A 144179-nucleotide genomic window follows, 5' to 3' on the forward strand; every position below is an offset into this window, starting at 1 on the left:
AATTAGTGATTCATATAGCTAAACATGTCAAAATTTTGTAGCATAAATTTTAAATTCTAGGTTTTCTCAGCCTACAATTCATAATTTAAACTCGAATATCTTAAATAATGAGTGATGGTTAAAAAAATTCAAATGCGTAATAGAACTCGTGTGAAATTCAAAAGTAGAGACCTTCCACACAATGAGAAGTACATCGCCCTGACACTTTACATACAATGTACTTTCTGTTGGGGACTATTACAAAAGCCTTGTTTGACCAAATGAGTGTCAGCTTTCTCATACCAAGCATGAGGAGATTGATTTACCCCATACAAAGCCTTCTTACATCTGCACACTTAGTCCTCTTGTCCTTTCTTGAAAAAACCGCGAGGCTGTGTTACATAAACTTCCTCGAATATGTCACCATTCAAGAAAGCAGTAACAATGTCTAATTGATGTACATCCCAACCAAAATGAGTTGCCAATGCACATCAAAAATCCACAATAGTCATACAACAAGTGGGAAGAAAAGTCTCTTCATAATCTATGAACTTTTGATGTGCATAACCATTTGCAACAAATCGAGCCTTATGGCGATTGATCTCACCATCTGGCTTGCGTTTCAACTTGTAAACCCACTTCATACCAATGTCCTTTTTGCCAAGAGGCAAATCACATAAAGTCCATTTGTCATTTTCTATAAGTGCATCATATTTTGATTGCATGGTAGTAGTCCAATTTTCTGAATATTGTGCTTCATCAAAAGAGAGAGGTTCCTCAACATCATGTAAGCTAGACATACCCAGAGCACAACATCTCATGCATAAGATGCATGGTGAGATCCTGAACGAGTACGACTACACAGAGGTGCATCCAATTTACTCTCACCCAATGTATGCACCAGCCATTTTGGCATAGCTCTAGCCTACTCATTTTCAACCCTTTCCTCATCGAGTACATCATGTACATCTGTATCAGTAATAGGCTGAGCTGTAACATATTCGGAAACCCCCATAGGCTGTACATTTGCCTCATTGGATCTTACATTCAAACTTCCACCACTGAAAAGAGGCAGCAAAGTGTCATAAATGTCATGTGAGCTTACATAATTGTCTCTAGTACATGACAGCAAGGGATGGACAGAATCTTCCACAAACACTACATCTCGTGAAACCAAAATACACTTTGTTTGCAAATGATACAACCTGTAACCTTTTGTTTCAGCACTATAACCAATAAAAATAAATTTGATAGCCTTATTATCCAATTTTAAACGCTATGTTTGTGGCACCAAAGCATATGCCAAATAGCCAAAATCACGCATGTGCTCAATAGAAGGCTTTCTATCATGCCATGCTTCATATGAAGTAATAGACTGCAAAGCTTTCGTAGGACACCTATTAAGTACATAAGTGGCACACATGATGGCTTCAAGCAAAAAAGAATGCGGCAAAGCTTGACTTTTGACCATACATTGTGTCATTTTTGTAAGTGACCTATTTTTTGTCTCAATAACACCATTTTTCTGAGGTGTATAAGGCACTGTACATTGGTGCTTTATCTCACGACTAGCCAAAAATGCATTAAATTCATGAGACATATACTCCCCCCCTCGATCGGAACGGAGGGTGCCCACCGTACATTTTGATACATTTTCATCCATAGCATATAAAAACTTCGGACTTCACTTTAAGAGGAAATGCCCATGCATGCCTGGAGTAATCATCAATGAAATTCATGAAGTAAAGTTGATTGCCAAAGGACGGAGTTTGCATGGGCCTACAAACATCACTATGCACAAGCTACAACCTACATGTGGCCCTAACTGAACCATCCTTTGGAAACTTTGAACATTGCATCTTACCCAAAATAAAACCTTCACAAACATGTTTGGCAGGTGCTTCAAGAGGCAGCAAAGTAGCAACCATATGAGATTTCTACAAACTCAGCAAACTGGAAAAATTCAGATGACCAAAACGTGCATGCCAAAGTTTTGCATCTAAAATAGTCCTTGAATTTGCAACTACATTTGCAAAATTTTGATCACACTTGTCATACGAAATGAGTTTATAAAGCCCACTTCACAAAAGGCTAGATGCAACAATTTCATCACCAAAACTAAGATCATGAATTGTACATCTGTCATCCACAAATTTGAATACAAGTCTAAGTCTAGCAAGTGTCGATACAAACAAAAGATTCTTCTTGATCCTAGTTACATAAAGTGCACCAACAAGTGTAAAAGAACTACCATTTGCAGCAGTAAGCACGATCTTTCCAACTCTCTGAACCGGATAAGAGGCATTGTTGACACAAGTGATTGAATTCCCATGAGGGATAGACTTGAGAGAGGTGAACAATTCACGATGTGAGGTAATGTGCTTTGTAGCACCACTGTGAGTCTGCAGCAACTGACATCCATGCATCATGGACAACTGGATTTTAACTCACTCTGCACTAAAATCCCATTCTGCATAAACATCAAGATCACAGTCTCCTTTCACAGAAGACTTAACAATGGATGCATTTGTAGTGGAACCAGCGTTTGCAGTGGAACCACCCTCTTTCTTCTTAGCCTCTTTGGCCTTTAACTTAGGAAACTGCTTGATCAATTGATCATTAGCTTTACAATAACGGCAACCATATTCTTTTTTCCCTTATCACCAAAATTTCCAGAGGAATTGCTGCCAACAGAAGCGTTAGGAAGAGAAGTTTTCCCACTCGCAGCAGAACCATAAGAAGCGTTTTCATTGCTATTACCACCCTTTCTTTGAGAAGCAATAAAATCCAACGTAGTCCTGTTTTTTTGGGAAATTGACTCTTGCAACAGCAATGTGCACAATGCATCAAACTTGACAACTTCAAGATTCCTTGGGTCATAAGTCTCCAAGTATTAGCAAAAATCTGGTAAGAATCTGGTAAGATATCAAAGACAGTCTGCATAAGGGAACTATCTAAAATGACTTCTCCTACAGAAATAAGTTGCTCATTGATATCCTTGACACCAACCAAGGAAAGTGTGCATCTCATCTTCCTCATGCATATTCTTTGATTCCAGCTCGTTACGCATCAAATCAATTTTAGCCTCATTGCGACTTGCATAGAGACCAACAAAAATATCCCAAGCTTGTTTTATAGATTTTGCTGAACAATTATGATGAACAATGGTGCACTTCATAGACAACATAATCAATGCATGAGCATGTATATCCTTTACACCCCAATGAGCTTGTTCTGTTGTAGGCAAAACAACTCTAATAGCAGCAATTCTTGTAGTAGGACCTGCCACATTGTCAACATTGCCTACATCCTGAGAACCAAGATATAGATCAATGACCTGCACAATATTCCAGATGCTATTTGACACAAGAACATGTTGCATCATGTAAGCCCACATAGGGTAATTGTCCCCATCCAATCTATCATCAACAAACATCTTGAACACATTTGTGTTGTTGTCAGCCATGGAAAATGCCTGCACCTGATGTGAAAACTTCTTAAAATGAGGAGAAATTGAGTGATACTAGCATGTGCTATATAGAACAACCCGCAGTAGACTGTATGGGACCTGTTATGCAGTATTTGGCATTGACAAAAATTATGCACAAAATGATGAAATTGCCTCTGCAGACCTGGCTATAGTGGAAACGGAGCACACTCGATTTTTTTGTCGACGTGAAAATGCTTGCCAAAGCTCACTAAAATTGGAGAAAGTGAGTAGGCGTGCTGAAGCTCTTGGTGAATAAGCCCGAGAGGATGCAACCTGCTCTGATACCAATTGTTGGAATTAGGGTTGCAGTTAAACACACATAGCTTGGAGAAGACAAAGGAAGCTCAAGGCACACAATAGAGAGTGTGTTATTTAGTGTGCAATGGAAAGATAGATTGTCCTAGAGTGATGAGTGTATATACAATGCACGGGGGAAAAAACCTCCTAAAGAGGGAAACAATTCCTCGGTGATCCTAGTGTGTTCACACACATCACTAACACATGTATATGGTAACAATTTTTGCTCTCCAAAATCCATCTTTTTAAAGACAGTGGCTTTGAGATTTATGTCCCAAAGCCTATCTACATATTTATGTATAGATTCATAGGGAGAGAGTTGCAAGCTTTGCCACTCAGTGACTACTTTGTCTTTGGCATCAGTAGCCAAAAACTGCTTCATGATGGAAGCTCTTAAATCTTTCCATGTTCATGGGGCTTCACCATTTCCCTAAAGTCTAGACCACTATTGCCTAGTGGAATTTTGAAAATGCATCGCTACATGGCATAGCTTTGAGGACTCCGTGAAGCCTTCATCTCTAGACGCCGCATTGAATTATTGAATGAAGGACAAGACTTTGTCCGTAGCACAAAAGGTTCCATCGTAGGTAAGGAAAGAGACGTTCTTTCCTCCCTCTTTAAACTTCTTGAGCTTGGATGACCTCTTCCACACGTCATACGATTTTCTATCGCCTCTTATTTTTGGTGGTTCAAAATTTGCACCATCACTTTCTTCAGAGTAAGAGGAATTTTAGGAGGATGAAAAAGAGGGTCACCTCTTTCTTCCCTAGGTCCTCCTTGTTTGCACCATCACTTTCTTCATAAGAGGAAGAGGATGAAGAAGATGGATAACAGGGTGACCTCTTTCTCTCCTTTTTCTTCTCTTGTTTTTTGTCATCCCTCTTTGAAGCATGGTATACAGAAGTGTGGGATTCTCCGTTTAGGAGGTGATGGAGAGGGTTTTTCCCATCGTCTTCATGGAGCCATCTCTATCAAGAGGTGGCACGAGACTCACTTCTTTCTCGTTATTTTGGTGGGGGTTCTTGAGTTCTCCTTTGGGAAGAAGATGCATCATCAAGTAGTAAATTTTTTAGCCCTTCGTATGGATCCTCTTCGTCTTCCTGAATTGGAGAGAGGCCTCTTTTGCAAGTCTCGCAAGGAGGCTTTCTAGGTACTCTCTCTTCTTGGTGGGGAGTTTGGAGAATCCCATAAGCACGAAGATACCATTGCACTTCACTTTGGAGGAATGGATTGCCCATGGCTTGTTGAAGCCTAGAAACAAGGTAGTTAACAAGCATAGGGGCATCATTAGTAGCCTACTCATAAGCAACATCAAAGTTGTCAACATTAATTTCATTCTCTTTACTATTGTCAGCCATTCTAGCAACTTTTAGGTGTAATATTTTTAGGTGTACTTTGGCACATCAAGCCCCAGTTGATACTCCTCTTTACCCCTTTAGAAAAACACTGAAGCTCCTATATTCATTGCTCGAATATCATTAATTGCAAGGAATAAAATAGAGGGTCTTTCAACACCAATACAATACTGGCTCCTGCCAAGCTTCTAATAGCTCAATAGTGGATTTAAGTCGTAGGCAAGCCCCGTAGGACTCCACTATTAAGACAATAGCTCTCAACGGTGATGCCTCGTTATCTGCACAAAGCAGGCGCACTACAAGGCTGAAAAATCCCTATTCTACTTACTCAATTGCAATTAATAATACCAACCATTTATAGTTAGCTTCAGGACCTCCCTTCTTGAGCAAGAAAGGAGAACCCTTGTGCTCTGATACCAATGCAACATTTAATGGCCTAGTAACTTGTGTGTAGTAGAAAATGGCATAAACATAGTGATCATTGTATTAGAATAGATTTCTAATGAGCATAGCAAGAGTGCTTGGACGGAGAGAGCAACAAAAAGCATACACCTAGCTAGATAGGCATGAACAATACTTCAAAAGAGAGAGAAATTAAGCTACTAACACTAGTTGAGGACCATATTTACATGGAGCCGGTCTCCCCTCTAAAAGGCTTTGTATTATAGGTTTCCCCCATCAAGGGAGACACTTTACAATAAGATTATTTGTGTTCCTTTAATAGCTAGCTAGTGCAATGAAGATGGAAGCTTCAAGAACTAAGCAAACACTTTAAAACACAAATCAATTCCTCGTTGGTCTCAGACCCAAGACCTCACACACCATCGAAGATGGGGGAGTATAAGAGTAGATCGAGAGGAAGAAGAAGTATTCTTATGAGAAACAAGTATAGCTCCTCACATAATTACTCATTAAATCTTAGTGTATCTTAGTAATTAGCATGGTGGATGTTAGCACCGACGAACTGTTACGGCATTAGCCGCACATGCGGTCTTGCGGTCCTGCGGAGGTCTGAACACTGTGGATCAGGAGTCATGCGGTATGCGGTGGCCGTAGCGGTAGTTCTTCACGGGATATCATGGGAGAGGAGTGGGTGCACCGTTCCCGATCTGCGTTGGAGCAGCGGTTGTATATAGAGCGGCATACCTGTCTTTTGATGTAAATTAACCAATCTCTATGATATTCATGGTTTCTACTCTTGTAACTCTGATTCTGGGATATACATGAATAAAGCAAGAGGTTTTCTGTGCCATGTACTGTGTACTTCCTTCTCGTGTCATTCTATATGTTGATGTTCATATAATGTAGTTGCGGGTAATCATTCCCGTAATGCCTATTGCTCCAGTGCAGGCAATAGTCATTACATCTGGCGACCACGATGCGTGATGGACAGCTTGCGATGAATATGCATGCGCACTAGGTTACAGGGTCCACATGACTCTGTGGTTCCAATTGTAGAAAGACGACGGAGGAGAGGCGGTTCAGATGAATTTGTTTTTTCTTCACCGCAGATTGAGGAATCTGTATCTCCATCACCAATCCCGGTGCGTGGTCGACAGGTGCGGCGAGCGAGACGCACTTCGCGCAGTCAGTCATGTCCTCCTATTGTATGTTCACCCTCACCCTCACAGGTTGCTCCACCACCGTCTCCGGTAAGCAGTCCAGGGGTATCTCCCCCACTGTCTCCATCTCCTAGTGCTCGTCAGCTTTTCCCGGGAGAAGGAGGAACAGTTGGGCAAGGGGTGATGGCTCATCCTCAGATTAAGTATAGTCGGTTTCGAGGTCTTTCGAGTGAAGACCCTGATGCACATTTGCGCCAATTCAATAAAGCTTATGGATTGAATCATCCTGGGGTGGTGATTCCTCTCCATCAACAATCAGTGTTTGAATCTACACTCTCAGAAAAAGCTGCAAAATGGTTGTCCGAATACCCTGATGACCATTTCCAGACGTATGCCGACGGATCCATAGCGTTTCTACGAAGGTTTCGAACGGAAAAGACAGTCCCTCAACATTTGGTGAAGCTTCGAACGCTCTTGCAGAAGTCATTGCCAGTGGAGGATTACGCTGCAAAATTTTGGATGCTTTTGCAGAGGGTACCTCAGGCACAAAGGTCAGCAGCCGAAGTGCTGAATGATTATTTTTTGCGGGGGCTCAACAAGAATCCTAGAACGGCTATGGCAACAGTGGATAAGGTAACTACTCCACTGGATACTGTAATGGCTAGGGCTATAGTAGCACGAGAGGCTTTAGAGGATACGGAATATCCAAAGAAGTCAAAGAAGAAAGACAGGAATAAATGTCATTGAAAGTCACAGGACAGTGGCAGTGATAGTTTGGAGTCGGAATCCGTAGTATCTGATTCCTCGGACTCAGGCAACAGCGATTCGGGGAAAGAATCGGAGGAGACACCGCGGAAAAAATCCCAGTGTCACGGGAAAGGTGTATTATCAGGATCGACGGAATTGGTTGCAGTGGCTAAAATTCTGAAGGAAATATGGTGTACCCAATGTCAGAATCCGAGCCATGCTGCTCAGGAATGTGCAATGAATCAGAAGTGGTGTGCGATTTGCACGACCAATACTCATAATATAGTGGAATGTTATTTCAATGGCCGGGGTCGTCAGAGTCGAGGGGACTCTTCTACCTGGAAACAACCACAGATAGGGCAGGGACAAGAGCCTGCTGTGGCGATGGCTCATGCTCATACATCAGAGACGCCTGTGCAAGGTCAAGCAGGAGGACGGGGTCAAGGTGAAGGACGAGGTCGCGGAAGAGGTGGCGGAGATCCTAATCGCCCTAAGACTTTCCTTTTCTGTTTGGGGGATGGACATTGGCAATCTGAGTGTACTGAAGCTATGGAATACGATCGGAAAAAGCAGGAACGCGCTGCAGGGAAACAGCCTAGTGTGGCTATGGTTCAGATTGAAGGACTGGAGGAGTCTGACCCAGTGGTTTCATTAATCACGCGATCGGGTAAAAGTGTGGTTCCAACTCCCGATGTGAAAATTCCGGATTGGACGGTTCAGAAAGAAGTGCGGAAAAAGACTGTGTCTTGGTTGCCACAATCCGCACCATCAGTGAAGACAGCAGGACCATCGACATCGACAATGCCATCGACTGTGGGTCTGGAAATAAAGGAAGGGAAAGCTGGAAATAAGGATGATATTAAAGAACAGAAAGAGTGGAATTCAGTTTGGAAAGAGGTTCTTATGTCACCAATTCAAGTACCTCTGGGTTCATTGCTGAAATTAGTCCCAAATTTCCATAATGCATTGCTGCGACAATCGGCCACTAAGCTGCGGGAAATCGCCATTGGGAAGGTTGAAAGCGAGGATGATGATTCAGCCCCGTTGCTGGCGAATAGGATCACAGATACCCGAATTTCGGAGCTTTGAGTTCGATACCATGACACATATATTGACAAGGTACTCTTGGATAGAGGAGCGGGGGTAAACATTATCACCCAAGCAGCGTGTGAGAATTTTGCTCTCAGTGATTGGGAGCCTGCACCCTTTGTAGTCCGCATGGCAGATCAAAGAAGAGTGCAACCAGTGGGTTTACTTCGGGGCATTGTTTTGGATGTGGCGGGATTATCCTTTGCTGTTTCCTTAGTAGTCTTGAATATTGAAGATCATAATCAGGATTATCACATTATCTTGGGAAGACCCTGGTTACGACAAGCGAGGGTAAATCATAATTGGGAAGCAAATATGCTTACAGTAAAGAAGGGTAAAAGAAAAGTGCGGGTGATGCTGGGAACATGCCGACAACCAGTTCAGGTAGCATGGCGAGTGATAGCTGAGACAGTTAATATGGTGGAAGGATTAGAAGAGGATGAAGAGGAATAATTTCTCAAAGATAACCCGGATTTGGTTTCTCTATACCTTGCGGATATTTCTCTGATTCCGAAAGGGAATTCAGTGGGGGTTTTGGGAACTCCAAGAGGAATAGGGAAGCAACAACAGGTGCTTCCGAGTCTTGAATCATTGGAGGACGTGATTCAACAAGAACGAGCGTTTGAGGCGCAAATGGGAAAAATTACAAGGGTTAAGGAAGATGAATTAGAGAAGGTTTTTCTTGGGGAGCAAGCGGAGTCGCAGCCCATATACATTAATAAGCGGTTGGAGGAAAGTTTTAGAGATGATTTGATCAAGTTATTGACAGAGTTTAAGGATGTTTTCGCATAGGAATATGCGGATATGCAGGGATTGGATCCTAAGTTTTGTCAACACACGATCAATCTGAAACCAGATGCGGTGCCAGTGAAGCAGCACTCATACAAGATGAATCCGAATGTGGCAAAGCAAGTTAAGATGGAAATTGATCGCCTGTTGGAAGTGGGTTTTATTACCCCTATTGATAATCCAGAGTGGATTTCTCCAATTGTGGTCGTACCAAAGAAAATTAAGCAAATTCGAATTTGTGTGGATTACCGGAAATTGAATGCAGCTACTGTTCCAAATCCTTTTCCTCTTCCGTTTTTGGATTCCATTTTGGATGATGTAGCAGGACATGATATGTATACTTTTTTGGATGGATTTAGTGGATATAATCAAATCCGAATGGCATTGCGGGATCAACCAAAAACAACTTTTATTACCGCATTGGGAGTATTTGCTTGTACAGTAATGTGGTTTGGATTGCGGAATGCACCTTCCACTTTTCAAAGGGATATGTTTCAAATATTTGGGCCTTATTTGACAGATTTTATGAGGATTTTTCTGGATGATCTCAGTGTTTTTGGAGCACAATTGGAGCATTTGAAACAATTACGGTTATGCTTTATGAAATGCAGAGAGGTGAAATTCAGTTTGAATCCTTTAAAGTGTGCATTTGTTGTCCGCAGTGGCAGGTTACTGGGGCATATCACTTCTAAAGATGGTATTTCTGTGGATCCGGATAAAATTGTCGCAATTATGAAAGCGCCTGCACCGCGGAACCAGAAGCAATGTCAGATTTTCCTGGGTCAAGCCCGATGGCATGGGAGGCATTTCGGTTTGTTGCTCATTTGGAAATCCTGATTACTCAGGCAACTCATGCTATAGATTTTGAATGGACACAGGAATGTGATTTGGCTTTTCGGAGATTAGAACTGCAACTATCCAAAGCTTCGATTATGCTGGCACCAAATTGGGGTGAGGATTTTCATGTGTTCGTGGATGCTTCGGAGCAAGCTATTGGCAGTGTGCTGATGCAGGAACAAAGTCAAGGATGGTTCCGACCTGTCTATTATGCCTGTAGACTATTATCATCCGCAGAACAAAATTATTCCGTAACTGAAAGGGAATGTTTAGGGATGATTTATTCAGTGAAGAAATTCCGGCACTATCTGTTGGGCCGACGTTTTTTATTCCATGTGGACCATTCGGCTCTTTTATACCTGGTAAGGCAACAAAATTTGACGGGAAGATTGGCCAGATGGGTGCTTTTGCTGTAGGAATTTGACTTTGAGGTAATACATCGGCCAAGGGCCCAACATGCGGTGGCTGACTACCTATCTAGGTTAGATTCCGGAGAGCCGTCGACGGGTGTAGCTGATGAATTTTTGGATGCGTCTCTGTTTCTAACAGGAGTAGCTGCAGAGGATAGCATAGTCCCGCAAGAGGCGAGGGTTATTCCAAGCATTCCATGGACATGGTATGAGGAGATGTTTCACTTTCTCGACAGCGGTGAAATGCCTTCTTTCTTGTCCAGCCATCCGAGGAAACGTATGGCTATCAGAAGCCAAAATTTTGAGATTATTATAGGGAAGCTCTATTATCGTACAGTGGCAGAAGTTTTACTCCGATGTGTGCTACCATAGGAGCAGGTAGCAGTATTAGAGGAAGTCCATACTGGTATTGCGGGAGGTCACTTTGTAGCATTAATCATAGCTCAAAAGGTACTCCAATCTGGATTATGGTGGCCCACATTGTTTCAAGATGCGAGAAATTATGTGCAACAGTGTGATGTGTGTCAGCGGTTGGGGCAACCTACCGAACGGTCCAAAATGCCTTTTTAGCCAATTCTGCCTTTGGAGCCTTTTCAAAAGTGGGGTTTGGATTTGGTTGGTCCTTTTAAACCAGTGGCAGCTTACACAGAAAATAAGTATATCTTGACAGCCACGGATTACGCTACCAAATGGGAGGAGGCATGGACTTTGAAAGACAACACTGCAGTTTTTGTGGCAGGATGCTTATATAAGGATATCTTTTCTAGATATGGATGCCCTGTTGAGTTGGTTAGTGACAGGGGAAGTCATTTTCTGAATAAGGTGATGGAGAGAGTGCTGCGGTTTTATTTTGTCTTACACGGGAAATCTTCTCCATATTATCCTCAGGCGATTGGGCAAGAAGAATCAACTAATAAGAAATTGATTCGGATTTTAACAAAGTTGGTAATATGCATCGGACGGACTGGGATGTGAAACTTCCTTCCGCCTTATGGGCCTATCGGACAACTTATAAAGTAGCAACAGGATTGACTCCTTTTAAGTTGGCATTTGGCATGGAGGCAATCACTCCGGTGGAGCATGTGATTCCAAGTATGCGGATGTTGATTGTGGATCGGCTTCTTCTAGAGGATTCTGTGATTTATCGATTGGATGTTTTGCAGAAATTGGATGAAGAGCGGCTGAATAGTTTTGCGGTGTTGCACGATCTGCAATCTAGGCGGAAAAAATGGCTGGATCGCCCGAAAGCACGAAAATTTATTCGGGGACAGCTAGTCCTTGTCTTCAATTTCCGTCTCGGGAAGATGCCGGGGAAGCTTAAATTACGGTGGTCAGGATCATTTTGGATTTTTCAAGCGTGCGGACCCATCTCTTTTTATTTGGCGCCATTATGTTTCATTATGTTTCACCTACCACGATTCAGTGCCCCTTTGCTATGGTACAAGAGCCGGAAGCCGCCCTAATCATGATTGGGGATTCTTTTGAATGTAATCTTGGACAGCGGGGAAGGATCTATGATGGTTGTGACAATGTAGATCGCCCTATTTTGGGAACTCATTGTGGAAAGGTCACTACTGCATGCAGACGATTTTTATTGTGGTTCTCTTATTTTGTGTGTCGTGCGCTCTTAGTGCTCTACTCTCTGCTCCTTCATCTCATCGCCACCATGACAGCTTCCCTTCTGCAATGTGTCCCTTTCACTCCCGTGCAGCAGCTCGCGCTTCGACAAGTGGACGCATGGCTGCAAGACTTGCGGCTGCGTGTGTTCGCCAACCTAGATTTTCAAGGGATCCGAGTTCACCCACAAGCAGCAGGTTTGATTGAGCAACTCGCTGCTGGCGATATGGTGGTGCTGAATAATCAGCAGATTCAGTTGACAGCAGAAAGGATGTCAAGGTGTTGTTGTTTGCCCAACGATGGCATGGTGCGCGCCTCGCATGTGATCCCTACGGCAGATGTAGAACAAGAATTTGGTTTGAAGGTCAAAGGGGAGTATAAACTGTCAGGATTGTCAGATGTAGCAACCAGGGATGCATATAGGTGGTTTCTCGAGGCCATTTGGCTACAGGCCAAAACTTATACCATTTCGACCTGAGCAAGAAATGTGTTGCATTTGGCCAACTTTGGGCTAGTAGCTTGGGTAGCGGTGGTCAGAGAACGACTGCTGGCGGAATGCCAACAAGTCATGGCACAGTTGGGGAGGAATACCCCAACCAATACAAAGGTGGGCCAACTGCTCACATTAATTTTTCCGTTGAGAGAAGTTTTTCCTCTCGCCCTGCGTCTTCTCAACCACTTTGAAGATGATCACTTGATGGTCCAAGGCACTACTGCTTCTCTCTCGCAAACACAAAGCTTGGCAGTGCCGGTTGAGAGGGAAACACAGCAGCAGCAGGTGGGCGTTGGGGATTTTCCTGGTCTATCGACAGCAGTGGTATCTTCTGGAGCCCAAGAGATGGCCACTGCAGGTGCAGGATCAGCAAGCCGCAAGGGCGGCAGGGAGGAACACCAATTTTCGACACCACCTCCGACAACTGCATCTCTTGTTTCGGAAGATTCTGCGGTGGCTCGCTGGTGTCGCCAAATGCAAGAGAGAGTGAGCAATGCTACTCCTTTGCGGATGAGCTCTTCTGCGGTTGCGGATGTCTCCGCTCAACCAGAAACTTCGGGCACTACTAATGCGGCTGCCTCGGCGGGAGGTACTCTCCCCGCAGCGCTACCTTGGGAGGCTACGGTAGCAGCGACCCCTACTGACCAATTATAGGCATGCGACACATTTTTGAGCAGACTTGCAGAGTCTATTTGTGCCGCTTGGCCAGCCCCAACCATAGAGGGACGAGTCAATGAGTTGGAAGCGCAGGTAGCGGCTTCGCAGACTCGCATTGCTGAGTTAACCACTCAGAATGAAGAGCTGACTGTCACAACTCGCAAGCAAGGGACAGAAATACAAATTTTAAGAGAGGCTAATGCTGATTTTGTGGCCTCTATCCAACATGAACTTCTTCAGTTGAGAACACAGCATAGCCTAGCCTCTTACTTAACCTCGCACCCTGGCGATGTAATGATCAACATGGCTGATTTGGATGCATTGGCAGTGGAGATGCAAGAAGATCTCCGAATTTTTTTAGATAATCAATTACAAAGCTGGAGCACACGCTTGGCTACTGAGGTGAGAGCGCAGCCACCCACTCAGCAGGTTGTGTTGCACCAACCCGAGTCATCCAACACTGACAGAGGTAAGAGTGTTGTTCCCGAGGGTTTTGATATTGCTGATTGGGCACAAGCTACAGAGAATTGTGTTGAAGCCCAGGCTCATGTATCTCGTTTGCAGAAAATAATTCGTCGATTTCGTAAGGAGAGGCGCAGGGTCTGTTTTTGGGTGGAGACCTTAGCTCATTCTTTTTCTCTCAGTCTACCACCTTGCCCTCCATTTTGGTCTTCTCTTAATAGATACCTTTCTCGCTATTATCTGTTACATACACCTCTTGCTCCTCTGCCACAGCCGCCTCAATCTATCTCTTTGCTAACACAGTTTCTTCCTCGAGCTGCCTGGATGGAACAAAGTGAGATAGATCCACATCTTCTGGATGAGGTCTATTGGGCACATACTGCAGATTTTAGAGGCTTTGGCTATATTGATATTTCCTCTTCACCAAAGCAGGGTGCAGAGAAACCATCGGAACCTTCCAACCGGAGGCGCTGAGTGTGGCTTCGCGCAACCCACCGTGCATGCCAGAGGTTATGGCATTAGCCGCACATGCGGTCCTGCGGAGGTCTGGACAGTGCGGATCAGGAGTCATGCAGTATGCGGTGGCCGTAGCGGCAGTTCTTCACGGGATATCATGGGACAGGAGTGGGTGCACCGTTCCCGATCTGCGCTGGAGAAGCGGTTGTATATGGAGGGGCATACCTGTCTTTTGATGTAACTTAACCAATCTCTATGATATTCATGGTATCTACTGTTGTAACTCTGAGTCTGGGATATACATGAATAAAGAAAGAGGTGTTTTGTACCTGTGTACTGTGTACTTCCTTCTCTTGTCATTCTATATGTTGATGTTCATATAATGTAGTTGCGGGTAATCATTCCCGTAATGCCTATTGCTCCAGTGCGGGCAATAGTCATTACACTAACACAGGCTACACCAAATATGCATTAAGCGAGAGATATGCTATGGTTGTGCATAATATTTCCAGCTCACTTTGTATAAGTCTTGGGCTCATGGGGAGTTCCAAAGTTGTATATGCTAGCTAGAGAGCCCAAACTTAAACCCATAGTAGAAGGGCTTGTGGTGAAAGCCTTTAAAAGGAAGCCTTTATGGAAGCAGGCTTCATTCTTGAGTAGACACTCTTGAGGATCCACTTTTGAGAGCTCTCTCTCTCTTAAGTGTTAACTCTATGGATGGCCTAGCCTTGAGCTTAATGCCCATGCTTAGAAGGCTATTGCTAATTCATTGTAATTAGAGAATATTTGATTAAATTAATCCCTATTTTACTCATTAGTCTTATCTTCTCTACATTTCATTATGTCATGAAGTAGTTTTACACTCTCATTATTCTAGATTTGAGAGAGGTAAGTACTTCTTGCTTTGATCTTTACTCTCTTCTTCCATAAGTATTTCAAATAGTTGATTACTTCTCTAATTCTCTTGATTAGTGTAGCATTTGTGCACTCTTGGTCATGTCATTAGAGTTTGTGCCTAATTGTGTGCTTAAATGTGTGAAGGTTTAAGAGCCTTGAGCTCAATGCCACTTGTGTGTGATGTGATTAGAGTACGCTGGTTGGCATGTGATGATTAGGAAAGCCAACTTCAATGCAATTAGTGTGTACTTTGATCATGGATGCTTGTGTTGACTGTGTTCTTTTGACTCCATAAGAACTGCAAGCCGGACTTTGGTGGACTTGATGTGTGTAGGAGTTGATTGATCAGTGATTAGAGTATGTTTAGAGTTAGTCTTGCCATGGCTAATCTCTACCTGCATTGGTGAGGTATTCTCTTGAATCCTCTATTTCTATTCATCCATTGCTCGTGCTTCCATGGCCTAGCTGGGTGCCGATCCACGGATTTTATAATTTTGTGTGGGTTGCGATTAGGTCTTTGCTACTATCCCCCCCAACATTTGGCACTGTTGTCGGGGATCGATAACCTAAGCTAGTGAGTATAAAATGTTTAGAATAGAGTAATTTCCCTACTAATTTCATTGCTTTTTGAGTGTGTGTAACTCAATTTTGGTTTGATTTGATGATATTTGTGCAAGAAATTGAAGCTAATTGTTGAGTTATGAATAGCCCAAACCCCCAATTTCACTAACTTCTCACTAACGACTGCTAATTTTGCTTCATTTACATGCTAATTGTACTAAGTTCATGCTAATTTCACTAGTTTTTGACTAGCTTTACTAACCTAACCGCTAACATTTGATGTGTAATGAATGATTTATCCCCTTGTAAGAGGTGGAATCATCGCTCTAATCAAGTTAATTGTACTAATTTATGCCTAATTTGATGATTTGAGTGTTTTATTTTGGCCTACGATGGTCAATTTTGGAGCCGATTTGATGGCACACACTTGTGTGTGCAATGATGCGTCTTTAAGTGGAGCAAAGTAATAGCTTGGAGTGTGATTACGATGTAAGTGCACTCATTTTCTCATGTCGATTCGTGATTGATTAATGTGGTTCAATGTTGCTAATTATTTGCTAATATTAGGTGTGTAAATCAATTGACCTACACTTTGCACCTAATTTGATACACTTGGAATGAAATGGATGGTCAAATTTTGATTAATGAACTTTGTGTGTATCAAGATCATTCTTAATTCTCATCAATAATTCATGTGTGTGCATAAAAATCATTGTGTGTGTAATGCACCAAAGAGGGAGAAAAACTGTCAAAGAATTCAAGTGTGTGTGCACCTAATCTTGAGTATATGCATGCATAGAAATTGATAAAATCAATGATACACGAGTATGCAATCGTGTAATTGATGTGTATGCTAGGTTAATTCAATCATTGGATAAGCCTAATTGCCAAAAATTTGGGCAAAAATTGAGTGTGTGTGCCTATCCAAGACCACTTGATTTTCAATGATTGATGGTCAATTGGGGCACCAAAAATCTTTTTGATTGTCAAATGTGCATGAAAAGCCTGTGTAATCATAAGGTGTAAGCCTAAATGCATTGCCAATTGAGACAAATTTGAATTTTTGTGGTTCATTTTTTTGTGTGTGCATTGCTTGATTGAGTCAAAATAGTGTTAATTTTTTAGAAATTCAGCATGCATGCATTCACTTATGCTTGATACAGTGTAAGATTTTGACCATTGCAATGAGGATTTGATAGATTTTTGCATATAAATTCGGGAGTGTGTGTCTACTCAATGGAATTTGATATCCAAGTTAGGGATGAATAATTGGGAGCAATTACCAATTATGATGATTGAAAGGCCAAAAAGATTGGTTTATCTATGATTAAGTGATTTATGATGATTTAATTGATACTCAATTGAAAATGATTGGATAATGACCAATGTCGTGTATGCCAATTTGATGGGAATTGATAAAAATTTCATTGAATTGTGCCTTTGCAAATGCTATAATCAATTATGTGTAGACATACAAACCAAGATGACAAATCCACTTGAGTTTGGATGATTAGGACAGTCTTCAAGTTATGAGCAATTAATTTTGCAATGATTGCTAACTGGGCTCATATTGACCAATGAAGGAAGACATGCATTAAGAGTGTGCCTAAATAACTAGCATATTGCATTGATTTTCACTTGAAACTTGATCTTTTGTGAGTACATGAAATTGATTTAGAAGCATGTGTCCGAGCAAGCAGGTGATTGAAGCAAACCAAATAAGAGCTTAAGTTATCATATGCACGATGTGAAAATTTGGAAAGTTAAAACCAACATAAACACAAAACGCTAATTACACATTTCAGTGGCATTGTATGTTTGTCATCAATGCACAATTTGTGGATGAGGATAATGATGTTTGATCCTTCAAGTTAGATGTCTATGTGCGCTCAACTTGCATTAAAGAAGATGGCGGACCTTGTGGGGAATACACATACAATTTGTGGATGAGGATAATGATGTTTGATCCTTCAAGTTAGATGTTTATGTGCGCTCAACTTGCATTAAAGAAGATGGCGGACCTTGTGGGGAATACACATACAATAGTACTTCTTCTTGTACATAGGCACATATGAACTTCTCTTCAACAAAGATGATCTCGGTCATGGATAAACTGGCCCAAATTTCCTTGCTATTTCTTTCCTTTGCGACAGTAGATGTATACATCCATGTGAACAAGCCTCTTGGGGTTATTTTTTGAAAAAAAAAATCTAAAGCCCACACACACACCCGATTTTGGCTCCCTTGGCATTTTCGCAGCACACACACACACATGCACTTCTCCACACACGCCCCTACGCGCTACCTACTGGTACTGGCCGCCACACACAGACAAACATTGTTTTCAAAAAATGCCAAATCAGGCCCTTGTTCTATCTACACACGCATCGGCTAGTCCTGGCTACAAACCTTGTCACACACACTCATGCGTATTGCCTTGCTTGTTTCCGTCATGTTTGACGGGGTTTGGCAGTTACACTCAACCCAACACACACACGCACATTCACAGTGTCTAGGATCCTCAGCTGAGGCCCGAGCTCCCCGCACCCCTTGGCTGCATTTGGATTTCATTGATAAGAGAAAAATAACAAAAATTCTAAAAACGCTTTGTTTGAAGAATGTTCCCACCCTCAGTTGATACACACTCTTCATCACACCACTCTCGAAACTTTGAGCCAAAGATAATGGGATCTAGCCTCACAATTTAAAAAAATGGATTACAAATGAGAATTTCAAATGTCGACATTACCAAAACAAAAAAAAAAGTTCGTGGATTTTTGTTGTGCATTGTTTTGTGAGCTAATTGAGTGTGCACTTACAATGTACGAAAGTTGAACCGTTTTCATTGTCATCATGGCTAGAGGCAGTTAACATTTTGATTGCTTCTTGGTATATTTGACAAAGGAAGTCTATCACTAGATGATTGACCAATTAATGATCATTTGATGGAGTTTAAATTCAAAATCTCTCTTCCTTCTACCATGCTACTATGACTAAGCAAGCATGTGAGCATCAATTATATGCGCATCCATTAAAAATATCGAGAGTATGATTGACCATGCATTGCCAAATTATTGAAAACTTTGTTTGCAGTAGAAGAACATTAGGCAAAATTGGACTCACAAAGGGGCCTTTTAAGGAGTTTGACTTTTCCTCTCTCCAGAAAAACGGACGCATGGATAAATTTTTGCAAACAAACTCCAAAGTTGGCGGAGGTTTGACAATTAGAATGTTCTATTCAAGCCCTATCTATTGATATATAGCACGCCGTGAGATTCCTCATATTTTAGAAGATTCTTTTTTGTGACAACTCTGTCGGAATCTAAGTGAATCAAAAGAATTTTCTAAGATATGAGGAATCTCATGGCGTTCTATATATCCGAAGATAGAGCTTGAAGAGGACATTATAACTGTCAAACCTCCGTCAACTTTGAAGTTTTTTTGCAAAAATTTATCCATGCGTCCATTTTGGTACAGAGAGGTAAAGTCAAACTCCTTAAAGGGTCCCTTTGTTAGTCCAAATTTTGCCTAATGAGTTTAATTTTTGGCATGCATATGGGTTTCATTTGAGACCTACATTGATGGAGAGGGTGCATTAAAGTTTGGGTTTGACATTGTTGGTACATTTTAGTGCTTGATTTAAATGAAAAATCATGGCAAAGCACTAAAATTGAGCTTGTTTGATGGCCAAGAGAGAGCATTAAACTTTTGGGGTTATGGTTGATCATGCATGTTTTAGTGCTTACTTTAAATGACAAATTCTTTCATGCACTAACAATTGAGCTTCATTTTGAAGGGTTGTGGGCAAGAGAAACTTTCATTGATCCAAGAAGGGGTCATCATGGCAATATATTGCAAAATGTGGCTAGTTAGAGCCGTTCCAATTGTTTGGATCAAAAGTTGTATATATGCTAGCTCATAACTTCGTCAAAAGTTGAATCTTTTCATTTTGAGCTAGTGTTTACCCAACTTTTTTGAGAGCTTTCAAGTATAAAATTTGGCTATTGAGAGCCATTCATTTTCATTTCATCAAGTTGCAGTCGTCTGTAGCTCATAGATTGCTTTAAAATCTTGTAAAATTTCATATGAGCTAGTTGTTAGCCAACTTTTTGGAAGGCTTTAAAAATGTAAAATTTGGCTGTCAAGAGCCACATCACTTCATCAAAGTTGCATTATTTCTAGCTCTTGGCTTGTTTTAAATTCCATATTTCATTTGAGCTGGAAATTAATCCACTTTTGAATCATGCATGAGAGGTAAAAATTGCAAATTTTCTTATGTAGAAGCATTTTATCTCTCTCGTTGTTGTTATGTATGCATAAATTTTCTATAAAGAGCATCATGTGCATAACCAAAGGCACTTTTTTCCCTGGGGTTTTTCCCTTTGGCAAATTCGGTTATGCAAGGCCCTAGCTTTAGGTTTTCATTAATGTTTTTTGTGTGCTTTTGGATTTCAATCAAAGAGGTTTGGAGCTTGTGTTTACACTTAGCTTCGATGAGCTTGGATTGTAATAAAAAGATAAAGATATTTCTCTAGGCAAAGGGGATGCTTGCTCAAGGATGCACAAAGGAGCATGAATGGGTATAATCCTTCCATGAAATTGCTCTCTATGCTTGGCTTAAGTGATTTTTTCTTCTAAGCTATGGTTCTTTCATGTTCAAAAGCTAGGCATACTAAAGTTTTAACACTTTGATTTGTGATATATTAATTCATCAAAAAATTAGGTTTTATGTGTGCTAACATAGGCAATTGGCCTTGACCTTAGGTTAATGTAGGTTCATTTCTCATTAGTCCTAGACTTTTAGTGACAGTCTAAGACCTAGGGCTATTATTAGGCTTTAGTCCTTCAGTCCAATTACCATAAGCATCTCATGTTGGAAGCAATAAATAAGTGCTAAAAATTGAAACAATGAAGCAAAAAAGTGTCCAAAAGAGTAACAAAAATTCTACTAGACACATGAAAAGAAAATTTACATGTTATGTTGTGTCCAAGTGAGGCCTAGCGCCTTATTGGCACTTGGTAGGCGAGAGGAACTACCTTGGCCTGCTTGGTCAAGGCCCTAAGCCGATGCCCTGGGCTGATAGGGGTTAGTTGTCGGGTTGGTGGGCTAGTAGATTCTTGGAACACCTTCTTGAGGGTTCAAGGAGCCAAGAGTTGTAGCTAGAATTTCCTTGGGGTGGTAGCTTGTATTTTAATTTTATTTTTCTATGAATGACAAAAAGAAAACTTCCATGAGCTTCAAAAAGTTGTGATAATGTACTAATAGATTATGAGCTTTTTTCTAGCCCAAAAAAATGATAGGCTTGAATGATTTATTAAGATTGGTCACATAGTTCTTAAGCTAGTAGGTTTATGAACTTACATTAGCATAGGTTCATATGTTTCATGCATGAAACTGAAATTTCAAGTGGTTTAATCTTCACAATATTATATGTATCTTTTTTTCTTTATGTTGTCTAGTTTTTTACTATGATTCACTCATCTTTTAGAAGAAAAAATATCATTTTGCATGATTGTTTGTTGTACTTCATGTTTTTATTCTTCTTGGCCTTTGATGCTCATTACTTGTTCTTATGTTTTGCAGCTCAACATTTCTTCCATGGACTTGCTTTCTACCATGTCACCATGCTTTGCTTCACTGACACACGAGGATGTGTGCCAAATTAGGAAGGGGGCAATGTTATCAGTGTCTAACATAGGCTACATCGAGTATGCATCAAGCGAGACATATGCTATGGTTGTGCATAATATTTCCAACTCACTTTGTATAGATCTTGGTCTCATTGGGAGTTCCAAAGTTGTATATGCTAGCTAGAGGGCCCAAACTTAAACCCATAGTAGAAGGGATTGTCGTGAAAGCCTTTTAGAAGGAATCCATTATGCAAGGAAGCTTCATTCTTGAGTAGCCACTCTTGAGGATCCACTTTTGAGAGATCTCTATCTCTTAAGTGTTAACTCTATGGATGGCCTAGCCTTGAGCTTAATGCCCATGATTAAGATCCTAGTGCTAATCCATTGTAATTAGAGAAGCTTTGATAAATCTAATCCCTATTTTACTCACTAGTCTTATATTTTCTACATTTCATTATGTCATGAAGTAGTTTTACACTCTCATTATTCTAGATTTGAGAGAGGTATGTACTTCTTGCTTTGATCTTAACTATCTTCTTCCATAAGTATTTGAACTAGTTGATTACTTCTCTAATTCTCTTGATTAGTGTAGTGTGTGTGCACTCTTGGTCATGTCATTAGAGTTTGTGCCTAATTGTGTGCTTAAGTGTGTGAAGGGTTTAAGAGCCTTGAGCTCAATGCCACTTGTATGTGATGTGATTAGAGTACCTTGGTTGGCATGTGATGATTGGGAAAGCCAACTTCAATGAAATTAGTGTGTGATTTGATCATGGATGCTTGTATTGACTGTGTTCTTGTGACTCCATAAGATTGGCGAGTCGGACTTTGGTGGACTTGATGTGTGTAGGAGTTGATTGATCAGTGATTAGAGTATGTTTAGAGCTAGTCTTGCCATGGCTAATCTCTACTTGCATTGGTGAGGTATTCTCTTGAATCCTCTATTTCTATTCATCCGATGCTCGTGATTCCATGCCCTAGCCGGGTTACCGATCCACAAATTTAATATTTTTTTGTGGGTTGCGATTAGGTCGTTGCTACAACTTCCCTTAACAGTAGAGGAGATGAGCATGCATTGAAGCTTGGCTCTTCGTTGGATTTTCATGACAAAGACAAGAGTTGTTGGTGTAGGCCTCCCTTCTCACAAGCTTGGAGTAGATGATGAGCTTTCCATATAAGTTTGAGAAGGAGAGCGAGTCTTCTTTGCTATACACATGAGCTAGTGTGAGTGTGTGTAGAATAATTCCTTCACAAATCAGCCCCCTCTCTCATTTGGTTGACCCCCCTTGCTAATTCCTCTTGCTGGATTCCCATTCGAACTTTCTAAGATTAGCCAATAGGAATTAAGTGGTCAAATGAAGAGCCTTCTGAAAAATGCTCCTCTTTCCCCTTTATAGGGAGATTAGATAAATAACTTAATTCATTTAAATCCCCATTTGACCTTTTCCCCTTATGGCCAATAGGAATTAAGCAAACCATTGGGCTGCTTAATTCCTATTGGACCCCTTGGTAGGTTGTCCAATAATCATCCAAGAGACTTAATTTCCATTGGTTCTTTTTATAATGTGTTTTTAAATTATTTAGACTAAATTTACTCTAGCCTAATTCTTATTGGTCGATCTCTATGGTCATCCAATTAATAGGATTTGAACTCGGGGGGTTCACTATGTGTAAAACTACCATATCACGTGCGTTCAAGACATGGTTGTAAAACCCCTTAATTGTGAATTTTGTTAGGAATATAATGTACCCTTTTCTTTTAAAATCTATAAGTTTTTTTCAAATAATTTCCTTCTGTATATATATTTCTATAAGTTTCAAGAACTTTAAATACCCTTCTGTTGAACTCACGTGATAGGTTACATTTTTCTTAAGTGACCTCCCCGGGGATTTGAATACACTTTGGGGGAAACTGAGCTAAGAACATGACATGTATCCACTATGCTCTTTGTGTAAACGGGAGACTTTGAGTGTGTGTGTATTATCTCACCTCTTTCTCTCTCTTCCCCTACCTTTAGGGCACACCCCCTCCCATGTAGGGATCTAGGAAGACTTTGTGTACAATTACAAAGCATCCAGTTTCCTTAAGCTTATTGACCATTTGGACTTACCCTTTAAAATTTGGAACCTTAGCATTTTGGAAGTCTTAATGGGTTGAACCTTAGGTCTTTGAATCCCATTGCTTGCACATTTCTCTTCTGCAAATGGTCCCCCTTTGGATCCTTATTTTTCCTCCTTTGGATCCCTACTGTGACCAATCTGCTAGCCTTACCAATAATCTAGTTTTTTCTCCCCTAGCACTTTCCCATATTAAATGATCAGTTTAACATGAGAAATCATTTAGGAGAATTAGATATTAGTTATTATGACATATTTAAACCTTTGATTCTTTATAAACAGATGATAAAGAGGATCAACGAAATATGCAGAATGTGGAATCCAAATAACATAAAAGACACATGCTCCAAGAAACCATCTAACCTCAGTGATGCTAGTGCATGTTTCTTTCATTCTTTGGATGGCATCTATCTTTGTTGGACAAGGTTTCCTACCATATGTCCCGCACATGTGCCCCATAATGAGAACCTCAGTGATACCAAACATAGACTTTTTCCCTGAAAAAGTAAGATTCAGTTCCTCCAACCTAGACATAATTTCTCGCATTCATTTATGTGATTCACCACAAACCTACGACACCCCCTAAGATCCAAAGCTTCATCTTTCTCACCTTCTTCACATTCTTTGATAGGAAAATCATCAATGAAAAGGAATTGTGATTTAAGGAATAAAGTCACGTTAGACCTCATTCATCCCATTCTTCATATGTGCAATTGAGTTGGTTTCTCCTTACCGCAAGGTACACATTCTCACCAAACCTAAAGGCGACCTCATGGATGTCAAGTCTCTGATTTCAATTGCAAGCCGAAATTGATCATACCCTAAGTAGAGGTCCCCCATTGAGGAGATTTCCCTCCTTGTAAATACCTTTTCAAACTCATTCACAATTGGACATGTACCTACATTTCTAATTGTCACCTTGTTCACTGGTTGCATATCTTGGATGAAGCGTAGAGCACCATTCTTCTTTAAAAATCTAAACCACCTTTTTGAGTATGAAGCACAAGAAGGCTCCAAAATATCCATTTTGATCCTTCTATTCAATACCTTTACTAACTTTGGAAAATGAGGCTTTGGAACTGGAATAGACAGTAGATTCCAAGGTACATGAGGTATTGTAAAAATTATCATAGGAGCTACATAGAAGGATCAAAACATCCTATCTCATATGGCTCAAATGCAAAAGCCCTACCATGCATTAGGAAGAGAATGAAATCTAGGAGGGTCTCTTCATTTGGCAGTTTAAGAAAGTCAAACCTTTTTTTATTAAGAGAGTAATCAAGGATAGATTTTGAATTCAAACAGGCAAAACGGCTAGTTTATTTGAATTCAAAAATTCCCCCCAAAATGGTATTTAAAATCTAGCGGGTAAAACCATATCGTGTAGCATATCTATTTGAAAGAGCTCGGCGTGTAGATTGCAACTCTATGATCTCTACTCGAATTGAAGATCATATGTGGGAGTTAGGGAAGGCCAAAAATCATAAATTTCTTCACCTCCTTTTTGGGGGGAGAAGTTCATCCTTTGACCACTCTTACACACCCACCATTCTTGCACACATGGGTTACACCTATTTGTCAGAATGTTAATCACCTTCATAAGGCCAAGGAAAATAAAGAGGACCTTCTACACCCCATCTTTTGGATTTGAAATCATTTTTTTGAATCACTTTGTCTCCCCCTGTGTTAGAAACTCCTCACAGCCAATCTCTAAACATTAAAAAGACTCCTTTGTGAAGGTGTGCCTAATATTTTTAGGATTCCTCAAACTTTCTTGCAAAGAAGCCTGATCAATCTTTTCCCTGTTGTTGTGTGATAAGGGTGAAGCTATTGGTTTTACTTTCTAGTGTTTGCTTGAAACATTACTTTCTAGTGTTGTTGTGTGATAAGGGTGAAGCTACTGGTTTTACTTTCTAGTGTTTGCTTGAAACATTGTTTTTCTTTAAAGGCTTTTGTGACTTGATATAGTTCCACAGAGCAAACTTCCACAACTTCATTCCCAAGATGAAAACTAGACTCCATTATAACATCAAGCTCACCCATAGTATTTACAAAAGAAACTTTCTCACACAAACCCAAAACATTTTCAGTAGGCTCTAGCAACCCACTCTCTTTCATGCGTATTTGTACATTATGTACATATTGCTAATCTCTTCAAATCTTTAAGTTTCATAAAACATACTGATCCATTCCATCTTACAAAGTAGCCCGTAGAAAAAGTTTCATCCATTTTTGGATTAGGCAGGACCCTTTTCTTTATGTACCAATGCAGTCTTGCTTTATAATGGTACTTAGCCAAAACCCATCATTTCCCTATAATCATGAAACTCTTTAATCACCTTTGGTAGAGGTTGATCTCTAAGGTTTTCTCGATTATTTCATGGTTTACACAAATTGTGAGAAATTGAATAGCATGTTTGCTATCCGTGCTTTGTATCCTAGCATAAGTTGAACCATCATCCATTACCTTTGTTTCCATTTTAGCTCCCACAATGTAGGGCTGCCCAAGGATAAGATTATATGAATATGTGTCCTGTATAAAGAAATTTTGTTCAACCTTTACATCACCTATTGTCACCTTTACACTAGGACATGTTGCATACAATGCACTTGATGAATTGTTTGCCACTTTGACCATCCAACAATGTTCTATATCCATTGACCATTTACATTTGTTGTAAAGACTTTTTGGCATTATAATGTATCTCAGATCCATGGTCAATTAAGGCAACAAATGGTTCTTCAAGATCACCTACCTTGACCAATGCCTCTATAGTGCCTCACGCCTACTGGCTTCTAGAATAGTGGCTCCTAGGAATTCCTTGAGCTTCTTTCCCTTCATTAGGAAATTTCAATTGTCTTACCTTCCAAGAATATTGGTAACATCCTACCGTATCTTCATCACCTTCTTTAGCTTGCACCTGTACTGTCACGGGAACCGAATAATAGAGATCGATAGCAAAAGATAGAGAAAGAGATCTTTGTATTGATGAATCTTTGTAGAGTTTTGATACAACAGAGGAGCAAAATATATGGGCGCACTCCGTTGTACGGAGCTCGAACCTCCCGACCACCCCCGAGCTTCAGTTCGCTTGCATGCAGCGTCTCACTCGCACTCGCACTCGCACTCGCAGTAGAAGAGATCGGTGAATGATCCCCAAACGCACCACCCGTCGTGCTTTTATCCTTCTTTTCCTCGAAAAGCCTGCACTATTTTCGTACCAAGTATACCTGCGAGAATAATATAAGAACGTGATCGCTAAGCGATCCGTAAAGGTTAGATTTCTATCATGACACTTTGCACAGATCCTGTTTCACACATTGATTTCTGCATCGCCTACAAAATAGCCAAAAGAACATACTCGTGCAACCAATTCAACATGATAATCAAAGTAAAAAAACATAATTATATACCTTCATAATCTCAATTTTCATACTCTATCATGAAGAAACAATCCACTTCTTGGTTGATAGCAGGGAGAACTGTATGATGTTGTATGTCTGTCTGTCCCTGTGTACACTACACTACTGCTGCCTTCTGTTTTTTTTCATCATAACTTTTACAAACGAACTCAGAACAAAGCAATCCAGGTACTCAAAACGACGGGAATAGATCTGGTCTACAAGGCAACGCGAACAGAATTGCGAAAAACATCTCTGTTTGGCTAAAAACGCAACTTTTAGGTCGCGACTCATAAAACCTCTATTTTTGGATATCCACTACTTTTACAACTTATTTTAAGCCTACTCATGCATTTTAAGCTAAAACACATAAATATAAAACATTGATATTAATAAAAATCTCAATTTTACTGTTTATAGACAGACTATCTGTTATTCATTAATCTTTATCAAATCCGTCTTTAGTGTATTATTAAAAAAAAAGAATATATGTTCTCTCTTAATATTTCAACTCATTCGTATAAGCTCTATTTAATAGACTATTCAACAATCTTTCAAATCATGCTAACGAAAGATATGCCCTGTTACATTCTTTTCGACTTTAAGAACTTCAAATATTAGTCCTATTACATTCTACCCTTATCAAAATTAACTCTGTCCTCAGAGTTGGTCTAAAGAGAGAAAAATTCTCTTTGCAAAACACTAAGATCAACCCATGATGCATCCTCTACTGGATAGTTCTGCCACTTAACCAAAACTTCCACAATGTCTCTATTTCTCATATGTTTAAAACGCCTATCTAGTACTAAGTCTGATTCTACAGTCAATGGTCCGTCATCTTTCAACTTAGAGTTATCCTCTAAAACATGATGCACATTAGGAACATACTTTTTCAATAAACTCACATAGAATACATGATGCACTTTAACATGAGAAGGCAATTCCAATTTGTAAGCTAATGAACCAATGCGCTTCAAAATTTTAAATGGACCAACAAATCGTGGAGACAATCTCCTATCATTTCCAAGAATCAAATGAGACTTCTCAGGAATAACCGTTAAAAAACCATATCACCAGTTTCATACTCCACAACACGATGTTTCTTGTCATAATACAGTTTATGTCTCTTTTGAGATTCTCTAATATTCCCCCTGATTTTGGCCAACTCGTTATCCATTTTCTCAAGCATCTCACGTGACAGCTCTACCTTATTCCTCGAGCTAAGAAAATTTATAGGTGTGGGATAGTTATAGCCATACATTGCCTCAAACGGAGTCATCCTAATAGATGAATGATATGAACTGTTATATGCAAATTCAACCACCAAAGGCAGATATTCATTTCAATTAGATTGGTTTTCATTGACATACATTCGTAACATATCTTCTAAAATACGATTCACCCTCTCCGTTTCCGCATCGTTTTGAGGATGGAAAGCATTAGACATGCGTAACTGGGTACCTATAGAGTCAAAAGTCGCTCTCCAGAAATGAGAAGTGAACTTAGAATCTCTGTCAGACACTATGCTCTTGGGCATGCCATGCAAACGAAATATCTCTTTCATAAACAAGTATGCAATGGTCAAAGCAGTATAAATTATTTTTACAGGAAAGAAGTGAGCTTGTGTTGTGAGTCTATCTACCACCAGAAAGATCGAATCATACCCTCCACGAGTAGTAGGAAGTCTAATGATAAAGTCCATGGATATACACTCCCACTTCTGTAAAGGAATTTCTAAGGGTTGAAGGTCACCAGGCATCCTCTTATGCTCAATCTTAACTTGTTGACATTGAAAGCACTCACACACATAATTCTTAACATCCAATTTCATACGCGGCCAAAAGAATAAGGTTTTAATATTTTCATATGTCTTATTTAATCCAGGATGACCAGAAAAAAGGTGAATTATGACACTCATGCAGAATTTGACTCTTAAAAGAAGAATTTGCAGGAATACACAAGCGGTCATAACAATACAGATTTCCCTCATACAAGTGATATCTATTTTCAATCATCTCACCAATATTCTCATGCAAGAATTTCAAAATAGGCATATAAAAGGAATCATTTTCAACTTCAGTATGTATCTCATCAATCAAATTGGATCGCACAACAGTCAACAAATTACACATGGGCCTACGACTCAATGCATGTGCAACTTTATTTTCTTTTTCACACAAATACTTCAAATCAAAGTCATACTCAACCAGCAATTCAATCCATCTTCTTTGTCTGTTGTTTAACAATGGCTGCGTGAAAATATACTTCAAACTTTGATGATCAGTACGCAATTAAAATTTGACACCAAGCAAAAGATGACGCCAATGTTTCAATGCATGAACAACAGCAAGCAATTCTAAATCATGTGTTGCATAGTTCAATTCATGTCGTCTTAATTTCCTAGACTCATATGCAACCACTCTTCCTTCTTGTGTCAAAACACACCCTAGTTGTTCACCACTAGCATCACATGACACAACAAACGGTTTGCCCATCTCAGGAACTTTCAAAACACAATTTTCTGCTATTTTAGCCTTCAAGGTCTCAAAAGCAGTCTCACATGTAGAAGTCCACACAAAACCCTTGTCTTTCTTGGTCAATTCGGTCAAAGGACTTGCTATCTTAGAGAAATCTTTAATCTGTGCTCTCTCATATTGTGCTAGACCCGTAAAGCTTCTCACATCCCTTAATGACTTTGGTGTTGGCCACTCCACAATAGTCTTAACTTTGTCAAGGTCAATGTGAATCCCCTCTTTAGAAATCACTCTTCCCAAGTACACAATCTGATCCTTTGCAAAAGTACACTTACTTGCTTTGGCATACAATTTATGTTCACGCAAAACCTCAAATGTTTTCTTTAAGTGCAATGCATGATCTTCTTCATTCTTAGAATACACAAAAATATCATCCAAGAATACCAGAATGAAGTCATCAAGATACGGGTGAAAAATATTATTCATTAAGCACATGAAAGTTGCTTGTGCATTAGTCAAACCAAAAGCAAGAACTGTAAATTCATAATGCCCATAACGTGTACGAAAAGTAGTCTTTGGAATGTCCTCGACCTTAATGCGGATTTGATGGTAGCCAGAACGAAGATCAACCTTTGAAAATATTGTGGCACCACTCAAATGACTAAGCAGTTCATCTATGTGAGGAAGAGGATATTTGTTCTTAATGGTCTTTTTGTTTAATCCCCTATAGTCAATGCATAACCTATATGTACCATCATTTTTCTTTTGGAATAACACAGGACTACCCCAAGGAGATACACCAGGTTTAATGAAACCCTTTTTCAAAAGATCATCAAGTTGTATCTTGAGCTCTTTAAGCTCATCAATATTGAAATTGTATGGAGATCTGGAATAAGGTGTCGCTCCTGGATATAGATCTATGGCATGGTCTACCGCTCTACGCGGAGGTATACCAGGAAGATCGTCCGGAACACATCCTTAACTTCATGTAAGAGATCCTCTATAAATTCTCGATTTGTCTCTTTATGTTTATCCCCAGATTCTTCTTTAATCTCATTAGCAAACACAAGCAACGTCTCACACAAGCAAACACAAGCAACGTCTCACACTCTTATCTAAGCCACCTTATCAATTCCATTGCCAAAACTAGATTTAGAATCTCTTTCTTTCCACAAAGAGTGTGACTTATCATCATCAAATGATTAAAGATATATTTTTCTTTCTTAACAATCAATCAAAACATGATTTTCAATGATCTAATTGATACCAATGATAACATCATGCATATCAATGTTTATGTTATAGAAATCATCTTTATGATTTCGACTCTACAAAGAAAAAATAATAATTTCTACTAACTCTTTCGTGAAACTATTATTACCACTAGTTAAGTCCACAAGTCTTTTAACTTCTCAATTTAATTTCTCAATCAATTTAGACGATAAGAAGCAATGAATACTATCCAAATCAATTAAGAAATTCAAATTTTAATCTCAACTACTATGTATAAATTTGATCTCACAGAAGCTTTCAAAGGACGTATCAAAGACATAAAACATCACAAAGAAGGGGTAGATGACTTACCTTTATCGTACGCATCGCCAAAAGTCTCCAATTGAGCCATCTTGGTACGTATTGTCTTATCGGTCACCTTGCTCGAGCATTCGAAAGTCTCGTGGTCGTGTTCTCGATATTGAAAGTATAATCCAAATCTTTGAGTTCTTCAATCCACGCTTCTAAATCTTCGCATATCTTTCTTATGCCATTAAACTCTTTAAGCTTAACCTTCGTTAAGAATGATTTGGTTGTCGCTTCTCCCATATCGTCATCGTTTCTTTTCGCGGTACCCCAGTGCCACCACGATGATTATTGTTTCCAGGTGGATTAGCATGGTTTTCACCTTCATGTTGGCCATCAAGGTCTACATAGATATCAAGCTCTCGTGCTGCTTTGCCCCGCAGAGCCTCAGCACGCTTCTGATTTGCAATTTTGAGATCTTCTCATAGTCGCCGAATCACGTCTTCTTCCTCCTCCATCCTCCTCTTGTATCCTTCCATGTCCAGAATCAACCGCTTGCTCTGATACCAATTGTCACGGGAGCCGAATAATAGAGATCGATAGCAAAAGATAGAGAAAGAGATCTTTGTATTGATGAATCTTTGTAGAGTTTTGATACAACAGAGGAGCAAAATATATGGGCGCACTCCGTTGTACGGAGCTCGAACCTCCCGACCACCCCCGAGCTTCAGTTCGCTTGCATGCAGCGTCTCACTCGCACTCGCACTCGCACTCGCACTCTCACTCTCACTCTCACTCTCACTCGCACTCGCACTCGCAGAAGAAGAGATCCGTGAATGATCCCCAAACGCACCACCCATCGTGCTTTTATCCTTCTTTTCCTCGAAAAGCCTGCACGATTTTCGTACCAAGTATACCTGCGAGAATAATATAAGAACGTGATCGCTGGGCGATCCGTAAAGGTTAGATTTCTATCATGACACTTTGCACAGATCCTGTTTCACACATTGATTTCTGCATCGCCTACAAAATAGCCAAAAGAACATACTCGTGCAACCAATTCAACATGATAATCAAAGTAAAAAAACATAATTATATACCTTCATAATCTCAATTTTCATACTCTATCATGAAGAAACAATCCACTTCTTGGTTGATAGCAGGGAGAACTGTATGATGTTGTATGTCTGTCTGTCCCTGTGTACACTACACTGCTGTTGCCTTTTGTTTGTTTTCATCATAACTTTTACAAACGAACTCAGAACAGAGAAATCCAGGTACTCAAAACGACGGGAATAGATCTGGTCTACAAGGCAACGCGAACAGAATTGCGAAAAACATCTCTGTTTGGCTAAAAACGCAACTTTTAGGTCGCGACTCATAAAACCTCTATTTTTGGGTATCCACTACTTTTACAACTTATTTTAAGCCTACTCATGCATTTTAAGCTAAAACACATAAATATAAAACATTGATATTAATAAAAATCTCAATTTTACTGTTCATAGACAGACTATCTGTTATTCATTAATCTTTATCAAATCCGTCTTTAGTGTATTATTAAAAAAAAAGAATATATGTTCTCTCTTAATATTTCAACTCATTCGTATAAGCTCTATTTAATAGACTATTCAACAATCTTTCAAATTGTGCTAACGAAAGATATGCCCTGCTACATTCTTTTCGACTTTAAGAACTTCAAATATTAGTCCTATTACATGTACTCCTTGTGTCTTTACAGCATCGCCTTCAACTTGTGGCCGAAAAGCCTCTCCAAGTGTTTGGCTCTTTCTCTTATTGATGTCAATAATATCTTCATGGAACTCACGCTTGGCTATGCCAAGCACCTCTCTCAAAGTAAACTCAATGTTGCTATTCAAAATCCTCTCCTCTAGAACTTTCTTCAAGTATATAAAAAAATAAATGTCAGATTGTAGCTTGTAATCTAGTTCTTTTGGCTTACATCTTGCTAGCTCCTTCTCCTTACTTCTTGTAGACTCCTCCATGGTCACTTCTTGTGAAGGTGCTTGTTGTGTTTGTGGTGCTCATGGAGGTGTTTCATCATTCCCTGGGTAGGTCACCTAATAAAAATGTAACCTATCACGTGATTTCAACAGAAGGGTATTTAAAGTTCTTGAAACTTACATAAATATATACACAAAAGGGTATTATTTTTTCAAATTTGAAAAAAACTTACAGATTTTTAAAGAAAAGAGTACACTATATTCTTAACAAAATTCATAGAGAAGGGGTTTTACAAACATGTCTTGAACGCACGTGATATGGTAGTTTTACACATAGTGAACCCCCCAACCATCATTCCTTCCTCCACTTCTTGTAGCTCTTTTCGAAGGACCTTTATCGCCAGGCGAGTTGCGGACCCAATTTCTTGGTTGTTTGAAAAATGTGGTTTCTTTGACAAAAGCGGGTGCTAAATTGAAGGTTTTTCCACAATATGCAGTTCATGATTTATATTTATGTGCATAATGGGTGGTGTGCTAGGGTGCATCATTATGGGAAGCGGTTGCAGGTGGATGGACAAGATCAAACCCAATTGTTTGACCTAGGTAGAAGCTATGTTGTGATGCAAGGGTTTGGGCAACCTGCTTGAGGAGAGGTGGAAGGTAGTAGGAGATAGGTTTTGTACAAATGATAATAGAGGTGGTGTGTATAGTGTGTTTTCTTTGGTGTTGCATTTCTTTTAGTTCAATAAGTATGTATGTGACTGAACATCCAGGTTCAACAAGGGGCTTCAAAAATGGTGGTGTAACAAAAGTGTGTAGAACATAGTAGAGGGCACAATAAGATATGTGTGGGCTAGCAAGTGCAGGGAAAAGGACTAAAGCAGGTGTAAAGACCCTGGGCAGACAAGTGGTAGATGATGGGGATTTTATATTTTGAGCTTCCTTTTTCTAGATTTTGCAATTGAAACATTATTTTTGAGCTTTTAAACCCTCATATTACACTAACGATATCTTAAAATACTAGTGTGGCATGAGTGTACATTAGATTTTGGATTCCTTTAGTCACAAAACAATCAAATGTAGCACACATACATGTCTTTTCTTGTTGGAATGTATGCTCATGCACATCTCTTATTAGCATAAAATGTACCTTGAAAAAAAGCATCATTTATACATTATTTTAATTGAGTCTCATAGTGTGAAGAATAACAGACATAGTCTCAAAGTAGCCTAGCAAATCCACTCAAGAACCTCAAGACCAAATGAGATTTCAAGAGCAATATGACATGCATATCATACCACATAGCAAACCTCCAACCACATAAATCATGTCCATTAATGTTAAGCCATGTTGCCACCATGTACATAAAACACACAAATCAAAACATCAAAATGAAATTTCTAGAGAGACTCTCCTGAAGCAAGTAGACTCTCCTACATCAACATGTCACTATACATGCCATGTTGGACAAACATCCTTTGTGCATAACAACATCATACCACATAAAAAACCTTTAGCCACATAATCAAGTCAGAGAACCACGAAAATGCCATGTCCAGGTCATGTGGCCACCATGCACATAAATTATGAAAATCAAAACATCAAAAAAAATCTGTAGAGAGAAGATCCTTAAGCAAGTAGGCTCCCTTGGATCAACATGTAGCTGGTCCACACACCAGTTTGTATAGACATCTTTCGTAAAGCAAGTCCTCTAGATGTAGACACATGCAATGCCTAATATGTTCTACATTATCTTGGCCCAAACCACTACACATTACAACCACATCCAAAACATAGTGGTAATGCTCGATAAATGTGGTCAGTAGCCACCTAATCTTGTAAAAAATTCAATTAAGAATGTAATGCATGAAAACAAACATTTACTCAAGCATTGATGATAGACATTCATTTGACTAGTCTTATCGATAAAAAAAATTTAAAACCTCTCTATCCGCCTCTAATAATAACACTATCAATATCTGTGGGGGAGACAAAAGCATATATCATGTATCTATAGTCCACTAAAAACATTAACCTATCATCATCAATCTTCTCCATTACAATGTTTGTTGTTGTAATTATAATAAATATGTATAGTAAAAACCATATACATTGGGAGCACAATATATAGTACATATAGTATGTGACTTACTAGATAGGATGGTATAATATACCAATTTTGTATATTTTACTAATATTATGTTCATGTATTTTTTTTTAATGGAATAATATTGATTTCAATTTTCAATTTTACTTATTCAAACGCACATACTTTGAGTCATTGTGAGGGAGACAAGTTGCTACAAGAACATTCAACTGAATTTAATCTTATTTGATTCAACTACATAGCATAGTACTTCATTAAGAAATGGAGAGCTCCTTCATAGTGAATATTGTCTACAAAGCCTTTTACCTCCTTCTGTAGAATTTCAAGGGTTGCAAGCAATCATATAGACATAAGATTTTATGTCCAAGATCAATGTGTTTCCAAGATGGGATCATGAAGACCACCAACATTACCTCCTTGAGCATACATTATCCTCTACTTATGTTACCAATAGTTTTTGTTTGCTGTTAGGTTTCCTCTTGAAGCATACTGAATGAGGAATCCCTATTGTACTCAAATTGGTGTCTTCCGATTGCACATCAAAGAGTCTTGGCAACAAGTGAAGCAATGAAGGTAGGAGAGTGGTGATTGTCATAGCCAGTTTTTTGAATGTCATAATCTAATCTTGTATCCAATCCTCCAATGCAGTTGCCACTATTTTTGTATAGATTTGGTGTCAATTGTAGTTTTCTTTTTGTGCGAGCTCAACATGCCTAGGTTCCCTATAGAATGCCCTAGAATACTTTCAATATTATAAATTTCTATCAACGAATGTATGAGAGAAATTCAAGAAAAATTGTTCCCAACCCAAGCTCAAGCATTCCTAAATTAGATGTGGTTGTTTCAAGATAGCCTATTAATTAAGATTACGGTGACTATGAACCTAGCCCCAATCCCCAACCTACATCTACTTTACAACATAATTGAAAAAAACAAGGTGAAAGATCACCATGGCCTCCATAGAACATGAGAGAGAGAGAGAGAGAGAGAGAGAGAGAGAGAGTTCAGCGAACCCTTTTATGATTCATCTTTATTGCATGAATTAGGATTTGATTAGTATAATCTCTAGATCTCCACAACTCAACAAATCTGTAGTGGATGTACGCTAGGCCTCACACTAGGCAAATATCAATCTGTGCAAGAAAGAGGAGATGCATAAATTAATTTACTCTTGCCAAAGTTCTTTAATGATGTGTTGTTGTCCTAGGACCTAGCACCAACAAAGTACCTATGTCGCCATGAATAATATGTTGGCATATGCTATCTTCTCTATTCGGACTTATGCCCTATTCCTCCCTCTCCAAGTTGGCATAGTGCACCTTCACATCCTGCAACTTAGGGAATCCCACTTGCGGAAAGGTTGCAAGCATGACAATTCTTCAAGTTTTTGCTCTACAACTGGCATAATCCTGACACATGGCCGGCAATGCCGCCAGTATTTTCCGGCTCGGTCTAAAAAACGGACTCTGAAGTCCAGTTGGCAGCCAGCTCGCAGCCACGCAAGCTTAGTCAAACCACGCATCTTGGGCTCCAGCGTGGCAAACGAAACCTGCAAGCAAACGGCGCATTGCGTCAACACCTCCAGCCGGTGCCGCTTCCTTCGTTGGCCTTTTCCCGTAGTCGCAGTGCTGCCAGGGCTCCTTCGTTGTCTCTTTATCGTAGTCAGAATGCTGCCAGCGCTACATTATTAGTATTAATATAATAATAAGCCCTTCGGCTCTCCGACTTGGCTCATTGACACACACACACACACATGAAACACATTCACACACATAAACATTCAGCCCTCACTTTGGGTGGTTCATGGGATCACCATCACACAAAGAGATTTCTCTCTCTCTCTCTCTCTCTCTCTCTCTCTCTCTCACACACACACACACACACACCACACATAAGAAAAAATTCACAACGTTGATCAAGGGAGTAGACAATTCTCTCTCTCTCTCTCTCTCTCTCTCTCTCTCTCTCTCCCCGCATCCCTACTATGACTTCGTTCATGTGAATTGCAAGTGTTAATTCCCTCCCTTGCAACATCTCAATTCAAGATGAATCTACAAATTCCTAACCCCGGTATCTTCAATTCTTCATCACTACAATGGTAGAATATATACAACGAGAAATCCAAGTATCGAATAATGCGCGAAGCTCGAATTCCGTGGTTTCGAGTGAATGACTTTGTAGCCAGTGAGGCAAGTGAAGGAGTACGAGCGGAAGTGCGACGCGAGAGAGAGTGCAAGAAGAAGAGCACGACGATATGGTGAACTCGCTCTACTGTAATGTGTAGAGCATAGTGAGTTCTTATTAGGTTTTTTACAAAAGAATATGTGTACATACCCGGCGGCCGGCCCACTTACCTGGGCAACCACATTGGGCTTTATACCCCAACAACCTCCCACTTAAAGTCCAATGTGGTACTTTAAGTGTGAGAGAAGCTACTATACAAGCTAATATACAAGAGATGTAGAGAAGTGATGTACTACCCTACACCTAACTGCTTGCGAAAATGCGCAAAGCTCTCTGAGGGAAGTCCTTTTGTAAGTAGATCAGCAGGATTTTCTGTGGTGTGAACTTTGACAAGCTGAAGTTGCTTATCCTCGAGAATTTCCCTGATGAAAGGATACTTCACATCCACATGCTTTGTCTTTGAGTGATAAACTGGATTGCGAGCCAATTGTATAGCACTTTGACTATCACAATATAACACAGGCATCTCTTCTTTGATTCCCAAATCTGTTACTAGTCGATTAAGCCAAATTGATTCTTTGCATGCCTCTGATGCTGCAACATATTCAGCCTCTCTAGTAGACTGAGTAACAAAATCTTGTAATCTAGAACGCCATGATACTGCTCCACCAGCCAATGTAAAGACATACCCTGACGTAGACCTTCGGTTGTCTAAGTCACTTGTATAATCTGAGTCTGTAAAACTCTTTACACTTAGCTCCTGACTCCCATAGCATATACGCATACTCTTTGTAGCTTTCAGGTATCTCAATATTCCTTTCAGTGCCTCCCAATGTTTCTTGCCTGGGTTTGACATGTATCGACTTACTACTCCCACTGCAAATGCAATGTCTGGGCGAGTAGCAATCATGGCATACATCAAACTACTCACTGCAGACACATATGGAATCTTATCCATTTCAGCCTGTTCTTCCTCAGACACAGGACAATCTTGTTTGCTAAGTTTCACTTATGGTGGCAATGGAACACTCAATGCCTTTCCCTTCTCCATATTGAAACGTTGCAAAACCTTGTCAATATACTCTGTTTGAGATAACCAAATCAACTTCTTTGATCTGTCTCTCTAAATGCGCATACCAAGTATATGACTTGCCTCACCCATGTCTTTCATGTCAAACGATTTTGCAATCTTTGACTTCAAAGCTGAAATTTCTTCCAAGTGCTTGCCAGCAATCAACATGTCATCCACATACAAAATAAGGATCATCCAACTACCATCCTTAGCCTTCTTTGTATATAGACAGTGATCGAACTCACTACGTTTCTAGCCTTGAGAAAGCATAAACTTGTGGAATTTATGGTACCATGCCCTTGGTGATTGTTTTAAGCCATAAAGACTCTTTAACAACTGGCATACCCAATCCTCCTTGCCTTTCTCAACAAACCCTTCTGGATGCTGCATGTAAATTTCCACATCTAAATCACCATGCAAGAACGCTATCTTGACATCCATTTGGTGCAACACCAAATCTAATATGGCAACCAATGCAAGAAAGCATCTCAATGTAGTCATCTTGACCACCGGAGAGAAGAATTCATCAAAGTTAATGCCTTGTTCTTGCTTAAATCCCTTGGAAACAAGCCTTGCTTTGTACTTTGGCTGACTATCATGAGCGGTGATCTTATACCTGTAAACCCATTTACAGGGTAGAGCCTTTTTGCCCCGTGGTAATTTAACTAGCTTCCATGTCTCGTTTTTATGTAGAGTTGTCAACTCTGACTGCATGGCCAATTGCCAATTCCCGGAGTCCTTCATTTGCACTGCTTCCTTGTCACATGAAGGCTCATTGCAATCAGTCAACATGACATAGTTCATAGATGGAACAAACCTATCAGGAGGTCGTGTGACATGTCCAGATCTATGCACAATAGGTGGCTCAGGCTCAGCCACAACCTGTGGTTCCACTCTATCTTGTCCTTGCTCCTCTTGAGCCTTGACATTTTGTCTTGCACGTGCAGGTCCATCTTCTTGGAAGACAACTCTTCTAATCTCTTCAACCCTCTCTGGTTTAGAATGATATTTGGATTCATTAAAGTGAACATCATTGCTGCGGACAACCTTTCTGGATTCGGGATCCCAAAGTCCGTACCCCATCTCACCAGAATTACCATACCCTAGAAAGATGCACTTTCTACTCTTTGGCTCAAGTTTGTTCCTAAATTCCTTTGGAACGTGAGTATATGCCTCACAGCCAAAGACTCTGAGATGCTTGTATGAGGGAATTTTGCCTGACCATACCATCTCTAGCACTCAATCCTTCTGCAAAACCTTGCTAGGAGATCTATTTACAAGATGAACAGATGTTGATACAGCTTCAGCCCAAAACCCATTTGGCAGCTGTGCATTAGACAACATACTTCTGACCTTCTCTTGTATGGTCCTATTCATCCTCTCAGCAACACCATTTTGAGGAGGATTGTAAGGAGCAGTAAGTTCACGTTTTATACCTTTTGACTCACAAAAGTCCTGAAAGGCCTTTGAAACATACTCTCCACCATTGTCAGTGCGTAAGCATTTAAGCTTCTTGCCACTCTGATTCTCCACAAGTGTCACAAATGTTTTGAAAACACTAAACGCTTCATCCTTGTGCTTGAGAAAGTAAACCCATACTTTCCTCGAGTAATCATCTATAAATGTCATAAAGTAAGAAGCTCCCCCTAGAGATAGGTTAGGCATAGGTCCACACAAATCACTATGAACAAGTGCCAACTGTGTATCTCTTCTACTACTTCTATGCTTATGTGGCTGCTGTGTTTGCTTACCATACAAACAATGTTCACAGAATTCAAAATCATTAAATGAAAAGCCAGGCAAATAACCAGAACGAGACAAGATTTCCATTCCCTTCTTGGACATATGTCCTAACCGGCTATGCCACAAAGAAACGTTCGGCTGCTCGGTTACATTGATTACATTTTTAGAGACATTTGATACATAAATCATGTAAAGTCCTCCAGACTTTACTCCATGTGCTACTGTCATAGAACCTTTGGATATCTTCCACATGTTCTGTCCAAAAATGGTGACGTAGCCAGCATCATCAAGTAAACATGTATTGATCAAGCTCTTTGTAATTGCGGGAACATGTCTCACAGTCTTCAGCGTGAAAGAAGAGCCATTCTGAAACTTCAATTGAACATCTCCAACACCTAAGATCTCACATGTCTTCCCATTGCCTAGCCGAACATGATCTTTAGTGGTCACATAAGAAGTAAACCACTCCTTGTTTGGAGACACATGAAGTGATGCCCCTGAGTCTATAATCTAGTCACTCAGTGCATTTCCATCAGATGCTGTAAGAAGAGCTGAGTCCATTGTATTCTTCAAGAAGTAGATGTCTCCTGACACTAGACTGTCATCCTCTGCAACAGTGTTTGTCACATTTATTTCTTGAATCTTCACTGAGGACTTGTTCTTCTCACCATGGTCTTCATCTTTCTCTTTGACTTTTTCTGCTTTCCATTCTCTGCAGTCTCTTTTCATGTGACCCTTCTTGCCACAATGGTAGCATTCTATGTCACTCTTGCCTTTAGCACTACGGGACTTGCTACGAGACTGATTCCTTTTTCCACGTTTGTACTTTTCTTTGGTCCTTCCCCTGACAACTAAGGCTGTTCCTTTGCCTTTGTCCATTGTCTTTCTATTGGTTTCTTCAGTAAGCAGACTTCCTTCTACACCTGCTATGTTCAAACCATCTGGAGGTGCAGAATTACTCAAAGCTGTGCGAAAAGTGTCCCAACTTTCCGACAATGTGATCAACAGGAACATAGCTCTAACAAGTTCATCAAACTTGACACCTTGAGCTGACAACTGACTGTAGATTGTGTTGAATTCATTCAGATGATTGGACATAGGTGTCCCTTCTTTCATCTTCAAGTCAACAACCTTCTTAAGCTAGTATACCTGTGAAGCTGCACTCTGCTTCTCATAAAGATCACTCAGCTTTAACCATGCTTGATAAGCCGACATCTCGTCTGCTACATTGAAGTAAACGCTTTCTGCCAAAGTCATCATAATGGTAGAAAGTGCCAATTCATCCATTTCGCTCCATTCATCTTCGTCCATATCTTTTGGTTTTATCCCCTTGAGATTTATAGGTTTTATCTACTTCTTTTGTAACATGTGCCAAATCTACTTCTTCCACAATGGGAAATTGGTTCCATACAGCTTCTTGATATTGTAAAGAGCAGTCTCCTGTGATCGAGCCATAGCTACGCTTCACAGTGGTTTACTTTCCTGGGAAAAATTCGGCAGAGTTTCCCCTGTAAACTGACCTCTGAACCAATATCAACCTGTCAAATGAACCAAGAAAGCTTCAGATTCTGCATAAATTTTGGCAGAGTCTCCTTTGTAAAATGGCTCTGGTGTACTCAAAAAACAGACCAAAAACAGCTCAAAAAACACTGTCTCTCTAACACTGTAAGCTATGGGTAAACCTGTCCTGCACCTGTACTGTCTCTGACTGTCCTGTCACTGTCCTGTAAGCATAGACTGCGACAATGCCTCATCGGCAGTAAAGCAAAGATGCAATCCCAACTGTCTAACTCACAGTCAATACATCCTAGCTGCCTATCTAAGGGTGCTCGAGGGATCGCTCCAAGACCTGTATCACCGAAAGGATCTCAACATTCGAGAATCCCCCAGCTCAATAAAACCTCACTCGACCCTCAACAAAGGCTGCAGTAAATCTGGCAGTACATAGTCTTCCCACAAAGTCATACATCCACAAATTTTCCACTATATGTTGTAACCGCTGCGGCGGTTATTTGCTACGTGACTCACAGCCAGCAAACCCTCAACAAACATACATCATCTATGAAAATACATCCCATGTGGAAGTACCTGCAATGTCAGGATGAAATCTGCAATATCAAGCAGCAAACACAAGCTACCTGATGAACTAGTGGATGTCGCCTACAGTCTGTGTGTAGATGCGCCCGTGTCATATGTGACACGCCTCCAAGAACTGTGAGCCGTCCTTCGATGTGTAGACAGCCACAAATCAACACTCTGGGAGTGTCGATATCCTCAGCACTTGCAGTCCTAGGCCGAAAACCCCAAATTTGAAGAGTCGCATCTACACCCGCTGAGACCACGTAGTCGAAAATGGCCTGCGCAGACCTTTGTCGAAGCCGAACGGTGGCCGAGATGACCTCAGGATGAAATTATGAGAACACCAAGCCTTTCGGGCTCTCCCACAGGATTTGGGGCCGTGTCTTTGCCTGTCTAATTTCACTCCAATTTGAGCTGGTGACTCTAGCCTCCTGCAGTGCTGCCCCGAGCCTCGATCTGAGCTCTAATACCAGTTGAAGGAGTACGATCGGAAGTGCGACACGAGAGAGAGTGCGAGAAGAAGAGCACGACGATATGGTGAACTCTCTCTACTGTAATGTGTAGAGCATAGTGAGTTCTTATTAGGTTTTTTACAAAAGAATATGTGTACATACCTGGCGGCCCGCCCACTTACCTGGGCGACCACATTGGGCTTTATACCCCAACAGCAAGGTCTGAGAATTTTCCTACGTCTTTCAAGATTAGCACGCACCATAGGCGAACATTAGAACAACTTAAACGCATCACTATCGACATGTGGATTGAGCGAAAAGTGTAAGTGTATCTCCAACTTCATTCAACCTCTAATCACATTGTTATGTTGGGTAATTTCAATGCAATTAGGAATTTTGTGTTCTTCATACCAGGTTTTGGTGTGCATTTGGACCAAAGACATCATCTACATCATCTCTTACACAAGATTGCGTGATAGAGGGAGATGGTGCACCATTTGAAGATGGTAATGAAGCATCCCCACAGGGCCCATCAAGCGGCAAAAAGAAGAGGCGTCCACCTCTTAATAAAGGCACGCTTTTATGAGGTTGTCAATGTCACTTCCAAGTTAAGCGATTGGCAAATGAGCTAGATGTGGGCGTCATTTCGTACATCCACCCCTATCACACGAATAGGGATGATGAGGTGTGCCATGGTTCTTCTCATGATGGTGATTCTTCAAAGTTCTCTCCTTGGATATCTATGCACAAGAAAGTTTGGGTTGCGAACATCCTGTTTCGTGGATTATCACCTCAACAAGTTATGGAAAAGCACATTCAAGCATTGCACACTCAAACGACCAAGGATCCTACGTACTCCATGGTTGGGGATGATTTTTTGAGCATAAAAGATGTCCTGAATATCGGCCAAAAGCTCTCCATTGATGAATATCAATGGCACGACAATGATGCTGAGAGTGTCAGGAGATGGTGCATGGAGAACAAGGACAATATTTTTGTATACCAACATCAGGATGAAAAGAACTCCTTGGACTTTGTTTTGGGAATACAAACTCCATGGCAAAGAGAGATGTGTTTGTCAAGCAGAGTTTTTTTCCATCAACCTATTCTACTTTGTTTGTGGCATGTTAAGTGATGTTGGCTAAAACATCTTATTAGAAAGGTCAAGGACTGGCCAAAAAGAGCGGAGATGTTTAGGGCTTTGGGGGAAATTATGAATATGCAGGGTGCATGTACAAGGGAGGAGGTTACCAAGGAGGAGGCAAAGTTGATGCTCGAGTCCTTCTACAACAAATATAGCCAAGAAATTGAGTTCATCATGTACCTAAAGACCTATTGGGAGCCCAATATAGGTGAGACAATGTCATCACAAATATCTTATGTATCCCTATCCTTATGCCAATTTGTCTTACCCTTTTTTCCCCTTATGGCACAGAAATGTGGGTGCGGGCAACACACAATTTTCCTCATGCTAGACAAGATACGAATGGTGCCATCGAGGCATATCATGGCCAATTAAAGTCTAAGTTCCTTGGTGCCACAAAAAGGCTAGTGGCTCGGTGTGTAGATTGGCTCTTGCACAAGCTCACCACTAGTTGCTTGCCCCACCATTGGTTCATTCAACAATTGAAGGATAATGGATTCAGGCGCAACAATTCCATAGAGGTGGTTGTTGACAACTCCTACCAGCGAGCACTTCAAATTCCTGATGGGAATGTCACCTTCGTGGATTCCTCCAAGGGGGTGGCTTTGGTGGAAAGTGTTTCATCCCCTGGCCAAGGGTACACTGTATTCAATGCCGATTGTGAATGGGCATGTTGCACTTGTAAGTGGGCTGAGCAAAGGAATATATGCAAGCATCAAATTAAGGTCATGGTAATGAGAGGAGATACCCAAGCCTCACTTGTGAAGCAATGCATGGACATTTATGAATCATGGCAATTAGGCCGGCAACCAAGAGGAAGAATGGAGGCCCACACAAAAGCGTTCTCTAGTGTGGAGTCTCCTCCTACCAGCATGGGCTTACCCATTGAGGAAGTGGAGCATGAACACCTTGATTCTTTGACATCAAATTAAGGTGAGCATTCAACCACTCCGGCAAATCTTTGATGAATTGTTAGTGACAGTGGAAGGAGACAAAGCACTCATTAAGGAAGCATGTGATGGACTAAGATGCGCATTGGCCCATGTGAACTTGATGAAGGCACAGCATGACATGGCAACTTTTTCCACTATGGAGGATGGCTTTGGCAATACCCTAAAGAGGGCAAAGACATTCGTTGAGAAAATATCTTCTAAAAGAAAAAAGAGAGCGGTGTGCATCCCTTTACCAGGCCCAAGAAACAGCAGAGAGTATCCATGCAAGCTAAATTGGATAAGAAAGCCAAAACGTAAACCCCAGATGTGTTGTAACATTCCATTGTATCATTCTCTCTTGGTAATGCTTAATATGTGACTTATGCTCATGCAAGCTATGTGCGACTTAAGAGAGAGAGAGAGAGAGAGAGAGAGAGAGAGAGAGAGAGAGAGAGAGACTTAAGTGTGGGTGTGGGTGGCTTTTGCTCATGCAAGCTATGTGTGTGTGTGTGTGTGTGTGTGAGAGAGAGAGAGAGAGAGAGAGAGAGAGAGAGAGAGAGAGTTTTGCTAATGCAAGCTATGTGTGTGTGTGTATATGTGTGTGTGTGAGAGAGAGAGAGAGATGGTGAGAGAGAGAGAGAGAGCAAGCTAAGTGATATAAACCAAAACACCATGAATTAACAAAGGAAACAATTGTCTTTTGCCCATGGAAAATAAAAGGAATTCCACATAGCTTTAACACAAAGCAACATTAAACTCCACATGTATTCAATCTTGTAGATCGACGGGTAGCAACAAGATCGTTCGTTGACACTTTTTTACGAGGCCTTTTACCCTTGCTAGGGCCCGCCACGACATGGTCGACAATGATAGGACCTTCATCCTCAACATCAATGGAGTTGTCCACCACTTGAGCTACTTGTACTATGTTTTCTTCCAATGCGATTATGTCGGCCGCTACCTCGTGAAGCACACCTTCAGGAATGTGAGCCCCCCCTTCATGTCTTTGTACATGAGGAGGGGTGACCAAATCAAGTGCAACCACCAATCATAATGATTAAAGAAATGTGTAAAGCACAACATACATACAAGAAGATGCTTGAGTAAGATTCTTTGTTTTACCTTCACCGAGTGGTTGTTCTTCTCTCTTCCCTTTCTTGCACTCCATGTAACCGGCTATGAAGACATGGGCTAGCTTGGAGTTGTGTGGAAGGGATGGGTTGAAAGATCGCAATGGATGCTTTGCTGAGTCTATGTCCTTATTATCTCCACTCATAGTATGTTTCTGAGCAAGGCGTTGGTCGGGGATTTCCACACTGAGTCCATGCTCTTTTGAGAGGTGGCGTACCATACGCTTTCTGCCTACTATGCTTACAATGGCTGGTCGTAGGTCCAGACATGCCGCGAGTTTGCAATAGAATATCTTTCGATTTAAGGTTGAATAAACAAGCTCCTTGTACTACATCAATTAATCATCCCATTCCATTAGTAAACCTTTCACATGTATAAACCTTGCCCCATGAATAAACACACAAGGCTAGATATGAACATACACGTGCTTAGACCATGCATATATTACGAACATGCATATTTGAATAAACCTAAACACGCAGGTACAAGGTTGTTCTTGCATGGCTATGCACGATGATTATGCATATTTGAACATGTTTATGCTTTTGCATATTAGACCTAAAATTGCTTAAACGTAGATTGGCATAGACATACACATGCATAAATATACACGTGCGCATACCCATGCATACATTACAAACATGCATATTTGAATAAACCATTCCATTGCATAAACAAACGTGTGCACGGGCATAGACATACACATGCATAAACATACACGTGCATAGACCCATGCATACATTACGAACGTGCATATTTGAATAAATCTACACAAGCATGTGCAAGGTTGTTCTTGCATGGGTATGCACGATGATTATGCAGATTTTAACATGTTTATGCTTGTGTATATTAGACCTAAAATTGCTTAAACGTACATGGGCATAAACATACACATGCATAAACATACATGTGCATAGACCCATGCATACATTACAAGCGTCACCATTTGAATAAACCTACACATGCATGTGCAAGGTTATTCTTGCATGGGTATGCACGATGATTATGCATATTTAAAGATGTTTATGCTTGTCTATATTAGACATAAAATTACTTAAACGTACATGGACATAGACATACCCATCCATAAACATACACGTGCATAAACCCATGCATACAATACGAACATGCATATTTGAATAAACCTACACATGCAAGTGCAAAATTGTTCTTGCATGGATATGCGCGTTGATTATGCGTATTAAGACATGTTTATGATTGTGTATATTAGACCTAAAAGTGCTTAAACGTACATGTGCAAGGTACAAACACATGCATAAACAAGGTACAAAGTTATGCATGTGTATGCTTGTGCATATGTTTGTTTAAGCACGAGTATGGTTGTACATATGTGGGTATTGTTGCTCGAGCACAACCCTAAACCGTTTGCAAACATGGTGACACAAAGTAAAGCTTAAATCTAATGCATAATCTTAGTGTTGTATTTACTCAAACATTGTATTTGATTCGCCAAATTCAAATTGTTTCGTCTCACAAGTCAGTCTTGCGAGATGAAGACGTTATGAGATGATTTCATTTCATCCCTTTGCACAATTTTTCCTTTAACCAGATCATTTCCTTTACACACACAAGCCACTTAGACCTTTGAAGACGTTAACAAATCATTTAATTTCAACTCTCTAACTCTCACACAATTAACTCTCACACAATTCTGCCTTTTGAAAACGTTATCATTTTCATGTCATCACACAAGCCACTTTGACCTTTGAAGACGTTAACAAATCATTTCGTTTCAACTCTCAAAAAACACACACACACACTTTGACCCTTGAAGACGTTAACAAATCATTTCATTTAAACACACTCACACACTCAGACATTGTATCTCATTCAACAGTTTGTAATTTTTTGAACTAATTGTTTACATTGTACTCTCCCTCTCTCTCTCTCTCACACACACACACACACACATACACACCCACATCCACATGCACACAAACCATTTCCTCCCTCAATTAATTTAATTTACTCTCATACCTCATTGGTCTCTCTTCGAACATAAAACTGGCCCAACCGATGAGCTCTTGCAATAGCATCATTTGCGTCATCGCGTGACATCGCCGCTCTTCTCATGTTGCAAGAGTCGGGAGAGACAGTCGCCCGTGGTGCCTTCGGTCGTATGTAGTGCACGGATTATCGATGGAGTCACACATAATTGCAAGCTTGAGGAACTCACTGAGGGACGGCTTGAGCTCTCCGGCTTTACGAAGCTCGCCATGATGGTACCGTTGATAATTAGAGGCTTTGAGGGTTGAGAGAGAGAGAGAGAGAGAGAGAGAGAGAGGACTCTCAGCGCTGCACGGTTGCGGAATTCTCAGTCTGAGAACGAGAGAGACAGAGAGAGAGAGAGGGAGGAGGCGAGGAAATGAAAGCTTGGCTGGCTTGAATGCCTAGCCAGGAAAAGGCTTGAATGCCTCGGCTGGAAAAGGCATCGGCTGGAGCCTGGACCCGCCCCCTTTTGCGCTGGACCCGGTGTTTTTGCTGACTGGGCTGCCAACGGCTTGCGTGGCTGCCAACTGGACATAGAGTCCGTTTTATAGACCGAGCCGTATTTTCCAGACTATGGATATGTAGTTGTCTCCCTGCATAAACTCCATACTTCCACTTCTTCTTGGCGGAGAAGATTACAGCAGATACCCGCTAGCTGAGTACCGATCAGTCCACTTTAAGGCTAGTCTAACGTCAAAGCACAATTCTCTCTATCGCAAAATCCCCCCTTGTGTTACTAGGGCATGCACCCGCCGTTGCCGCCGTTGATTCAAAAAGGTCAGTCGATAGAGATGATGTCCTAAGACCTAGCACCAAGAGAAGATGTGAATCGGTCTATTTTTTTGGGCCGTATTTCTTGACCTGGAGCCATACAATCCATAGTTTTTCAGCATTGAGCAGCTCATCCGTGGGACGGAGGACGACTACACGAGTTATAAGCTAGTGTTGAATGTGGACAGACGCACAACGTCCACTTCATGTTGTCGTAAGTACAGAGAATCAACAGAGGCTCTCATATTGCCTAAAAAAACAAGGCGCAGGCAAAGCCATGGCCACTCATCGTCCGCCCGCGCGGACACTACAAATTTTAGACATTTTCTCACTTTGAGAAAAAGGTCCTTTTTCTACCCTTTTTATCACCCTAATGGGTAAAAAACTCAGGAAGTGTGAATTATTTTTCTCATTGCTTTTATTTTTTTTTCAATGGTTATTTTTCTTATCCATGCATCAAATTTTCTCATTCTCAAAGTGAGAATAAATCTCTTGCAAAATAAAGTAGTGATGTGAAAAATAATCAAGCTCATAATTATTATTGTCTTTCTTCAATTCATAAGAGAAAAAAATTTTGACGCGTAATAATTGTTGGAACAAAAACCAAATTCACAATATGAAAATAATTTTCACTCAAGACCTTGCAAGTTCATGGTGTGAATTTTTTCTAATCGAGGCCCTTAAAGATTGTACTGCACCATATAATTATTTTCATTCTACATTTCTATTGCTAATGCAAATATTTTTTACTCACACATCTTATAATAATAAATATTTCCTCTCTTAACCGAGAGAATTATCAATCTTGAGTGTAAATTATTTCCACTTGTGACATTGAAAATTATTCATTCTTAAGTTGATTTTTCTAACGAGCTAATTAATACATTGGAAGGTAGAAAACCAGTGGAAAAATTTTCTAGTTGGAGCCTTGTCCTTATTTTCTAAGCAGAAGAGAGACATTAATGGTCACCGTCAGTGCAAAAAATTGAACAGGGTAAATTTTTTCACTTCACAATGACTAAAGAATCCTTATTCTCATATATAATTTTTTTGTAGTTATATTATTCACACCTAAAAAGTTTACACGTTAGAAACATTCACACCTCTCATATATTTTCATAGCTATAAATTTATCACATATGGAAAGGAATCTCTATCTTGTACGCATAAAACTATCCAAATTATGGGATAACTTCAATTCAAACATCTTTTATGGCTAGTTCTTTAGTATGAAAACTGCTAATAGTGATCAATCAACTATCATACAAGCATTCAAGACTATAACAAGAGCAATAATTAACCTGTCCCACAAAATCTTTTAGCTTTATAAGTCAAATATGCGCCTGCGCAATACATGTCAAACTGCCCAAACAAGATGTCAGAATTAACGACAATGTTTATCACCAAAGTTCCATAGTGAACTTGACTTTAAACAAGTTCAACTTCATCCTAACCCATATCTTTATCTTTGATCTTAACCTTGTTTTGCCCAATGTTCCAACGTACTAAAACATCCAATGCCTTTGAGTCTTGACATTCTTTCTTGAAATAAAATGATTCCTTCGGAGTAGTCCATTGCAACTCTTTTAAAAGTCAACTAGTTGCCGATACATGACATCTATGTTGTGCTCGCCCATCAGTTTAAGAGCTATCGCTTCTTTTCTTGTCATCTTAAGTGCCCCATTCTGGAAAAAATATATTACACTCGTGTAAGAACTCTGATAAAAAATCTATCAAATTTACAACGCAACACGCTCATTTGTAAGACCAAAGTTGTTAGTAGCAATACATGAGTCAATAATGTTATGAGAAGGAATCAAATTCCTCTTTTTAGACTTACAAACCTGCAATAAAATAAAAACAATTCACAACATTAAAACATGCTTGATTGGATTAGTATACCAAGAAAAGGGCTTGTACCAGGGTAGAGTTATTCTCTTTGCATCTAGCAGGAACTTTGGTAACTCTTTTAGCTTTTGCACTTTCTCTTCCTTCTCTCTTCAAAAACCATTCCATCTCAAAAACATTACAAAAATAGATATTTGAAGTCTCTACAAACAATTGACAATGAGCAGACCCTTGAAATGATGAAATCATTGTGATGATTTCTTGTTTGTGAGATCCTTTAAAGGCTGCAAAAACAAGAATTTCTTGAGCCCTTTCAAGGGGGACGCCCTTTAATGACATCAAACCACCAATATCATTGAAGGTCTCTTTGTTTCCACACTATAAGTAGACATATAGATACCATTCAAACACCATTAATAGATAGAGTTTGTTCTTCACACTTTGTGTTTGGGACAATTACGTTCAAGCACATGACCTTTGGCTTATTTTTTGATATGGTAATGAGTAGTGTAGTATCACCATCCTAAAACAAAATTGACATTAGCATGCAAGTCCCAATATTTAGCTCAACGAGATAACAAACCAACGAATTCTTCCCATGTAGATGTCTCCATATCACTTCTGTCGTCAAAATCTACTAATGCATGGTTAAGCACCTATATAAACTATCATCTATAAGCAGAAAAGTAGTTATCAACCCATGAAGTAACCAATACTAAAATGAAATCCTCACAAAATACTTGATGATTGAAAATCCATGGTCTTAGCCAAATCAAACATCTTCCATGTAGACTATTCACCGACACCAATAAACATAGCCAAAGTTGAGGGATTGCATGTAATTAATTTTGTGGAAAAGAACACAATCTACCTATCTCACTTCTTCGTTTGAATGATCCAAGTGAATAGGTAGATTTGTGCTTAGAGGAGAGTCATTTCCAGAAATAGAGCTATGCAAAGTGGATACATGCAAGGCCCCTAGTGGGACTGTCTTAGAATGAACCTCCCAACCCCCCTTTATATAGCCCCTGGACCTCATTCCCTATCCACAGTAGCAGTTAGCCCCTTGGGCCTTGTCCTTCACCACTGGCGTTTCTGCCATTGGCATGATATTATTCCCTCCTTGGGGAAGTGTTTTCGTCCTAAAAAAGAAAAGTAGGAAACTTCTTCTTAAGAGCACGAATTTTTTCCCAAGTGGCACTTTCTTAATTAGATCGATCTTTCCACTTGACAAGAGCCTGTCGATGCACATGATGACACATACGTAAACCATGATAGTTGAGAATACATTCATGTTCATGTGGTTGGGTAAAAGGCTCAACAAAATCACCCAAAATTTGCTGGTCAACAACATTGTTGCTCCATGCAGGCATTTTCGACATAAACGGCGTAGATGAAAAATCGGATGAATACGAGAATGTAGTGGTAATGAGAGTTTGTAAGCTCGATCATCCACTCGCTTGAGTATCTTGAAAGGCCTACAATATCTCGGAGATAATTTAGATAGTATTGTAACCTAGGGAAGTGGAAGAGGTCACCTTCTCATTATCATGGACGTGCTTGTAATAGGATTAATTTTTGAAGTTCTTAAAGTCGAAAAAAATGTAGTAGGGCATATCTTTTGTTTAGCACGATTTGAAAGATTGTTGAATAGTCTATTAAATAGAGCTTATATGAATGAGTTTGAGATATTAAGAGAGAACATATATTCTTTATTTAAATAATACACTAAAGACGTATTTGATAAAGATAAATGAATAACAGATAGTCTATCTATGAACAGTAAAATTGAGATTTTTATTAATATTAGTATTTTATATTTATGTATTTTAGCTTTAAATGCATGGGTAGGATTAAAGTAAGTTGAAAAAGTAGTGGAGACCCAAAAATAGAGGTTTTATGAGTCGCAACCTAAGAGTTGCGTTTTCAGCCAAAGAAAGACGTTTTTCACAATTCTATGCGCGTTGCCTTGCAGACCAAACCTATTCCCGTCGTTTTGAGTACCTGGATCGCTCTGTTGTGAGTTTGTTTGTAAAAGTTATAATGAAAACAAAGAGAAGGGAGCAACAGTGTAGTATACACAGGGACAGACAGACATACAACATCATACAGTTCTCCGTGCTATCAACCAAGAAGTGGATTGTTTCTTCATGTTAGAGTATGGCAATTGAGATTATGAAGGTATACTTGGTGCGAAAATCGTGCAGGCTTTTCGAGGAAAAGAAGGATAAAAGCACTACGGGTGGTGTGTTTGGGGATCATTCACCGATCTCTTCTTCAGCGAGTGAGAGTGCGAGTGCGAGTGAGACGCTGCATGCAAGTGAACTAAATCTCGGGGGTGGTCGGGAGGTTCAAGCTCCGTACAACGGAGTGCGCCCATATTCAATTGCTTCTCTATTGTATCAAAACTCTACAAAAATCCGTCAATACAAAGATCTCTTTCTCTATCTTTGCTGCCTATATCTATTATTTTGTTCCTGTGACAATTGGTATCAGAGCAAGCGGTTGATTCTGGACATGGAAGTATACGAGAGGAGGATGAAGGAGCAAGAAGACCTAATTCGGCGACTACGAGAAGATCTGAAAATTGCAAATCGGGAGCGTGCTGAGGCTCTGTGGGGCAAAGCATCACGAGAGCTTGATATGTATGTGGACCTTCATGGCGAACATGAAGGCGAAACCATGCTATTCCACCAGGAAACAATAATCATCGTGGCGGCGCTGGGGCACCTGGCGGTGCTAATAGTGGTGATGGTGGGGACGATGATGGTGGACGTAGAGGTCGTCAACGCAAAAAAAGAAACGATGACGATATGGGAGAAGTGACAACCAAATCATTCTTAATGAAGGATAAGTTTAAAGAGTTTGATGACATAAGAAAGATTTGCGAAGATTTAGAAGCGTGGATTATAGAACTCAAAGATTTGGATTATAATTTCAATATCGAGAACACGACCACAAAACTTTCGAATGTTCGAGCAAGGTGACCGATAAGACAATACGTACCAAGATAGCTCAATTGGAGACTTTTGGCGATGCGTACGATAAAGGTAAGTCATCTACCCCTTCTTTGTGATGTTTTATGTCTTTGATATGTCCTTTGAAAGCTTCTGTGATATCAAATTTATGCGTAAAAGTTGAGATTTAAATTTGAATTTCTTAATTGATTTGGATAGTATTCATTGCTTCTTATCGTCTAAATTGATTGAGAAATTAAACTTGAAACTAAATCGAGAAGTTAAAAGACTTGTGGACTTAACCAGTGGTAATAATAGTTTCACGAAAGAGTTAGTAGAAAATTTATTTGTTTTTTTTTCTTTGAAGAGTCGGAAGCATAAAGATGATTTCTATATCAATATGCATGATGTTATCATTGGTATCAATTAATTAGATGATTGAAAATCATATTTTGATTGATTGTTAAGAAAGAAAAATATATCTTTAATCATTTGATGATGATAAGTCACAATCTTCATGGAAAGAAAGAGATTCTAAATCTAGTTTTGGCCATGGAATTGATAAGGTGACTTAGATAAGAGTGTGAGACGTTTCTTGTGTTTGCTAATGAGATTAAAGAAGAATCTGGGGATAAATAGAAAGAGAGTCACGTGAGATGCTTGAGAAAATGGATAGCGAGTTGGCCAAAATCAGGGGGAATATTAGAGAAGCTCAAAAGAGACATAAATTGTATTATGACAAGAAACATCGTGTTGTGGAGTATAAAACCGGTGATATGGTTAAGCTTTTTAAAGGTTATTCCTGAGAAGTCTCATTTGATTCTTGAAAAGGATAGAAGATTGTCTCCACGATTTGCTGGGCCGTTTAAAATTTTGAAGCGCATTGGTTCATTAGCCTACAAATTGGAATTGCCTTCTCATGTTAAAGTGCATCCTGTATTTCATGTGAGTTTATTGAAAAAGTATGTTTCTGATGTGCATCATGTTTTACAAGACAACTCTAATTTGAAAGATGACGGACCATTGACAGTAGAACCAGACTTAGTGATAGATAGGCGTGTTAAACATCTGAGAAATAGAGACATTGTGAAAGTTTTGGTTAAGTGACAGAACTATTCAGTAGAGGATGCATCATGTGTTGATCTTAGTGTTTTGCAAAGAGAATTTTTCTCTCTTTCTAACTCTGAGGACAGAGTTAATTTTGATAAGGGGAGAATGTAATATGATTAATTTTTGAAGTTCTTAAAGTCGAAAAAAATGTAGTAGGGCATATCTTTTGTTTAGCACGATTTGAAAGATTGTTGAATAGTCTATTAAATAGAGCTTATATGAATGAGTTTGAGATATTAAGAGAGAACATATATTCTTTTTTTAAATAATACACTAAAGACGTATTTGATAAAGATTAATGAATAACAGATAGTCTATCTATGAAAAGTAAAATTGAGATTTTTATTAATATTAGTATTTTATATTTATGTCTTTTAGCTTTAAATGCATGGGTAGACTTAAAATAAGTTGAAAAAATAGTGGAGACCCAAAAGTAGAGGTTTTATGAGTCGCAACCTAAAAGTTGCGTTTTCAGCCAAAGAAAGACGTTTTTCACAATTCTGTCCACGATGCCTTGTAGACCAGACCTATTCCTGTCGTTTTGAGTATCTAGATCGCTCTGTTGTGAGTTTGTTTGTAAAAGTTATGATGAAAACAAACAGAAGGCAGCAGCAGTGTAGTATACACAGGGACAGACAGACATACAACATCATACAGTTCTCCCTGTTATCAACGAAGAAGTGGATTGTTTCTTCATGGTAGAGTATTGAAATTGAGATTATGAAGGTATACTTGGTGCGAAAATCGTGCAGGCTTTTTGAGGAAAAGAAGGATAAAAGCACTACGGGTGGTGCATTTGGGGATCATTCACAGATCTCTTCTTCTGCGAGTGCAAGTGAGAGTGAGAGTGCGAGTGCGAGTGCGAGTGAGACGCTGCATGCAAGCGAACTGAAGCTTGGGGGTGGTCAGGAGGTTCGAGCTCCGTACAACGGAGTGCACCCATATTCAATTGCTCCTCTGTTGTATCAAAACTCTACAAAAATCCATCAATACAAAGATCTCTTTCTCTATCTTTGCTGCCTATCTCTATTATTCTGTTCCTGTGACAGTGCTTCTCTTGCGGTAAGTAAATCTTCAAGGTCGAAAATTTATCTTGTGCCCAACTATGCAATTCAACTTGATGTGTTGGTATGTCCACTCCCAAGGCTTCCCATAAAGGCGCAAACATATATAGAAGATTACTTCCATTGATGTTACTATTGAGTATGGTACGTGTGTATCAATTGGAGCCTAGCCTTTAACAAATCGAGTAACTTCCCTTGTATTCTAGAAAGAGATGCCTTTTAAGAACTCTTTCTTCATGTTTTAATGAAAGAGCACAAGATCTATGAGTGAAAATTGCTAGCTAAGCACATAATTGGCCTCTATTGGAGGCATGTGAACAATTGTAATAACAATGACCTCTCTCTCTCTCTCTCTCTCTCTCTCTCTCTCTCTCTCTCTCTGGAGTAAAAGGTGAAAGTAAAGGTATTGATTTAGGGTATCATCATCGATCATTTAGGGAAGAATTTGGGCCGCTATCTTTTCTCTGAGATTAATTGTCCTCTTTAATTTGTATATGAACGCGTGAGGCTCATGTTACCCACCCTTTACATCTTTAGTATTATTTCTCATATCCCCAACTATGATAGATTGGTTAATATAATAATATGTCTCTCTCTCTCTCTCTCTCTCTCTCTCTCTCTCTCTCTCTCTCTCTCTCTCTCTCTCTATGTACATCCCTCTTTCACCAGTTTGTAGCGGATTGGTCTCATGGGTTATTTTGGCCTTTTGAAGGAAATAATATATTAAATGATTTCATCAACCCCCCACCTCCCCTGCCCACTGCCCGTCCTTGTTTATATACTTTAGATATGTTAAGTAGAGTTTCTTTCGACTCTAGTAGCACCTCTAGATTCATCTTAGTATCTCTTTTGTACCTCTTGAAGATGTTAATATATCATTTCATCTCTCTCTCTCTCTCTCTCTCTCTCTCTATATATATATATATATATATATATATAGCACCCTTGAAGATCATCGATCATAGTCAATCTCGGATAGCTTTCTTGCACCTTGTGCGATGCAAGAAGCGAGTGTTCCGAGCTCAGATGGAGTGGGACTTATACCAATTTTTCTTGAGAAGAGACTCAGGAGAGGCATGGCGTCTCTTTCACAAGCACTCTCCTCCCCTAGTGATTACTTTTTTTGATGTATGGAGTCAGTATGCAACATCCTTATATGTGTAGACACCCCTTCCAGATCATCTTGAGCCATGTCCATGTACTGCAAGTACCTTCTTTACCACTGAGATGGTAAAGACAACCATTGACAGGATGAAGACCAAGAGAGCGTATGATCATGAATATGGTCTAGTAGCAGAGCACTTTATACATGCTAGAGATATGTTGACAAAGGTTCTTGAAGTCACGTTCAATCGTGCATCTATGAGGGTCTAATTCAGATCTTGCCCATCTTCAAGGTAGGTGATCCTACGAAGGCTAGAAACTATCATACTATTATGATTGAACACACATTGACATGGTTGTATGCATCTATCCCTAAGCAAAAGTTGAGGATCTCTGTAGAGAGTGAGGGTGTACATGTAGCACGACATGAGGATTTCAGGAGAGGCTTCTCTACTCTTGACCACATTCCGACACTTACAGATATCATCAAGGAGGGGAGGCCACATGAAAGATGGATTTATTATAGATTTGTGGATTTGCAAAAAATCATTTTACAATGTGGTGCCAAGAGCCAAATTGATGCGCATGCTACAGGAGATGGGAGTAGAGGAGTATAAGCCACCTCATTATATCACCCTCTTGTACTAGGCACCCGTTGTATCAATGATCACAAATTATATTACCCTCTTGTACTAGGCACCCGTTGTATGAGAAATCACAAATATGCCACACAGTACCAGCTACTAGAACTCCTAGATTCATTTTTAGGATCTCTTTTTTGTACCCAAACATGGTATCAGATTCACCAATTTGTGTTTGTTTGGTCTCATAGGTTATTATGGCCTCTTGACGATAGTACTATGTCATTTCATTTCATTCCTGACTCTCTAGATTTTGGACAAACAGAGGAGCAACCACCACTGCAAAGCTCGGCTCATGCTCACACCCATAGTACTCTCATTGACTGAGCATTGGAGCTAGTGAGATCTAGATGCTTGTGACTAAAGAGAGGAGGTTCACAACATTGATGGGGACTACAGTAGAGGATTCGAGCCATACTATCTCGACATCTAGAGTACACACGAGGATAAACTCATGACCCATTAGATCACCCTATTGTAATGGACACCCATTGCATGAGTGATCACACATACCCTACATAGTTCTAGCTAGTAGCACTCGTATATTCATTTTAGCATCTCTGTTTTGTACTCAAACATGGTATCACATTCACTAGTTTGGAACGGTTTTAGTTTAATACGGTTTCAGTGGTCTCATAGGTCATTTTGGCCTCGGAAGGCACTAATAGATCATTTCATTCTCTCTCTCTCTCTCTCTCTCTCTCTCTCTCTCTACATTTCCCTCACCTTTCCGCTAACGTCAATCTATTTCCAAGCATGACCAGCAGCTCTTGATTTAAAATGTCACCTATTAGAAGCGGCTGATGATGTTGATCTTGGGAAAAATTTGCGATGGGAGCCCTGCGGAGGCCAGCTCCGCCCACTACTCCGGCAGGCAGCCATCCTTCGCCGCTAGCAGAGTGTCGTCGGTGCTGACTGTGGTGAGAACATTCTTGCCATCTGTGCTGGGCAGGGAGATAGTCCATACAGATGTGCCCATAGTCCGACGGCGCTAATGGATGCCCAGGAAGCGCAACTGTAGTTGCTAGTGTATATACTTGCCCTCCTTGAATGGCCAATGAGCATGAGCTGGTGATGGCACAGGCGAGACGGCGTTGCTGGGGAATCAGCTAGCTCGAACAATGTCTGCACTAGGTTGCGATGCACAATATGAGGCCAAGTCTTTCCTTAGCTAAAAGAATACTAGTGCTGTTCGCTTCATGATTACATTGTTTCTGTCAAGGAGTGGGGGAACCCGCCATGCCTTTCCTCAAATGCCACAAGTTGGGTGTTTATCAGTAGCGCCGGGCGCTACTGCTCCCTCTCATATTGGCACAATTTCTCAAAACAATATGGGCGCTTGGCCATAAATTTAGCTCGGGTTCAGAGCACGGCTTCAAAAAGGCGGCACCAACATATAATCTTTGTTTTCAAGCGTCAATATCAATGAAAAAGCAGTAGGCGAGTGGTGGGGTTGAAGGCTGCCATCACGTCCATGCACGTTGGATCACGACACACCGCATTTCACGCTGAAAAGCGAGTGAAGTGCAAGGTTTCCGAGGGGGGGGGTGTCACCAGTTTCTATGTGGGTCCGGTTATCAAGCACGCAGATTTTTTTGAATTAGACAACACCTTGCATGACTGGCGTCCCTTTCATTTTCCTTGCCTCCGACTCGTCTGAGCCCTCGGCCTTGGCCTATAGTAGTAGGCCGTGACGTTCTCAAGCTTAACATCATGGGAAAACGCCGCTACCTGTTGTACTAATTGTACCGCACCTAAGGACCCAGTGTGTGCATGGAATGTCCGTTTCTACTTACGAGGATTGCGTTTGTTTAATAGCCAAATAGGAAAATCTTGTTGTATATAAAAAAACCACAGCATAACAACTTGTGATCACGCTTGTCGTCGAGGATCATGTTGACTATGGACAAGCTAGTAAGAGAAACCCTATTGAGAGAGAGAGAGAGAGAGAGAGAGAGAGAGAGAGAGAGAGAGAGAGAGAGAGAGGGATGGTATGTTACATTAACACCTTCTAAACGCCAAAATGGCTTGTGTTGGTAGACAAAAACGCCTTCAGAAGGCCCGGGGGAAATGAGATAAATGATATATTATCTTCTTGAGAAGGCCAAACTGACCTATATTGGGGGAAACAAAATAAAATGACATAGTAACGCCTTCAAAAGGCCAAATTCATCTATGAGACCAATCTGTTACAAGTTGGTGAAAGAGGGATGTACAAATTGTGGGGGAGAGAGAGAGAGAGATGAAATGACATGAAATGGTATATTAATGTCTCCAAGAGGCCATAATGACCCATGAGACCAACCCATTACAAATTGGTGAATTTGATACCATGTCTCAGTATAAAAAGGAGATACTAAGATGAATCTAGAAGTATTAGTAGTAGGCATTGTGTGGGGTATGTGTGATCACTAATACCACGGGTGCCCAAAAATAAGAGGGTGTTATAATGGGTAGTTCATCCGGTCTCATCTGCATTGTGGATGTCAAAGCCTTCTTTGAATAGCACATGCAACATATCGTGTTGATTGTTGTTATCCCTCTGAACCTACCAACATCAAATCTTAAGTTGTTGTGACGATGAATGCACCACAAGCAGCATACCGTAACCCATGAGAGAGAGAGAGAGAGAGAGAGAGAGAGAGAAGGGATGTACAACTTGGTAGCTACTATAAAAATTGAGGATGTATAAGCAATTTGGAAGTATTGAAATCCACATATAGAAAGTGCATTGTGATTTTGTGTTGTAAGTATTTTATGTCTAATTATTGTTATTGAATACCTTGATTGAACATGTTCAAAGTTCCTGTAGGGCCATGGAAGAGAGCTCGGAAAATGTCATAACTGATTTAGGCGAGGTTGTGAGAGTTGCAACCCAAGAGGGGTTGAAATCATCTGGGCTAGTTGTAAAGGGGATGCACACATATGTTGAGCTTGACACAATGTTCTTCGAGAATTAGATGGCCAAGCACGAAGTAATTCAGTGCGAGGAACCACTCCCGTGGGTTCTCTTGTGCCAATTTCATGGTCACAAAGCTATCCGTCTAACAAGGAGAAACAAAATTGAAGGCCTGGTTCATAAATTTAGGCATCATGTGGCACATACGTGATGTGGATTTACCTTGCAAAAAGAAGTGCATGTTACCCACATATGCCATACTACACATGTGCTTCTTTCTACCATTGCACAATACACGAAACAAGGTGATATATGAAATGAGCGACACCATTTTTTGAATTTGGTTGCTAAAACCTGGAAATGTTGGACGTGCATGACCATGACTGGAAATAGGGGATGTAGTATTCGTTGTAAGAAGCTCCTCCTGGTCTACTCCATCTTTCAAGGTTGTTGTCGTGTTCAATATTAATGCATAACAAAAAGCTGTTGAGCTAGGGTTTTTGAGGAGAGTTGCAACCAAAGATTATCGGAAGAGAAAACAAGTGGCAAGATTTTGAAACATATTTGAAGATGCTTCGTGGAATGTCATTGATGCCAATGCCATGCCTACTTGTTTGAAGAAAGAGAAATTAAAATATTGATAATGTCACTCATTTTAGCACTCAATATTTCAACATTAAAGAGTTTATCACATTAGAAACCTCTGCTAAACGAGTGCTTAATTTGTATATAGCAGTTCGATACTCATTTTGGTAAAAGCGGCCCACATTTTATCTTGCTTGTAGTGCTCACGTTAGAGAGAGAGAGGGGGGGGGGGGGGGGGGGGGGGGGGGGGGGGGGATTTGTGCTCACCTAAAAGTAGAAAATGTTTGAAGCTATCAAAAGTAGACAAAGAGCATATATATATTTCATCTTTTCTTGTGGTAATTTTTTAGAAGTGGAAAAAACAAGCCATGAAAAATAGATAGTGCAAGATTTGAATATCTTGTTCAAGCGTCAAACATTATTTGCTCTTTACATACATTTCCCACCCATATGAAGGATGGCCACCCCGATGACATCACACTCATGTGGTAGCCGCATGAGCACATGTTGAAGCTCTACACCACATCAGCAAGAAATGTAAAAAAGATAACATAAATTAGGTTGATGTGAGCTCTATTCATGTGTTGAGGTAGAAGCACTCTTGAGATGGATTAAGGAGTTTAGAGATTTGTGCACTTGTCAGGCCCTTTCCAAAGTTTCAAGAGGACGGTGGAGCATAGCTTGAGAAGCACAGATGCATGGGCATTGGTGTAGAGAGAGAAACCATTCCACCAAGAAACCATAGTGGAAGCAACAACAAACCAGCTTAAAGATCCATCTTGGAAGGAAGAAAAAAGAATTCTTTTGTCCTTCAATATGGCTGTTGGTATGTACATAGGTTAAAGTTAGTCACTGATCCTCATAGAAAAAATTTAGATCGTAAGAAAAATACCTATTGTGAAAGATAGCTACTTAGAACTATTTAAGTGTGGAGCTCAAATAAGATAGCTACTTAGAACTATTTAAGTGTGGAGCTCAAATAAGAGTGAAAAAAATTATGAAAATATCCAATGAAAATAAAGTTGTGATTGTGTGCGAAAAATTCATGCCGTCATGTATAGTTGTATTGAAAAAAATTATGAAAATATCCAATGAAAATAAAATTGTGATTGTGTGAGAAAAATTCATGCCGTGTATAGTTGTATTAAAAAAATTTTCGTTGAAATGCTACTCGAAGGTAAGTAAATATACTCATTGCAAAAAAAACACATTAGCTTGTTTAACGTATAAATATTTACACGTAAGAAAGTTGCTATTTCTACCTAGAAATTTCTATTTTATGCTAGAAAAAAGTATAGTTCAAATTTTCACTCGAAGAAAAGGGATGTAGAAAAAGTGCCATGTGTAAAAGCCATAATATTTACATTCAAATGGAATCTAAAAAACGTTATTCACACTTTAGAGTGATAAAAGTGATATTTACACTCAATTTTCATAGGTGTAAAAATGTCTAAAACTTGTAGTGAGAGATGTGCCTCCATATTTTTTTCCTCAAAAGGAGCTCCATCTGGTCTACGCGTCGAACCCTAGAGGAATTTCATGGCTGTTCAAGCAGGGTCGTGAACTCATGGCTCTTTTATACTATATAGGGAGTCATAGCCCGACAAAGTATCAAGAGAAGCTCTCATTATTGCCATGAAAAAGGCGCGGGTAGAGCCTCTTCATCGTCCACGCGCACGCGGATGATGAAGGGGATCTATCTGTGTCTTTTTTTTGCAGAAGGAGCCATGGATATGGCTTGAGATTATGAATCACCACCAAAGAAAAGGCCTCCCCATCATCCGCGTGCGCAGATGATGAGAGGGCTCCATCTCCATTTTTTGGCATGTAGAAAGCCTTAGGATAGTGTTGGGAAGTTGAGAACTTTTGATAGCTATTGGATAAATTGAGGCCAATAGATGACATATTTCAAACCTTATGTCATGATACACACAAGTTGATCGGTAGATTTTATGGATCTTGTGCGTTTACGTGCGCAACGCTACAACAATCCATGGCATTCATGGCTATGTTTTCAAGTAGGGTCATGAACGCATGGCTCATTTACACTATATAGGGAGTTGTTGTGCATTTTTGTAATAGCATGATGCATTTCAATGGACATTTCTTGCATATAGCCAACAAATATGAAGTGTCCTTAGAAGGAATTTATGTGAAGGCGGCTTCAAAACATGTATGCCAACATTATTATCCACCACAATGTCTACACAACTTCGAGGCCCTTCAATTGGGTACACGCAAGTTGGAGTCTCATGCAATTTTGAGAGAGAGAGAGAGAGAGAGAGAGAGAGAGAGATAGCATTGAGCCACTTTATTGAAAGAAGATCTATGCTAGAAAGAGCACTCAATTTGGCCATGAATTCTTAATTAATCCATGGTCTCAAATTATTGTTTTTCTATGTCATTGAATGTCATCACAATATAGAATTTGGGGTGTACATAGTGCGGATTGAACTTAATTTTATAGGGATGAAATTATAAGGCTCCCATTGGAGGAGCTACTACGTGCATGAAAAATTATCAAACAACATTACAGGTAAATCAATGTATCTCTATTTAATTGTGTGCTTCCTCTGTTGACCAGTTTTGTTAAATATTATTAGAGTAGTAAGAGGTGGAGGGGTTTGCTCAGTCTTGTAGATCCATGTGCAAAGCATGTCAAGTGTAATTGAAAGATCATCAATTTGAGGCTAATCTCTCTCTCTCTCTCTCTCTCTCTCTCTCTCTCTCTCATACTCATAAACACACACACACACAAAGAGGTGTGTATTGTAGCAAAACATCAACAAGGCAAGAAAGGGGCAAAAAGGGAGGGAAATCAATGCCAAGTATGGGGTGAATTTGAATGAAACACATGCTAGGGCTATTAAGTAGTGAATCAAAATGGAACATATGCCAAGGCTATAATTAGGTTAGCATTGCAGCGTGCTCCTTGAATGTTCCCTCTAGATGGCATAGAATGATAAATGGTATGCTTGTAGGAAATCATTGCGCTCATATACCCCTCAGTCTCTTATGAGCAGACTGTTTATGATATGAAAGAGATAAAAGATGAGTTTCCAAGCTTAAAATCCCTTGAGCCACTATTGACTGCTGCTAATTGTTGATGGATCTTAGACTTTGTTCACATGGTAGGCGAGTTTAGCTTTTGTTCAAACGGGGCGTAATTTTTGGGCGAGAAATTTCTCGCGAGCGCTTTATAAGAATCGGGTGAGCGGATTCCCAAAAGAAGGGATAATCTACCCATCTATATCTCTCTTCTCTCTCTCTCTCTCTCTCTCTCTCTCTCTCTCTCTCTCTCTCTTTTCAACTAAAATTTGATTGTCGGTCCACGGCCAACTTACATTCAAACAAAAATCACCATGGATGCATTCAATACACTATTAATAAGACAAACAGAAGTTCCTTACACACAATCATGGTCTAATTCATATAGCAAACCCCAAATCTGTGTGTTCCATTGCATCAAAAGTAAATACATATGGGGGGGGGGGGAGGGATACATCATGGGTGAGGTGGATAAAAGAAGGGCGGTGGGGGGCCATATGCTTTGGGAGGAAACAAAGGTCGTTCCAACGGGCGCAGTGCACCAAATGGTGGGGGAACTCCTCCAAATGGTAGAGGGTATGAACTATATGTGGGGTGAGATAGGTAGTGAAAGAGGCAATGGATCAACTCCGGCCGGGGCCTCAAATGTGGAGGCAATGAATGCACTGGGAGATGGTCCAGTTGCATGCCATGCCAAAACTAGGGTCGTGAAAGTGGGATACGGAGCTGCTACTACCCCGCCATGAATGTTAAGTGGTGTCCGGAAAGGTGGCTCCACCGAATGAAGCTGCTCTATCACCTGCTTCGGTTGCTCAGCTACTTGATCTTTGGACCACTTCTATGAAACATCAATGTCGAGCCTAAATCGGAAGGTAGGCGTTGAGCTGGCTCTAGACAAGTACTGAAAAATGACCAATCCTTCTCACAACTGATGCAATGCCTACGTAGTAGTAAACATTGTGCTGCCAATGTCCCCACTCCTGCAAAAAAATCCAACACAGCATCTCTAATGTCTGTGAAGGTACCTAGTAGCCATCTACAAAAAAAAGTAATCTTTAGATTTGTTATACCTATAATTTTATAGGAAAATGAAGAAAAACTTCCAAAAAGTTTCTACCACCTGGAAAACACTGGTCTCCTCTCAACACCTCTACGATAAGGAATGCCCATACGATCAAGCGTCCCTTGTGTGGAATGTATACCTGGTAGCTTCTCCCACTACATGTCGTCATCTACAGAGAAGCCACATACATTTGCTGCAATCTCTCCATTCGCTCGATCATACCTCGAAAGCCGACACCCACCGATTCTAGGGGGTGGAAAAATGACCACCAGCAAAGTACCAACCTACGAATAACAATAAAACATTGTTATTTTGAAATGCAAACATCGAAGTTACTATTCAATATCAAAACAAAAAATAACATACCCCCTCTACATAGTCCGAAACATTCGTGCAACTAGATTGCGACAGCCGTATGTACAATATCCTCAACAACTAGAAATGAGCTCCCTCTGCCTTCAAAGTGACAATGGACAGATGTTATGCACGACATGTCACCACAACCATGCCATCAACCAAAAGAAACTCAGTTTCCAGAAGGAATGCAGCATCCACAAGCTCACTATCCCATTGGTTCCATAAAGGAACCCCACCCGTGCTAGCTGGATGTGGCCTAGTGTGTAAGGGAAAGGCCATGTACATCAAATGTACGCCACCCAATCTCAAGTTGGGGTTAATATGCCTTGCTCCTGATAGAGATCCCAAGAATCTACGTAATGACTGCATAGAACTGCATGCAATCTTTGTTAGCACTAAAATTGTGGACATAACTTTGATTGTAAATTAGTGTGGCTTACCTATCATTGCACAACACATCTCGAACATCTTTTTCCAAGCACTTGACGCTAGCATGCACTACAAGGTGGCATGGCTCTACATGCATATCTGTATGTAGCAACATAAGATCAAATATATCTTTCAAGCAATGCTAAAAAGAACAACACAAATTAGCCATTTTCACGTACCTAGAGGGTTTTCTCCCACAACTCTTGCCATGTCTGATAGGTCCTCTGCAGCCCTGCCATGTGATGGTGAACATGGAGGGGACGCCTCGATGCCCCCTACTGGTCTTGGAATGAAGGAAAGTGTCGGTACATTGCGGCTCATAGCACCAAGGCTATGAGCACTATCGCTGACTTCTACAAAATACTCCTCAACCACATGCTCGCTCTCACTATCACTGGAAACAATAGCCGTCTTCTTTCTCTTCCCACGTTGCCCATCAGCCAATGGTGATTGCGGGTCTTTCTTTGAGGCCTATTTCTTTTTGTCCGGTTTCTTTGATGTGTTTGGAGATAGAGCATCCTCTATCACAACAACTTTCTTCCATGAATCGATATGCTCCACTGTTAATTAAAATAGAACAGTTATTGAGCCCATGTTGTATTGCTACATGGCAAAGGTAAAAACTATATAATATGATACCTATGTATAGAGCTTTCTCTTCGCATGGGTACTCCTTGTCCGGGCAGTCCGGCCACCAAGGACACTTCAGCCACTCTCCCTTTGGCCGAAAGTTGTCTATCCACTCGTCAGGATATAAGCCTGTCTCCTCTCTCTCCGACATGCACCATGCATCACTGGGGTGCTCGAGAATGGGGAAGACAAGAGAATCTCTCCACCATCTACAAGACAGACCACAATGTTTTGAGCGACCAAGAACAAGATTAGTTTATCCTACTACATTATGAATTTGTCAATTAAAGATGTCAAACCTGTATAACAAGTGTCATGCCATGCAAGCAAAGTGGGGTTGCTCTTCGGGATCCTGTGTGGACTTGATCGGAGCACTCCATTTCTTGAAGGCCTTTTCAAAGTGCTTATGTCTATATGTCAGTAATGTGTGGGCAAGTGTGCAACCATGCCTCCCTTCAGACTTCTCGTGTTGGATAGCAACATTATGACTCTTGCCCTCCATTTTCCCGACCATCTCAAGCACTCTGCTGTAGCAAATAGTAGGTCACAACTTAGATTATCAACAAATTGCTAGTTGGTGCATATAATCACTAAATCTAAACTTTTCAGTTGCCACCAATACACGTGATATCAAAGCCACTGGATCAAGGCCTTTTCCATCAACCCTATGCCATTCTCCTTCAAGGATGCATCACCACCTTGGAGAAAATCAATCAAGCGACACTTCCTAGCAAAGGAAAAGCGAGACTTATTTTTCATTGCTACATAATAAAAAGAGAAAGATATCAAATGATTTAATTGAAATTTACTTACTCTTTCGGGCTAATGCATGCACGCGCAACCTCTGTCACTCTCGAGGGTGTCATTTTGTTGGTCTTCTCATCCCAACCTGTAAATAATATACATTTTTGGAAAAAATCGTTACCATTCTTTGGATTTTCAATGGTTGCTATCTCAAGCCCTTTGTGCGTGAAATATTGCTCTGTTTGAGATAGTGCTAGATTGATGCTTTCCTCGTATGCGTCAGGTGCCAACTCGTAGTCAAAACTCCCTTTTGATGGCAGTCCTTCCGTTTTACTACTATACATAACATAGAACTCTTCCTATCATTTGCCAAGGACACAATCAAAATACACATAATAAGATTTTGCAATCAAAACATATTCTTATTTAGCATTGGTTTCAAGCATACCTTCCAAATGAGTTGCGCAAGGACAACCATTGGCAATTTTAGCCACTTTAATTTGTTTGGGCCCCTAAAATTCAAAGCCCTTTCTTCTATTAGACGTGCTCTTTTGGGAAATTTCTGCAAAAGTGAAGTAGGGTCCGCCAAGCCTAGATTTCTCATCATGAAAATATCATGAGCAGTTGTGTGAGGCACTGAAACCCTTGTGGCCCTGTTTAACACTCGATTGTAATTTACATTTTCAAAAAATAAGATGCATTTACATTCGCAAAAAAACAGTTGGGCTTACCTATTGATCATTCCCAAAACCAATAAAACCTCCGTTGTCTCATGGGGTTGAAAATGAACAAGAACGCACTCAATCTTTGGTGCCTTTCAAATTGGGATGTCATTCTCGTTCATCCACCGCATCCATGCTTCTAATCTGTGCTTACCATCCCAAACCACAAAGTACCTCTTGACCATGTGACTAAGCTCGGGGATTTGACGAAGCTCCTCATCCAAATCATATGACATTGCAAGATCTCTTGAGGTGTGACCATGATGAGAAAATTGCTTATGATCCTCCCCAGGAATCGGTTCACTAAGAATAGATCCTGCCATGGTTGGTTGGTACCTTTTGTTTGCAATGGAGATTTGCAAATCCACCACATGATCATCATGCGTGCGGATGGTGGGGTTTGAAAGAAGTCGACATAGAGGCAAGTGTGGAATTTTTCCATCATATGGAGCTCTATGAAAATCCACCCAGCCCAAAGAAATGTGCTTGTCAACGACATTTCCAAATGCTCATCTCTTAAATCTTCAATTGTGGTAGCAGTTTTCACACGATGACTCAATCCTCCACTTGATTGTGTTGTTCCATCCACTCCGGTTACGATGGACACAATCTGATCTAAAGAACCCAAGGCTTGAGATTGTTCGGTCTCTTGAGTGCATCGTGGAGGGACTTCTTGCGATGTAGTAACATCAACCTCATCCACAACACCAATATTTTTGGATTGATTTCTTGTTCTCGTACTTGGGATAAAGAATTAAAGAAGATAGATATAAGTATGAATTATGAGAAATTGTAGCTAAGAGTTTGAGAAAGAAAGGTGAGCAAAAGAGGACTTGACAGAGAGAGATTTGTGCAATACAAGAAAATAGAGATGAGGAAAGATAGAGAATTGTAAAGAGTATGCGAATGCTCTTTATAAAGCTTTTAAATTTTATTAATTAAAATTAATTTTTTCATTTAATTAATTTGAAATGTGTGTGAGCGAGAGGTGGGTGAAGGTGTGTCTGTGTGCGTGCACGCGCGTGTGTGTCTGTACGTGTGCCTATGTGTGGGCTTGTGTGTGTTGGCGTGTGCGCGGCTGTGTGCCCCACACAACATACACACACGCATTGGCATACACACGCTAGCATGTGTGTGTTGTGGTTCTGCCACTAGATTCATGAGCCCTGAAGATATCAACATCTGCCAGAATTGGTTGATGGATAAACATGTTCTCATTTTGGCTTAACCCTAGCACACGCAGATAAATAAAATACAAATGTTTACATGCAAGATATGGTTTTTTCTTTGACACCTGTTCCTTGAAGTCTTCACATGTGCACGATGGCGGGTTGCAAATACAAACTTTGTACATCCCGACATGACCATCTTCACTTTTGGTCTCTACTTTGAAGACATCATTAACACCATCTGCTGCACATATCTCTTCTACGACCTTCGCTCTTAGGTCTAGTGCTAAACTGATCTTGCAAGCAGCATCCTTGGAAATGGAAGTCTGATACCGTACACGCACACCATCTCGCACTGTGGCTCTTGCACTGCCTTCTGGAGTAGTTGTATCTTTTGACTAGAAAGGAGAGTTGGTCATATTTTATGTAGGAACAACCTGTGTTACATTAGATATTCCTTCTTTGCTGAGCTCCACTTGATACCACCCTTCATGCAATATTTGCACCTCATCCTCCAATAGGTTGCTGCCCACATGCACGGGCCAAGTTTGTGGTGGATGCTGAGGCTGCGTCTCAATGTTCTAGTATACTATATGGCAATGCAAGACATGATCCGGACAAAAACAAAACCATTGACGCACCACACCATTTGGATGCTTTCGATATCCTTCAAAAGATGGGGCCGGTATACCAAGGCTAGAACCTCCAATACTGCATCCACACCTTTGTCCTCCTCTTGGCGTGCCGCTACATGTGACCCTACTACCTTGTGGAGTTCGACGTATGGCCCACATTGCCTCATTGACCTTGCACTCAACTACATACTGCCGACCAGAACGTATACTTTGTTCTGGGGTTTGTCATATCCATTCTTCTGCAAAGTTGATCTTACGTGGTCTTCCACACTTCTTGCGATCTTTGGTGACCGAGTTGTACTCAGACCTATGCGATGCATCATCTTCCACGTTGATAACCTCATTTGGCTTGCGTTTTTGCTTTGATGTCTCCTTATCTCCTGTCAATGGAGTTGGTTGTTTATACATCGGAGTGCCCTCAATAGCCTCATTCACTGCTCTTATCACTTGGCTGCGACGTTTTTCATGGCGTTTTGCAAGCTTTTGTATTGATGGACCCTTCCAATGTGTTTTCCATGGCTGTATGAAATGGCATTTGTGCTCTATAAGATGGAATTTGCAAGGTTGGTTTTACATGCATCATATAATAAAATGCGTTTACGAAAACCCTCCCCTGCTAGCCAACTACCATGCTTGCTCTCCGCAAGGTTTGTGCGTGGAGTGTTTGGTCCATCAGAGCTACTTTCTATGCATGTCATAATGCCACCCCAATGTGCAATATGAATTTCCCACCAACTAAGCCATGAATCCATGTATGGAATGTTACGGTCTATGCAATTACCGTTATGCCACCATTGGCGTGTCTGACGAGCCTCTACTGCTGCAGCCTCTTTTGTTGGTGCTTGCCTCCACTTCTCACACATTTCTTTGTGTTTGTGTTGAGAAGCTTGCACCACATACTTCATTGTGTGTTGATTCAAGCTTTGCTTCCAATGGAAAAGACAAGAATGCTCTCGACCGCTCATTGTATTGGTCTTGTCACCACCATTGAAAACAATTCAAACTGCATTCGAATTTGCTTGAGCTTCATCCACCACGAAGCCAAAGAAATTATCTCTGTCACACCCACATGATATCATTACAAAATTGAGGCAATCCCAAAACAAACGTTGTGTTTCCATGTCTTCCTGTTTCATTTCACAGGTTGCAAAAGTCAAAAGGTCCTGCATGCTGCAAACAAATTTTTTTAGAGAGAGTCAAAGGAAACCCACAAATCTGTTAACATGTACCTTATATCATAGACATGACATGCCATAGTCACCCATTCGTTAACACGTCTAGTGTGATCAAACTAGATCCACGCACGTCGAAGATCACCATCTTGATCTTTTCTCATTCGGTTCACTAGGTCCACACCGGATGCTGGACCAATTGTGGAAATTTTAAAGACATAACATTTCTCCCCCTCCGTACCTTGACTAGGAAACCAACTTCCATGGAAAAAGTCATTTGTGCAGTCTTGCTTCAGCTTTAGGAGTGCATCAATGCTGAAAGATTCTTTGTCAACCCCTCTACTTAAAATAGATATTGACCTTCAAAACCTAACAATGTTCAAAGTGTTTAGATAAAAAGTAATTTAGCATAGAGATTTGCATCGAAATAAGAATCTAGGAAATGCTTATACCAATTATCTTGCACCAATGGCCCCAACTCCTCAGCGATTGCAAATAGCTGTTGCTCGCCTAAAATTCCTTCGTTGTTGTTGTTGCAAAGAAGTGTTGTACTTATAATTTCTTTTGCCAAACACATTTGAACCTTCATGGCTCCTGCGTGTGGGTCACCAGTCAAAATCCTTTGCACCATCACCTTGGTGTTTTCCGTTAGTGTTTTGGATGTGCTACTGTGCACATCGTGTCGATGTGTGCCACGATGAATCATGACTCTAGTGGTAGTCTCATCGGATGGCATGATATAGTATACTACACAAGAACATGTTGCAATACACAAAACAATTGCCTTACAAAAGTGGCATGTAAGGCTCTTATCCCCAATCTTACAATATTGTCCGGGTCAGTTGCCTTTTGTATGTACCTGTTAAAATGACTAGTATTGGGAATATGATAATTAACCAAGTAGACACATTGTTCATTCATGCACTCGAGAGATCCCTATGCAATGACTAAGACACACTACACGACGTTTGTGGCTTCGACCACACATGAGGATCATACTTATGCTCCATTGCATCCATATGGTGCAACTTTCCCATGGTAGGTGGAAATTTCAAAACAAGATCACCATTGTAAGACCTTGGAATATCTGTAACTTATTCCACTTGTTGTATTTGCATTTAAAGCTTTGTCAATGTGCCCTTATTTTCGGCGTGTAAGATTTTTTTGTCTTGTACTCCTTTTGAAGCTATTTGAGAGAAAAACTCGAAGCGGGATGCATAGATCTACTAACTCCTTTTGAGGGAATTGCACCTGTGAGACGGAACTCAACAAAATCCGACCTAGCAATATTTTGACTCAACAAATATTCAGACCTAGCAATATTCCAACCTAGCAATATGTTAATAATCCGACTCAACAATATGGCCTATATCATTGACGCACGGAAATCAACAAAATCCGACCTAGCAATATTTTTACTTAGCATATGTAGCAAATAATCCGACTCAGTAATATTCAGCAAATAATCCGACTCAACAATATCTCAATCAACACATGGCACGCCCTAATGGTGGATTTCACAAAAATCCAACTCGGATTCACACATCCCTTGATCAAAGTCAAATGCCTTATCCTATTTTCCAAAAAATCCCTAGTTACTATATAGTATAGACTATAGTGCCTCGAACCTAATCCAAGATATGCAAATACACCATACAACACTACGACAAACTCAATGCTAGGATCTTCATATGAAGCAAAGTGTAGTGCTTGGTACTTAAACCAAGGTACATTAAATACATCATAGATATAAACTAAACATCGTCCAAACATTCCCCAAAGAATTATATCACATGAGAGCTCATAGAAAATGAACTTATGAAACCAAAACTAAATAACTATTTCTATTCTCGAAGACCATGAAGTAAACATTAGCAGAATAGACCTCTAGAACCTCTCAAACATGAGAATCTCATTCTGAAAATCAGGTTTTTCCAATCTAGGCACCACAAACCCTGAATATCTTCTTTAAAGTTTTGAGTATCCACTGCCTTTCCATTTACAAAATGCTCCTCTGTAGATTTTTGAGATACCCACTGCTACAACTGATTGACTTTCCATTTTTTATGGATCTGGTGTATTTTTGCCTCTTTGCATTGTGAACTTTCTGTCATTCCATTGAAAATTTTCCAACTCCAAATTTTTAAGATTAGATCATCTTCCATATTTTTCAAAATCATATCATCCCCTTGTAAAAGGCACATTCCACCTAATCCAATCTTTAAGTCAACCTGAACATTCTTGTAAGGTATTCTTCTTTGTTCACTTTGCAACTACAAAATCTGTAGCACATAAAATCCTAATTTTTGATAGTCCACCATCCATATCCGATGGTCCATCCTGTAAAAATCCACTTCTACTATCTCATCAGCTTAAAAACACACATCTCTCAACAAAAGTGTGCTTCGATTGAGAACAAATTATCCCACATCAATTTCAAAATGCGCATCCATTGAAATTTTATCATTCTGCATTTCAGACATCATTGCATGCTCCACAAAACCTGTTAAACCTGTTTTATACGCCTCAAAGACTTTCTCTTGCCATTCCTCATGCTCAATCTGATATGTGAGACCTCTTTCTAATTCATCCTTGTTTAGATTTGAACAACGACCTGCAGACAAACAAAATATTGAAGCTTGCAAATTGTGGAGCTTCCTTAGCAACCCTTACTGCAGAATCCATCATATTATCATGTCATATATATATATATATATATATGTGGATATTAGTATTGGTATCCATTGCACCATTGAACAAATGGCAACCCTGTCATTCTTTTTTTTCCTTAAGCCAATTTTGTTTGCAATGACTCGTCTTTACCCTAAGGTGAGTGGTTTTATGCACATGTAGGTCTAGCTTTTGGATAAGTTTCTCACTTTGGACACAGACTCCCCATATCTGCAAGTCCGGTTTCATTCTTCCTTTGACATGGCCAACTTCTATATGTGGAAAGTGTTTTAACTATTTGAGCACCCCCTAGGTCTTCCTTCAAGTTTGCACCTTACCACCGTAACTGTTGAAGGCACATGGGACCATAGTTTTTCCAAGAGGCAACTAACACAATGGTCACAACATAACTTCTGACAATGCACTGGCCAACTATGTGCCTGAGTCCTACTATCATGCCATAGCCATAACGGGAGGAATCTCCCCTGGATACTGCTACTTAGTTTTCAATGCATGAACAAGAGCATATTGTTCAGAATAGTTGGTGTTGATTGATGGCATATATAAGTCTCTACTTGTGTTTGCTACAAAAAGCAACATTGGTTAATCAGAAGGTACATCCAAGGCATTCATTCATTCATGAAGGGACGCATCCTAAATGTTCCAATGGCTATTGAATGGGCCACAAAGCAATCAGAAGGTTATTATGCCCATGCTATGGTAGTCTTTGGAAACCCCGCACTTGGCTTTGACAATGATTGATCTATATAATGAATTATTAATGCTTTCCTTACTAGCATTTCATCTAAATCCATGTTCTATTTATGGATCCATGGAAGAAAGAGAGGGGAGGGATGGAGCATCCAAGTCCTCCGCGCGCATGCGGACACAAGGAGGCTCCATCCCTCCCTCTTTCTTTTGCCCATGCTATGGTAGTGTTTGGAAATCCCACACTTGGCCTAGATAATGCCTAACCTAGATAATGACTTATTAACGCTTTCCTTATGAACGTTGCATCTAAATCCATGTTCTATTTATGGAGTCAAGGAAAAAAAAGAGAGAGAGATGAAGCCTCCATTATCGTCCATGCGCGCGGATGACTAGAAGGCTCCATACCTCCCCTTTTTTGTTCCCTGGTTCCATAGAGAGAACGCAAAGCATAATGTTTTTTTCTAATCAATGGATAAATGATAGCATTTTCTTTAATTGTTTATGCTCCTTGATCATCTGCGTAAAACATAAGAGAGATTTTATGCAAAAACATAAGAGACTGTCCATTTTTTTTTGCTTAGATTTTTTTTTGGTTTTGATAAAGCTCTTATTTTTGAATATTTTTATTATATGATTTTTAAAGTCTATTTGAGAAATCAAACACCTACTATATAGTAAGTACTTAAATTATACTTTAGAATCTTATTTTTATATTAAAAAATAGATTTTTTTGTTGCCTATTGTAAAGTTATAATGATTTGAACGTCCTTAATCTCATGTGGATTTTTTTGAAATTTTTTGCCAAAACAAAGGAGACTCTGCTCAATTGTTTTTGTTTTTTATACATAGAATAATCTTTTGGTCTTGGAAAACCTCTACGTCTTGATTATTTTTATTATATGATATTCATACTGTATTTGAGAAATCAAACACCTACTACACAATAAGAAAAATCTTGAAACAATTCTCATAAGTTCTTACTGTATAAAAGATGTCTCAGCCCTCTAATCATCCGCTTGCAAGCGGATGATTAGGGAGCTCAACAACTCCTATGTTTTATGTAGCTTTATGGTCTCAAAATTACATAAAGCATAAGAGTGTTGTTGAGCTCCCTGATCATCCGCTTGCAAGTGGATGATCAAGGAGCTCAAACACCTACTAAACAGTAAGTATTTATGAGAAATAGTGCCTTGAAATAGTTCTTTTTAAGTGCATTGTTATCTTGAAAAAAAGATTTGTTTTCTTGGCTATTTTATACTATTGTATCAAAATTACATAAAACATAGGAGTTCTTGATCTCTCTGATCATCCACTTGCAAGGGGATGATTAGCGAGCTCAACCATCAACAATAAAATAAGTACTTATGAGAATTGCATCAAATTTTTCATTTAGAATTTTACTTTTTCCTTAAAAAATATATTTATTTTGTTGCCTATTGTGAAGTTTATAATGATCTGAACGTCCTTAATCTCCTATAGAGGTCTTTGTAATGAAGATGGAGAGGATTTTTTTGAAATTTTGTGCCAAAACAAAGGAGACTTTGTCCAACTTTTTTTGTTTGTTATATATAGAGGATTGTCTGGGTTTTGGCAAATCTCTAAGTCTTGATTATTTTTAATATATGTTTTTTATAGTCTATTTAATGACACCCAAGAGGAAGAATACAAAAACAAATCTCCATGTTTATATTTATTCTTATTTAATGTTTTCTTTAAGTTTAAGATCACATGCATTGTAGGAAGAAAATATTGTTGCAACTCATAAGTATGACAAAGTCCAAAGATCCCTTATGTCCTCAATTTCAAGATTATAAGGTAGCTTGAACCTACATGAAGAAAGAGGAACATTGGGCCCATTTGCACTTGGAGGTCTCTCTTTTAATCCAGAGGATACAAGTTGAAGGGCCACAATTACTGGATTCATTTGATGAATTCTTCAATATAAGCTTGAAGAATCATGTCGTGCGGGTATACATAAAGTGAATGATAAGCTGTAATTTATGAATATGTTTACATGTAAAGTAATTGTAATGTTATTGTAAGCACCATTATGTCCTTGGTGGATCGATTATCCAATTGGTGTAATCCCAAAGAAAGAGAAGGATCTTTATGATAGTAAGTTCTTATTAAAACCATGTGGAAATTTCATTCCTGAATGGATAAAAGATTTTTGAAAGCCATGATTATGATGATAGAAACAATGATGCTTGTAGGATTCAAGCAAGAGACTCATAGTATTAGAGACATGGATGCACTTACTAGGCCCTCTTCTATGGATCATCAAGCAAGTGAAGGGAGTGCGGAGATTGAAACTAGTAAGGATGCCACAAAAGCTCTCCAAGGTATACACTCCAATGTGAGGACTACTCAAACAACCAATAAAGCTACTTCTATCCCTTTTGTTAGCATTCGGTACATGAAAGGTAAAGGGATTGTAGAACCTCCTAGCACATCAAGTGATCCAAAGCGGAAGAATGTGGTTGAGGTCTCTGTTGCAGAGTCCTCTCTAGGCTGAGAGATAGAGTCGGTAGAGACGACCTATGACTCGTTCTGTTGGTGAGTTGTGTGAAATGAATTTGAATTTAAAGTTTATTGCATGTAAATATTTTTAGAAATTTACCACTATAAATAATGCCTGCAAGATTCCAGAACCAGACGTTCGTTGATGCTCTACTTTGCTGATGTGACCCAGATTGATAGATTTCTCTAATTAGGTAAATGTAACGACCATGAAAGATAAATTTAGTTTGTTTTTCAATATATGACTATGGAATGTTTTTTAAATAGCATGAACAAGTTTTTTTGCTACTCAAAAGACGCATCTTTTAGCAAAGATGGAGTGTCATGTCGAGAGGTAGCTCGATTGATATTTGCAGATTTTCCTATGGGCTTACGGTGGATGCCCTTTGTCCTATCCCATAGGGTAGGTAAAATTTTATGATTTTAAAGGGCTACAAGAAAGTAAGACATATTAAATTTTTTAGAGGGCATGCCTATTCCAAAGTGGAATACATTCTTGTCAGGTTTGGTAAGGGGTTATACAGATCTCTCTTCTGAGTATTTGACGGACGAGGGATTCTTGGTCACCATGTGCTTAGCTGAACACATAGGGGAGTTCCTTACATATGCATAAAGAGTGGGGCTTGTGCTTCATTGTACTTGGACGCTTATGTGTGACTCTAAGGCATAGCGGTATCCTGTCACCAAAGAGGCAGTAAGGTCACTGATGTTTTAGTGAATCTTTTTTTCATTTATGCTATGGAAAGCTTTTTAATCTAGCAATATCATATTTGCAATTTGCATGTCCAAATAGGTGCTTGATCTTACAATGGGTCTTCCATATCCTGTTGGTCCAGATGTGCCAAGCTACGATAGAGAGAGTGGGGGGAAGATTTCAGAGAGGTGGTTTCTAGCATACCGTAGCTATATATTAGATGATTGTGTTTCCCCCATAGATGTTGATGGTGAAATTATTAGAGGTGGTGCGGAGAGACTCAGTAGTGTTTTTTTTGTTAAGTCAAAAATCTTGTATGATGTTGATTTAAAGGTTACTTTATTTCTTTGTTGGTGACATGGCTAGGTGGTTGCTGGCAACATTCACAAAGCGTTGCGACTATGTCTTGGATGTACTCTATGAGCAATGTCTAGTGTGTGGACCCATGACAAGCTTTTTTTTAGAAGATCCATACGTTTGATTTTGTTACTATGATCTACGGATTATGTACTATTTTGTCACAATGTTTTGGGTGGTAACAATGTGTGACTACATTGGTGGTACCCCTATGTTTGGCATGACTCGATGTTGGATTGAGAGAGATTTGAGACCACCTTGTGAAGTTACATGCCATACTTTTAATGCCTTTTTTAAGAGCATACTTTTTCTTGAGGTGGTAGCTAACAAAAATTTTATTTGAAGGATTTTTTTCTAGTCTTTTTATTTTTTTGAATGTCCTTAATCTCTTGTACAGGCCTTTGTGATAAAAGTGGAGAGGCATTCAGTTTTGTGAAAACAAAGGAAACTCTGATTCTTTTTTCTGGGTACTTGAAAATTTGGTTTTGGATTCATATTGTTTACATTTAGACTATAGTTTGTGCGCAAGTTTTGTCTTCAACAAGCTCATTTATGCCATGTTGCATTGCCAAAGAACAAAAATATAGTACTAATTTATTGCAAAGGCCAGGATTTTTGTTTTCTTTTTTACATCCTTTATCTCTTGTAGAGACCTTTCTGATAAATGTGGAGAGGTAATTTTTGAAATTTTAAAGCAAAAACAAAGGAAACTATGCCAAATTTTTTTGGTTGTTTGTACTTGGAAATCTGGTTTTGGATTCATGTTGTTAACTTTTAGCCTATAGTCTGTGCGTAAGTTTTGTCGTGGACAAGGTTTTTTAGACCATGCTGCACTATAAAAGAACAAAAAAGTAGTACTAATAACAAAAGCCTGAAACAGGAACCTCGCCAAAAAACATCCCACCTTATTAGGTGGATTTCAATAGGTGGAGGATTTCATGCCCTTGGAAGCAGATAGCAAATCCTTCCGCTACAATGAGTTCAATGATGTGTATGTGCTCAACGAGTTAATGATTAGGTTCTACATGGTGACACACGAAGAGTGTGATTGTAAGGTTATGTTCGTTAATGAGTGTGAGGTTGTTAAAAAATCAAAGACTAAAAAGGGTAAGCATTACATTGATGAGAAAGGGATTGGTGGGCATTGATATTGAGCTAAATGATAACGAGAAGGGAAACACGTATCTAGGGGTTCAATTAGAGAAGAATATTTGGTGGGGTTGGCATCTTTTCATCTCCCATGTGAGACACATGAGACCTTGAAATGATATTTTAATCGCACACCAAATGTTGACATCATTTGGAAACAACAAGAAGGACAAAGATTGCAGGTTTTAGATCTATTTCTGTTCCAAGTTGAATGGCTTTTGACTGGAGACCTAAAAAACTCTCAAGTGTATGTTAGGGTGCAAGCAAGAAACAATGGTACTCTTTCCATGCATTTGATGTTGCCACATTAAAGTCTCAATGGGAACTAAAGGAAAGGGTGCAAAGGCCAATAAGTCAAATTATGAAAAGGGAAAGGGTAGAAAAGTTGTAGTCAACCATGTGAAAGATGTATCCGCTACACAAACGGTGAGAAAAGTATGCCATTAATCGTTTCAAGGTATCCTTGGTTGTGACCAAAGTTCTGTCCCCTAATTGAGACATGGACAATTCAAATTGGCATCCTATTCTATAGATTCCACTGATACATGTACACGTGTGCACCCTTCATGCCCGTTGGTGCAACCAACAAGTTCCGATGCCAAAAATTTATAAACGTAGGATCAAGGGTACTTATAGATGCATGCCAGAATGTCATAGCATGTGTGAAGAACTAGTGTGGACAAAAGAGTTTGTGATGTGTATCTTATGTGGCTATGTAGACAAATGTAGGGATCATGATGCTTTAACACTAGGTTGGTAATGGGACATTTTTATCTCCTGTTAAGTGACCATTTTCTTTGAATTATGTCAAGAGTTTCAAAATTTATTTTGAGGTGCTATCTATCTAGAAAGTTGTCTCATGAGCTGAAAAAAACTCGACATTTTTTTGGAATATCAATTCCATCTTTAACCTTGTCCTTGCACAACATTTCACAACCTAAACTGTGTGAAAAAACGGATCTTGCTTTTGGCTTTTTTCAATGTTTTGCTACTATACCACTCTAGAATTCATGTTTGTGAGTTCTATAATGCTAGTGAACTATCTTTAGTAGTCCTCAACATGTCCTAATGCTTCTAGGGAGAAATAAATGTTAAAGTTGTAAGTTATGACCAAATTACAAAAATTGTCAAATCCTGTTTTTTAGCCAATTTTAGCTCTTCTATGATTTTTTGGTGGCTTTCATGATATCCAAATGCAGTTTTGATTTTCTATGTCGCATATTGTAACATAAATCTAATATTCCTTGAGTTTTGGGGCACCTAATACCCTATTTTGCATACTACACAACAATGGTTGATTTTTTCAATTATAGAAGAAAACATTCTAGTATATCAAGTATAGCTTTTTCAATATTGCTAGTTTCTTGTGACAACTATATGCATTTTGTAGGTAGTAACTATATCTAGTAATAAGGATCAAATTTGGCTAGATATTGAATAGTTTCTATGGGATTCTACAACTCATAATGTTGAACCCAGTTTTTTCATGTTTGCTGTATTTAGCACTTCATCTTTGTCCCCAAGATTCCCCTTGGTAAGAAATGTATTATTCTTTTGACATGCTCCATGGCTCCTTGTGAACCTAAAGGACAAAAGGGAACTAAGAAAACATGAATATATTATTTGTATTGAGCGTGGCTATAGAAACTTTGATGATAGGTTTGCAGAATGGTAAAAATTCAATTTTTTTGTACCTATTTCTTTTGGCAAAACAAAAAATGTGAGTGAGAAGCAATCATATGTTCTGATCACCAACCCATTGAAGTTAACTAGGGAATTTATCTCAAGTCCTACAAAAATCCCTAATCTTTTTTTATACAACAAAACATAAGAAATGACTATTTTGATGAAAATGTACTGGTCCATCAACTTTGGAGGCTTGGTGGGACCAAAAGATGAGAAATTTTACAAGTTTCTTATTTTTTACATGTGTAGTAGGCCTTGAACTATAAGCCCACGAAAGGATTTTACAAAATGAGTGGATCTACTATGGTTTTGGAGGTTTTTTTCAAAACCCTGAAAGGACACTTTTATGTCCTGTTAGGCTACCAACATAGTGTTAAAGAAGGTTCTTCGTGTGAGAAACCTCTTAGGCAATGAAAAGAAAGTCAATAAGTGAAGTTGATGTGATGAAAAGAAAACTGGGTGTGTGGCTTAACTTGACTGCATGAGGAGGGTTGTAAATTCCTATCCTCTAAAACTTTTGCAAAATTGGTTTTTCCCCCAAAAAGGCCTTGCTAGAGTGAACATTATATTAGTGAATTTGGGAATTTTCCAATTCCCACTTTCAAAAGACCTTAAGATAAGTAGAAACTATATAAACTCCTTGGTTCCTGGATGCACAATACATCTGCAATTGCATATCCTCAAGTTGCACAGGTTGATAACTTCTGCGTGGGGATCATACATCTCCCAAAACACCAACAATTCGTTGACGTCCAAAATAGTCAGTCTCTACAAACATTTTGTAAAACAAATAAGTAGTTAGACAATAGGTTGACTTTCATATTCTTTAATATAGGTTATTACCGGAACAATCATAGGGATTTCTAGCAAGGGTCCATACTGGGTTTGCCTACCGTCAAGGTTGTCTTGTCCAGTGTTAAAATCATGGACCGCCTTCTCTTGTTCTTTTGTTGTTGAGGGATCCATTGCACCTGAATTTGCGTCTAGTCTGTTATCATTTGTTTGTGTGTCAAACATAAAACACTCTTTACTTTCAATCTTAATAGGTGGAGGTGTGGCAGAGGAATACTCTGCTTGAGGGTTAGAGCATTCTTTTTCAACCCCTCCCTCTACAAAAACTTCATCCTTATGAAACCCTCCAAGTGCAGAGGGAATTTCAACATTTATTTCTTTCTCAGTCCCTTAATCTATGTGATCTTTCTCTTGTGTGGGCTTCCACTCATTTGGACTTTTCTCCTTGTCAAACTCTCCCTTTGTTTGGGAGATATTTCAATTGTCATAACCTGCTATCTTTTTAGGGTGCGGATACTCAAATTGCATCATCTTTGGTGTTGTCTTCTCCATCCCTTCTTCTGCTTTCTTCTCTTGTGCAAAGGGATCGGTGTGTGTAAGTTGTGCGTGTGCCCCCAAACCAATTGCTATGTGCACAAAAAGAAAGAGAGAGAGAGAGAGAGAGAGAGAGAGAGAGAGAGAGAGAGAGAGAGAGAGAGAGAGAGAGAGAGAGAGAGAGAAGTGTTATGTGTGTGATTGAGAATCAAGAAACAATTATGATGATTGAGATGCAATAAGTAGTGCTTTTGTGTGTGATTGTGGGATTGGGTGTGTGCAGACGAGCGATTGCAATGAATTTTGGTTGTTTGATGTGTTTCTTTGAGAGGATTGGGGTGTTGTGATTCCACCTGATCTATAGAGAGGCCTGTGTGTATTGTCAAGTGTGTTTCCCTTTTTTATCCTTCCATTTCTTGGTTCCCCCACTAAGGAGAATTATGATTTCTCCTTGGTTGAAGCAAAGCATGTTTGAAGATAGTTGATAGTTAGATTTTGAAGACAAGTGTTGTTGAAGAGATGTGGTCAAGATTTCCAATTTTCACTAGGGTTGAAGATGTGGAAGCATGGATACAATATCATGGAATAATTCTATTAGATGGCAGATTCTTGAGAGAAGAAGAAACATTTCAAGTTTTTTCACTCCTAGTTCAAGTTAAAGAAAATATATAGTACGGTGAATACTGAGATGAAGAGAATGAGAATTCAAAACTTTTGAGAGTTCAAGAGGGATTTTGAAGCCCTTCCAAGGTAGCTTCTCAAAGTAACTAGTGCATAAAAATGTATGTTTTTTGAAGCTAAGTATGCTTATGGATTGCCTGTATGAGGATGTTCATGACAAAGTCAAAGTAGATGGACCTTTGACATATGAGGAAGAAATGACGAGGACCCAAAACATTTTGAAAAGTGTCAAGCTAGGTAGAGATGGTTATGTCTGATGGTGCTTGAGCTAGTTGATGTGGTGGAAGGGAAGGCAAAGCTGATGCAAGGGAGTTTACCTATGGGTGGAGAGCCGAAGGTTCTTTGGTTCCACACGTGCACGCACACACACACACACACACAGATAGATGGAGAGAGAGAGAGAGAGAGAGAGAGAGTTTCCTATGCTCAAGATGGTGGTTAAAGAGGTTACAATAGTGGAAGAAGTGCAAGTGGATCCAAATAATATGGAGTATGTATGCTCAAGCTTAGGTATGGTTCCGCTTGTTTGTGTTAGACATCAGAAAGTGAAGTTTGTACATGAGGTTGAAGTGATGGAGATAGAAGAGATTCCAAATCTTGAGACAAAAGAGGCCTAGGGAGGTCACCTAATAAAAATGTAACCTATCACGTAAGTTCAACAGAAGGATATTTAAAGTTCTTGAAACTTACCAAAATATATATATACAGAAGGGCATTATCTTTTCAAATTCAAAAAAAACTTACAGATTTTAAAAGAAATCTCAACAGAAGGATATTTAAAGTTCTTGAAACTTACCAAAATATATATACAGAAGGGCATTATCTTTTCAAATTCAAAAAAAACTTACAGATTTTAAAAGAAAAGGGTACATTATATTCTTAACAAAATTCATACATAAGGGTTTTTACAAACATGTCTTGAACGCACGTGATATGGTAGTTTTACACATAGTGAGCCCCTAGAGAGAAGAGGAGGTGGAAGCAAGCTCTAGCAATTATTTGGATGCAGATAGGACCTGGGAGACGTACTCTTTTTGTTCGAGGTATGAGGAGTTTGATCTCTTGAATGTGGATATAGATGTGAAAAATGTGTGTGAGGAGAGTAGGGAGAAATGCAAGGAGTTGTGCTAGATGGAAACCAGGTAAAAGCATCTAGGTGTATAGAGGACGACATGGAGATAAAGGTGGCACCTTGTGGCTATGATGAAGTGGATCAATTTTTGAGTATGGTGGAGACGGATGGTGATGAAGCTAGGCACAATGATTGTACATGCTTTTATGAAGAGGGAGATTCTACTACATATGCTATCCTCCATGATAATGCGGTATGGGATGATTTTCTTTCGTTTTTATCTAAGGATTTGATAGTAGGGAAGGTGCTTCAAGAACAAGATGACATAGTCAGTATGCAAGAACATTTGGTTGACGTTTCAAATCCAGTCGGTATGGAAGGGCTTGTTGATGTTGGGATTGAGGGTGCTACAAGAACTGAGGCAAGCATGGATTTGGTGATGGTGGTGAAGAATCCAAAGGTGGAGGAGTTTCGAGTGCATTAGATGCATTCTCTTATGCATGGAGGTAAATCGGAGGGTGTGGGCTCATCCAAGATTTCTTAAAAGGGATTGTCTCTTGACAAGATCTTTACGTTACATGGTTGGGAAAGAGGATCAAGTCTGTATATGGAGCAAGGTGGTGTGCAGGGTGGTGTTCTACTTGAATTAAATTGGGTATAGTCGGATTCTTAGAGTGGTGAAGGTATGCTATGGGAATTTTATGTACACGGTTGGTTATGTGCTTAGATGCAGCATTATGGGGAGTTACTAGAGATGGATGGATGCACTCATTGTCAAGTGTTTGATGTAGGTGGTTTGACTATGAATGGGTTTGGGAAACCTGCTTGAGAAGAGGTAGCATAAAATAAGAAGAACAGTTTGTATATATAGTTTCTTTATTTTTTCTTTTCCAGTAGGGAATTTGTGGAATTGAAAATAGATGTTTAATAAATAGGCTTGTGGTTGAGCATGAATGCTCAACAGGGGGGTGGGCAATGGTGGTGCAACCAAAAATTATCGATCCTAGAAAGTGCAAAAAGAAGTATATAGTGTGCCTACAAATGTGTTGCAGAATGTCTGAGCATGTGTGAAGACCCAGTGTGCGTACAAAAGAGTTTTTCATGTGTATGACTTATGTGACTATGTGGACCAAAGTAGGGATTTGATGATTTAAAGAAGGTGTTTCATGTGAAAATCCAGTTAGGAAATGAAAAACAAGTTCAGAAGTGAAGTCCATGTTGTGAGTGGTGAAAAGTAAAGTTGGTGTGCGGATTAACTTGACTGCAACAACCAGGACAGAGAAGGAGACAGCGCTCTGAGCGAGTCTTCTTGTGTATGCTCCACCAAATCCAGTCACTTGGGAATAAAACAAGCTTCAGTTGCATCATCTCTGGTGTTGTCTCCCATTAAGAAGAGAATGGGGTCTAGGAGGGCCTCTTTATTTGGAAGTTTAAGGAAGTCAAACCTTTAGTATTAATAAAGTAATCAAAGGACAACTTTTGAATTCAAACACGCAAAACGGCTAGTTTATTTGAATTCAAAGTTTCCCTCGAAATGGACTATAAAATCTAGCAGGTAAAACCATATCATGTAGCATATCTATGGAAAGAGCTCTATGTGAAGATTGTAGATCTATGATCTCCGTTCAAATCGGAGATCATATGTGAAAATTATGAAAGGTTGAAAATCATAAAATTGTCCACCTCCTTTTTGGGGGAAAAATTAAGTGCATCCTTTGACCACTCTTACGCATGTCTTACACACCCACCATTCTTGCACACATGGTGTGCACCTATTTGTCAAATTGTTAATCAACTCCATAATCTCGTGGAAAAAAAAGACGCCCTCCTACACCCCATCCTCTTTCTAATGCCCCATCCCTTCTTCTATTGTCATCTCGTGTACGAGGGCATTGGTGTATGTAGGCTATGTGTGAGCCCCTTGAACCAATTGGTGTGTATGTAGAGAGAGAGAGAGAGAGAGAGAGGTCATTTGTGTGGTTGACCGAGATGCAATAAGTTGTGCTTCTATGTGTGATCGTGGGTTTGGGTGTGTGCAAACGAGACTGCAACAAATTGGTTGTTTGATGTGTTTTTTTTTAAAAGTATCAGAGGGCTATGGTTTCATCTGATCTATAGAGAGGCATGTGTGAGTTTCCAAGTGTGCTTTCCCTTTTCCCTCTTCCACCGTCTATAAATTTTTTACAAGTTGCTAATGCTCCATATTAAATAACGCTTGGAATATGGAGCCTACATAAAGAAGGAAAGAGTGTATAAGTGAGCTTGAGGCTATTCTATCAAGTGTTGGTCTCTGGTGGAGTTGAGCTATCAAAGGACAAGAAGGTATTTGAAACTACACAAGATTACCTGAATAAAATATGTATAGGGGTGGTAGTAAAGTGAGGCCATTTTGTTTCAAGCCATTCTGACCCCCAAATCTTTGTTGAGTTTTGGTTGTGAAAAAAGATGTGCGATATAATCACTTACAAAGGTAACAATGTAGCCCTTGGAATTAAGTGCACTCATATGTAGTATTCTGTTGTGAGAATAATTTTAATATACTTGAAAAGGCAAATCTAACCTATGATGAGATCTCCACCTTGAAGTTTGCAAAATTAAAAGTTTCACAACCCAAATGGTTGATGCTTGGGGGAAAACACACATAACACACTACATGATGGGTGGAACACTTTGTCTTTAAAGTAGAACTGCTTATGTGTTTGAACTAAAGTAATTTTGTTATGCAGCACATACTTTTTTCACATGAACTTTTTCTTGACACCTATGGTTCATTGGGCATCTGAACTAGCCAAGGAATTGAGCACTGACACTATGAAGCAAAAGCAGTATACTTAAAAAATACACGTCATAGAGGTGGAAGGAAAAGAAGCAATGCCCTATATGAGATATTTAACTAGTTCTACAAAGTTTTAATAGGGAGAGAGAGAAAGAAGACTAGAGTGCAAAAAAGTATGAAATGCAAGATAGAAAAAGTGGTTAGCGTAAGGCATCACAATCGTATTATGCTTCGAGTGCAAAAGATCATTTTTTATAGTGGTTAGAGACAAGGTGACAAAATGGAAGGCATTGGGTTGAAGAATTATAAATTTATAACACTAATCGATTCTATTGTAAACATACATAGTAGTGCAAAGTGATTTTTTAATGGCACTTTCAGTGATTCCGTGCATGAAGTTTCATCTCTTTTGGAGTATTTATTAGTTTTATTAAGTTTTTTATTTTTTTTAAACGATTTAAGTACTATATAAGTCACACTTGAAGCTTATTTCTCATTTGCACATTTAGGAGATCCTTGGAGCACAAAGGAGCACACACTCATATCTTGCACCACAAGGATGATACAAAAAACCAAATTAATGGCACCACCACCACCACTCATCCCATAGTAAATTTGCAACCATCAGATCATGGTGAATCCACCACTTCAAATCGTCAACTTTGATCACGTGTGATTAACCCAACACCACAACCCATTCCAAACGCCCAGCAGCCTCTCCAACCTTTGAATTCAAAGGATGAAACCACCATGCATTTGGTGATCTTCCACCGTTAAATCATGCCAATCATGCACCTCTACTAGATCCCCAACCACTCTCATCTCTACAAAGAGACCCCCACAAAGCAAAACAAGTAAATAAGAATATTGGAATTTGCTACTAAGTCAAAAGATCATGCATGTCATCAAGCCCTTCTATCTCAGACAACCATAGCAACTACATTGCAAAAAAATTGCTATGGTTCAAATTAAAATGTGATGAGTTTAATACCAAGTGACCCCTTATCCAAAGTACAAGAAGACAAGAGATTCAAAAGAAATGAGAAGAGGCAAATGAAATAGGAGGTGAAGAGAGAAGCATAGATAAAGTGGCAGGCAGAGAGAATGCAAAGGCAAAGCTACCCATGGGATCTCTAAGCCTTCCAAGATTCCACAAAGAGCCATAAAATGTGCCAAGAAGAATAAGGCTGCAGAGGACAAAGCTCAAGACACCCAACAAGCTACCCATGGGATCTCTAAGCCTTCCAAGATTCCACAAAGAGCCATAAAATGTGCCAAGAAGAATAAGGCTGCAGAGGACAAAGCTCAAGACACCCAACAAGCTACCCATGGGATCTCTAAGCCTTCCAAGATTCCACAAAGAGCCATAAAATGTGCCAAGAAGAAGAAGGACAAGACTCCACCCAAGTAACAATAGACCCAAGAGGAGAAAAGAAGAAAGTATAAAATGAACTCTCCTCAATGGGCCCGATAATTGGCTCCTCGACCACCACCAACAACACAAAAGAAACAAAGATGGAGGCAAGGAATGGTTTCTCTATGGGAGATTGAAAAGTATCAAAGGAGCATCAAGTTTATCATACCAAAAGTAGCCTTCTCCCATGGGTGGTGAGAGAGATTATGGATGAATATAGTGATTCTGTAACCATGATAGAACATGCTACCTTAGTGGACCTACAGAATACAATGTGCTACCTTAGTGCCCCTACAGGATGCCTTCAAGGATATTTTAGTGCAACTATGCTAAGATGGCATTACTTGTATGGTGCATGTAAAGGGAGTCACTTTCAAAAACACAGATGTAGCCCTTGCAATCAACTTGCAACCCCCTTTGCAAATCCACATTCTTGGCATCATGTGGATCCTCTGCAATCAAAAGATATACGCAAACACTTGAAGAGACATAAACCATGTTATTGCTGCTTTGTGTGAATCATAGGTGCACTTCATTCCTACACACATATCTATTTACAAGCTTGGTGTGTGAATGGGAGATAGATTATCATATCCATTTTGATTAGACATGACATAAGTATGGTTATAAAGAAAACGTCCCATGGGGTAAGATTAGAGAATGGAAAACCACATAGATTTCTTGGCCAAGTTCAATGTAGATGGCTCAAATGTCCTTTTGAAGGATTCTATTGACTCCCACTCTACAAAATTGGATGGGAAAAGATCTCCAAGAATGAACAAGCAACAAAAAACTTATAGCTCATTTAGTGTTTAACATGTCAAGGACCTTTTGAGTGTGGTTTTTTGGTAATGTACCTTTTACGTTTGGAGAGTGTACTTTACTCCATGTAATTTTAAGCTCTTTTAAGCACAGTATTTGGTTTAATTTCATTTTTAAATATAGTTTTCTTGAGTTTTCTAAGTGGGATTCATATGCTAGAATATTTTCATCCATTTTTCTCTTCAAATACATGAGAAGATCATGTAGGAGCAAAGAATTTTGGGACTATGGTATATGAAATACATTTTTTCACCCCATAGTTATAGCCTACATGGTAGGGTTTTGTTTGGAACATTTTCATAGCCACAAGGTGTGCAACATGGTCTAGGAGCTCATGGAGTTTTTTAAAGCCAATGTCAAGTAAGGTTTAGGAGGGTTCCTCTCACTCATCTCACTAAGTTGTTTATATCTACTTCTACACACAAGTACACCTCTTAGTTGATGGGTGTCACTTTTTTAGACATCATTATATGATAAATATTTCACATGTGGAGAATATGAGTGTTTGGGACTAGCACTGGCACTTGTTATTTTAATTATGTGTCACATCAGAGTCTCTAGGTGCTAGTCACATCCAAGTACTAGACCATTTAGAGCACATCATATATATCACGAACAATTATACTGACCGTAAAGTATTGGATACCTAAAGACACTTGTGAAGGGTACAAGTACTATTGGACAACATTCACGAATGGTTATTTATGCATAAATTAAGGCTATCCACTGTTAGTAAAAATGTTTCATGTTTGTACCTAGATGTGATTTAGTTTTTTCTTTTTTTTATGGTTCAAAAGTTTCAGCAAGGATTTCAAGCGATTTCAATGGGAAGTATTTAGTTTCTTGTCACAAAATTATTACCCGCCTATTCTTAGCATTCTATGAGCATAACATTCGCCATAAGAATTGGCAACTATAGTCATGAGAATGCAGGTTCAAATCAATTTTTGGTAAATGCATGCACACTAGGTATTATGGGCCCTAGTGTTTAGCAATGGAAGATTTGGAGATGCATGCAAATTCATGAAACTGATAGTGTATGTTATTGTGGGTCCACCAATCACCATCATAGTTCATGCCTTAGCTTGGATGTTTGTAGATAAGTTGTCTAAACTTAGTAAAGTTTATTTAGTTCCTTATTCAATCTTAAAATTTAACCAAGCTGGTTGTTTATAGTCTGTGTAAATTTTATACACTACTGAGAAATATTGGGAGTCAGTGTCACCCATGTTTACCCAATGTTATTTTTTGGAGGATGTTTATAAATGGTTGGGGATAAACTACTCAATATCAGTAATGCTAGTTATCCAAATATGGATAGGCAATTTACAAGTGTCAAACTCATGCCAGAGGATATGCTAAGAGTGTACATGGGCAAAAAGAAATCCCATTAGAAAGGTTATCTCTTCAAATAGAGAATGTTTATCATGATGCAAAACATGAGACTAGGTTTACTTCCTACATCTTTTGGTCAGACTCTCAACCTCGATCACCAATTATGGTGGAGTGGTTTGCTGATGCAAAATAATGGCAAGTCAAGCGTTTAATATTTTTTGATGAGCTTTGCTACCATGTCACTTTCATGGAGAGTTTAAAAGAGGTATTCTTGAATTTTTCAATAGTTTTAGAAAGTTTGAAACTTGGTCATTCACCTCTTAGTTTTGGTTAATCATTTAAAGCACTCAAGTGAGTTATAAACTGAGTATACACACTATTTTGGATATAAACTAGTTACACAAATGATTGTAAAGGGACAAAAATGTGGAAAATCTACATGTTTTGGTTTCTTTGAACCTCCTACTGGACCGTAAAAATGGACACATGGATACGTGAGGGATGCCACTATGGACAACATTAGTGTTCTTACAAAGATATCACCACTTGTGTTTTTTAGGACAAAAATGCTTCTCTGAGGGGGGAGTAATATCAGCCAAGAGAGAGGACTTGCACATAATTAAGGGGACTATATTTCATAGGTCAAGGCTCACACGTGGTTAAGGGGGCTATATTTAGTAGGCCAAGGCTCTATATATGACATGGTTGGAAGGAAATGTGCATGTTCTAGTTTCCAATCTCTTATAACTAGTCTTCGTGCTACATTGGTTTGGTCTTTATTCTCTTGTCTTTAAAGATTTCATTAGTTCTTGCTCTTGTCTATGCAAACTAGACTCATTCCATTACCTTGACTCCACGAGGGTTCCTACTAGGGTTCATGTCAATCACAAACTCCCTTGTTGGCTTCAAATTCCACACACTATTTGGAGTTAGCATGTACCAAACTTAAGGACTAAATATATGGGTTGATATCTACACACAGATGCTCCTCAAATGTAGATATATATATCTACAAGATCTTTTCCACCAAGGTTTATCTACCAAGTCATGGCCCTCTTTGACCAAGCATCTAGAAATCCTATTGATTACCTTCCACTGGAAGTCTTGAAGATCCCTCTTTGAATTTTCTATAGTCATTCCTCTCATAGGAACCTTAAGTATATTACCATGGGCCACAACACCTCTGCATGCTAGATACACATAGCTGCAAGGATTCCACTCATAGTCCAATTTATTTTTTGTGGAGTGTGGAGTGGCTCACATTATGCAGAAGGCACTACACCAAGCTAAAGGACTAGTTAATAAATGGATTGAGCTCTTCAACTCTAAGAGTTAAAGACAAGACCTTATCCACCAAAGGCTATATTCCAACTCATTACCCTTCACTCCAAACTTCAAGGAGCCCTAGTAGTTCCCTTCAAATGGAAGTCTAGAAGACCCATGGATATGCCTCTCAAATCAAGTAGCTCACTACCTGAATCATCTTTCACTTACCACAATCTAGGATCTATCATGGCCCTTTTTGGAATAATTTATTGGTTGAAAATTTCTCCCAAACCATGCAACTTTTCTACTTGCACACATCAAAATTCTCAATGTTTGCCAAAATATGCTTCACGTAATTGAAAAAGAAAGCTACAAAGAGAAATCAAAATTCCCTAAACTCATATGTGCAAAGGGAATGCATATGGTTGTCTTTCCCTTCTTGTATTTTATTTATTTTGTTGCTTTTTCTTCTACACAGAAAGGATACTATGTAAAAATATGTCCTTTTTCTCCACCATAGAGACACTTCCCTTGCTTGAACCATTCAACCCACAATCTGTCCTCTTTTGTGCATTAGAAAGTTTGAGCTTCTTTTGGTTACATATACTTTATCGAATGTTGGATACAGAGTGAGAACATATGAAATATCATGCCATCCATTAATCTTTATGGATATCCCCAAAACTTGGGTTCATGACATATCCACTGAAAACACTTGGTATAAATCCAAATATAGGAAATCCCCCAAAACTTGGGTTCATGTCGGTATAAATCCAAATGTAGGATATCCTAAACCAAAGTTGCCAAAAAATAAAAAACCGGTCTTAGCCTTATTCACCACTAGAACCTTCACTTTGTAACAAAATATGGTACAAGCGGTATTAGATCACTATGCCAACTTATTTCTCACAACATTCTCTTTGTCTAAGGAAACCATGGTGCCTTCGCTCCCTTCCATTTACTAGAATACCAAATTCATGCCCTCCTCTAGCATAGAATTTGGAAAATAGAGATCCCTGTAATAAACTAGGAGATGATTTAGAAACATATTAACAATTGCATTTTCTTTTGGTGTGTATCTAAAGGAAAACCTTGCTAAGTCTGGAGCTACTGTTGTAACTTGTGAGTTTCCTTGACAAGGCACTTGAAACACAATTTCATAGTATTCCAAAGTAGAAGAGATGTGGAGCGTTGGAGTTTCATTCCCAAAATAATTGGCCCCTCAATTTGTCACCTTTTTTTAATCTTTTGAGATGTAGTTATTGAGAAGAGTACTTGCTCAACACCTAGTGAAAATAGGTCCTCCGAGGCTTTAATCTATAGACCTTTGGAGTCTTTTTTTTTACAAGTGCTCAAAAGAATGAAAGGTAATTAATTTTGAAAATGAAAAACCCCAAAATCGCAAGAGCTCAATTGCTTTCCATTAAATAGATATATGGTCCATGAAATGTTGCTATTGCTAGAGATAGGTCCTTAAAACTGATGTAGATTGGGCTTGGATTTTCATTCTCATTTTGACTCTAGTTCCAACATGCCACATCACCAAGTTGTGACATACCTCCCCTAAGAGAAGAGTAATTATCCTAGATTATACTTGCAAAACTCACTACATTCTCTTTAAAAAGTCGCATCCAAAACCATTACTACATACTCCTATATCTTCCTTGCTCTTTTTGTGACAAAGGCCCACTCACATCAATTTTTATCTTCTATTGAAGTGAATGGCCAAATTGGAATTTTGGCCATAAAAATAGCATGAATTTAGGGGCCTGCTGGTTTATTTGAAGCTTTTAAGGAAAAATTATTGGAAACTAGCTTGCACAACCTGCCTACGGCAGGTCTTGCTCGCTCTTACTAATGGTACAACTGTAAGGCCTTGGGTGGTGCTTCGACATGCCAACACTATCTGCATACACCCTTCATTTTTAGAGAACCATTGACATCGCAGCATATGTTTTGTGGTACCTACTATTTAAGTGTGAATCACCAACTTCTAGCCTCTAGTATACATCATTTGAAGCCTCAAGGTGTCTCCCAAATGCAAGAGCGCACACAAAATGTGTGTGTGCAAGAGAGAGAGAGAGAGAGAGAGAGAGAGAGAGAGAGAGAGAGAGAGAGAGAGAGAGAGAGAGAGAGAGAGAGAGTCTCCATCACAAATTTTCCACCATGTGTGGTGTTAGTTCTTCTAAGAAACTGAGAAATGAAATGTAGAGATCTAGCACATAGAGGAGCTTGTGACCTACACTCTCTTTGGTGGAAGGGTTCTTAATATAAAAAATGATTGTAGTCTCTCTCTCTCTCTTTCTCTCTCTCTCTACTCCATCACAACATCATGGGTTGGGAGTGTTTTGTTTGTAGATCAAGAGACATATAGAGAGGGGACTAAAGGAGATGACCACATAGAGAAGATTACAAATTGGGAGAGATAATGGATTTCTTTTAGAGCTTCACCCCAGCAGTTACTACCACACGACACATGTCACACTAGAAATCCAAGAGACTAAGAGATAGCCAGAGAAAGAAAGTATATGGTTTTCAATAGCCAAAACTCTACCATACAGAAGTGATAAAGATCAGACATCATTACTACCAAGAGATGGTAAGGATCACCCAGTTTTGAGTGGACCTTGATAGAGTCTTTAGGGAATTCTTCACCCCAAATTCACTTTAACCCGCATCGATACACAATGAAGAGAGCTGAATATCTTTCTTGTGCATACCTAATGCATGTAGTGATGTGTTACTTCTAGTAATAGAGCTCCATCCTTCCTCATTTCACCACCATCGCTTTGTTGTAGTAGCTATATATCTTTCTTCTACATACCTGATGCATAAAGTCATGGATTACTTCTGGTGATAGAGCTCCATCCTTCCTCATTTCCCCACCATCACTTTGTTGTAGATGTACCATTGCACACCATGGATTGTACCACCTCTTATATTCAGCTTCTAGCTCCCCTAGCTATTTTAAGAAATTTTCTTGTCTTCTCAAGTTCACTATTCATTTGTGCATGCATTTTTCCCATAGATCTATTTTGGCCTTTCACAGGTAGTAATATAGTCTTTGTTTCTTTCTCATCTCTCCAATCTTGCCCTCTCTTCCTAATTCTCTCACTTTATCCCTATCTCCCTCCCTCCCTGACTCTCTCTTCTCCATACTCTCTCTCTCCATCACCATCTACATAAAATATTTTTTCTCCCTCATATTCTCTCTCTCTCTCTCCAAAAAAAGTAGCCATTTTTTGACCTAATAGATATCAGTTCACTCTTTTGATCATAACTTCTTCATCCGAACTACGATTTGGGTAATCTATAGCCTCAATTAAAGAGAGTGATGTTCTCTATGCATTGATGTTAAGAAGAAGAAATTTTTTTTATGGAAGACGTGTTTGTGGCAACATTTCCAAAGTGAAGAGGTTCAAGAAAGTTAACTCTCATCTCTTATTTTACATACAATGTCTTCCAGCACTCGCAAGGATTATTCTTCTTCAACAAGGTCCACAACCACTGTGGAAAAGGATCGAAGATCTCCTGAGTGTGGAGATAGCAACACAAACACCCAGCCAACGACATCGGAAACCATGATCATGGCATACTTGGTATCGTTGCAAGAGACCTTAAACAAACAAGGTGAAGACTTACGGGCACTTGCAATAGAAAATGGCACACTAAGGGTACTTGTGGTTGAGAATGAGAATCTCAAGAGGACACTTGAGATGAAAATAGCACGTTTGATGCAACTTGAAGAGGAAGTCAAGGAATGCAAACTCTCTCTTGTGGACTTGAATGCTTTGAAGGAGCACATGTGCAAAGTAGAGCATGACCATGTATTGAAAGAGGAGAAATTTGACACCATGAGTTGTGATGTATGCGACATGAAAAATGTATGCACAAACAAGTCTAGGGCTGATGTATGTGGTAACAATGTGGCTCCTAATTCCTCACTCATGCAAGCTATGGTTCAAACAAAGAATGTTGAGAATGTGGATGTGGAGGATTTGAAGGAACGGGAACGACGTTCCAAGAACATTGTTATTCGCGGAACTCCCAAAGAGAAGTTAGAGACACCTCCTTCTCTTGCTATTGTTATCGAAGATTTCTTCAAAACCCACTTTGGCATGTTCGGAGTTATGGTCTGTGCAGCACATAGAGTGGGGAAGCAAGGAGCTCCTCGCTCGGGAGAACAGCCATTTGTATGCACCATGCCATATGAGACCAAACAAAAGATTATCCTTGATAATATTTGGATCTATTTGAGGGATACAAAATGTTTTGTATGTGAAGATCGCACTATCAAGCAACAAAATATGCGTTGCAAGGCTTATGAGGAAAATAATAAGAAAAACAAGGAGATCTCTCATGAAGAAAATGTGCCCAAGGAGGAGGCAAGTCCCTCAAGAAAATAGGGATGTGTGACCTATGAGACCGAGTTACAATTGAGAATATGATTTTCGAATTGTAATGGATACCCATGGGATGCGGGGGTTGGCATTGATGAACTAGCAAGAAAATTTGATATTGTACTTATTGTTGAAACTTGGGAGCATGATACACAAAGGATTAACGGCTTGGAGGATTACAATGTACATTAATTGATGTGACCAAAGAATCTCAAGCAACGAATAGGGCAAGGAGGGGTAGCGTGTATGATTAAGAAAGGATTGGAAGATTTTGTATTAATTGTGAAAGATAACAAGTACAAACGTTATGTATGGTTGAATTTTATGACACCAAAAAGAGCATCCATTTTTGTGTCCGGCTGCTACATTCCTCGTCATGATTCACTCTTTTATGCTTGCATAGATAGAGATCAGCCATTTATTGATTAAGAAGAGGACATTGCTTATTTCAAAGGCGAACATGATGCTATTGTATTTGGGGATATGAATGATGGCACAAAAACATTGCAACATGATACTCAACAATTTGATATGCCATACATTTCAAGTGAGTTGGAGAAAATTCACTTGTACGATCGTACTTCAATGGATGAGAAAGAGCCAAATCACTATCAAAGGTTACTTTACCACATTTGTAATAGCACGGGTATGCTCATTGCCAATAGTATATCTTTCTAGAGTGGAGCCAATGGATTTACATGTAGGAAACATAGTGGGGATAGTGTGATTGACTATATGCTACTCTCTGAATTCATCCTGTATCACACAAAGAGTTTTATGTTTGGCCGATGGACCTTGGAATCCAACCGTCGGACCTTATGTATTGACCATTCATGTGGAGAAGCAACTAAACAAGATAATGTCAGAGCCAAAGGGAAGAGAAATTATCACTATGTATGGATTTCAAACGGGCACCAATGTATATTGAAATGGTTGAGCAAAAGTTATGGATGACAAAGCTTTAATATGACGCACCATTGGAAACTAAATGGGAAGTTTTAAAGAAAGTTATTTGTTCTTGTGTTGAAGAATGCTTTGCCATAAAGCATCTCCATGGTATCAACAAAGATAGATTACACAAAAGGTGGTTTAATAAAGCTCAAAAGTCCTTGATAAAGCTTGATGAAACTATGGACAAAAACAACTATCAAAGTCATTTGCATACATACAAGGCATTGATTCAAAAGAAGAAAAGAATATGGGAAGTAAAGCAACAAATGTTTCAAGTCAAAGAAAAGGCACATGCATGTGGAAGATTTTGGAGAAACTTGAAGGGCAAGCCGGTTGAGAGTTTTGGTAACTTGAGCCTTGTGGATATGTACACACATTGTAGAATATTATATGAGAAAGCAAATGCTAAAAAATTTCCATTTCATGGTTCACTCCCATGTATGCCCTCTTTTTTTTACTATCAAGGATGTATGCGGTGGGCTTGAAAAGTTGGCCACTCGTAAAGTGGGAGATCTTCAAGGTATCAAGCTGGAGATGATCAAATGGATGGGAGATTTTACCCATGAGTGGATGTGTGATATGTTCAACCTTGAACTTCAACATGGTATGCCTTATAATTGGAGTACTAATTGGGTTAAGACTTTGCATAAAGGAGGGGATGTAAAGAATGTAAACAACTACCGGACTATAATGATTGGTTCTCTTATGGAAAAGTTGTTTAGGTGAATAATGGAGATGAAATTGAGTGATTGGGCTAAAGAGAATGACACGCGTTGTCGAGAAATTTGCGGTCTTGCCAGGAAAGCACCGGGCTTTTGGCTGTGAGAGTTTGTGAGAGAACTCAACAAAAACTATATGAAGGAGTTAAACCATAGATGCCATGAAGACTAGGGTTTGGAAAGAAGTGCAATCAAAGAAGACTCACTCTTTCTCTCTTGCATTCACACACACAAAGAAAGAACGCAAAAGAGAATGTCAAAACAATACGAAGATGAAAACATCAAGGCTATGGTCATATCGTATCATGGGTAATATGAAAGGGTTAACAGATGAGTTAATGGCATTCAATCTTGGCTGCCCAAATAGGCTACGAATTGTCCTTTGGAATTGTAGTTTTGTGCTTACCATAATATATATATTTTGTCTAGTGATTGGGATTAATTGTGTGTACAAATCCTCTTGGTTCATAGCAAGATAACTACGCTTACATCAAAATAAAAATTATAGTCTATGAGAGGTAGTATGATGGGATCCGGTGATAGAAGTATTTCATTAAGCCTTTCTGGGCCAAAGAGAAACACTATACGTTGTTGAAAGTGTATTTTTCGGCTAATCCATACGTTAATTATAATAGATCGTACAGAGTGAAAGCGATAGAAATGATCATCATGTGGGTTATTCATCTAGGATAGTATGTGAGAAATGCAGATATGAGAGAAGTGAAGAGATGAGAAGTTTCCCTCCCAAGCCCTATTCTTGCCCGTAGGCAATAAGGATACTGCGGGGAGAGATGTACCTGTAGCAAAGAGAACCTAGAGAGGATGAATTACTAAGAATGAGAGAGATAGGCTTGGTTAAGGAGATGAGATTAGATACATACATATATATATATATATATATATATATATATATATATATATATATATATATATATATATATATATATATATATATATATATATATATATGTTGGATTAGAGATGAAAATGAAAACATCAATGTAGAACACATCTTACTTGAAACCCTTCGGCAGCATTATTGATGGGAGAGAGAAGAAGAGTGGATAATTCCACTTTGATTGATACACCAAGTGCAAGACCTTCTTTGATTAGAGTTGATCTTCCAAGGTTAGCTTGTTGCAAGAATGGCTAGTCTCCCTCTAGGAGAAAGTGTATGCTTGGGCTTATGTACAATTAGGCATTACTACTCACTCCCTCGACAATTCCTCTCATCAATGGATTGAATGCTTGAGTTCCTTCCATGGAAGAAGAGGTCCCCTTTTATAGGTGAAGGGAATCCACAAGGGTTTACACAAGAAGAGAGGAGCCAGTGTGAACAGGAATTGGAAAAGTTGGAAATGAGCTGTCCCTGCATGATGTGGGCAGACTGGGGTCCAGTATTTTGATCATATCTCCTCAACCGTAGCTCCAAATAAAAAAATAAAAATATGGTCAGAAACTTCAGCTCATTAGCTACTATTTTCATTTCAAAATCATTCTCCAATTCGGATTGGAACCTTGTGTAAAAAATTCATTAAAATAGGGTCCATTTATGGCAGCAAAAGTCTTCATGTGGTCTCCTTAGCCTTGACTTTCATTTAATTCCCAAGGACACCTCATTCCATATGAAAGCATGACATTTCTCCTTGACAAAGTTTTGTAACCATGATTGCAATAATGCATTAAAATAAGTGTATCTTTGAAATCATGCCACCTAGTGTCCCACTAGGATTTGATTCTCTCCTAGTAGCTATTTAAAAAGAAATATAAGAAAAGTATAAAAAATACATAGAATATATATATATTGGAGTTTACCCTAGATATAGGATCTAGCTAGGGTGTGAGATGATAATGAAATAGTAGAAATAAAGAATCAATGCTTTTTGCCCCAAGTTAAAGAGGCGGAGCTATTGACACTTTTCCCATAGTATTTTTTGATGGTAAAGTAAAAATACATTACCCTTGAGATAAATAATAAGATGAGATAGAAAGATTATTTTTATACTTACATATGCATATGTACATTATAGGAAATATAATTATGTATCTAAAAAGTTACAAGATATCTCTTGTAGCATGTGTTCCCACTATGTACATGTCACAACACGACAGCGTGCAAAAGGACAAGCAGTTTTTTGTCAATGCCATAGCACCATTGATCATCTTGTCACTATTCATATTCTCATGGAGGAAAGTCGGTTGAAAGGAAAGTGATTGTATTGTTGTTTTGTGGACTTTAGGAAGCCTTTGATATGATTCCACGTAACAATTTGTGGAGAAGGATGGAATAACTCCAAGTGCCAAGTGAGTTTGTGCTTCTGGTTTCTCAAATCTATGAGAAGGTGGTTTGTCAATTGTGCATGGAAAGATAAATTTCAAAAAAATTTGTAAGCACTATTGGGGTTAAACAAGGATGTCCGTTGTCACCAACTCTCTTTGGTCTATGCATGGATCAATTGGAACAAATGGTACTTGACTTTATGCAAGAAGAAGGCATTCAAGAGGTCACTATTTGCAATGTGGTAATCATGCTTCTGTCGTATACGGATGATGTAGTGCTTCTAGCACACACTTTAGAAGATGCACAAAAGCTTACAGTTGTCCTTGAGAGCTTTTTCTTGCATAGTAGGCTGATTGTGAATGAACCTAAAACAAAGGTTATGCTTGTGAAAACCAACCATAAGGAGAATCCATGCATTGTGTACAACAATGAGACACTTGAAGTTGTTGAGAGCTTTAAGTACCTTGGCCTTGACGTTCCGTCCAATCACAAGTGGCATGAATGTGCTATGTGCCGTTTGGAAGCGGGAAAGAGAGCATGTTATGCATTTGAGAACATGTGTAATGTGGGAAACATGGGTTCTCAAGAAATATCTTTTTGATGCATTGGTGACACTGACTCTTCTTTATGGAGTTGAAGTGTGGGGTGGAAGCATCTCAAAGTCTACTTGGAAAGAGTTTGAGAATGTCCAAAAGTGTTTTCTTAGGAACATTCTCCAAGTTAAGCCACAAACACCATTTATGTTCCTACTTCTTGAGTTGGGATCTCTTCCGGTTGGGTTATGGACATGGAAAGGGTTGTGGATTACATGATAAAGATGTGTCAAAACCCCTCACATCGACTTCCTACAATTGCATGGGAAGCAAGAAAAAAAGTTCAAAAGATGCATAAAAGAAATATCTTGCACATGGGATGGATGCAAGACATAAAGAAGTGTTTTGGGAGATGGGATGCATTACAATTGCTACATGATGCCTCAATTGAATCCCAAGTGAATGAAGCTTTTCTACAACGCCAATGTATCACGGTTTGGGAGAAATCCGATGGGTCACACTTTATACAGTACACCACCTATATTGCCCCCAACTACAAAACCATGTTCTTCGTTGCAAGAGGAAACCATACTCACACTAACATGCTTGAGCCTATCCCCTTGGCGGCAATATGCACTATCGCAACCATTTGACTTAGCTCCCATTTCCTTCGATGCGAGATAGGGCATTGGGGCAATGGAGAAGAGTCAATTTCATTGTGCACATTATGCTCACTGGCTGCAAGTTTGAGAGTCTGAGTACCACACACTACTAGAGTGCTTAGCTTTTGGTCACATCCGAACTTGCTTCTCTCACATTTTCATCCATGACTTAGACCTACACACTTTCCTCTCCCAGCCACATTGTGGACTCTCCAGTGCGACTCTCATCACCACAATTTTGGAGCATCGAGAGTCACTCATGAGCCATACACATACTACATCACATGTAACTTTGGTCCAAAATAGAGAAAAATAGTATAAAACCCCAAAAATAACATCATTTTCTAAAATTTCCCCTCGACAAATTCAAAGAAAGGAATTTGTATGTTTGGGAAAATGATTTTTTCTGAATATTGGTTCTCCCTTTGAAAAATATCTATTCTACCAAGGTTCCAGAGTGTATACATGCTCCATATGTTGAGACAAAAAGAGAGAGCACAGGAATAGAACCCCAAAGTGTGTAGAATACACACATGAGATGATGTATATATAGAGGGGACCTGGGTGCCATATATAGAGAAGCCATATATTGAGTAGCTTCACATATAAGCTCAACACCCCCGTTCAAATAAGGGTCCCTAACTGTGGATGAAAAAACCCTTGGGGGATCAAGGGAAAAACCCACAGCTCTATATACACCCACCGTTATATTATAAAAATCATTGAATATACAAATGTTCACGAGGAGCTACATCACTCCTTTTTATAATGAATATTTTATGAGGAGCTACATCACTCCTTTTACAACGAATTTTTTATGAGGAGTTACATTACTCTTATCCTATCAAATACAATAGTGAATACAAAGGTTCAATAAAGAGGTGTAAAGACTATCGATTAGCTTGTAATGAAAAGTGTCTCCATGAATCTGCTATGTAGCTTGTCATCAATGTCGCATCACCAAACATGTCTTCATGTTGTCATCAATATGGCATCACCAAACATATCTTCATAAATCTTTTATTGTGACCAAGTTTGTCTTCATAAAATCAATTCTTTGATTAATCCTACATAGATCGTAGACTCAAAAAAAAAGAACATAGTCATGAAAATTATTAGCATCGTTAGTGAAATAATTATATTCACAATGCCATAAGAGATGGTTCATGACGCCACTCTTTTGACGACATTTATACGCACTACAACATATGGTACATAAAGTATGAACGTAAAAGTACAAGATGTGTGATTACGTGATGCAAATGATATGTGTATATACTACATAAAACAACATTTATCAATGTAGTGATCAATGAATACCATCAAAGTATTAACAAAACATCATCATTGTATCAATGAAAATGAATAAATCATCATGGTATCAACAAAAAGCATCATGGTATCACCGAGAATAATCATTGTATCAACGAAACAACATGATGGCATCACCGCGTATAACCATGGTATCAACGAAACAACATCATGGTATCACGGAGAATAACCATGGTATCAACGAAACAATATCATGGTATCACCGAGAATAACCATGGTATCAACGAAACATCATCATGGTATCAACAAAAATCACCATGAAATCAACGAAATATCATCATGGATCACCGAGAATAACCATGGTATCAACAAAATATCATCATCGCATCACCGAGAATAACCATGGTATCAATGAAATATCATCATGGTATCAACGAAAATCACCATGACCAAAGTATTGACAAAACATCATCATGGTATCATCACAATCACTATGGTATCAATGAGAAATTATCAATAAAACGACGTAAACGATATCTCTAAAAGAATAATTATACGAGAATCAATGAACGAGTATATCATATAACAAAAGATTATGTACCAATAGTAGCTCGACAGAATTTGGACGATCATCAACGGCTCGACTAACACTACAAGAGGCTATTCATATTAGCGACGCTCACACAGCGACGCTCATAGCGACGCTGGCTGGGCTAAAAAAATAACCGAGCGCGCCCAAAAACTCAGATCTCAGATCTGAGTTTTTCGGCGCCCTCAAGCAAGGAGCACGTAACGCTCTCCCTCACTCTCTCTCTCTCTCTCTCTCTCTCTCTTTTTCTTCTCCACACACACACACACACACACACACGAGGAGAGGAAGGAGAGCCAGGTATGCTCCTTCCCTCTCCTCATTCTCATGTTCCCTTCCCCTCTTTCTCTCTCCCTCTCTCTCTCTCTCTCAGACACACACATACACACACACACATAGTGTTTTTGAGAGAGAGAGAGAGAGAGAGAGAGAGAGAGAGAGTGTACAAACAAAAACAAAAACGCACACACACATACATAAACAAAGAATGCACACACACATTGAGAGATAAAAAGAGAGAGAGAGCATGCATAAACAAAAAACGCACGCATTGAGAGAGGAAAAGAGAGAGAGAACATGCATAAACAAAAAACGCACACATTGAGAGAGGAAAAGAGAGAGAAAACATGCATACGATCCAAAAAAACGCACACACATTGAGAGAGAAAGAGAGAGAAACTAATTTAACGTCGTAGGAAACTAATTAAAATTAAAAGACCTAAAGATCTAGCCAACGAGGAGTTGAACTCAAGACCTATTATTCAAGAGGGAAATGGCATAATCAATCTATCATACTTGGCATGGGTGATAGAAAGGTTATACCATTTATCTCTTTTTATTGGCACACACATCCACACACGCGCACACACACAAGAAGAAGAGAGTTATAACGTCGTAGGAAACTATCTTAAAAGACGTTAAAGATTAGGTTATATGTAGACTTACATTAAATTAGATTTAGGTTTATTTTTAACTAGATTTACGTTTATTTACGCTAGATTTAGATTTAAGTTATATTAGATTAGATTTAGGTCTCCATAGACTGCGATGCCTGCATGAAGCGGGTGAAGAAAGCCCTCAATGGAATATAGGGTATTGCTGCCTTCACTCATGGTGGGCTCCGTCGATCCAAAAGTACTGGTGAAATGTCTTCAGAAGATAGGGAAGAAGGTGGATCTTCAGGGCGGCAAGAGTCACTACATCCCCGACACAATGACCATCTAGACAACCTCTAGTCATTCAACAACAACTTCAAAGTTAGTAACAAGAGCAAGAACGGTCTAAAGGGCCAATTGCTATCGTCAGATGTGGATGGAGATGAGGCAGCGTCACCGCCGGAAGTTAACTCTCACATCTTTAGTGATGAGAATGCCAACTCTTGCCGAGTTATCTGAAAAATTATGTGTTAAATCAGTTTTAAGGTTCTTATAATCCCTGTTAGTTTAGTTCTTTGTTTTTAATATAACATAATTTACTTTAGATTTAGATTTATGTTATATTAGATTAGACTTAGGTTTATTTAGGTTTACCCACACACACACACACAAGAAGAAGAGAGTTTTAACGTAGTAGGAAACTATCCCAAAAGACGTTAAAGATTAGGTAGATGTAGACTTACGATAAATTAGATTTAGGTTTATTTTTAGTTAGATTTAGGTTTATTTTTAGTTAGATTTACGTTTATTTAGATTTACGCTTATTTACGTTAGATCGAGTCCACGCAAGAATTACTTACGGTTTAGGGTTTAGAGTTAGACGAACAGTGAAAAGATCTACTGTGAAAACATGTTAAGATGCTGTGAAGTGCTACAGCTAGAGAAGAGGCAAAGGGGTTTTATCCACTACATGCAGTATCATGTAGACGTGGGTGTGTAGATTTCTTGTACCCACAAATATAGGTATTGACCAATAAAGAAGAGATTATAACCCGGTGGTTCTGATCTCCGTGCACCTCTAGACCGAGGTTTGCGGGGATTGGACATGACTAGAGAATGTGAGGTAAAGAGAGAGAGAGAGAGAGAGAGAGAGAGAGAGAGAGAGAGAGAGAGAGATAAGACGAAGAATGCCAATAGAATATTAAATTTGTTGTCCAGGTTATAAGTTTTTTATCCTCATTATGAGTAGCAACGAGGATGTGGGACCGTCCAACCGAAACACCTATCTCTCAATGAGGGTCTTATGTCCTTGTAATCAATGCAAGCATGCTGTGCGACGGACAAGACGTGTTTCTTTGCAGCACGTTCGCGAATTTGGCGAGTTCGATCCATCTATTATAGATCGAGTTGTTGGGAATTATAACTCGTCGGACTCTGACGCTGGCCAACAAGCAGCAATCTTGCAACCCAATAGACGTGTTCGCAGGCGCTTTGGTCAAGCAGCATATGTCCGAACGTGTTTTACTAAAGAAGGAAAACTTACCGGTTTGAAGTCACACGATTGGCATAAAATGTGTCAGGTACGTTCATAGTGGACTTTAATATCATTGCATAAAATGTGGACTTTAATATCATTGCTGCACATACTTTACAGTTTATTTTACCGGTTGCCATTGAGGGATGTTTGTCTCTCGACATCCGTAACACAATCTACAAACTTGGAAAGCTGGTGCAATGGATCTCCCAAAAGGAGATCAACGTAGACTCCATACCATTCGCCAAACTAAATGCTGCGGAGCTTGTGTGCATGTTTGAGAAACATTTTCCTACTACAATGCTAACCATTCAGGTGCATCTTCTTGTTCACATAGTTGATGAGGTGGAAATAGCTGGCACAGTTCATTCCAGATGGATGTTCTTCTTAGAATGTTTCATGAAAACGCTTAAGGGATATGTGCGTCAAAAGGCACGTCCGGAGGGTAGCATGGCAGAAGGTTGGTTGGTATCAGAGTCCCTAGTGTACATTGGAGAGTGGCTAGACGGATTTGATAAATCCCGGGACACGCTATGGCGAACCATAGATGATGAGCGCATATCTGGGATTGTCATGTGCAATCTCGGTGTTGAGAAGAAGATGACGGAAGATCTAGAGGCTAAAATCAACTGATTTTGCATGCTTCACAATCCAGTGATGCAAAAGTGGATTTCACAATATGAGGATGCAAAGCAAGAGCGACAAAGGGCACGAATCGAGTGGAGACGGGGAAGACGACCACCGATGCACTATCCAGCGGTTCTGGAGAGCCTACCAACCTTCATGAGCTTAAGATGGTTGCACAACCAATTGAAAAGCGCACAACAATGCGGTGACGAAGTGACTGAAGAAGAGTGGGAGTACTCTCGGGGTTGCGCGACCAAGGTAAGTTTGCAATGTACGACTAGAAAGTGACTTTATTTATAAACGTTTGAACGGCCACTCATAATCTTTGTTCGTTGTAGTATATGTCATACACAGCAGCATGGTGTAAAGGTCGACATTTTAGGGTGGAACGAATCGACAAAAAGCGTTTTACTCAAGATTGTGGAATCATGGCAAAATTTGAACAGTCTAGTCGACGACGTTCCTCTGATGCAGATCCTGTGGTGGCGGAACTCACTTACTTCGGCACGCTGCAAGAGATTTTGAGGATCGATTACAGAGTATTTTTTGTCGACTTGTTCGACGTGCAATGGTTCAAGATAATCATGGAGGGTCGCAACGCTACTGTGCGTAGAGGAGAGTCTGGTTTTCTTGAGGTGGATTCTACTAAGAAATGGACTGACCTAAGAGACACTTTCGTACTACCCGAGCATTGTGAACAAGTAAGTATGTAAATAGTTAACATCCCCCTTTTACAAGTTATGTGCTTGAAAGCTCTCATGTAAGTTATGTGGCTCTGGCAGGTAATATTTCATCCTACAAAGTCTACATCAAATTGGTGGTACGTCATAGAGGTAGCCCCTCGTAGTGCAAGGATGTATGAAGGCTACCATGTGCCAATCACAACGGCATCAATGGAGGAGATCAGAGAAGATGCTCAATCAGAAGCCGCTGCGGTGGTGCCAGACGAGCATCAAGATGCTACTACTCTATATGGGGTGCATGCAGAGGAGCTACAAAATGAAACAGAGGATATGTGTTTAAACGGAGAGCTCTATATAGATATAGGAAGTTATGCTGAGTTATGCGAGGATGAGAGAGAGATCTCTTAAAGCCACAAATATTGTATTTGAACAATTTTGCTCTGTGTTGTAAAAGCTCTGGCTCTCTAAGTACCTTCCATGGTGTATAACGCTCTTTTCTACTCGCGCTCACATCTTTTGATTGAAAATTCTGAGTTTTCGATTTGCCTCTTCTATCACTCAATTCATTACATCATTGTATTTATATACGTCATTACGTCATTGTATTTAATGGTCTTTGCGTTGTCAGGAGTTTTTTGGAGCAAGGGATTGCGCATATGTACATATACATGCATGGTGCATCAAATAAAGGATTGCCCATTTTCCAGAGCCAGGGGGTTACGTGGGGCCCACATGTGTACAGGTAGGACAGCATGTACATAGTGCAGCGATTTTCTCTATTATCAGTATTAGTGTGTTTTTTCTACAATAACGAGGAGTTGGTAGCGCGTAAAAATTCTCGAGGAAGCTATCCGCGGGCCGACGACATGAGGTAAGCAGGTGCGTCACATGGCATCTAGTGGCGTCAGGAGGGCGAACGAGGTCAATATTTGCACGCGGATGAGGACGGACACAACGTGGGTGTTTTCTCGTGAGAATTATGCAGAAAGGTCATCATTAGGATCACTTTTTGGGGCCACTTCACGTGGTGATGGGACGCATTATTGGAAAAAAGTTGAGTGCCAGGTGTGCGGATGATGCAAAAAGGTGACAACTATGCACTGCGAGGTCAGTTTTTGGCATGTTCGGGGTCCGTTTGAGGTCATCTAAAAGGCCAAGGGTGCCCAACTAATAAATCTAAGTGTGGGAACTGAAAAAAGAGAGAGAAGACCAGAAAAAACGTGGAGAAGAGAGGAGGAACAGCCGCAGGTGTATTTTTGCTCATTTTGGAGCCTGTTTTGGCCGTAAACTGCTCATCCGAGGTCGGATTTGAGCACTTTGACATTGTAGACTGGGGTTTTGGGCCGTTCCGGATGCGATGGCGCTATCCATTTTGCCAAATTCCTCACTCTTTTCCTGCTGTTTTTCTGTGTAAGTTTCTCCTATGAGCGAAGTTTCTACTCCAGTTTGTGATTGTATCTGGTATCTTGTACCCATATAGTGTGAGCTGTTTGCCCCATTGGTGTTGGCCCAAGCTCATTTGTATCTAAACATCAGAAATTATCCTCTTTTGAGCTGAGTTTTTGGGTGTGTGTGTGTGTCTGTGTGGAGTGGGCAAGTGGATAGTCTCTCTCCTCTCACTCCAGAGGTGTGTTCCTTGTCTCGGCCAGGTGTGTTGTGCAAGCCGAGTGGTGCCCCCTAGTGTGTGTGTGTATCTTCCCAAGAGTGTGTGCCGGGTTGTTATAGAGGCGCTGTGTGTGTTTTCATCCCGCTCACATTCTTTTGGTGCCCCCACGGAGGATCTTCTTCGAGTACCTTCTGCTTCGAGCTTCAAGCTTCGAGATTGGGGATTACAGGTTGCAGGTTGCAGATTACAGGTTACAGGTTACAGGTTACAGGTTACAGGAACAGGTGGCTGGAGTACAGTGATATACTAGCAGTGATGTCACTTGCAGTTGTTGTGAGTATGCATCACTTGGCGCCTGTTTCAGCGCATTGTCTGCTGGATTGTACGTTACTTGTGGAAACTGCCATTGTACACCTTTGTGGAGCCATATATGGTTTTATTTGGCAGTCCCAGCCATTTCTGAGACTTGGTCTGGAAGATAGTCATTTCTGAGACTTGACTATACGCAATTTGCATTAGCTTTCGTGTGAGGGTCGATAGCGTGAGGTTTTTATGGAGCTGGGGGATTCTCAAATGTGGAGATCCTTTCGGTGATACAGGTAGCTGGAGCACTCTTTTTGTGACCTCCCCATAGGCTATGTACTAGTGAGTCCTACTTGATGCTCGGGTTCTATTGTTGACAGCTTATGCATACATAGACAATCTATATTTTGGGTTCCTACTGCTCTACTTCTGGGGAAACTCTGTCGAAATTTTCCCAAGTTATGATGGCTGGTTTTTTGGTATTTTGAGCCATTTATGCTGTTATGCTGCTGAAATTTTGGCAAAATCAGAGGTTGAGTCAGGTGTGCCTTCTTGGGAGCTTCATGGTTGGCTTTAATGGATGATCAAAATGGCCCTCAGTTCACTCCTTTTCATTTAACTCAAAGAATTCAGATTAATGTTCATGTGTCCAGGAAGATCTTTTTCCAGCAGCGCATAGTCTTTATGTTTGGGCCAAGAAGATTGAGAGAGATCCTGGAATGTCCTTTGCCTGTTGTCATTCCGATGATTAACTATGAAAACTCATTTGATGTGCATGTGTTTGTCCTTATCTAAAGTTGAGATCCATTGAAGTTTCTGGGGATTGGGTAGTGAAAAGTTTTGGGTTCTTGCACGTGTGTTCGAAGGGGTTCTCAAAGCATCATAATTTGGGTAGCCATGGCTTTCTCTTATTCCGAGTTTCATGGAAGAAGTGATGAAGATGTGGAAGAATTTTTGGAAAAGATGGAGGTTGCCTGCATTAGCAACCAGATTCATGACCCTACGGAAATGTTACGCCTTCTCCAAATTTGTTTGAAGAATGATGCACGAGCTTGGTCCAAAGCATTTGAAGAGGAGTTGCGTATGGCTGATCCACCTATAAGATTGAGTTGGGACAATCTAAGGCATGGATTGGAAGTGGAGTTTGTGAAGATAGAAGACCCTGACAAAGTGTGGCAAGAAGTACAAGGTTTGGTGCAGAAGGAAGGTGAGCCAGTAGATGCATACATACGTAAGTTTTCATTGGCATGGGAGCGAATGTGCAAGGCTTTAGCACCACAGGTACCCCCGCCTGACATGATGAAGAAGGACAGGTTCTTAGCTGGTCTTTGGGAGAATATGCGTTGGAGAGTGGAGCTAAAGAAGCCTAGGACATATGAAGATGCACTAGAGGTAGCAAGGAACAAAGAGTGGAAGCTGAGGAAAATGAGCCAGTTAGGGGTGGAGTCTTTGCCAATGAGGTCTGAATTTCAGCCTATAGAGTCTTTACAAGGGCGCATGTCAGGGGTTCATCATGAACCAGTGGTTCCTGTTACTACTCAGGTTATGCCAGCAGTGGTCACTACAGCAGTGCAAGATGATGGGCTAAGGCAAGACATGAGGCAAATGGTAGATTTGATGAAGAATCTCAGCCTAAACATCCTAGGTCAAGTGGGAAATAATCGAAGTCGAGGGCGGTTTGCAAATCAGCAAGGAGGTGAAGAAAGGCCTAGGAATGGTGTTGGACAAAGCAATGGTAGGTTTTGGAGGCACACGTCCACATGTTACAATTGTGGAGAGTTGGGTCACATCAGCCCGCAATGTGATAAGCCACCAAGGATGGGGGGAGACATGTATCCATTGCCAAGACAGGTGCTAACTAGGTCAAATGATTATGGCATCGAAATTAAGGGAGACGAAGGAACCAGTGGACTGACCCAGGAGGAAAAGGGAAAGACAAAAGTGCTAAGTGTAGTCACCTTGGAGAAGGCATCAAAGCTAGAGGATACATTAGTGATGCCTATTGGGAAGAGGACCACAGAGGAAAAGGAAGGAAGAAGTGCCCCAGGTCCTAGTAAGAAGAAAGGAAAGAGCCATGAAGGCGAGGATGTCAAGGCCAAGAGGAAAAGGAGAGCTCGTCGAAAGTTTCATGTTTCAGATTTTCCACTAGGGGATGGGCAATTAAGCTATGACTTGAAGGAGGATCTGACGAGCAGGAAGGCAGATGTTACTTTTGGGCAGCTCATAGAAATGGTTCCTAAACTAAAGCAACATTGGAAGAGGATGGTTAACCCAATGGAGAAAGAGCCAGAGAGAGGTTCAGTAAAGGTGTTGGCAATGGATGAGCTACCAGACATTTGTCCAATAGTAGATGTGTGGCATAAAAGAAAAAATTTGGGACAAGGTTATGTGGATGGCGGAGCCCAAATATGCGTCATAACAAACTCATGCATTGAGAAGATGGGTCTCAGAGTGGCTGGGGTGTCAGGTTTTCGGATCAGATTGGCAAACCATCAAAAAGTAAAATGCTTGGGTGTTGTAAAGAGCTTAGAAGTGGAGGCATATGATGCAAAGGCAGTGGTTGATTTTCATGTGATGCCAGTAGGGTTGGGAGCATATCCTATTATATTGGGCAGACCATGGTTACGTGCAGTGGGAGCTGTTCAAGATTGGCGACATGGTACGATTAGCCTCTATGGAAATACAGGTACCAAGAAGCTTTATAATATGGACACAAGGAAACGATTAGAGGAGCTTTATGAAGATGAGGATGAGTCTAGTGATGAAGACTCTTCCACGGTGACAGATGAGGACAGTGATAGCACTACCAGCAGTGATGAGGATGCTGATGTTGCATTTCTTTTGATGGATAAAGAAATCCAGGAGTGTGGTTTAGTCGCATTTGCGAATGAGGTTGAAGATGAAAGTGAAGGGCCTTATGAAGTGATTGAAGGGCTGATGCAAACCAAGGTTGAGTTGTCAAAGAAGCAGGAATTAATGACCAAAATGATCAGTGGAGACCTCTCAGCTATGGAGAAGGATATATTTTTGCATATGCTGGCTAGTTTTCCTGATTTGTTCATTACTTCATATGAAGAGATCAGAGGGTTCAAGGGTGAAGAGATGCATATAGAGCTGAAAGAAGGTGCTAAGCCAGTGCGGCAAAGGCTAAGAAGGATGGGTCAAGAGCAAATGGAAGCCTTGCGGGTAGAGGTGGACAAGTTATTGAAGGCAGGGTTCATAGTCCCTGTGGAGACCACAGAATGGGTGAGTCCAGTAGTAGTCAGTCCAAAGAAGGATGGGAAGTGGAGGATTTGTGTAGATTTTAAACCCTTAAATGCAGCCACTAAGAAGAACCCATATCCTCTTCCATTCATCGATCAGATCTTGGATTCAGTGGCAGGTTATGAGAGGTACAGTGTGTGTGATGGTTTTTCAGGCTATTTTCAATTGAAGATTGCTCTTAAAGACCGCACAAAGACAACGTTTATTACGCCATGGGGCTGCTATTGCTACACAGTATTGCCATTTGGGTTGTCAAATGGACCTTCCTTCTATCAAGAGAGAGCGAATTGGGTGTTGGAACCATTCATTGGTAGTTGTGTTAAAGCTTTTATGGATGACTTCTGTGTTTATAGCAGTAGGGCTGAACACCATGAGAAGCTGCAGATGGTATTGGCTCGATATGATGAATGTGGAGGACAACTAAATCCAAAGAAATGTCATCTAGCACAGCCAAGGGTGAAGTTATTGGGCCACATGGTGTCAGAAAATGGCATTGAGGCTGATCCAGATAAGGTGAAGTCTATTATTCTTCTTCCATCACCTATGAGTACGAAGCAATTGGCAACCTTTATACACAAAGTGAAGTGCATGGCACGGTTTATTCCATTGTCTTCGCAGCTTCTTTATCCATTACAGCAAGTGGCAAAGCATGATCCATTGCAATGGGATGACAACTGTGAAGAAGTGTTTCAAGAGGTGAAAGAGGTGTTAGGGGGGTTGTCCGCCATGCAGGCTCCTGATTGGGAGAAAGTTTTTTATGTAAATCCATCAGTAGGGGATGATGCCATTGGAGCCATGCTATTGCAAAAGGGGAAGGGCAGCCATTATATGAGGCCAGTGTATTGTGCAAGCCGAGTGAAGTTGGTAGCGGAGAGAAAGTTATCAGAAGTAGAGCTAGTGATGGCCAGTGTAATATTTGCTTGTCGACGATTTCGTCATTACTTGCTACCACGGCCTTTTGTTTTCTTGACGAGTTATGCCTTTTTGCCACAGTTAATTAATGGTATTAACATGTCAAATGTGGTGAAGAAATGGGTAATTGAGCTGCAAGAGTTTGAGTTCTCTTTTCTAGTGGAAGATAGTACAAGGGCTACCCTAGCTGATTTGTTGACCTACAAGGAGAATCCCCTTATTGTTAAGGAAGAGGTGGTGAGAAAGGTAGTTGAAGAAGTGCCACAGATCAGCAATGCACATGTGTTGTTCTTTGATGGTTCATACAGAAAGAGCCATGATGCAGCTTCAGGGGGTATAGCACTTTATGATCCAGAGGGGAAGCTAGTATGCATGAGAGGGTTCAAATTGGATGCTCATAGCAACAATGAGGCTGAATATGCTACTTTGGAAGCTGGATTACACATTTGTTTGAAGCATGGGATTCGAAGGTTGAGCATAAAAGGTGATGCCTTGTTAGTGGTGAAGCAAGTGCTGGGTGTGTGGAAGAGCAAGAACACCTCATTGAAGGAAATGTGCTTTAGAATTAAAGGCCTGTTAAAAAATTTTGAAGCATGGAGCATCAGACACATTGAACGTGCTCTAAATGGAGAGGCACATGAAGCAGCTCAAGGCATGATTGGGGAGCTATTCGTGTTGAGGACCAATTTACCTCTTTATCATGGCCGGGAAAGTTTGGCTCAAGAAGAGGAGTTTTTGCTAACAGGAATCATTCCAAAGAAGATTCAGAAGTCTAAGAAGTATGGCTTTGTGCGTAGAGCATACAGGTACAAATTGATTGGTGATGTCTTATACATGAAAGGGGCTGATCTCGTGTTGAGACGTGTACCTTGGCGGGAGGAGCTTTACAGAGTGTTGGAGGAGAATCATGAAGGCGCATGTGGTGGCCATTTTGCTCTAAAGATCACCTTGCATAAGATTTTGCAAGAGGGGTATGTATGGCCTAGTTTGCACAAGGATATTCACCATTGGTGTAGGTCTTGCAATAGGTGTCAAGCATTTGGGAAGAGAGTGTTGAAGCCAGAGCTACGAAAAACCATTATGGCGTTTGATGTGTTTGAAAAGTGGGGGATTGATGCAATCGGCCCGTTACCTATCACAAGCAGGGGCAAAAGCTATATTTTGACGGCAGTGGACTATCTTTCTAGATGGGCAGAGGCTATAGCAGTAAAACAGATCACTGCAAAGGATGTGGCAAAATTTGTGTATGATGAAATATGTTGCAAGTTTGGGGTGCCACTAGAGCTACTTTCAGATAAGGGGCCTGGCTTTAGAGCTAAACTGCTAGATTTTTTATGTGCAAAAATGAAGATTAGGCACCAGCATACCACTCCTTATTATCCACAGTGTAATGGCTTAAATGAAAGATTCAATGGTGAGTTGGTACAGATTCTTTCGAAAGTGACAGAGCACCAAGGAAAGAATTGGGATTTGGAATTGCCTAGTGCATTATGGGCTTACCGTACTTCGGTGAAGACAGGTACAGGGTTTACTCCATTTCATTTGGTGTATGGAAAGGATGCACTATTGCCTGTGGAGGTAGAGTTGCCTGCGGTCAAGATGTTAGAGAAGTTGCTTGGGTCGCCTAGTGATGCATTCAAAGAGAGGCTCTTGCAGTTACAAGAGGTCCAGTTGGATAGGATGAGCGCATTGGAGCATTATGGGCAGATGCAGGATAAGGCTTTGGCAAAGATAAATGAAAAGGTTAAAAGTAAGGGTATCAAGAAACATGACTTGGTTTTGCCTTACAACAGTAAACTGGACAACACCTTCCAAAAGAAGTTTCAAATTAAGTGGGAAGGCCCTTTCAAGGTAGTGGAGTGTTTTCCAAATGGCACATATCAGCTGGCTAACCTAGATGGTGTTCTACATAAGTCAAGGGTAAATGGGTTGTGTTTTAAATTGTATCATGCTAGATTGATGATGGTGGAGCAAGATGAGCTGTCTGTGGATCAAGCAGTGTTGGTGAGGGATGAGGAGACCTGTGATGGGGCGAGTCTCATATCTCTCTTTGCTACTGCTGATCATGAATGATCTAGCAGGCTAGGGGATGGGCAAATTATGTCAGGAGTTTTTTGGAGCAAGGGATTGCGCATATGTACATATACATGCATGGTGCATCAAATAAAGGATTGCCCATTTTCCAGAGCCAGGTGGTTACGTGGGGCCCACATGTGTACAGGTAGGACAGCATGTACATAGTGCAGCGATTTTCTCTATTATCAGTATTAGTGTGTTTTTTCTACAATAACGAGGAGTTGGTAGCGCGTAAAAATTCTCGAGGAAGCTATCCGCGGGCCGACGACATGAGGTAAGCAGGTGCGTCACATGGCATCTAGTGGCGTCAGGAGGGCGAACGAGGTCAATATTTGCACGCGGATGAGGACGGACACAACGTGGGTGTTTTCTCGTGAGAATGATGCAGAAAGGTCATCATTAGGACCACTTCTTGGGGCCACTTCACGTGGTGACGGGACGCATTATTGGAAAAAAGTTGAGTGCCAGGTGTGCGGATGATGCAAAAAGGTGATAACTATGCATTGCGAGGTCAGTTTTTGGCATGTTCGGGGTCCGTTTGAGGTCATCTAAAAGGCCAAGGGTGCCCAACTAATAAATCTAAGTGTGGGAACTGAAAAAAGAGAGAGAAGACCAGAAAAAACGTGGAGAAGAGAGGAGGAACAGCCGCAGGTGTGTTTTTGCTCATTTTGGAGCCTGTTTTGGCCGTAAACTGCTCATCCGAGGTCGGATTTGAGCACTTTGACATTGTAGACTGGGGTTTTGGGCCGTTCCGGACGCGATGGCGCTATCCATTTTGCCAAATTACTCACTCTTTTCCTGCTGTTTTTCTGTGTAAGTTTCTCCTATGAGCGAAGTTTCTACTCCAGTTTGTGATTGTATCTGGTATCTTTTACCCATATAGTGTGAGCTGTTTGCCCCATTGGTGTTGGCCCAAGCTCATTTGTATCTAAACATCAGAAATTATCCTCTTTTGAGCTGAGTTTTTGGGTGTGTGTGTGTGTCTGTGTGGAGTGGGCAAGTGGATAGTCTCTCTCCTCTCACTCCAGAGGTGTGTTCCCTGTCTCGGCCAGGTGTGTTGTGCAAGCCGAGTGGTGCCCCCTAGTGTGTGTGTGTATCTTCCCAAGAGTGTGTGCCGGGTTGTTATAGAGGCGCTGTGTGTGTTTTCATCCCGCTCACAGCGTCATTGTCTACTCTATTCATTCAATATTAAGTTTAAATATTCGTGTGTTTAATGCAGGTATGGATGATGAGGAGTTTCTTTCTTCTTTGTCATCGCAGCAGAGACAGTGGTACGTGGAGCATCATCACTCTGGCGCATCATCGCGCGTTCCTACTCCATCCGCATCTCCCTCTCTTTCGGAGCATTCGGCGCGCTCCGAAGCTTCGGCGTCGACGAGACGAGCTTCACACTTGTCTAGACACCGGCGCTCTAGTGGTGGCGGTGGCAGTTGTTGTGGGGATTCCGCCACCGATGCCTCCACACCTCCTCGTGTTCGACGAGGCTCTTTACCCTCCCCTTCTTTGCCAACCCCACACCAGCCATAGCATCGCCATCTAGGCCAGGTTTTGCACGGCTGACTGTTCCTAGAAGCTACACACCTCTACCTACTCCGCCAGGAGCCACCCCACTCAACACTCCTCGCTTCGGGGCCCAGACGCCGGTGGAGACACCTGACGTCCGTACCCCCATCGACACGCCGCTAGAGACCCCTGCCGGGACACCCAGGTTCACGCGTCACTGGCCAGAGGGCTTGTCTTACTCCATCGACTTCAGCGGCAGCATCATCATGGATGATGATGGCAAGAAGGTGATCTCGCGCATGCGTGGTCTTTGCTCTCAGCTGTTTAGACACTACATACTAAACAAATGGAGTGAAGTACCAAGTGATTTAAAAAATAGAGTCATCAGCATACTTCATGATGAGTTTCCCGTTCCAACACGGGATGAGCGCTTCAATGAAGACCTAATGAAGATTCGAATGCGCGAATACTGCAAACACAAGCGTTTCGAAGTGCAAAAAGCAATCAAGAATGGGTGGAACAGGCCAGATTGGCTGGCCAAAGAAGATTGGAAGAATGCGAAGAAAGCAGCGCGCGAGAATCCCGACAAGTGGAAGCAACAAAAGAATGCAGCCAGAGCGCGAGTAGAGGCAGGGAGCTCGCACCACTTGGGGAGCGGTGGATGGGCATCATTTGAGGCCGATTTTGTAAGTGTTTTCACATTGCTCTTTATGTTCGATAGTTTAGGGTTTATGAGTTTTTTAATTCTAACATAATGAAATCTTTGTATGTTTTGACAGTGGTCGATGACAGGACGTGATCCCACACCGTACGAGCGCGAGTACGTAGGCAGGAAGGGCTTAAACGCCTTGATGGACATTCTCAGTTCTCGCGGCGGCATGGTTAGTATTAGGGTTTACTCTTTTTTATTTTTTGTATTGTTTTATAAATGTTGTTATATGTTTATACTTACTGAAAGCTGTCTTATTGTCTTTTTTTGCAGAATCCGACAGATACGCCGCTTGGACGCGATGAGACGTCTAACTAGACGACGTCAGTTTAGCCGTAGCTAGATAGCATTAGTTTAGGGTTTCTCATAGCTTATGTATCATGAGACGGATTTTATACGTCTTTTTGAACCATGTATATTATTACATTTGTCACCGCAGTTCCTTTTGCCAATCAATTCTTTATGCCTATGATGTTGTACAATTGTCATTATTACATTTGCCAATCAATTCATTTTGCCTATGATGTGTACAATTGTCAATTTTGCAAACAATGCGTCTTGTGGGTGACTATTTTGGGTCTATTATCTACCCTTGCACTTTTTTAAAAAAGTGAATCAAGTACAATATGGTTGATGGGTGGCAGGGCATTCAATGCCCTGCCACCAAAAGAAAATTCTCTCGGGCGTCGCTATAACCGTCGCTATTTATGGCTCTGTAGCATCGCTATGAGCGTCGCTATAGTCTTCTGTGTAAACGTCGCTATAACCGTCGCTATGAGCGTCGCTATGAGCGTCTCTATATAGAGAAGCGTATAGCGACGCATATAGCGACGCTCCCGTAGCGACGGTTTTAGCGACGCCGGGGGTTATAAAAACCCAGTGTATTTCCGTCGCTAACAGCGTCACAAGAGCACACAACCTCTTGTAGTGTAAATCGGAACGATATGTAACTGGCTTTTCTGCAAAGTTATAGACCACATCGATTCCGATGGCTCAAGCGAATAGTTTCTCATTGATTCTGATACCTGCAGCGGCTAGTTTCTTCTGCAAAGTTGTAGACCACATTGATTCCGATCCCGCGCGCGGGTAGTTTCTGCAAAATCGTTTTCAACTAGCAGAAAAAAAAAACAAAAAGCGAAAATTGCTTTTCGGACATGTACGCAGTCCGCGAACGATAACTCAAAATCGGTGGAGAATTTGAAAAAACTTCCTTCTGCAAAGTTGTAGAACACATCGATTCCAATCCCTCTTGAATGTAGTTTCTGCAAAATCATTTTCAATTAGCAGAAAAATCCAAAGCAGAAAACGAAACTTGCTTTTCGGACATGTACGCAGTCCGCGGGAACAATAACTCAAAATCGGTGCAGAATTTGAAAAAACTTCCTTCTGCAAAGTTGTAAACCACATCGATTCCGTTCCCCACACTGGGTATTTTTGGCAAAATCGGTTTTTATTAGGAGAAAAATCAAAAACAAAAATGTACGACTCGGATACCATGTTGAGACAGAAAGAGAGAGCACAAGAATAGAACCCCAAAGTGTGTAGAATACACACATGATGAGCTTATATGTGAATCTACTCAATATATGGCTTCTCTATATATGGCACCCAGGTCCCCTCTATATATACATCATCTCATGTGTGTATTCTACACAGTTTGGGGTTCTATTCCTGTGCTCTCTCTTTCTGTCTCAACACCATACATGTAAGAGCCTAGAGGTGTGAAGGCACTTGGAGGCTTAAAGCAACACAGGCTTGGTCTTTCTTGTGGTCTTGAGTATATGCCGAGCTTATAATTTAGAGCTAGATAGAGTGCATTACAGAATCCAAATTGAGCTCTTTACTTCCTCTTAAAGAAAGTAAAGTTGCTAGCAAGGATAGTAGCCATACTAATGTTGCATGCTCTCTTCAGTTGTTGTGATCTTGAAGCTAGCGGCCTGTAACAAAATAGTGATGACGGGCTTGGCTGGCCGCCTGAGTTGAGAGCCCTGCTCGCCTACAAAATTAAGTCAGCACTGAGCAGGTTGCGGCTATTTTGGGGACTTGGGATGAGAGGCAACATTATCATCAGGTCTCAACTCCCGAGAGCGCCGTCCACAGTATTATGATCAGTGCAGGAGGTGGTTGGGAATTAGCGCAGGAGTCCTTCGGCAATATTATGACTAGTGCAATGTTTTACTTGTAATCCACAGTCCACATGTGACCTTAGGACCTGGTCGCTTGGAGTGTTATCCTGCTACAAAGCAGGTAACTAGCCGGTAACTTGAGAGAGAAGATTTCCATCATAGCGAGTCACGTTGGTGCAGCTAAAGTGTGTCGACCCTAGCAGAGGACGTAGACAGTGATGTGTATGTTTACAAGTGCAGGAATGGATGATAAAGAAAATATGAGGGCCCATTAGATCCAGGAAGTGTATGGTTTATGTGGTTATGAAGGCCTAAGCATAGAGATTTCATGCTTGAAGAAGAGGTTTTTTCATGTGAAAAGGCTCTTAGGACATGCAAAGCAACTTGGATCATTATGTGAAATTTGGACTCAAAAAGGGGCCCTTTAAGGAGTTCGACTTTACCTCTCTCTATCAAAACGGGCGCATGGATAAATTTTTACAAAAAAACTCCAAAGTTTGCGGAGGTTTGACAGTTAGACTTCCTCTTCAAGCTCTATCTACTTATAGATAGCACGCCATGAGATTCCTGATGTTTTAGAGGATTCTTTTTTTGATTCACTAAGATTCCGACAGAGTTGTCACATCATAGGTGAATCAAAAAAAGAATCTTCTAAAAAATGAGGAATCTCATGGCGTGCTATATATCAATAGATAGAGCTTGAAGAGGACATTCTAACTGTCAAACCTCCGCCAACTTTGGAGTTTTTTTGTAAAAATCTGGCCATGCGCCCATTTTGGTAGAGAGAGGTAAAGTCAAACTCCTTAAAGGGCCCCTTTGTGAGTCCAAATTTCACCTAATGAGAGGAAGACATGTGGTCAGTGGGATAAAATGGAAAGTGTGTGAGAGACTCCACATCTCTACATGAGGTAGACCAAAAATTTCCTATTCTGCAGATATTTCGCAAAAGGCATTTTTTCTCGAAAAGACCCCCGCAAATCAAGGAAAACGCAATTTTGAACATTTTTGCGTCTCACGCACGTAGTAAAATTCTGCACCAATTAGAAGATATTTAAGTTTTTGTGCTCTGCTATATTAGGGGGGCGGCAGACAGCATAGAGAGGGAGAGAGCTTTTTTTGTTGTATGCTCCACCATAGCCCATCAATTGAAGAAGAAGCAAGGTCCGATTATGTTGCTTTCGGTGTTGTTCCTCCTCCCCTCTTTTCTCTTCTGCTCTATAATCTATTGTGCGGTGTTTCTGTGTGTGTGTAGGTAGGTGTGCTCCCCGAGGGTGTGAGGTGCAAAGAGAGAGAGAGAGAGAGAGAGAGAGAGAGAGAGAGAGAGAGAGAGAGAGAGAGGTGATTCTGTGCAAGAGAAACAAGAAATTGATGTGTTTATGGGTGTGGTATATTGTGATCTGTGTGTGTGCATGTTGATTTGGGTGTAGTTGTGAGTTCGTTTGAGAAAATGAGAAAAGTGTGTGTCTGTGTGAATGATACGTGGATGGGGGTGCAACGGACAGCGAAATCCCTGGCCTATAGAGAGGAAAACATTGTGTGCGCTAGGTGTGTTACCTCTTTCCCCCTTCCATCAACGTCACCTAGAGAGCCAAAACTTTTTGAATGCATTCCCTTAAAAATCATGGGATTTGGTTAGATCTCTAGTTATCATGGGGGAGAACGAGCAATCGCCTGCCCACGAAGCTCCCTAGGTTTCAAACCCCCTCGCAAGGTATTTTGACCAGTGATGTTCATGTAACGATGGTGCTATGGGGTGAATTACAAACCGGGCAGGGGATCTTCATTGCAACTTCAAGCGACCAGGCTCTTAGTGACCTTGCTTCCCAATTCTTGGCTACCACCACCCATATTCATTAATGGTGTACTGGACACTAGAGACTAAGTAGATCCACATGGCATAGTCCATCACTCTCTCACATGGCACAGACACAAACTAGAGCAAGCACACACTAGACTGAGGAAGAGTCTCTCTCTCTCTCTCTCTCTCTCTCTCTCTCTCTCTCTCTCTCTCTTTGTCTCTCTATTTCGTTGTATGCATGTGCGATCGTCAAGCTGCAGGGAGCACTTGTCAGACTTAGGAGAAAGTGCCACGCGTCTAGGGGAGGGGGCCGGAATCCCGCCCCCTATTATATATAGTATACATGATATTGTGTGAGTGCATGCAACAACGTTTTCTTATCCAGGGAAGCTTGGTTTCAAGGGGGTGTATGCACACAAGTGGGGATTGGAGAAATTTTTGGTGGCATGTTCAAGGCTAGGCTGGCTCCCTCTTGCAATACTCTCATCAGGTTTGTGGTTGTGGAGTCCCTCTTTTCAATCTCTAGGCAAAGCTAAGTCTTGTACAAGTTGGTGTCTTCATTTTTATTTTTATTTTGTACAAGTTTTCATTTTTATCTGGTTTAGCCTAAAATTTAGACTTGAATTTTAAATGCAAGTTGTTAACACTTCATCCATTATGACACTGGTGTAGCTTGATAGTTACAGTTGCAAGAACCTCAAAATTACACTTTTGCAAGTCTTAAATAATAAAACACATGAGATAACAACTCTTATCGTACTGATGGAAAAAAGGTTGCTCCACTTTTAGCACAGTGTGTGTGTGTGTGTGTGAGTGTGTGTGTGTGTGTGTGTGTGTGTGAGAGAGAGAGAGAGAGAGAGAGAGAGAGAGAGAGGGGGAGAGAGAGAGAGAGAGAAGATGCTAAGCTTGTTAAAATTTATCATTCCTGAGTTCAAACCATATGAAGCAATCTGCTATCTAGAACCCAAGAAATGGGGATGCAAAAGTCCTTACAACAACAACCACCTAAATAATTTACAATATGATCTTATTAGGGATGCAACTGCCTTTTGCAATGAGTAATTGTGTCAAGGGTACAATGGGCTCATGATTAGGGACAAGTGAATGAGGTTTAACACAATAAAACATGGCACCGTTGCAGTCACGCCCCAAAAGAATGCATGTAGCAAAAACAAAACCCAATTTTTAATGTAGAATATGCATAAAATAGGAATCATAGGAGTACGATCTCCAAGGTTATTGAATTCTTGTGTGAATAATGCACAAATGAAGAGTATAAAGTTTTAACTGGCCCTCTCCTCAACAAAAAATTGTCCCCATAGCCCAAATTCACTCATAAAGGATTGTGCAAGTTACAAATGCATCGTGTTCTTTTTGTAGATAATCTAAGAATCAATTCTTTAGGAAATAATTGCAATAAATTATATAATAGTGAGAGTATATCAAAGTTTTTGTAGATAGTCCCCCCCCCCTCCCAACACCAAAATGAGTTCCCTTTTTTGAAACATGTAGATGGAAATGTCTATACATATATACATCCCTAAATACATTTTTTTCTTGAAACGCCTAACCATTGATACATAAAGCTTGCTCCATTCAGCCCTATATACTAAAACACTTAGATTTTGGACTAAAGGGTTGCAGATTGAAAGGCATATCGGTGGGGGCATATGCAATCGATTTGAAAAAGCTTTATCAGGGATTGTTAATGAAGCTTTTGTTAGGTTTTCACACCAACATTGTGTTCTTTATCTACTTCTTGTTGCTTTTAATCTTAGAAATGTGTTTTGATTCATTTCTATCTTCCATAATTTCTCTCTAAGCACCATAATATGCTCTGATTGATCCTTAAATTCTTCGTATTCTCATACGTTTTTCTTGTTTTCAGCCTAAGTTGATTACCATCAACAACCAAAATCCCAACACTTTCATAGTCAGTCCTAGAGAACCGTACACTTCAGCAACACTTGTGTAGAGAGAGGGGAGGGGAGTGAGGGCGTGCATGTGTAGAGATGGAGAGAGAGAGTGATTAGAAAGGGAGAGAGGGATAGGGGGCATGTGTGTAGAGAGAGAGGGGAGAGGGAGAGTGTATACAAATGTGTAGAGAGAGAGGGGGAGGGAGAATTAAAGAGGGGGAATAGGAACACAATTGAAAACACACACAAATGCCGCTCTATAGCCAAGGGTACTCACAACATCCCCATCCACTAAAAATCATTTACATAACTCCACAATTCCACAAGAAAGCCACCGCTTCCACACATACCAATGCACACACACCTCACACAATCAAAAGAGCAGTCACTCCAATTTTGCCTGCTTTCAACACTTCCACAACACAACACCTCTCTCTCTCTCTCTTTCTCTCTCACATAAACAGATGGCCTAGGAGTGCACATCGCTCATAGGCTGGCACCAAACAGTGGCACCACACAGACTAGAACGGAGGAAATAAGAGAAGGGGGAAGAGACCACACAAAATGCAACAATTATTTTCTTCTTCTTTCGACAAAAACCACCATGTACAATTCCATCACCTTGGCTCTGCGGATAGACACACAAGCCCAAAACACCTCTGGCAACCCCTGTTGGCTTCTTCTCTATAGAGCCTTTTTCTCATTGAAGAGCCCCTGGAACCGCAAAAAAAAATTCCCTTATAGGATGTGTAGAGACTCTTACTATTCCTCTTGAATTTTTCTTTTTTTAGCTCATTTTGCATGTAAACTTGAGGTAAACGTCCACTTCCTATTTTTGGACCTACTTAGAGCCCAAGTCCTGTGTAAAGCAACCCTGTTGGGGGTCATGGATCCCGATCCACGGTTACTCACATCTGAACATGAAATTTGATTAGTTGTATGCATGCACCCTGTTGAGGTTAGATTTCCACTTTTTTTTGAGTTTGGATTACAAAATTTCAAAAAGGCCCAAATTTTGATCAATTTTTAAGGTTTCTATGGATTTGTCCTAATTTCTTGATTTGAATGGGTTCTATGTGTCAATTTTCCACCAAAGTACATATCTAGGGATCTAGACCACACAGGACCCTTTGGTACTAGTTTTTGCCCAAAATGCCACAGGGAGTTATGGATCGTGATCCATGTTTCTTCACCAATTAGCTTGAAACTTCCATATCAGCTCTCCCTCGCTTGGTTTACCCCTTTTTGTGCTTATTTTTGGGTTTGTGTCAGCTTTTGAGTTTTGACCCTCAACTTTTCAAAATTTTAGAGTTTATGGTCTTGGCTACCAAAATATGGTTTGACAGGTTTTTCGTTGGTTCTTTTTGCTCAGTTTGATGGTTGTAGATGTTACGCTATCTACTCCTAGGTAAAACAATGAATCCTATGAGAAAAAACCAAAAAATGGTATAAAACTAAAAGAAAAATGGATGATAGAATAATACTTTCAAATAAATGGAAAAAATGCCAAATGAAATGCTTTGGTATCTCACTCACAACTCCCAATACCTAGAAAGTCCTCAACTTCTAGCCTCTAACAATTACTAAACCCCGTATCTAGCTGTGATTCCTAAGTGTAAATGGAATGGGAATGAAAATGGAAGGTCTCTAAAGTACAAAGCTATGACTAAGCCACTTATCATCTAAGGATCACTATCCCCGACAACAATGCCATTTTTAGTATGTCATCACATGGATGTCTATAGCATAGCTATCGGGCACTAACATAATGTCAATACTCAAGAAAGAAACTTGGATGGGTCACAGAGACTCTTTAAAGGTGTCAATCTCAAGAAGTGAACCTATGGAACGAAGCCATCTCTTGCACTAGAAAATCTATCACTCTCAACTCTGGAAAATTTCTTTTCTCATGTGTCACCATAGTTGGTTGTCATGCCATTGCGGCACTCAAACGAATTTCAAATGCTAAAAACTTTATAAGGTCTAAGACACCTAGGAACACTATCCTACCAAGTTTGGTTTCAATCCAATGAGGGTACCAAAATTACAATCCATAATGATCAAGGTCCTAAAAACTACAACAAATCATACCCGAAAGGTTGCTCTATGGTCTAGGACTACTCTCCTAAGGTCAAAATTTGAAAAATGAATCGTTAATGTCTTCACAACAACCGATTTAGCTTGCTAATGTGTAGTCACGAACTACATCAAAAATGACAATGATTACACTAAATTAAAGAGAAATAGACAATGAGCACAATTCAAGTTTTGAAATCACAATTGGATTACCAAATCTCAAGATATATTGATCACAAAGCACAAGAGAGTATCAACTTTCAATCGTACGTTCCAAAAATCATAAAACCTTTGATAAAGATAAAATGTTCCTTTCCCACTTACAAAAAATGAACTTTAAACCTAGGGCTTTCTTGGCTATTGGCCGACTTTACAAGGCTCATACTCACTTACATACTTTACAACTTAGAATTAACATAATCTGGCCTAGGAACTATCAAATTAAAATCAAAGATCTCAAATATTTACAAAGTTTTCTCAAAAAAATAATGATGGAACATCAAAAGTTTAGCGCTCATGAAGAAGGGTCCAGTAGGAGGGAATCCGTCTGTTCCAACTTCCAATAGTGATTTCAGAGAGGGAGCTAACATGGGAGCAGAACCATCCCAACCCACACCAACCATGAAACTCTTGCACTTAAATTACGAGTTTGAGAATGAATACTGGAGGTGAATATTCTGGCCAATCTTTTGAAATCTTGTGTGTTAGCAGTGTCATTTGGAGGCAATGCATAACCCCAAGGACACCTCAAGAAAATGGTGTGATAGAAAGGATGAACATGACAATCATGGAGTGAGCACAAAAGGATGAACATGATAATCATGGAGTGAGCACAAAGCATGTGGCTATATGCAAGCATGCCATTTGAGCTTTTGGTAGAAGTAGTATTTACATCTATGTACTTGTTCAATCAGCCACCCTCAAAGGAACTGGATGGAGGAGTTCTAGAAGAGACATGAACAGGTAGTACACCAGTAAATTTTGAATTTCTCAAAGTTTATGGATGCGAGGCTTTTATGTACATATATAGAATTCTGAGGTCAAAGCTAGAGGCAATGTCCAAGAAGTGTTTCTTCATCGGCTATGGAGAATAGGACTTCGGGTATCACTTATGGAATCTCAATATATTTAGGAGTAGGGATGTAATTTTCAATGAACAAAATATGTACAAATATTACTTGGAAAGTAAACAAACAAAAATAACAGGTTATGAGTACACGGATATTTTTGACATTAAAGACTCAAGGAGTGCAAATGGTGACAACTTGAAACAATTTCAATAGATGAGGAACCTCAACCCTTATCCCAAAGATCTAAGAGATCAAGTAGACCTCCAAAAAGTTTTGTTCCTTCAATCATCTCTTCGTCTCAAATCCTAAGAGACATAGTCATACAAAGAAGAAATGAAACATGAATCCAAAGAAGATTGGACGAAGATCATGCAAGCAAAGATGGACACATTACTTCACAACCAAACATGGGAATTGGTTGAGTTGCATAAAGGTAAGCAGGCACTACAAAAGAAATGGGTTTAATAGCTAAAGGAAGAACAAGGTGGCAAGAAAAGGTACAAGTCCAGACTCGTGGTAAAGGGGTTTTCTCAAAACAAAGGTATTGAATTCAAGGAATATTTTCTCTTGTCCATACATCACAACCAGACATGGGAATTGGTTTAGTTGCATAAAGGTAAGGAGACATTCCAAAACAAATGTGTTTAAAAGCGGAAGGAAGAAGAAGGTGGCAAGAAAATGTACAAGTTTAGACTTGTGGTAAAGGGATTTTCTCAAAACAAAGGTATTCACTTCAATGAAATATTTTCTCTTGTTCTAAAAATGAATTTCAATAGGCTTGTGTTAAGCATTGTGATTGCTCATGACTTAAATCTTGGAAAATGGATGTAAACAGGGCATTTCTTCATGGTGACTTGGAGGAGAAGTTTACATGATTCAACCAAAAGGGTAAGGAGAAAATGGTTTGCAAATTTAAAAAAAGCTTGTATGATCTAAAGCAAGAATCAAGATAATGGTACTTGAAGTTGGATCGATGGATGTTGGATAACGGATTCAAAAGATGAAGTTTAGATCACTCTGTCTACATGAAGAACTTGGGAGATAGGAAGTTCATCATCATCGTAATGTTGTATATTAGTGACATGTTGATTGCAAATGCTAACATGCAAGATATCAAAGACCTAAAAAAGGAGTTGCAAAGCAAATACTTGGTATGAAGATATCAATGGACAAGACAAAAAAGACACTAAAGATATCTCAAGAAGGTATTTGAAAGGTTTGCAATGCACCTTGGCTAGTCACTTTAAATCAACCAAAGATTTGTGTCCAAAGACAGAAGAGGAGATAGTGTACATGTCTAAAGTTTCATATGCTACATTGATAGGTTCTTTAGTGTATTATATGATGTAGACAAGGATAGATATTGCACATGCAGTGGGAGTTGTGAGTAGATTCATGGATAATCTAGGCAAAGAGCATTGGGAGACTGTGAAATGGATGATGCAAATATAACACCTGACAAAGATACTTGAAGGAGCACTACTACCTACATCTTCATAGTTGGAAGCACGACAATAAGTTGGGCTTCAAAGTTGCAGAAAGTGGTCTCACTTTCTACCCAGAAGTGGAATATGTAGCTTCACAGATTTCGTGGCTTCATAGATTCTTGGAGGAGCTTGGATATAAGAAATACAATTGTGTCTTGTACAACAAAACTCAAAGTCCCATTCATCTTGCAAAGAACTCAGCCTTTCACTCGAGGGAAAAGCACATTGAGGTGAGATATCACTTCATACGTACTTTTTTGAAAGAGGGAAAAATAAATATAGGGAAGGTGCACACAAGCAAGAATCCTATAGACATGTTAACAAAGGTGGTTAACAAAGAGAATTTGAGCTTTTTCTCATCTTCAATCGGCATTCAAGTATAAGAAGCCATGATGGAAAGCAGCCACAGGTTTGGTGTGGAGATCACTCTCCAAGTGGGAGATTCTAAAGTATGGAGCTTGATTCACTTCTTGTAATTTTTAGTTTCAACATGTACATTTGTAAGACCCTCATTATGAGGAGAAGCCATCGTGTATTAGAAAAATCCATCATCGAAAAAATAAAAAATCCATCTTTTTGCTATAATATCTTGGTTCAACGGTAACCAAAAAATGACCGATCGATGGCCATTAGTTAATGGACAATTGGTTGGGGGTCAATGATCAATGGATAGAGGTAAAGTCAATGGCCAACATTCAATGGTCAATGGTCAAAAGTCTATGGCCAATCGCCAACTTTTACTTGGACTTGTCTACACAAAGGTGGCTACAAATATGTACACATGGGAAAGTTGAACTTGGACTTCTCTACACAAAGGTTGCCAGCACATGGGCACTTGGTAGAGTTCAACTTGGACTTGTCTACATAAGGACAACTACACACAACCGTCTCTCATGAAAGACGGCATCCCATTTTGGCCCATAAAAGGAGGTCTCTTCTATACACAAAATGGATCAATGAAGATGCATTGAAGGTTGTGTGAGTTGGTGAAGTGTGAAGTGGTTGCAAATCCATAATGTGGGTGCTTTCCAATGGATGTAGCCGACATTGGGTGAACCATGTATATCATGTGTGCTCTCTCTATCTATCTCTCTTGTGTGTGAAAATTATCTCTCTTCAGTAAGTGAAACACTCTAATCTCTACTTAACTATGCCTCTTTTCTTAACATAAGCTGGCTTTAAAGTGCGACGTCAATTGGCCGAATGTAGACCAAAATTGGAGTTTGTGTAAGAACATGGTGAGGTATGGCTCAAATCTGATTATATAGGACGTAACCAAACAAAATCAAACAAAATCTCGTGCCATCTCACTCTTCGGACGTATCTAGTCTAAATATTTCTACGTGTGTCAAGCATGTGAGTTGCAAGGAGAAGAATTTGGAGGGACCATTGTTTTTTTATATTAAAAATTATTGTAAAACAAATAAAAATATACACAAAAAAACAAACAAATAGAAGTTAAAAAAGAAAAATTAAAAAGTAGAAAATACTCAAAAGAAGAAATAAGAAAAATAAATACTTTTCTTAACAAGTTTTCCTTTTCTTTTTTGTTTTCTTTTTTTAAAATTTTTCCATTAAAAAAAAAAAATACCGTTTTTTTTTCTTTTTTGTGGTTTTTCTTTGACCTTTTGGGTTTTTTAAAATTTTTTTTGATTTTTTTTCTTGTTTTTTCTTGTTTTTTATTATTTCAAAACAAAATGATTTGGAATGGAAATGAACATCAATTAATATGATATGAAATGAAAAGAAATAAAACTAAACAAGATTTGAAACTCAAATAAAGTAAAAAAAGTTAACTGTGCCAGCCGCGTGTACATCGCAATTGAAGGAGTCAGAGGCGACGAGCATGGGTGTTAGCACAAGAAAAGGGGGGGACACAAGGGAGAGATACGGGTGTTGGCACCACAAATGGAGAAGAGGCATTTATGTCTTTGTTTTCTTAAAACCCTTTTTAGGGTAGATATATATTTTTACGCTTTTTTAATGAAGGGGCTTTTTTTGTTGGATGATTTGTTTTTTGATTGACACAAAAGAAAATAAAAAATTCAAAAGAAAAGAAAACAAAGAAATTAGGTCTCCCCAATCTCATAAAAAAAAAAAATCTTTCAAAACATATTAAGTGCATAAGTGAAGGGTGAGTTTAGGAAAGTCAAAAGACAAATGAAGGTGGAAAATCAAAAGACAAATGAAAGATAGAAAGTCAAAAGAAATTTTGTGTGCATATAAATAAGTGTTTCTCTGCTCTTTCATTTTTTCTTTAATGTTTTCTTCTAAGTTCTCTTTAGCGTTTTCTTTGCTCTCTCTCTCTCTCTCTCTCTCTCTCAATGTTGTATTCATCTTTCTTAGGTAACATTGTTGCAAATCTATGTGCTTCTTCATTGCCTATCCTTACATGCTATAGATTAACGCATCGTTTTTCTTGTTTTTATGTGGAATCTTTCAATAAGAAGCACCTTTTAAGTTTTTTGAAGCCATTACGAATACCTTTTAAATTTTTCTAGTTTCAATTAGAAACTAGAAAATAGAACAAAAAAACAAAAAATAGAAAAATGAGTCACAAAATTTACACAAAAACAAAGTAAAAGAGAGGAAAAAATATGAGGTGCTATAGAAGTGTGGGTGTTTTTTTTCAAAAACTACAAATAGTGAAAAAGTAAAAAATATTTACTTGAGACTCCAAAAAATATGGTAAAAATTCTCAAAAAATGCAAAAAATATTCAATATATTTGTGAAAAATCACTAGCTTGTAATGCATATTTTGGTTGATAGTTCATATCAAGTTTTTTTATTTTTATTATTTTTTGATAAAATTTAACAAAACTAGGCAATAAACTAGCAAAAGTTTTGAAAAAAATTAGTAAAAAATTATCATTAATTTTTTTTCAGTACTTAGCAATGTGATTACACCATTTAATCAATCACCCAAAAATTAGTCTATTTAGTAGTTTAATTAGTCAAAACTTTGCACATTGACCAAATACACTATCTGAATCAATCCAGCTTGCACATGAATTCAAGTCAAATTTTTAGTATGTAAATTGCACATTAAGCACACATTAATCAGCTTACACACAAAAATCCTAACGATAGTAATTTAGTGCAATTTGAAGAATCAAAACCATATACATAACAATTTAGTAACCACAAACATCAGATTGCTTTACATTAATTGATTGGCACCAAACTAGCCATACATTTGCACCCAAATGTGTGCACTTTGTCTAAACATAGGCACACATCCATCCACATAAGATTATCCCAATTTTGATGTACTTAATCTTCAATTAAAAGATGCACATAAGCCAGCAAATGAGTGGGTTAATGCACTCCTAATTGCATCAAGAATTGTGTTGATTCTGAACACTTATTGACACATACACACATGTGTGTGCACTTTGCAACCGTTTCACCATAATTCACCTCTACAGGCAGCCAATCACCAAAGACTTGTATGTAGCAGCAAATAGATGGAAATTAAATACATATGGTCAATGAGCAACATCCAATGCTTCATCTATCTATGCATGGCATTAAAATCACATAGAATTAGTGAGTAATTAGAGAGGAGAATTAGTGAAAATCCCTTAATTATACACTCTAGGACACATGAAATATTTGTAGTTTTCTTTCAAAAGAGTGGTGTCCAAGCCTCTAATATACACATGTTTAGCACACAAATTGTTTGTAAATTAGTCATAAATTTTTGATCAATTAGTGAAAATAAGGGGGGGTTTAGCACCTAGCCTACTCCTTAACACTCAATCTTGTCAACAATTCTCCTCTATCTTAGGTTATCATCCCTAGCAATGGTGCCAAATGTTGTCTCCCTTGTAGCATAGCTCCAACAAATCAACAAAATTATAAATCTGTGGATGGTAGCAGCCTGGTTATGGCATGGAATTGTCACACGTTGGTGAGTGTCTGAGAGTAATGAGCATAAAACAATGAAAAAATCATGAGAGCTTGTCTAGAATAGGAAGAAGAGAGAACTAATGAAAGGGAGTAATGTCACACACACACTAAAACTTATGCTAATCACGCATTGAACTTTATTGCGTTCTCTACTAATTCTTATAAGAGCATACTAAACATGAGCTTACCCAAGCTCACGGGATTACATTTGGAGAAGTGTATGCACAAATCCTAATCTATACACTAATATAATCATCCACAAAACACCATAACTAAACACACAATAGGATGTCAAGCAATTACAGTAATACACAACTTGAAAAAAAGCAAAGAGAGAAGCATTATGACTCATCTTCATTGCATGCTTAACTGGTTTGTGAAGATAGTACATGCAACTCCAAGTCTCCATCTCCATAGCCTCCTCCTCCTTCTTTTCTACCCTAGGTTTTCTCACAAAATGATCTTTCTGCTTTCACATGACCTCACATTCACTTATATTTCTACGATTTTGAAAATAAATGTCCAACCACCCAAGGAACATAAAGTAAAATAATAGATACAATTTGAAACTCATAGAGAGACCATGATTCTATACAAAGTAAATGGAAAACTATGCTCATGGAGAAGAGGTAAATGACTGTTGGTTTTGTACATGGATGCTGCCAATATTTTCCCTTCCTAAGCTTTGTCATACCTGACAAACCCACGTCATGATAGAAATGTGAAGAAGGATGTTCCTTCGAAAGAAAAAATTTGATGAGGTAGCAAGCTCACTCATATGGCAATAAATTATAAGGGAAAAGCAAAGCACATCTGTTAATGAGTACGTAGAAATAATGATGAAATGCTACAATTCCATTAAGGGCAATTAAATTGTACTTTGTTAAAATTAACTAATCAAGAGTTTTGGGTTTATGGATGAGTCTCTCAATTAGTTAGCTATGACTAAGGGTTAAAGCAATTACTCTAGTACTAACGAAGCTACAAAAATTATCTAAATACAAGATTCCTTGATTGTGTTTGTTAGCATGGACTAGCGAACTCACTCTCATAATGCTTAAGAAAAGCTTGATTTTTTCACTTAAAGCTCAATAAAAGTCTTTTCATTTGCTTTGCTTGAATTGGTTGTCACTTTTTGTTTGTTTCTTTCACATTGATTCAAAGTCATTTGAAGTGTGTGCTTATTTTGTATGCCCAGGGATGTTTGCTTCTCAAAGAAAAAAACCCACACTAAGAACCTATAAGGTTCTAGTACCACAGGCCATACATGTGAGTGTAGTACCAAAATCAAGCTAGGATTTTTATTCCAACCTAAGCTTTTACACTTGTGGAACTTTTGTTTTCTACTTCCATTTCTTTTTTATTCTCATTAGTACTCTTTGTTGTTTAAGTGAGTAATTATCTCTATGCCTAAACACTCCTAAGCTCTCAAAAACTCAAATAATTTTACCAACTTGTCTAGTAGCCAAGTAAATGAATTAACCTAAAGTCACGGCCTCCTAACCTCAAGGATCATCGATAAGACTAAACTCTAGGTCAATTAGCTAAAGAAAATATAGATTTATATATGTATAAAAGCAAATAACAAAACATAACTAAATGCAGTCAATCAAACCATTCTTTAGGGAAACTTTGGACTCTCAAAGGAACCTTGTATGGAGGTTCGGCTTTGACTCTCTTGTCCAAATTGGGCAACCCGGTGAAGTACATAAATGCTTTGTGAAAACCCTATCAGCCAACATATAATTGGAAAGATCTTATAGAGTTGGTTCTAAATTCCCAAACTCCAAAAAATTTGGTATTGGTATATATAAGTTATGGCCTCTTCATTGAAGCTAAAATATGGGAGAGATTCCATTTATAAGACGGAGTTGTCTCATCAAATAATGGAATATTCTAGAATATAAGAAATCTGATGGCATGTTATATATCCATGGATAGACCTTGATGAGAACATTCTAACAAAAGGTCTGACAAGTTTTGATTTCATTTGAAAAACTTTTACCGTGTGTCCATTTTGGACAAAAGGGAGAAAGTTAAGAGTCCTTATAGGGCCCATTTGAGATTCCAAAATTTTCCTAATGGAAAAACACAATCTGCAAATATAAATGTTCATAAACATGATTGATAGGAATTATTATATTGGATGTATGTGATGTGTCTCCTAGATTAGTGTGGAAGAAAAACTATGCTACAAAATCATAAACAAAGCACTACCACCTACAAAGGTGTGTCACAATAGAAATGAAATTGCTATTACCTAAATGCAAAAAAAAAAACTCTTATACTAAGGTTTCATACTTGGATATCGAGAGGGAAAAAACCAAAGGGAGAAAAGTGCCTCTAGTATACGTGCATGTGTCTAGTGCACCATGGTCAATTTACGCAAGTCAAGAATCTTGTGCACCAAGGAGAGATAAGAGAAATCTCTCCAAACAATGAAACCTATCATCTCCTAGATGTTTGTTTAATAGTCATTGATTGTCTAGCACCTACCTCCACGTGGATGGTAGAATCTATAGCATAGCTAATGAGTTTAGGGATGACATCAACCTATGACTGTGTGTTGGCAGATACACCACGAGCAAATGCTAGCATAGTGGAAAAAAAAACAACTCTATGTCGGCCAAGGATGGAGCTTAATCTGTAGGCGCATGGAAACAAGAAGATGGATGTCAAGCACCTTCTCGACCTTCTAAGAAAATCTCTACTTGAGGAAATCAAATCTAAATGCTCTATGGCACTAGTGAATGCAACTCAACCTATGATGATCATGCTATCAAAAACTAGACCAAACGCATTTGAAATGTCACAAAACTCATAGGACACACTCTCCTCATCAAGAGATCAGCCTATGGACCATGAATTGGTATCCTACCTCAAACCACCTCGTGTAACAATCACGTATAAGAACAGGCAGCAAAATGCAAGTCACCACTTCTCGATTTGTGAGATTTAATCCGTAGCTCTACTTGCCGCCGTGAGTCCACACATAAAAAGAAATTAGCAAATGGACACACCGTTTGCAAGAAAACTGACACGGAAACTCGTAGGAGCTCACTTTGCGATGACATTGGAATCGTGCAAACTTGGCGTTCAATTGAAGCCCTAGCTGTTGCTAATGCATTGGTGGTGTCGCTTTCGCAATGGAAGTTTTGTGGAGCACAAATGGAAGATAATAAATCTCTCTTTCTCTCTCTCTCTCTCTCTCTCTCTCTCTCTCTCTCTCTATCTATCTATCTATCTATCTATATATCTTTCTATCTATCTATCTATCTCTATCTCTCGCTCGCTCGCTCTCTCGGAAACATCGCACAATAAACTTTGGATTTGATTAGTTCAAAGTTAGCTTAGGGTTCCTCCTTATAGGTTTGTTCCCACAAAGAATATTGGCCGCTCAAATATTACAAAAATGTCATTCTACTTCAAAAACAATTATACAAAACATTGGGAAACCTTTCGTATGTTTGGCCTTCAACACTCCCCCCTTCCGCATTCATGTTGTCTGTGACATGGTGGGTCTTGATCTTATGCTTCTGGTAAAAGTTATCTTTGTGTCAATGGAATACTTGGGGCTTTAGCTGTTTCAAGTACGACGCGTACCATATATTGTCCAAGGTGACTTTGGGGCTAAATAATTTTCTATCATATGTAAAGAAGCGGGTATAGAAAACTTCCTCAAAAGCCTGCATGTGGTAGCTGGGTAAGAACGAGGAATCCCAAAATCCGAGCCAATAAAAGCAAGCAACCCATAAACCGAGCAAAACTAACAAGTTTTTTTGATATCCTTGTGCAATATACTAGTTGTAATACAAAATTACACAAACCATAAACTTTTTTTTGGTATCCTTGTAATTTTTTTTTTTTTGATATCCTTGTGCAATATATTAGTTGTAATACAAAATTACGCAAACCATAAACGTTTTTTTTATATCCTTATAATACAAAATTACGCAAACCATAAACTTTTTTTTAATATCCTTACAATACAAAATTACGCAAACCGCAAACTTTTTTTGATCTACGCAAACCATAAACTTTGCAAAACTTACAATGCCTTTTTATATCCTTGTGAAATATATTAGTTGTATATATTGTGGTGTGTGGTTGTGTAGGTAGAGTCCGGCCACCTAGTGTGGTCAGACATGTTATGGTTGTAACTACTTGATGGTAATATAAGGAGGTGCCCGATGAGAGAGAGTCACACTTGGTTTGGTCGTGTAGGCAGAGTCGACCACACACCACAATATCTTGGATTTTTTTTGGTAAGAGATACTCCCTACTTAGTTTCTTAACCTATAAAAATAATTTTAAATTGTTCTATCTCTAACACATGCCAAAAACCTTCCATCAACATTGAAATTAACCAAAAAGGTGTATTGCATCTACAAATCAAAATGGAGAGTGCAACCAAAAAAAAAGCTACACTAGAATATTTGGGGCAAAAGTTAATAGCCATAAGCACATATCCCCAAAAAAACTACTTCTATTAAACCATAGCAAGGTCCACAAGCCTTTAAGGCTGCATCAGCACCCACGAACCTCCAAGAGCTTGGACTAACTCCAATTTCATTAAATCCGCCTGATGCATGAACTCATGATCATGAGGACAAGGCCAAGTACTTGCAGAAATATGAAGTAAATGTGCTTACATGGCATATACACAAGGCGCTTGCTTTCCCAATTTTGAAAATCCTCGCAAGTACATCTAAGAAAATCTGACATTGTCACAGGATATGTCACTCCCTTTGCACTTGACCCCACAGTATTAACATAGAATACATGTGTTTCATTGCAAACCACAATGACCTCTTGCACCAAATTTTGTGCCATGGCTCTACCCACTTCAATCTTGCCATGAAACTCCTTTGTTAATCGTGATCTCCATTTCATAATCTTTCCATCTCTAAACTTGGGACAGATACTGCTAGCAACTCTTTGGTTCAATGGAATTGTTTCATGCATTCTTGATGCTGATTAACTCCTGCTTGTAAAACAAAACCATTGGCTTGCAGTTGCATTACCTCTTGAGGTTGCAAAATTGTGCCCTCTACGACCACCCAAACACCGGGACCCGAACATGGTGGCCCTTCGACTATGCTGTGAACCTTCTAGGTGTCCATGTTATTAGAGTTACAAAACCAAATGAACCCTTCCACATGGCCTCCCAATTGTGAACCAGATGGAGGATATTTCCTGCAACCCCAAAAACAAGGAGTTGGAACCCCTATTTTGGCATCCATTGAACAGGTGTTAATGAACCGACATCGATCTCCATCTTTTGACACCACACCAAAGCAAGTCATCTTTCGCTCAGGTTCTGTTCTCCTTATTGCCCAAACTGACTTTGCTACATTTACTTCGGGATATGGGACATCCTTTGAAGATTTCTTTTTATGCTAAAGCCCACCAATTGAAGTTGTCATTGTAACATACTCTGGCATGTGGCTATCCTCCTCTAAGACAATATTTGCATCAGCAAAAATTGGCCTCTTTTTTCTAATACTCTTTTCTTGGAGTATATTTCTATTCATTTCAGGACTATTGACACCCATTTCATGCATTGAAGAATGTGTGAGGTCAACTAGTTTCTTTCCAGCTTGCTGCGGAAGTAGATGAAGGTCGGTTCATGAAGCGATCTGCCAAATCTTTAATGCCGGGACCGGTGGAGCTACCAACACCTTTCAAATAGGCAATATATTTCACACTTTGAAGCACAGCTAAAGCCATATCTGCACATGCTGCTGCATACAAATTTATGTGATCCTTGTAACCAATGATGCGCGTATACTAGCATGTTTTGACTCAGACAAGTTTGTGTTAGGGACAAAGATACCTACAGCATGTTGTAATACAAATCTTTCCCCCCAATGAGGCACTCGTACATCCCACCAAGCCAACCATGTCTCCAATGAAGAAATCTCCCCTTCAATGTCCATTCTAGTTTTCCAAAATCTTCTAAGCTCTCCCTTACAATGCTCAGCCGCATTCGCTATAGGTGCAGTTCTCCACTTGCGACACAAAATATTGTGCTCCTCTTGAAATGATGTACGGATGCACTTGATAGCATGTCGAACCATACTTTGCTCCCAATGAAACAAATTGTCAGGCCAAGGGCCAGGACGGACATGCGGTCAAGGGGCGCTATCTTTAGAGGCTAGGAGTCTATAAATAGCATGGCTGGGTGGTGATGAGCATGTCAGTTCCCTTGCCCTTTCACTGGTATCAGAGCTCAAGGGAGGAGGAGGCATGGAGGAGGGAAAGAAGCATGGCTCTCGTTCCCTCTCGTTCTCACTCTCTCTCTCTCTCCCTTTCCGTTCATGGGAATTCAGGGGTATGTGCTGCCATGAACTTCCCTTGCAAGTGATGGAGGAGCAATCTGTGAAACTTATGCAAGGTTGCATGCATGCAAAGCTTTACCGCAGGTAAGCGCCCTTGTACAGAGAACGAGGGAGAGGAACGATGGTGTGCAAGCGCTCTTGGAGCGGGAAGGGTCGAAGGTCGACCACCACGAAACAGCATGGGCTTCGGCTCGTTGGGATCGCAAGGTCAAGTTCACCAATTCTCAACCCTGCAACGCGGATGATGGCGCAACCTATTAGTCAGGGTGTCGTTCTCTTTCTCGGCGCAAATTCCAGCCCGCCATTGCTGTGTAGAGGAATTCTTTTTTTTGTTTTTTTTTGCTTCTCACTTAAGTGGCCGCCCACGGTTTAGGGGGTGGCCAATCTTCAAAAAACCCTAAGAGGGTATGCACACCCTCTCCACGGCTTCGCCAGATAGCGTATGACGCACCCGAGCAATGAGGGATGTGTGATCATATGTACTCAAGCACAACTTGAGATTCAACACCAGGATCCGAAATACTTGGCATGCATGCTCATGCATCATGCACGAGATCGATCGTGAGCACGTCGAGTCACGTGAGTAACAAGTTATGTGCCAAGGAAGCTCCTCGATTTTGGGAAGCGCTCTACACAACAGTTGACACACATGATATCGACAACCTGGCATGTCGATTTGAGTAATTGATGAGGTATGCAGTAATTTTTTGATTTAGTTATGTAATCATTTGCACTTTGTTGGGTTTGCGAATGACAATTTATGCAGTGATTACCGGCCAAGGGGTGTATTGGATTTTCAAGCATGGCTTGAAGGTTTTTACAACAAGGCTGTTATTTGAACTAGCCAATTCCAGTTCTCGGCATGGTTTGTCGAGCCATGCCGCATTAAACTTTTGACGATTGCAGACAAGCACGACTTGTCTTGACTTTGAAAATGATGAGTATTTGTTGAATGTATGCATCTACTATAGTGTTACTGGCATACATTGTTGGCATAGGAACAATGCCAATTAGCCTCACGCAGGGCTTGAGTCTATACCGCCTTAAATTGAAGCACAATTCGTCAGCAGTTCAATTTGATGCAAATGCATAGCAAATTGGTTGCGAATTGGGCAAGGCCCTTGACAACATGAAGTAGAGTAGTTATTGAGCATGTGCTTGATAACTCTAGTATGCAATGGAATGGATGATCACGGCTATCATTCATAGAGCCAAGCAGTATGCGATGCATAATTTGCACATGTTGTATTGATTTTCCACTACATTTACAATTCGACACGTCAATTTTTCATGCATGATCAACAAGGTCTACTCTCTTTGCTATGACTCTGTTGCTAATAGCATTTGTTGGCAATGAGGCCAGACATAGTTATATGAAGCATGGCTTCTCCTGAGTACCTTGATAGAGCACGCTCATCACAGGTTACATTTTGCTTCAAAGGCAAGGCCAAGGGCCAATTTTTCCGTATCTCAAGGAGATAGGCAGCAAGTTGCTCGGCATGGCCGACTCCTTGTCATTGTTTCTACAAGCCGACATAGGATGCTTGCCACACAGTACTGGTTAATTTCACTTGAAATTGCTCGACAAGGTCAATTATTTTTGTCATGCTATTGGCAGCCACAACAGTTGGCTATTAGCACTACCCGATTAGGGTGAAGCAAGGCTTCTATTTATGCATCTTGCATAGTGACTCACCACGTTTGGCATATGCTATGAGCATACAAACTTGGGAAGGCTTTAGCAAGCTGTTTACAGATTATTTCATTTCGCATACGACGGATGTATATGCTACAAGAGGGCGTATATCCATGTTTACACTTTGTTTGGCGATGACTATCATTGTGCAAAGCAAAGTGCTTTGGAAATTTTACATGAAGCAAGGCTTCTCCCTTGTGCCAAGGTACTGCCCAATGACTTGGAGTCAAGGGCATTGGCACACAAGTTTGGGAAACTAGCAAATTAAGGAATATTCGCTCACACAATCCCTACCAGTTTGGGTTGCTGTCAACCTACAAAAACACTTATTTCATAGGCAAAGTGCCAAGTCTAAGTCATTTTCATACAATCTCGACCCTGCAAGGCAGGTAGGTCAAAATGTGGTTGTGTTTTTCTGTTACCTATCTCAATGAGAGAGTCACACTTGAAAAATGTGGAATGCTTATAGGATAAGCTACAAGTCAGGCATCAAATGTGTAAAAGCACACAGATTGGGCACACACTCTATAAATTTAAGAAAAATTCCTCAGCCCTGCATGTTCTTCTTCTCTCTCTCCCTCTCTTTAAGGGAAAAATGAAAAATCTTCTAAGAAGATTTTGATACGGGTTTTGCTCGTGAGTCAGCCTGAGCCAAGGTGCTCTAACTCTCAGCTAGCAGGTGGCTAAGATGATACTCAAATTAGTCTTCATCGGTTCGTCCATTGAACACTAATTTGCATAAGGGCTATGAGCCACACCGGCTAAGAGCCATTGTCAGGCCAAGGGTAAGACCCAACTATTGGCATTCTTTGGGGTGATTGTTTTCAAGATTGAACAGATCTACCCGGGAAGTATACATCGACGTTAATGCACAAGCAAGAGTCTCGTCATTACGGATGTTTAGGGTGTCATTTTTACACTACATGTTTTCACTGCGACACTCAAGCTGAGTTTTTGATAATCTTCAACTCACAGGAGTTGATCTCTATAAGGAAGTATAGATGCAGCAATCAGTGGTGACAGCATGGCTGTCCACACGAGCTAGGCAGTTCACTTGTGTGGATTTCCTGCTCTCTCTATAGCACTACAGAGTGTCTATGGACATATTGTTTTGGGGTACGACCCGACGGGTGACTGCTACAGCACCCCGTAGGCATTGAGGATCATAGTTGATTTGCATTGAGAATCACAGTTGATCTGCATTGAGGATCGCAGTTTGATCTCTCTCAGTTAGACTTTCAAGGAAAGAATTCCGCAATCTACCACGCGGTAGCGGACAAACTCAACTTTTCAAGTTGATTCCAATCATTATGTACACGATTAACTATGTTGGTTGTCGTTACTTGCTAGTTGAGCAGTTTATACAAAGGGTCTTACCAAGGGGTTTGACTACGTAGATTTTAACCAAAGGGGTTGGATTGCGAAGGCAACACCCACGGTTCCCAGTGCAATGCTGTTTGTTTTTCAGGTAGGAGATGTGCTCCTCTCCGTTTGAATACTGGTAAATGAACATTACGTTCAAACATCCAGGTATGCATCTATTAATTTGGTGTTATTCCATTTTTTTGTATGCTTTGCTTTTTTTTTTTTTTTCAAGACGTATAAGTACGCTTGAATGTTACAGAGCCATGCCAAGGGCATGTCGGCACAAAGTATTTTGGGCCAAGTGTCCAATCTACCTTTTTGTCTTATGCTGTTACGAACCTACTTGTAGGGTTCGATTTGGCACATGTTGTCACATGGGATACAACATGGTCTAGGAACTCAAGGAGTTTGGTTTAGCCAGTGTGGAGCATGATAATGAGGGTCCCTCTCACTCGCGTCACAGAGTGTTTGTAGTTACCTCCACACACAAGTACAACTCGTACTTGATGGATGTCACTTTTCCTGGCATCCTTACTTGAGACATATTCCACATGTGGAGAATATGAGTCTCTGGGACTGACACTGACGCCCAATTCAAAATGATGTGTCGCGACGAAGTCCCTAGGTGTTGGTCGCATCCGTTCATTAGACCACTTGATGCACACAGTATCATGAACAATTTCAGTGGCCACAAATTGTTGGGTACTAAGTACAGACTTGTTGTGATTACAAGTGCTGTGAAACCACCTTAACGGAGGGTCATTTCTACATATAGCAAAGTATGCTACGTTCATGAGAATGTCTCATGGTTGGTTCCTAGGTGTGACCGGGTTGTCACATTCTATTATGGTCCAACTTTTGCTGCAAAGTATGCTACGTTCATGAGAAGGTCTCATGGTTGGTTCCTAGGTGTGACTGTGTTGTCACATTCTATTAGGGTCCAACTTTGTTGCAAGATTTTCACGTAAGTATCGTGGAAAGTCTCGTCATGGAATTGCGGTTTGGATATGTTTGTGTTAAATGCATCCACACTAGGTGTTATGGGCCCTAGTGTTTAACACAAATTTATTTGGAGCGGCATGCAAATCCATGGACTTTATTCTTTCTGCACCCTTTTGCAGTGCAATCTCTCTTGCAGATTTAGTATAAGTTTACACCCTGCCATACAAAGTGATGGCTGAGTATGGATGTTAGTGATTGCTTGTTGGAACCTCCAATCTACCCTCAACCTAGTTGGTTGTCTCCATTCCATATCGAGTATATGGCTGGATACTCAATGGTTGAGTCATAGTTTGTCGTCAGTCGTGGAAGAGTGTCTGTAAGTGGTTGGGGAAAGTACCTCACTCTTACTGCTGTTATTCATCCCATGTTGGATGGGCATCTTACAAGTATTCTATTTAGTACTAAAGGATATGCTAAGCGCATACGTTAGTAAACCGTGCTAAAGGATCTGCTAAGAGCATACGTTATCACAATGCATTCTGAATAGGTGATTCTCCCCTTATTCTAGAATTTGCTTAGGTTAGGTTTTCAACTTTGAACACCTGTTGTGGTGGGGTTGGATACCGATAGTTTCATAAGTTAAGGACTTAGTATGTGTGCTGACAGAGTATGTTGGCATGTAACTTTTGTTAGGGATGAACATGTGGTTCTGTGTGTTCCAAAATGTTCAGAAGTCTGACATGAGGACACTCCCTATTCTATCTTTCAGTAGCTATGAGCTTTTCAAGATACTCACATGAGTTATCATGAGTTACCATTTAGATACGGGTGGTTGCAAAGGACAACAATGTTGAAAATCAAGATGTTGCTCTTGGTTTCATTGAACCTCCTCATTGCACCAGGTATCGGTCATATGGACAATTGGCCCGTGTAGAGGATGCCAATAAGGAAAACATCAGTGTTCTTACGAAGATACTACCACGTGTTTTTGAGGACTAAAACGCTTCTCGAAGGGGGAAGTAATGTCATGCCAAGGGCAGGGCTAAGGGCCAGGATGGACATGCGGTCAAGGGGCGCTATCTTTAGAGGCTAGGAGTCTATAAATAGCATGGCTGGGTGGTGATGAGCATGTCAGTTCCCTTGCCCTTTCACAAACATTATCTCTCTTTGTTTGGAGTAGACTTCTTTGCTCCTCCAAAATAAACAGTATGCACAACAATCCAATTGGCACTGGCTTCATGTGCCATAAATCCCCTGATATATGTCTTATCAAAACCCTGTTGCTTAACCACATTGTTCAGCATCTTCCAAAATTCAATATGAGCATATTTATTTTCCACGATAAACTCAGCAGTTGCAATGGTGAGTAGCAGTTGTACATAAGGGTCATAGACATGTGCTAACATAGTCGGCCATCCTTGAACACGGTGAACATGATCAAAGTTCACCCACATTTGCTCCAAATTAACTCCAGGACACATGCAATTCACCAAATCAACTCCACTGCCCGGTCCCTTAATTGACATTTTAAATACATGAGGTTGTACTTTATCACCCAATTGGCCTGGAAAAAAGATACTATGGATAAAAGGATATCTGCACTGGATTTTCAAGTCAAGCACTACCTCAAGACCTTTTGAAGTGATATTCTTTGATCTTTTTGCAGACTCCAAACTTTTTTGACTCTCCTTTTATTTGACAGGGGAGTCATACTGTCAAGGAATTCAGCAAATTCCAAATCTTCAATCATAGCACTTGCAGTTGAACCTGCTCCAATAAGCTTTTCCATGATAAGATCATTAGTGGTGGCCCACTCCAATTGTTTCGCAGTCACCAAAGGGTCCCAACTTGCTCGATCAAGCAACATTTCATCTATGTGACTTTCAACCATCCGACTCCTCCCTTCTGCACATGGATGATTCTGTTCTCCAAGATGCAAAGCACACCTAGTACAATTATTCTTATCTCTAGGCAAACAATAGTAAATAACTGTAGGACATATAGATACACATTTGAGAAATTTTTCACAACGAGTGCATACAAGTGTGCCATGTTGAGAAGAGATCAATCCTTTAGGACAAGATTTAACAAGCCAGCCTCGCCAGTGAGACTCATTGAACATATCTGAGTGCAAATGAAATGGACAATCAATGTTGATGCAGCGCAAATGCCTAAAGAATCTACTAAATCTGACAATCATTAAAACTATCACTGCTACAAGTGACATACTCTGTCCACATGTGACTATCATGTCTTTGCTCCATACCACTCATACCTGAAGAGTTATCAGATGGAGGTGATTCAAAAGCAATATACCCATCATAATGAGTTGGGAGCTCATCAGTACAGACCACTTTCTTGGCTTCATGGAGGGCAATATATAAATTGCTTTGCAATGGCATGCACTTAATCATGTCAATAACACTTGCATTGATCTTAGAGAGAGGTACTTTCTTGTCTTTCATGTCTTGAGAAACTCTACCAATGCCAGCATCAATCTGATCCTCACTTCTCATATCCACCTTGTAGAACTGGTGTTGTTCATGATCAAGCATAAAAGTTTGCTCACCATCTGATGATATAGTAGCTTCTACCTTGACTTGCGGTCCAGATAATGTTAGTGTACGAAGAGAGAAATTAGCATCATGAAGTTCAAAATGTTCTTGCAAAGAAGCAACTGTCAAAGAATAAATTTTGGTATCAAACATAAGCACTAGCTTCTGTCCACGCCGTGGACCAAAAACTGTAATGCATCTCCCCATGGGTTAATAGTGTGTTTAGCATAAGGTGAGAATATCAAAGAGCAGTGGCATGGTTCTGATTGATACAGAGGGTGTAAATAGAATAGATTGATATCCTTAAAATT

At 39.8% G+C, this 144179-nt stretch overlaps 1 protein-coding gene and 2 pseudogenes across 1 annotated transcript; 1 reads left to right on the forward strand and 2 right to left on the reverse strand.

Annotated features, from left to right (window-relative positions):
* Positions 1-12740: 12740 nt before the first annotated feature.
* LOC147441029 (uncharacterized) lies at positions 12741-44852 on the forward strand (annotated as a pseudogene).
* Positions 44853-45267: 415 nt separating this feature from the next.
* On the reverse strand, positions 45268-47726 carry LOC147441030 (uncharacterized). The gene is made up of 3 exons (XM_086483626.1): positions 47646-47726; positions 45639-45975; positions 45268-45551 (listed from the first exon to the last, which is right to left on the reverse strand). The coding sequence occupies exons 1-3, from the start codon at positions 47724-47726 to the stop codon at positions 45268-45270; spliced, it is 702 nt and encodes a 233-aa protein (XP_086339752.1).
* A 2151-nt stretch (positions 47727-49877) lies between these two features.
* LOC147441031 (uncharacterized) lies at positions 49878-65854 on the reverse strand (annotated as a pseudogene).
* Between the last annotated feature and the right edge of the window lie 78325 nt (positions 65855-144179).

The sequence above is a fragment of the Adiantum capillus-veneris genome, chromosome 15 (genome assembly GCF_014529385.1).
Source record: "Adiantum capillus-veneris isolate H3 chromosome 15, ASM1452938v2, whole genome shotgun sequence".
NCBI lineage: Eukaryota > Viridiplantae > Streptophyta > Polypodiopsida > Polypodiales > Pteridaceae > Adiantum > Adiantum capillus-veneris.

Coding starts and splice junctions, on each gene's coding strand:
- LOC147441030 (XM_086483626.1), bottom strand. CDS start 47,726: ATGTCACGCGATGACGCAAATGATGCTATTGCAAGAGCTCATCGGTTG. Junction 45,976..47,645: donor TTCGAAGAGAGACCAATGAG/GTATGAGAGTAA, acceptor TAATTGATGTAG/TACAAGGAGCTTGTTTATTC. Junction 45,552..45,638: donor AGAACAACCACTCGGTGAAG/GTAAAACAAAGA, acceptor TGGTGGTTGCAC/TTGATTTGGTCACCCCTCCT.